The sequence below is a fragment of the Schistocerca serialis genome, chromosome 4, assembly GCF_023864345.2.
Source record: "Schistocerca serialis cubense isolate TAMUIC-IGC-003099 chromosome 4, iqSchSeri2.2, whole genome shotgun sequence".
NCBI lineage: Eukaryota > Metazoa > Arthropoda > Insecta > Orthoptera > Acrididae > Schistocerca > Schistocerca serialis.
In genome coordinates this window covers 359,996,368-360,140,546 of record NC_064641.1, presented here as the reverse complement: position 1 = coordinate 360,140,546, position 144,179 = coordinate 359,996,368, and the positions used below count along the sequence as shown (strand labels likewise).

The window sequence follows — 144,179 nt, the reverse complement described above, 5'->3', positions numbered from 1 at the left end:
CATGAAATCCATGAATGGCTGAAAATGGTCTCTGGGTAGCTGAACATAACTACGAGGGTTGGAACTTAAATAGTGGCAACTATTTATTCGAAAAAATGGCTCTGAGCACTATGCGACTTAACTTCTGAGGTCATCAGTCGCCTAGAACTTAGAACTACTTAAACCTAACTAACCTAAGGACATCACACACATCCATGCCCGAGGCAGGATTCGAAAGTGCGGCCGGAGCGGTCGCTCGGCTCCAGACTGCAGCGCCCAGAACCGCACGGCCACTCCGGCCGGCCTATTTATTCACAACCGATACAAAAGAGTTACATATTTGCACCTGTTACTGTCCTTCAAAGTAGCCACTAGCATTGTGTAGAACCTGTTGCCAGCGATGTGGAAGGCGTAGTATATCATTAGTGGAGCCTGCTCTGTTGATGGTGCAAATGGAGTGGTCTACTACCTGGCAAATCTCTGGAACAGTTCTGAAGAGAATGCTATGAAGTGGTTCCTTCATCTTTGGAATCAAATCAAAAGCCACAAGGACTTAAGTCCAGGGAGTATGGTGGATGGTACAGTACTTCCCAGTCCCATCGCCTGAACAGAGCAGCCACAGCTTGTGCTGTATGCACCCGTGCATTGTCATGCAAAATGATGGGTGAGTTGTGCAGAAAGTGTCGCCACTTCTTTCGCAAAGCTGGTTGCAGGTGATGCTCCAAAAACAAACAGTAATACTGTGCATTGATGGTCTGCCTTGGAGGAACGTAATGCCTGATGCATGTCTGCCACATTTGCCGACCGTCACTGAAGCCTTTTACTCAACGTGCCACTGTTCTGTACGGCAATACCAATTCTCTGCATGCCTCTTGGAGACCTTGATGACACTCTCATGCTGTATGACCTCTGGCACATTCAATCTTGATCCAACACCATCGTTCCTGTTTTGAAAACATAGTGACATCGTTATGTAAGATCACTCACTCACAAGTGACTGTGTCTCCCTCGACTGTGCACATGCCGGTGACATGGGACGGGTGAGTCCATTTGCTCAGAGGTAACGTAGGTATGTCAACAACCCGTGCTATCAGCAACAAAAGTAGATTCCATTGCATAGTGTCTCCACAGCAGTGTTGCCACTATGTAAGTTACAACCTATGTATTTCCACCCAATGATCAGTTCAGTTGGACCAGAAGACACAGTCCACCCCATGAAAACAGAGCCCATACCTTTATGGAGTCACCATCAGCTTGCACAGTGCCTTGTTGACAACTTGGTTCCATGGCTTTGAGGGGTCTGCACCACACTTGAACCCTACTATCAGCTGTTACCAGCTGTAATTGGGACTCATCTGGTCAGGCCATGGTTTTAAAGTTGTTTAGAGTCCAAGCGATGTAATCAGAAGTCCATGAGAGGTGCTGCAGGCAATTTTGTGCTGTTAGCAAGGCACTTGTGTCGTCGTCTGCTACCATAGCCCATTAACGACAAATTTCACTGCACAGGTCTAATGGATACATTTATCGTACATCTCACATTGATATCTGTGGGTATCTGACACAGAGTTACTTGTCTGTTAGCATTGACAACACTAAGAAATGCCGCTGCTCTCAGGCGTTATATGAAGGTTGTCGGCCACTGTGTTGAGCATGGTGAGAGGAATATTCTTGACACGGTGGATCTCAAAATATTGAATTTCCTAATGCCTTTCAAAATGGAATGCCATGCATCTAGCTCCAACTACCATTCCATGTTCAAAGTTTGTCAATTCCCTTCGTGTGGCCATAATCATGTCAGAAGCCTTTTCACATGAATCATCTGTGTACAAATTACAGCTCTGCCAATGCACTGCCCATTTATATTTTGCGTATGTGATACTACTGATACTTCATATATTCGTATCAGTATCCGATGACTTTTGTCACCTCAGTGTATGTTCTGTATTGAGGACAAACAGGTGTCTTGAAAATTCGTAGGTATGAGTTCATGAAATGACAACACTTTGACCTGTGAAGGAGACCAATGACATTTGCAATGGGATAATGATAATGATACAAGTCAGTATCCTGCTCACAAATTAATTTATTAAAATTCATGACAGCTTTCAGTTTTACTGTCATAATCAAATCCAACGAGCACAGCAGTGACACACAGACACATATACGATACATAAATTTATCAGATGTTGAAAATACTGCCACAGTTGTAAGGCTCTTTCATTTAGAACATGACCAGTTTCAGGCTCCTATATGCTGATCTTCAGGTGTCTGTGCTCTACACTCAGTGGTAGCACACTGCATCTTGTACTCATCCATCGTGGCAATTGGGGTCACAGCACCAAGTTACAACACCTGAAGATGGGCATATAAGAACTTGAAACCAGTCGTGTTCTAAATAAAAGAACCTTACTACTGTAGCGGTATTTTCAACCTCTGGTGTAATGCTCAGTTGTGGATGTTCCTCTGACACGATTGTTTGGCACAAATTTTTATTTTGAGTAGTTGCCTGTGTACTGCCGCTGTACTCATTTGATCTGATGACTGCAAAGCCAAAATCTGTCATAAATTTTAAAATACTAATATGTGACAAAGACATTGGATACCTATAGTTAAATTAGTGGGCATGTATGTGCATCTACTTTTTCCCTTGGTCATGGTTTTTGATTGCAATATACAAATTTTTGGAAGGTTTCATTATCTATCAAAAGAGTTAAAAATATTGCATTAAATGCACTTTGAACAAACAAGCAAGGAAGTTCAACATGTTGTACGATAGACTTATACTGTTCAGTCTTCACCCCTACATGCGAAATTTCAATTTCTCAAAAACTGCCATGTCATGAGTCTGATATGTGTAAATAATATTTCATTGTTCATGTCTGTTCTAATGAATCTATCTGATGCAAAGTAGATCCTGCATTATGACTTATGATGCCTATTTTTGCAAACATGGAAGTGTACTAACGTGAACTCTTTGAAAGAAATTATCTTCAAATGCCTCTCCTCCACTCTCCTGAGACTAAAATTCTGAAGCTCACTGAAGTTGTTTACTCATTGCCTCTCCTTGTGCTTAGCATTTGAGGTTGAGAAACAACAGGAAGCAACAAAAAAAAAAAAAAAAAATAATCTGTTAATAGCCTATTCATCAACAGCTTAGCTCTGTTCTTCAAATACCTTATATTATTTGAAAATTAGTTCACTGTCCTGAAATTAAAAATAAGGGTTGCTTCTACTACATCTGTTGCTCCATACTGTGAATGAACAGCTTCTGTGCTACTAGTGATGCACGAGGCTAAAAATCATGCTAAATCTTGTCACTGAGATATTGTGCCACCCATTCATCATTTTCGATATATTCTGTCATTGAGTAGAACCTTCAGGGAGTGGTAACAACTCAAGGCATACATCAAAACAAGGTAGAGCAGTTATCAGAAACTAATTATACACAACATTTCATAAGTTTTTATACATGGTATAAATGAAAGTAATATTATCATGAAAGTCACTGGTTGAAATTTCCTGGCAGATTAAAATTGTGCAACAGACTAGGACTTGAACTTGGGATCTTACCTAGGTGACACTCTTACTGACTGAGATAATCAGGCATGACCCATGACCTTTCCTTGCAGCTTCACTCGTCTCAGTACCTTTTCTCCTTCCTTTCAGATTTCACAGATTGTCTCCTGCATACATTGTGGATCTAGTAGTCCTGGAATAAATGACATTCTCTAAATGTGCAGTGTTATGAAACTGGTTGACAGATTAAAGAGGAAGGTTGGAGAAAGGTGCTGGTTGAAGTGGAGTAGTGAGAGTAGGTCACAAATTGTACCTGGTTAGCTCTGTCAGCACTTCCTGGAAAATGGAATGTTTGAAGCTCAAGTCTTGATCCAGTGCACGGTTTTAATCTGCCAATAAATTCCATAACAGTGCACACTCAACTGCAGAGTGAAAGATAATCCCAGTAGTTAAAAAGAAATAAATAAATAAATAAACACCTGCTGCTTCCTCAGTCATAGCAACCATTGTTTATCTACTACCATTTACTTAATATTTGTCTGTCAATAATCTAGCAACATGCCGTAATAAGATTGTGTTTTTATAACAAGTATTGTTACTTATACTTGCCTTGTGGCTAATATGAATTTTCAGTCTTTCAGTCTACCTAATCAGATAATTTCTGAGAGGACCTACTAATAAAATGTGTTTGTAGCTTATTCAGAAATACTAGTGATTTACAATCATTGCTTCATTTACATTCACAGTTTACTGACAACTTTTTCACCAGGACACAGGACTCATGCTGAATTATGGATGAGGAAGGATGAACCATATAGCATTATTTTTGTGCATTGGTTTGTGGTTGTATTCATCACAGTTGATTTTAAAATTATTATTATTGTTATTATCAGCCAAAAATAAAAACAGAAAGTACAGTAAGTCCCATGCTTAGGAAGTGAGGTTGGAGAAAGATGAAGGAATCCTTCATTGGTGTTCTTAGCAAGGTTCTCGTGGAGATGGTTTGCTGTTGCCTTCCTCCTCCTTCTTATGAAGAATCCAGTTTACACTTGCATAGGGTGGAGGACTGTGATGAGTGGTACTGCATTGTTGTGGTTTTGTGAATAAAAGAAAGGGAGAAGATTAAGTTTGACGCCGGTAAATGGTTTAGCCTTTCTTAAGAGCAGCAAAGGGATTGGTTGGTGAGGGATAGATAGATATCAACCACGTCACTTGTCATTTGTTCTTGTTCTGTGAGATATGATGGAAGGATTGTGAACATAACCTAAGGTACTGGCACATTGCCTGGTGATCTGGAAATTAATGCCACCAGGAAATTAACACCACCTTCTATTCTTCCTTACCTGCCAGTGAAATTCAGATGATGAGAATTAATTTTACCACCAGAATCTTAACTGTCTGCTTGCAATACAAGTGCCATTGCGCAAGTACGCAGTATTGATTTCAATTAGAAATTTGCTTGGTCAAAAGTGTCATTAAGATGTAAATACACTTGAAAGATAATCGGGTTGTTTAAATAAGAACCTGTAGGAGGTGTATCTATCTATTTCACAATTTTCTTATTACTTACTTTGATCAATAAATTTCTCTATCAATTTTTACTCTAAATATCATTCCATAGGACAATAAGGAGTAAAATCATTCAACACCAGTTGGCACTTTTTTCAAATCACACAGCAGGCAACACACAAGTGGAAAAGCTGATGAACTTACCCAATTGAAGTGAACACTGGCATCAAACACCAATAATTCCTGGAACATTAACAGCTGGACAATCATGTGTATGTGTTTTGTTTACATGTTTAGGAAAGAAGAGTCACTTTTTTTCTTTTCCCTGTAGTAACAGCAAAGAGTTGCACTCCTAGTTGTCCATGACACATTTTCCTAGACTGATTCTCTAATGATTTTAATACACTATATGTCATTCCTCTTGCAGTCACATAAGACTGGTCTGATCATGAAAGAACTTGTTTATATACTAATGCACAAATGTCTTGTAGCGGGTACTTTTTTTTTTTTTTTTTTGGTCATGTTCTGTTTTTAAATGAGATTATCAAATGTAACATCTGCTTTTCTTCATTTTGTTGTAGAAATTAAAGGCTACTAAGCTTGAGAAGGCAGATATTTTGGAGATGACAGTGAAACACCTTCAGAAACTTCATGGAAAACATTCACAGTTGAACAGGTCAAGTGCTCCAGAAGAATCTACAGAAATATATGAGAAAAATCCAGTGCTCAGATCTGAAAGGACTGTGACCCCTGTTTTGCATGTTCTGCATATCACAGGCACAAATCATACACATTTTTCTCAGTCCACACATAATACACAGAAAGTACGACAAAATTCATTGACTGGATGTGAAGATTTTGGTAGAAGGGACATTACTTCAGAAACATGTGTGGAAACAAAAGACAGATTCTATATTGGTTTCTGGGAATGTGTAAAAGAAGTGAACAAAGCAATTAACAATGTACAACCTAGTTTAAAAAACAGATTATCAGAGCACCTGCAAAGGCACCTCCAAAATCTGCAGAAGAAAAGTAATTCACAGAAACTACAGAAAGAAATGTGGAGGCCTTGGTAACAAGAATGGACTGTAAACCTACAAAATAATAGAGTATGTCGAAGGTGGCATGGTAAATTATGATATCGTTTTTCTGTCCATACTGCTCAGAGTGATTTTATTTATGTCTTTCCAAACTGACACAATAAAATCACAAAACAGGAATTTTTTACTTATTTTGTACATATATTGGTAATTATTTTATTTTAGAATTATTTCTGTGTCTGTACTACTCTTCTGAATTTCTGTTATTTTCATCGTTTCTCCCTTGTTTTTTGATTTCTCTCTTTATTTTCTTTGGTAATTGCTCATCTTGTTACATCTGCTTTTTATCTTGATCTATAGTAATGATTAATGAGGACCACTACATCTGTATTTATACAACAATTGTTATGTCATGACCAGTTACATTCTTTTAGAACATCAACAAATGTTGTATAATCATTAATATTAGTATCAATCACATGTGGAACTCAACAAGATCAAGATTATGTTAATCAGTTACCGTAATTACTGTATCCTACCATATTTCGTTCTTTATGATTCTGTTGTAAGTTCTTCCAACTCAGTTATCATAATTAACTTTTTGTCAGTTCCTTGGATTCTTCTACATCTGGTTGTTGCTCCTCATCCCTCCTCCATTCCACCCCCTCCCAACTTTCCATCTCTTTTTTTATTTGAAACAGTGGTTTAATTATTCTGGAATCTCCCAGAAATCCTGATCCTATATTTCAACATATTGTACTCTAATCCCATTTCTATCACACCCTCTCCATATGGAAATTTGCTCAAAATTTGTCATACTGTCATGTAGGTGGAACAGTTCTTATATCAGCTACTTTGCAACAAATATCTTCATTTGCAGAAATATCAAATAGCAAAAGAATTTAAATGAGACAACTGAATAGTTCTCAACTTATTTTTACAGATATAATTTAAACCTTATTGTCTGTGGACAAATAAAGAATTATTTTTGCATTGTGGGTATACAGGGTGGTCAGAAACAGTGTGAAAAGCTTGTAAGGATGTTGCAGGGGAGATGGTGCTGAGAAATGATTGTTAAAAAAAAATTGACACATTGTGCCATTTCCGAGTTGCTTAGCATTTAAGTTAGCCAATCAGGTCATCACATGCACAAATTCAAGCGGACTGCCAGATACAGTGTCATCAAACTTGTTCTTCATTTGTGTTCCTCAAACAAAGCAAATGTAGCTTTTTCTCACCTAGCTTAACTTTATCACTTGCCAAAAAGGCTCATTTTAATGGGTAATGAGCATTTGAACAAGTGTAACTCACAGACTCATAGATGTCTGTGTATTACCATATTTTAACATGTGCAAGTGTTTGAATTTGTGCACACAATGACCTGACTGGCTAACTTCAATGCTAAATAACTTGGAAATAGTGCAATGTATCAATTTTTTCTTCACAATTATTTCTCAGCAGAACCTCGCCAGCAACATCAATACAAGATTTTCAGACTGTTTCTGACTTCTCAGTATAGTACAATTATGGCACAATACAAGGGGGAAGTGAAAATAATACATCTCAGTTATTTATAAACAATGTGGTACAAATGAGAAGATAATCTTCTCCTCTCAATGGAATTATTTAATTCTATATATAGACATACTAAGCCAATAACTCCTTCAGTGTCTCTTCAAAATTCAAAAATCTGTTCTACAAATTGAATCCCAAATAGTAGGGGTATATATCTGTAATTTTTATGTTATGCATTGTAAAGTGAAAGTCACAATATTTTCTAGTGTTGTAAATATGTACATCATTGCCTAAACTATTGTATTATGCATATTAAGATTAACTGCATATTTTTATAAATATATAGTGATGGACATGTAAGTGACTTTTCCTCCAATATGTACTGCCAGGAAAAAACATGGAAATCACACGATGTTCCGATGATGTATGATGCTATCATAAACGGTTTACCTGATACAATTAAGACACAATGTACTGTTGCAGCATTTGTATCATCCTTTTCACCATATGAGTCTTCCATATGTGATTCAGCTGCATTAAACATTAAATTACAAATAATTTTAATGAACATTTTGGTATTGTTTGAGTAATTTGTTTTCCAGAGAATGTAATATGATGTATACAAATAAAATTAAAATTATGTGGTAAAACCAATGGTCTATTATTTATATTTTTGAACTTTAATCCACTAACTATCTTATGATTGTTGCACATTTGATATTATCCTAATGGATGTACCCAGTCTAATATGTGTGGTCAAAAATACCCAAATTTTACTTAGCTATGTCACTTGAAAGAACCATCAGTACCACTTTTAAACATAAGTTTAATGTAGAAATGCAGTATTTGTAGTTCTGCACAAATATCGGGATACACTGTTACCTGGGGCATCTCTAGATACATCTTCACTGGTCATCGGGACTCTACTAAAAGTGGGAATCATCACTGAAGACGGTTCTACTCTAGTCAGTGAGATTCCAGGCTGAAGACATATGTGGAGATGCCCCAGATAGTGGTGGGATACCAACCTGACCATTGCCTGCCATATGGCCCGACAACCAGGAGTAATGGTGGGGGTGCCATTTATTTTCATAGTAGGTCTCCTCTGGTTGTCATCCGTGGCTCCCTTGCATCATTGCGGTATGTCAATGATATTTCATGTCCCGATTTGTTGCCCTTTATAGCAAGCCATCCTGGGTTTATTTTTCAGTGAGATAATGCCCACCCGCACAGGGCAAGAGTTTCTACTGCTTGTCTTCGTGTGTGCCAAACCTTACCTTGACCAGTAGGTGTCACCACATCTCTCCCCAGTTAAGAACATTTGGAGCATTATTGGCAGTGCTCTCCAACCAGCTAACAACTCTATTGATCAGTGCCAAGCTGAATATCAGCTTGCATATGGGCCAGAGGCGGACAAACAAATTATTGACTTGCTCAATTTGTGAAGCTCTTTCTCTTGAATAAGTCATCCAATTTTATGAAATTGTAATCATTTGTTTGTTTGTACACGTACATCTCATCTATTGATTCCCATCCCATTTGGACAATTCTTTCAAGGTGCATCATTTTTCTTCTTCTTCTTTCTTTCTTAGAGTGTATTTGGAAGCCACAGACTAGGTAACCACCACTCTTGAACTTTGACAGATACAAATTTACATTTAATACAGGGTGTACTCTTGCTTCTCAATTCATATTACTACTGACTGCCGAACAACACACAACAATACATGTACACCCTGTAGCTCCATAGAAACATTCATGAAAGTCGAAAACCTACAGCTTGCAAAGTACAAAGGACTAAAACTAAGAATACATTTGGACTTTTCCAATATTAACATGAGGATCCTGTTCAGTAACATCATTTGGAAATCCCAGGAATGGCACAGATGCACCTAGAGAGACACAAGTTAGCATCATATTACTGTAGTGTAACATGCCACTTTCAATTCAAGGCCAAATCATCATTGACTACAGATGCTTATCAATTTGCAGAATTTTAAAAGTGAACATGTTCAAATTCAATAATTTTTGTATCTGGTAGTTAACTCGTTTTATGTGTTGGCTTTGGTGTATGACTGTTGTCTCTGGATTCACCTGTCTGAAGGAAATGAAATTTCACTTGTTCACTGACTATGAAATAATAATTGAACACACTTTTAACTTCTGTATTCTTGAACATTTAAAGTAAATGGTTGCCAAAATAATTTCCATTTGCTCTCTTGAGTTACAAACACCAACTCAGTATGAAACATGTCTACTCTTCACAAATGACATCCCATGATTCTCTGTCAGCTACTCCTCCCACCAACCAAAAAAGGATACTTGTGTTTGTAGGTAATGACAGTATTTAAATTCACTTATAACTATATTGCTTATGTAAAGATAACAAAATTCTTTGGAAATGTTATAAATAACTTTTTTAAATTTGCAGTTATGTTTCTCTTCTCATTGACTGTAAACAGTCACACATAAAATATGTTTATGTACAAATAGTACTGGATACAGTTACTGCCTTTCAAATTAATCAATGCCCATGGATATCATATAATTCATAATGTGCATTAATCTTGATTACATCATAATACTCTCCTAGAATTCCACACAAACATTTATGATTGGGATACTATTAGCATAGTGATGCAATCAAGCAGGGATTAGTGAAGTTTAAGAAAACATAATTTTTTCCATAGTGCAGAGTTACACATATTTACAGTGAGTATATTCTTCTCATCTGGTCTTGACTTACAGTTTGTTTTTCTTATAACTCCCTTACTAACAGCTGTGATCAGTAATCCATATCTTGCTGTACTTCCTTTTATCACAACTACACTGTACTGTCTTGTCAGCTTAAGTACAGTAGAGGAAGTATTTCACCTTATTGTGTTCCTCAAATTCCCCATCAAAATACATTCCTGGGATTATTACACAGAAACAGTTCCTTTACCACATGACACGAGAAATACATTAGGAAATGGGCAACTGAACAGGAAGTGTTAAAACTGGCAGAGAAACAAATTAAAGGATTTGAGGTGAGATTGCAAACTGAAGGGTTTGAAGTGAGATTTCTTAACAGTAAACAACTTAATCTACAGCCAGACAAGTATCATTAGCAACATGTATTAACTAAAACAAGTTAATGTATAAATTTAGGTACTAACATCATTAATTTTGAGTATTGTTTAGTTGTTAAACTGTTTATAATGTAACCGATAATTTTGCTCTGTCCAACATAGCATTTAAGACTAACCATAATTTTAGTGGAAAATTCAAAATTTTGCTCTACAGCATACCATTAGATTTACAGTAGTTATGTACCACAGTTCCAATAAGGGTATAGTGTTGTAATGCAATCAAGCCAAAAATATAATAGGAAACATACGATGCCAGTGGGTACTGATCTTTTCAGTTGGATAAGAATAATTTCTAAACATACAGATTCTTAAAAATGATTTATTCCATACTTAAATATTTATATCCTGCATATTTAAAATAATGTTGAAGCATTTCACTTAAATTCATTTAAATCTATTTAAATAATTGTCTCAAAGTTATACCAATGATTATTATCAATAGCATTTTAAACACTTTTCTACGTAACCTCACTGTTATTGTTCCTACAGAGACTTGGAGGAATGTGTTGTGGAATGGACACTCTTGGTAGAAGAGTTCTTGCAAAGAGAATTGATACTGTTTTGTAGTATCGCTAAAGGTGAAAGTATTATACACTAAGTCTGGGAAACTAAAAAATTTATCTTTTTCACATGGCAGGAACTGTGTTTATTCAAATAACCATTGGAAGTTACCTAAATGACAATGCTTTGACCAGTTAATATTTCTTGGTATAAAAGGTGATGACTGGGGATCAGCAACATGGGAGACAACGAGACTGACAGAGAACAAACAAGATAAGTACTAATTTAGAACAATAGATGTGATGTGGGACTCAGTACAAACTACATACAAAATAAAGATCAGTTGTTTGAAGATAGATCATTGAACGGGCAGTAGTGAAAATCCCAACACACTTCATGGTGTCTTCCAGGTAATTACATTGTACAAAGAATGTTAATCAGAGAAAGGAAACTAAAATTTACTATAAATGCAAAAGCCAATGAAATGGAAACAAAATGGAAAAATAGTCAAAACCTGTGAACAATATAATTGGAGAACAAAGAGGACTTATGGTACATATTGTGCATTGTTGTACTTCACAGCAATGTTAAATAGTGTGTTCACGTGTTTTCACTTTTTCAGCAATGTTTTTATTTTCAGAATGTGATGTTCATTGATTTACTTCTTGTGATGTTGCACTCACAATATAGACTAGGCCTATGTATTTGTGGTTCCCCTTCTAACCGTGTACTGAGTGAGGTGGCTACTCCAGTCTTAATATATTCCAGTCACATTTGGGAGGACCAGGTTTATTTCCCCTCTGGCCATTGAGACTTGGGTTTTTGATGATTTCCTGAAGTTGCTAAGGTAAATGTTGGGATGGTTCCTTTGATTAGGCCATATCTTCACCTAATCCTATTCTACTTTGTTAATATGTTATAAATAAGAGAGTAAGTCAATTATTATCCACTATTTAGTTATATTTTTGTTTATTTTAGTAGCACTGTTGTTTTACATTGATGACGCATGCTTTGTTTATTTGTTGTTATATCTTTGCAATTTTCAAGCTGCTAGGTTAGTTTCGTTATCGCTGCCTTGCTGTTAATCATGGCTACTCCGCTGCCTATTTGCGCCAAAGAAGAGCAACTTTCAGTGATCCATTTTTTGTGGTCGGAAGGCGTATCGGGCCGCAATTCATTGAAGACTTTCAGTACAGTATGGGAACAGTGTTTTGCCACAACAAAGTGTCTATGAATGGATTGAAAAATTCTGAAATGGTCGCACAAGTGTTATGCATGATGAAGGAGCCGGACGACCATTTACTGCCACAAATGAAAAAAACCATTGAGCGTTCAAGTGAAATGATTCTCTAAGACAGATGATTAACTATTGACGAAGTGACATATCATCTGCAAATTAGTCACAGTTCTGCCTTTGTAATCATTCACAACAGACTTGGGTTTCGTAAAGTTTGTGCAAGATGGGTCCCAAAACAACTCACACAGTTGCATAAACAAATACACTTAAATCTCTGCAAAAAAGTTTGGATCGCTATGGGAACGAAGGGGACAACTTCTTAGACAGGATCATTACTGGTGACGAAACATGGATCCATCATTACGAGCCAGAGAGTAAACAGCAGAGTATGGAATGGAAACATCCAAATTCACCATGCAAGAAAAAGTTCAAGACTTAACCGTCTGCAGGAAAACTGATGCTTACAGTTTTTTGGGATGCACAAGGTCCAGTACCAGAACATTATGGGGAAAGGGGCACAACAATAAACAGTGTACATTACAGTGAGATCCTTTCTGTCAGGCTGAAGCTTGCAATACAAAGCAAACGTCAAGGATTGCTGTCAAAAGATGTTGTGTTGTTGCACGACAATGCCCGTGTCAACATACTGCTGCCCACAATGCTGAAGCGCTCCAGAAACTCAAATTTGATGTACTGGATCATCCTCCGTATAGTCCCGATCTTACCCCTTCTGATTATCACTTGTTTGGTCAACTCAAACAGGCATTAGTCTTGGATGAAGCAGTGAAAGAAGCGATTCGTTCTTGGCTCGCAGCTCGACTGAGAATCATTTTTTATGAAGGCATGAGGAAGCTCGTACAACAATGGACCAAGTGCATTGAAACACAAGGAGACTATGTCGAAAAATGATGTTCTTGTAAGTTTCCTATTTGATTACAATAAAATTTTATAACTACTTTGTGGATGGTAATTGACTTACCCTCTATTATATTTGTAATGTATCTGACATATCCAATACTATTGAACTAAAGCTCTATGCAAGAATAAATAAATCAATAATTAAAATAAACAGATTTTGTGCCAAGAGTTGGCACCAGTCTTCAATAGTCTCACTGAAGCAGAGAAGTCAAACAGTCACGTGACAGGATGAGGATTAGGAGTAAGTTACTACTGGGCAGTCAAATGGCATGGTTATTTCTCTCTCTCCACTGCAGTGGCTCGTAGTGGTGTATGAGCTTGCCAGTGTTCAGACGTTTTGGAGAGAGAACAGAGAAATAATTCTTTGTGCTGGTAACGAGTTATGTCTGGGCACTTGTGTGGTACAGAGGGTGTGCTCGACTGGTGGTGGCCACACTGTTGTTTATATGAAATATTTATGTTTCAGAAGTGACTGCAATAAGGAGAGTAACTTCTTCTGAGTGAAGGTGCAATGGGATCTACACATAATGGCATGAATGCTAAGTATGTTTGTCACTGAGTGGAGCCTTCTTTGAAGTGGATGTGTTCAGTGTTGTGTGATGGGTGTCTTGCTCCAGACAGGTGTGTGTTGCTAGTGAACTCAATGCAAATCAGTATGTCCAAGGTTCATTCTGTGTCTTGAGTACTGGTGCCATTGAAGGTGTGTCTGTAGGACAGTTGGAGTGTGGGCATTTTTCCTACATGGATGCCACCTTGTTATGTTGGAATTATGATCTTTTGATGTGACTGTTTTCATAAGTGTTCTCACAGTGGCAAGGAGTTTGTGGGTTATGATTTTTGCTGAAGGCATTTAGTGTGAAAGATGTCTAGTGACTGTGTATAAACCAATTATTCTGAACTGTTCCTGAAATACTTGTCTTTCAGGGTAACTCTACACTTAAGTATGTAAATAGTCTTGTTGGTGTGAATAAGGGACATGTCTATGGACCAGATTTCCTGTTGGTGGATGACCAAGAGTAATAATTGCCAACCTGTTCAACTGCCAAGACAAAGTTCAAGTAATTCTCAGTAAGAAGCAGATAAGAAGGACTGACAAGGTTTAAAGCTTTACAGACTGTTCTGTTTTTAAATTTCCTGTGAACGACAGCATAAACTGTATATGATTGACTCAACTTGTTTTGTTAAAAAGGAAATCTGACAACTCCTTATGAAGGTATCCTTGCTTAGTGGAGAACATTAGAGTTTAGCCAAGTTTCTCTTTCTTTTAAATCTTTATTTTAGAGTAAAAAGTATTGCCAATATTTTATGGTAAATGAAAAATAGTAATTTCTCCTAGTGGTGTTGTATTCCAGGGAAAAAGCAGAAACTTTGACAGTTTCAAAAAATAAATAAATACATTTTTGGAACCTTAGTTGTTTTTCTATACTTTCCGCTAATCCGCCACTCCTAGTAAGGTTTGGTCCCAGTATTGTCACAATATTGGCAGCAGAGAGCATGGTTGATTAGGTGGGGAGGCTTACAGCCAAGATAAAATAATTATTAAAAAATTATTTATTACAATCTGATAGTGTACTGTTGACTGGTCTACAATGCCTACTGGAGGTGTTAGGGACCAAGCCTATTTGAAGAGAGGTGAGGTGACTAACATGCAACACCCAATAGTATTGAAAATCACAGGAAAGGAGGAGGTAAGCTTGGCTGTTGCTGCTATTTGTACTGATCTGGAAGAAATGTTGGAAAATATTGAAGGATTAGGCAGCGTTCTATTTAAAGATAAAAGAGATTAGGCGACTACAAGGTAGATATGCACATTATGTTGATCACTCAGAGAACTTGGACCAAGAGGTAGAAGAGTGAATGAAAGGCTATGTAGAAAGGATTGGTGATTGGCTTTCTAATGTAGGTTCGGAAGTAGATCGAGAAATGCAAGATCGCCAAAGAACAGGAACACTTTTAAAGCCTGGATCCAGAACTTATGTAAGTGAACCAACTCAGTGCATTTTCAAGGAAGATAATCAGAGTGACCAGTTAAAAATACCACTAAGGCTCATGCACCTAAACATACAGTACCTTAGAAATAAGCTTAATATATTACAGGTTTTTGTAAATGATCAGTCACCTCATATAGTAGTGCTAACTGAGCATGGATTAAAATCTGATGAAATTATTACTGTAAACTAGAGGGCTACTCCTTAGCAAATAGTTATTGTAGACAGCAACATAAGGGTGGTGGTGTGGCAGTTTACATTAGTGAGAATCTTGAGTACAAGAAATTAAACTATCTAGACCAGTACAACAAAGAAGGCTTGATTGAAGTGACAAGCATCGAAGTCCACACCAAAGAGTGTAGAGAGGTTATGAGAAAACATAAAGTTATTGGGATTTATCATCCACCAAAGGCTGATGTAGTTAGCTTCATAGACATATTTAGTAGAGTAGTGGGACGTTGTGGTCCCAGGGACCTAACTATACTTGGTGATCTGAATATTGAGGCAAAATCTTCCAGTTTGTGTAATATGATGTTAATAGATACTCTTAACCCATATAATCTCATAAATGTAGTAAATAGTGATACCAGGGTAACAAAGTCCACATCTAGCAGAATTGATTATGTTATACTATGTAAACATATTAAAGACAGTGTTAGGTGCTGGAATATGGATTTTCACTACTGTGACCACAAATGCCAGCTTGTAGAGTATGTAAACACAAGCATCCCAAAAATGACAAAAGTTACCAAAAATAAAAGAATCCTAAAAGAGGGTAACATCCTTGCCCTAAGAAATAAATTAGCTATAGAGGACTGGGATCTGGTTTACCAGACTGAAGGATCTGAAAACAAATGGGCCAAATTCTATGATACTATGCTAAGACACTTGGACAGATGCTGCCCTGTTAAAAAAATACAAAGAGTGTTCATCCATAACCAAAGTGCAAAAACCAACAGACTGATAATTCCTGCAAATATGATAAAACTCAGGCAAAACATCCAGGACCTGGATGTGTTACACAAGTCAACAAACCTGCAGGTTTTTAAGGCCAAGTACAACAAAGCCAAGAAAATCTTTAAGAAAGAGCTTTCAAATCTAAGAAAACAGATATACAGCACTGAAATAGCTCAATCAGACAATATAGCCAAGACCTCATGGAGAATTGTAAATCAATTTCGCAAAGCCACACCGAAGCCAGAAACTGAAATTGTAAATATAAGACATGAAGTAAACACAATTAAAGATCCTAATAAAGTCTGCAATGTTTTCAATAAATACTTTATATCTGCAGCTGTTAGTCCAGTTAATAACACAATTGTGAGTAGTGAGGTAAAGCTCTGCCCCTTTGAAGAGCCACCTTTTGAATTCAAACAAATAAGTGAAAAAGAAATAGGCAGGATAATAATTAACCTAAAGAATAAGTACTCATCCGGATGGGATGGTTTGAGTAGTATCGTGATTAAAAAATGTAATAAGGAATTAGTTAAAATAATCACCCACCTGGTAAACTGCAGTATTAGAGATCATACATTTCCAAATGTATTGAAATGGAGCACAGTTAAACCAGTGCATAAAAAAGGATCCAAGGAAGAGGTTTCAAATTTCAGGCCCATATCATTAATACCTGTCTTCAGCAAAGTATTTGAAGTTGTGCTGCTGACAAAACTTAGTGACTATTTCTTGAAAAATAAGTTCCTAACAGACACACAACATGGATTCCGAAAAGATCATAGTACTATCACAGCAATTACGGAATTTCTTCACAAAACGTATGGTGCCCTTGATCAAGGAATGCAAACAGCTGGCATATTTCTAGACCTCACTAAAGCCTTTGACTCGGTAAACCATGAGTTACTTTTAAGTAAACTTGAGTCATACAATGTAAATGCTGCACCCATGCAATTGCTGGCTACATATTTATTTAACCGCAAGCAGTGTACAAAGCTGACTTACAAAATCAATAATCAGATCATTAATTTCCAGTCCAAATATGAGACAGTCACACAAGGTGTACCCCAGGGCTCAATTTTGGGCCCTTTCCTTTTCCTAGTGTACATAAATGATATAGAGCAACCTTTCAACTCCCAATTGGTAACCTATGCAGACGATACCTCATTGTTGTTTCTTGGTAAACAAAATGATGAGTTAACGTTGGTAGCAACTGAGGGCCTACGTCAAATAACTACTTATTTCCAAGATCAAGGTTTGAAAGTTAATATCAGTAAATCTCAGTTATTGCCATTTAAACTTACAAACTCACACCAAACCTCTATCAGTAACATAGGTGGAATTGAAGTAGTGGACACAGAAGGCTGCAGATTTCTAGGTATTCACCTAGATGAAAATCTAAGATGGGTAAACCATATCAAATTTTTATGCAATAAAATCAGCAGTTCATAACATCTAATCAGCCAGTTATCAAAAGTAGTCCCACATCAGACATTAAAAACAATTTATTATGGAACCATTTTTGCACAGATTAATTACGGGATAGAGATATGGGGTTGTGCTGCCGACATACATATGAACAGAATATTAACCCTACAGAAAAGGGCAATCAGAATTATCCATGGATTAGGGTATAGAGATTCATGCAGGGAAATCTTTGTTCATCATAAATACCTCACAGTCTACTCACTGTATCTTTACAAATTAATTATATTTTTTGTGACACATCAAAAAAAATGCTATGACATTTGCAAAAGACACCAGTTGGTGTCTCCATGCAAAAAAATAAAATAAATAAATAAAAAAATAAAATAAAAAGGATAGGCAGGGTGTGAGACAGGAAGTGCAGTGGGGCAAGATGAACAGTGTCACCAGGAGCATGCGATATAAGACAAACCATTTGCTAAGTTACCAAATCCATTGCAAGGATGTTTGGAAAAGTGTGGGGATTTATCATTAGACTTGGTTAAGGAACTAATTAGGTTTCTATATTTCATTGTGGAGTTCCAACAGAAAGCTACAGCAGTTGGTGTGACAGATGTTGAGACCTTAAAGTTATTAATGATATAGGTTGAGAGTAAATTGATGAAACTTATGTGGGGAGCTATACAGGAAAGTCACTTGATAAATCAGTTTTAGAGACAAGATGCGTAAATTGCAGGAACTGATTTATAAGAAATATGGAAGGGAATAGGGTAAATGGGAATGAGTTATTAAATATTTGGAAAGAGTGAAAAGAAGTGTGTTAGAATTGTATTTGCCATATGCTGAAAGAGAAATAGTCCCACATATTATCCACAGATTACGACCTATGGACAGAGAAAGAGCGATCTTTTGTGAAATACTTCCAATCTTTGTATGATTGTGGGAGTTAATGCACAATATTCAGGCTGCTGAATATGTGGATTTGGGGAGGGTAAAAAGAACAATGCAATGAAGAATAGAAGATGGTAGAGAAAGAAAAGAAGGGGTTGGGAAAAAAGTGAATTTTCAATTTGGTAGTACGGATGAGGAGGAGGAGGAGGAGGAGGAGGATGACAAGGAGAACGGGGTGACATATAAGTAGGAATTGTGAGAAAAGGAAAAGGGTGCAATTGGAGAAGGAAGGAGCATTAGTAAAATGAGGACACATGTGCAACAAAACTTACCATTTGTGGGTTGCACCATTAACGAGGAATTTTTTTGCACTTCGCTGGATTCAGGGAGTGCCATATCAGCGATAGCTTCTGATTGTTTTTGTGTAAATAAGAGAAGATAGTACTGTTAAGGTAAAAGGGGTTGTCTTCATGAAGCTTTGGATAAAAGATTTCACTTGAAAGGAGAGAATGTGGGTTGTTGGCATGTTGGCTATTACTTGTATTTTAAGGGCTGACTTTATTGGCATTATTGGTAGTACTGATCTGGTAACTGACCGGAAGGCCAGAAGGTTTTCATTCATTTTGTAATTGTAAGGACCAGACTGCCACTGAGATAGCGACTAGTAGATGGGCTGAGGGAGGGGAAGGGAAGGCAGAAGAGAGTTTAGAAATATACATTACTGGCCGTTAAAATTACTACACCAAGAAGAAATGCAGATGATAAACAGATATTCATTGGACAAATATATTATTCTAGAACTGACTTATGATTACATTTTCATGCAATTTGGGTGCATAGATCCTGAGAAATCAGTACCCAGAACAACCACCTCTGGCCGTAAAAATGGCCTTGATACGCCTGGGCATTGAGTCAAACAGAGCTTGAATGGCATGTACAGGTACAGCTGCCCATGCAGCTTCAACACAATATCACAGTTCATCAAGAGTAGTGACTGGCGTATTGTGACGAGCCAGTTGCTTGGCCACCATTGACCAGACATTTTCAACTGGTGAGAGATCTGGAGAATGTGCTGGCCAGGGCAGCAGTCAAACATTTTCTGTATCCAGAAAGGCCCGTACAGGACCTGCAACATGTGGTCACGCTTTATCCTGCTGAAATGTAGGGTTTTGCAGGGATCGAATTAAGGGTATGGCCACGGATCGTAACACATCTGAAAAGTAATGTCCACTGTTCAAAGTGCTGTCAATGCGCACAAGAGGTGACTGAGACATGTAACCAATGGCACCCCATACCATCACACCGGGTAATATGCCAGTATGGTGATGACAAATACACACTTCCAATGTGCGTTCACCACGATGACGCCAAACACAGATGCAACCATCATGATACTGTAAACAGAACCTGGATTCATCTGAAAAAATGACGTTTTGCCATTCATGCACCCAGGTTCATCGTTGAGTACACCATTGCAGGTGCTCCTGTTTGTGATGCAGCGTCAAGGGTAACCACAGGCATGGTCTCCGAGCTGATAGTCCCTGCTGCTGCAAACGACATAGAACTGTTCATGCAGATGGTTGTTGTCTTGCAAATGACCCCATCTGATGACTCAGGGATCGAGACGTGGCTGCACGATCTGTTACAGCCATGCGAGTAATATGCCTGTCATCTCGACTTCTAGTGATATGAGGCCATTGGGATCCAGCACAGTGTTCTGTATTACTGTTCTGAACCCACCAATTCCTTACTCTGCTAAAAGTCATTGGTTCTCGACCAATGCAAGCAGCAATGTCGCGATATGATAAACCTTAATCATGATAGGTTACAATCCAACTTTCATCAAAGTCGGAAACGTGATGGTACGCATTTTTCCTCCTTACACGAGACATCACAACAACGTTTCACCAGGCAACGCCGGTCAACTGCTGTTTGTGTATGAGAAACCAGTTGGAAACTTTCCTCATGTCAGCACGTTGTAGGTGTCGCCACCGGCGCCAACCTTGTGTGAATGATCTGAAAAGCTAATCATTTGTTTTTTACAGACGTGTTGACACCAAAATTAGGTGTTACTTCATTGGTGGAATACAATATTGAATTGTCAGATAATTTTCACCCCCCCCCCCCCCCCCAACACCAAGGATGAAGATTTTCAAAGGTTTAACTAACAGATGCTGGAATAGGGATTTATCATTCAGCCTTCCAAGTCTCCATTTGTGGCGTCCATATTTTTTAATACCAACTCAAAAGGAAAATACAGACTAGTGACTGATTATCAGATACTAAATAAAAAGATGATGTTATGTTTGGTACCACTGACAGATCTACATTCTTGCTCCCGATGATTTTGAGGCACTACATTACGACCAAACCTACATTAGGACCAAGCCTATTATCAAATTACTCTGGCAGGAATTTCTGAAACCATTACAGCATTTACAACTGACTGGAACAGCTGTGAAATTGAAAGGGTTTCTTTTGGTCTATCTACGGGTGCCACATTACTTTCCCAATTACTGGATGGGATTTTCTCAGTTCAAAGTTTACATTTGTGTACCACTATTTGGATGACTTAGTCATTTATAGTAGTTTGGTGGGTGAGCATGTTCAGCATTTAAGAGAGGTTTTTGAGAGGTTGAGGAGAACAAGGTTAACTGATAATACAGACAAGCTGAAATTTGCCTGCATGTCGATGCAGTTTTTACGGCATATAGTTGCTCCAGAAGAGTAACATTGATCCTGATAGAGTGCAGGCCTTACTCAGCTACCAGCTTCCAAAAATTAAGAAGAAGCAGCTGAGTTCACCAGTATGGTGATTTTGTTTTTGTTTCTTTTGTTTTGCAAGTTTATCTCAGAATTTGCAGAGAAGGTTGGTCTATTGAAAGAATTGTATAGGAAGAGCCATAAAATTGAATGGGGTCCTTCACAGGATGTGGCTTGGGTTTTGTTAAAGCAAGCATTAGTAACAGCTCCGGTTCTGGCTCTCCCAGATTTTAATAAAAGATTTATTTTACTCTACTGTAAGGCTGGGGACAGTCCTGTTACAAGAGAGTGGAAAAGGGATGACACCCATTGCTTTTGTGTCAAGAACACTGAACCCACCACAAAAGGCATTATCAATATATGAATTAGAGGCTCTAGTGGCACTATTTGGGATAAAAAATTTTGATGCTATCTGGAACATGTCTAGTTTACCCTGGAAACCAATAATCAGGCATTAAGTTGAGTTCTGGGCAGACTGCAGAAGACAGGCAGGATTGTCTGGTGGGCATCAAGGGTTTTGGCCTTCCAGTTTCAGGAACAAACATAAAACAATACAAGAACAAGATTGCAGGTGGTTTGATCCACATGTTTGGAACAAATGAAGGAAGAGCTGGTGGATGGTATCTGGCAGCCACTAAGGAAGTACTCCTCATCAGTTCCATATTGACAGATGCACCACAGTTGTTTAGAGATATAGGGAATATCATGAGAAGGATGAGCAGTTGGCTGCGATTAAGAATAAGATCTACATCTACACAGATACTCCGCAAGCCACTGTATGGTGCATGGCAGAGGGTACCCTGTACCACTAGGTGTCATTTCCCCTCCTGTCCCACTAGCAAATAGAGCGAGGGAAAAACGATTGTCCGTATGCCTCCATATGAACTCTAATTTCTTCTGTCTTATCTTTGAGGTCCTTACGTGATGTGTATGTTGGTGGCAGTGAAATCATTCATCAGTCAGCTTGAAAAGCCAGTTCTCTAATTTTTCTCAATAGTGTTTCTCGAAAAGAATGTCGTCTTCCCTCCAGAGATTCCCATTTCAGTTCCCGAAGTATCCCATAACACTTATGTGTTGTGCATACCTACTGATAACAAATCTAGCCACCTGCCTCTGAATTGCTTCGATGTCTTCTTTCAATCTGACCTGGTACGGATCCAAAACACTTGAGCAGTACTCAAGAACAGGTTACACCAGTGTCCTGTATGCAATCTCCTTTACTCTTTCCTAATATTCCCTCAATAAACCAAAGTCAACCATTTGCCTTCCCTGCCACAGTTTTCATATGCTCATTCTACCTAATATCACTTTGCAACGTTACACCCAGACTTTTTAAACAACTTGACTGTGTCAAGCAGGACACTAGTAATGCTGTATCCGAACATTACAGGTTTGATCTTCCTACTCATCCACATTAACTTATATTTTTCCATATTTAGGGCTAGCTGCATGCATCACAGGAACTGGAAGTTTTGTCTAAGTTGTCTTGTATCTTCTACAGTCACTCATCTTAGACACCTTTCCATACACCATGGCATCATCAGTAAACAACTGCAGATTGCTGCCCATCCTGTCTGCCAAATCATTTATGTATCTAGAGGACAACAGCAGAAGACAACAGCAGTCCTATCACATTCCCCTGGGCCACTCCTGATGACACCGTTGTCTCTGATGAGCACTCATCGTCGAGGACAACACACTGGGTTCTATTATTTAAGAAGTCTTTGTGCACTCATATATCTATGAACTTATTCTGTATACTTGTACCTTCATTAACAGCCTGCAATGGGGCACTGTGTCACATGCTTTCCAGAAATCTAGAAATATGGAACCTGCCTGTTGCCCTTCATCCATAGCTCTCAGTATATCATGTGAGAAAAGGGCATGCTGAGTTTCACACAAGAAATGCTTTGTAAAACCATACTGATTCATGGACATAAGCTTCTCAGTCTCAAGAAAGTTTATTATAATCAAACTGTGTGTGTGTGTTGGGGCTTACAGGCACTCAATGTCGAGGTCATCAGCACCCTGACACACATTAAAAGAAATGAATGTGGACAAACTTAGTAAAATGGAAGCATACACACAAAGAAAGCAGGAAAAGAAGAAAAATGCTGTATAACAAAATAAAACGTAAGGAAAGTGAGAAAGGAGTGTCAAGGATGCCACAGGAAATTGTCACTAGCTGGCCATTTATATAAAATATGGGTGAGCCAGTCACCCTGTAAACAAATTAAGACCCTCTACCTAAAATATTGGTAAAAACATTGGACAAGTCACAGAACTTTAAAACTTTAACCACATTTGTTTGAGTATTTCCTAAAAGAGATGGCAGATCAGCAGGCAAGTCAGCCGCAGCCCGCTGGTCAGAAAATAAAATGCAATCCAATAAAACACAGCACACACAGTGACCTGGATGCCACAAGCACCACACATTGGAGGGTCCTCTTGCTGGAGCAGGAAACCATGGGTAATAGGACTGTGACCTATCCGAAGCCGAGAGAGGAGAACCTCGTCCTGTCTACGGGGCTGGAAAGAAGTACACCATACACGTGTTGTGGGCTTGACTAAATGGAACTTACTGTCAGTAATTTCCAGCCACCCATCCTCCCACCGATGCATGACTCATGAGTTCAACAGCGAGATGAGTGCATGCAGGGGGGTGGCATAATGGAAGACTTGTGGATCAAGAGACGCCTCCTCGGCTGCGTAAGATCTGCCCTTTGTTCCCAGCAATGATAATGTACCCTGGAACCCAGCAGAAAGCCACCTCCTTCCCCAGTCGTTTTAGTTGGAGGAGGGCATCCTGGATGGTCTGGCCTAATTTATGTGCAAGATACAAACATCGCAATGAGTGAAGGGCACTTAGTGAGTTGGAACAGACAAGAAATTTAGGATGGGAAGAACGTCTCATCTGCTCCAATGCCTGCAAAATCACAGACAATTCTGGATCAAAGACTGTAAACGCTTGAGGCGGTCGGACCTTGAGGACATGATCCGGAAAAACAACAGAGCAACCAACGGAATCCCCTGTTTTGATCTGTCCGTAAAAACAGCTACATAGTCGTGGTGCTCAGATAAAATGGCAGAAAATGTTGCACTAAAAACGGTGACAGGAGTGCAATCTCTCTTGTACTGCACCAAACCTAAAATCACTCTGGGCCTCTCCAGTAACCAGGGTGGCAGGTGGTTAAAACCCTGGATTTGGGGCTGTACAGGTTCCACACTGAGGGACTACAGCACACTTTGCTCAAAGATTCCAAACGGCATTGTTGCTGAGGGATGCTGGGAAAAAAGACGGTCCAAAGGCAAATGAGCAACAATATAGTGAGCGGATGAGATTGGAGCTGCAAGAAACTTCCATGCCTGGTGCCGCCGGATGGTAAGTGGTAGTTTCCTAGCCTCAGCACAGAGGCTGGGTATGGGACTGGTCCGATAAGCACCTGTGGCCGGTCGAATCCCCGCATGGTGGATGGCATCAAGGAGCCACAAATAAGAGGGCCTCGCTGATCCATACACCATGCACCCATAGTCCAGCTGCGAACGCACAAAAGCCCAATAAAACTGGAGGAGACGCACCCTGTCCGCTCCCCAAGACCTGTAGCTGAGGCACTTGAGAATGTTCAGTGCCTTCAGGGTTCTGGCTTTCAAATCTCACAGGTGTGGCAACCATGACAATCTGGAGTCAAAAATGAGGCCCAGAAAGTGCACTGTATCTCTCTCTCTCTCTCTCTCTCTCTCTCTCTCTCTCTTATTGGCACAAAACTGCTGTAAGTTGCAACTGATGGCTCACCATTGCAATATTGGAGGAGGAACAGAAAATAGCAAAGTCGTCCACAAATAAGAAGCACTTTACTGGACTCCTTACTGTAGATGTTATACTGTTGATGCCTATGGCAAAGATTGTAACACTTAAACACTGCCCTGGGGGACACCATTCTCCTGTTCAGATCGATCAGATAAGTGTGTCGCCAACTTGGGTTTGAAAAAACTGCTGAGACAGGAAAGACTGAATGAAAATGGGGAGGTGCGAGACTACAGTGTCTCCAAATAGTATCATATGCCTTACTGATGTTAAAGAATATGCTGATACAGTGATGCTGACAGAGGAAAGCCTGCTGAATAGCCGCTTCTAGGAGGGTCAGGTTGTCGACCGTGGACTGAAATTTTTGGAATCCACACTGAGAGCAGCTAAGGAGTTGCCTGGTCTCCAACAGCCAGACCAGACGATGGTTAACCATCTGTTCCAGAGTCTTTTTGACACAGCTTGTCAAGGCGATGCTCCAATAACTACTGAGACATGGGCGGTCCTTTCCTGGTTTGAGGAGAGAGAAGTTGTAGGTCTCAGAACTGTCTGACCTAAAGTCCAACTTTTCACTCTTGACAGTCGCACGGTAGCAACAAAATGGTGGATCCTGCTTGCAGTGGCAGTAGTTTGTGCAAAATGCTCAGCCAGTGTCTGAGCAATGTTTCTAGGTGTTGTTTGGAGGCACCCTTGGTTCAGCACTGCAGCTATCGGTAAACGGCTGTGTTTAGCGGAAATCCTCTGGATGGCTTCCCATACTTTTGAGCAACATGAGGAATGCTTAATGGAGTTCAGGAACTCATGCCACGACCACTTTTTGCTCTCTTTAATGACATGGCAAGCCTTGGCTCTCGCGATTCAGAAGTTTGTGAGATTGTCCACTGCCGGGCGGCATTTAAACTGTTGAAGAGCCGCATGCCTGTCCCGGATAGCTAAATGGCACTCTTCTGTCCGTCAAGGGACAAGTCGCCTCTGAAGAGGGCTGAAAGACTTTGGTATGGATAGATCAGCAGCGTGATGGGTCACATACGTGATGTCATCTACTCATTCCTGGACACTGTCACGGTGTTCAAACACAGCCAACTGGCCGAACTGAGTTCAGTTAGCCTTGCCAATCATCAATGTTGGTGACTTCTGTTCCAGCAACACACCATCAAGTAGCTGAAGGCGGATCGGGAATGAAGGTCCTCAATGACCTCCCAATGAACAGAGTCGGCGAGGGCTGGAGAGCAGAAAGATAAGTTGATGGCTGAGAATGACGCAGTAGCAGCGCAGAAATGAGTCGGAGCACCAGAGTTTAAGAAGCACAGCTCTTGAGATGTCAAGAGGCTCTCCAAAACTCGATCCCAAGGGCAAGTAGACAAATGAACCCCACGGGACGTGGTGGGCATTGAAGTCGCCCAGGAGGAGAAATGGTCATGGGAGTTGTGCGATATGATCTGTGAGAGCCTCAGAGTCTAATGAATCCAGTGGAGGTAGATAAAGAGAACAAACTGCAAGCTTCTGACGTGCAGAAATTTCAATGGCAACTGCTTGTGGGTTGGTATCCAGGAGAAGAGCAGAGGAGTGGTGCCCATTATTGACAAACACAGCAACCCCTCCTTTGGCTCTTTCCCCTGTCAGGCCATCCTTGCAATATAGGGTATAGCCTCGTAGTGCAGGGGCATCAGATGCTTTGAAATGTGTTTCCTGCAAACACAAGCAGAGTGGGCATTGTTGCACTAGGAGTTTTAGTTCCACCATGTGCGTCCTGAATTCATTCATGTTCCACTGTGTAATGGGAGTCATCTATCAGTGGGGTAGTATGTTCATTCTGACTTTCTGATGGGGAGGGGAGCCCACAATGGATGGAGGCCCAGTTTTGGAGCGAGATGGTTGCCCCAATCCGACATCAAGCTCCATAGCCTCTAAAGAAGAATCGACAGAGACATCAGAGAGGTCGATGTCAACACCATCAGGCTGTTTTCTGCCCGATTCCACTGGTGGTTGGCATTTTGCCTTGGGTTTTTTTCCCTGGGTAGACTTTGCAGCCACAATTGTGGTTGCGAGTGTGGCAGCATTGGACAGTGTACCAGACGGAACCTTTGGAGGGCAGGGAGGTCTATAACGTCAGCAACCACAGCTTTCTCTGAAGTTCGCGGGGGACTGACGGGTGTAGAAACAACTGCAGCAGCACAAGTGCATGGACACATGCAGGTATTAGTGCCGACACTGTCAGCCTCCGTTTGTGTAGCTGTGTCAGCTTTCCAAGTGGAGGTAGCAAAACAAGGGGGCAGCATGGCTTTATAGAGCTTTATTTCCTCAGTATACGGGATGCATTTAATAGTTTTAAGTTCCTGTATCTTCCGTTTTTATAGATACACGCTGCAGTCCCAACTCCAGATGGGGTGAGGTCCAGAGCAATTCACACACTTCAATGGACACCTTCATGGGTGGCCTGATCACACTTGCCACACGTAGCTTCTCTATGACACCTCAGAATAGTATGCCCAAAATTCTGGCATTAGGTTGGGTACATAAGGCTGCACACTTAAGTGAAGGAAACCTATCTTAATATGCTATTAAATGTCAGAATAAAGGAGTCGGACTTAACAAGAACACCATCCACCCTCTTCATGATATTTTGTACGTCAACTGTTCCTGCTGGAGCCCATTCATATTTCAGTTCCTCTTTGGGAATGTCCACCAGATCCCTGCACGTCACAACACCTTTGTTGTAATTCAAGTTGGTGTGTAGCTCAGTTTTGATGGCATATTCCTCAAGGGAGTGTGCGTTCTGGAGATTCTTAGCTTGTTGGGAACTAGCAGTTTCCACCAAAAGCGTCTCATTACGTAATCACTTAACAGATTTCAAACTGCTAGCAATGTCCTTGAGCCCTTTTTGATTGAAGAAAGGGGAAACCTTCTCAAAGTTGTCCTCTCTCCTTTTAACGATTACAAACACATTCTGACTGCCAGTATGTGTTCTGTTACTAGTCATGATATTCTCAGATTTCGATCCTGAGTCAGGAGGACTGGCTACACGTGCCCTCTAGTTGGACTGTGTGTTGGAACCTACCAGTGGCCCACCCTTTCCGCTGGGAGGAGGCAAAGAAGATTTCGGAGGCTCCATCTTGGTCCTACAAGCAGCTAGGGAACTAGAAGTCCACCTAGACAGAGCCCCATGTGCCTAGGTACGCCTTATACAACTGAGGTGTGGCACGTTCCCCAGAGGTTGCCCGCTAGCGACTGTTCTACCTCAACAACCATGCATCTCATCAGTGCACAGCACACCTTGAGACTGAGGTTTTTTTTTTATAGAGGTTTATACCATCCTCGTGATCCGTGCAGTCAAGCCAAGATCCCCATTCCCTGAGACACACAACGTTCCACCGCCACACTGCACAGTGGTCGCTGAAACATGCCCAGACCTTACGTATAATCAAACTGAGAATATGTTTAAGGATTCTGCAGCAAACAGAATTTACGGATATTGGTCTGTAATTTTGCAGTCTGTTCTTTTACCTTTCTTATATACTAAAGTCACCTGCATGTTTTTCCAGTCACTTGGGACTTTCTGGTGGGCCAGAGATTCACAATAAATGCAAACTAGGTAATGTACCAAAGCCATGGAGTACTCTTTGTAAAATCGAAGTGGGATTCCATCCGGACTTGATGAATTTATTTGTTTTCAAATCTTTCAGTTGTTTCTCTTCGTCAGGAATGCTTATTTCTGTGTCATCCATATGGGAATCTGTCATTGGTCAAATGACAGTGTTTGTACAGTTCTCTTGAGTGAATGATATTTTGAATGTGAAATTTAAAACTTCGGCTTTCGTTTTGCTGTCTTCAATTGCCACACCAGACTGGTGAAGAAAGCATGGAATGGAAGCCTTAGATCCACTTAGCGATTTTACATACGACCAGAATTTCCTCGGTTTCTCTGTCAGATCTTTGGCCAAGGTGTGACTGTAGCAGTTGTTGTAAGCTTCGCGCACAGATCTTTTCACAAATGCACGAATCTCTACTAACCTTCACTTTTCGTCATTTCTGTGTCCCCTTTTGAACCTAGAGTACAGCAGCCTCTGCTTCCTCAGCATCCACCGAATTTTGTTATTAAACTACGGTGGGTCTTTTCCATCCTTTGTCCATTTACTAGGCCCATAACTCTCCAGACCACAGACCACAATTTACAATCTGCTTATGCTTTGCCCCTAATTCCTCTAAATCCATCTTACTGGAACTAAGCGATGCCAATTCACTAAGTCAGATGTTAATAAATGATTATCTGCTCTATCTAGCAGAAACACTCTCCTAGCCTTCTTGACTGATTTATTAATTTTCATAATCATAGTCGTTATAATGACATCACGATTGCTAATCCCCTTTTTTATGCTGACATTGTCGATAAGTTGCAGCCTATTTGTAGCTACGAGGTCTAAAATATTTCAGTTGCATGTGGGCTGCCACGCTAGCTGCTCAAGACAATTTTCAGATGTACACCTCACATTGAATCCATAGGCATCCCAGTCTATAATCAGCACATTAAGGTCACCTCCAATTGGGATTTACACATTATTGATCATAGACTTTCTTTGAATAACTCTAGAGCTGTCACAGCAGAATTGGGTAGCTGGTAAAAATATCCAACAATTAACTTAGTTTCATCTACACCTGTTGTACACGATAAGATGACTTCACTGTCACAGGGTGTATACGTGGACGAGTAAAAAAATTCCCAGATTTTTCCCGGTTAAAAATACACTTTCTCCTGGATGAAAATACACTTTTTCCGTGTTAAGTAACAGTACACTTTTCCTCAGAACTGTAAAACCTATCAATCCTTTCAATGGTTGTGGTTTTATACAGCAGCGTAGAATTTCCCGGCACTTTAGAAAACGAAACTCAGGGGAAAAACACGTTTTGGAAAGATATCTGAAGTGCAGCAACATGTATACTGCATATTCTCGTATTACAATGTACACGATAAGATGACTTCACTGTCACAGGGTGTATACGTGGACGAGTAAAAAAATTCCCAGATTTTTCCCGGTTAAAAATACACTTTCTCCTGGATGAAAATACACTTTTTCCGTGTTAAGTAACAGTACACTTTTCCTCAGAACTGTAAAACTTATCAATCCTTTCAATGGTTGTGGTTTTATACAGCAGCGTAGAATTTCCCGGCACTTTAGAAAACGAAACACGTTTTGGAAAGATATCTGAAGTGCAGCAACATGTATACTGCATATTCTCGTATTACAAAAGTATAAATTCGAATTTCACCAAACATTGCATGTTACTTTCCAAAGGATTGAAATCAAGATTGCGACGCGCTTCTGTAAGCCAGTCGTAGCTCATGCCAAGCGATCTCGCCAACCAATGGCAGTGGGTATTCAGAGCATAGGACATGTGATGTAGTCAGCCAATAACATCACTGTTAAGTAGCGCGAACACACAAACAGGAAAAGGTAATGGTTTAAATTAATATACATAGTGTTGCTACAAGAAAAGAAACGCTTTTACGTATAATATTGGTCTCTCAGATTAATAAACTGCAAGAGAAGCTAAGCTTTCACACATGATGTTGATCTTTTTTGCACGTTTTACATTTTAAGATACATCTCACAAATGTGCCAGTAAAATTTTTAATATTGACATAAATGTCTGATCTTCTAGGCTCGAAAATATTATAAATGGTCGTCCTCAAAGATTTGATTTTTGAATGAGAGTCAAACGCTCTGTCTTTTAAGAAATTCATCGGACATTCGCGCACAGAGTTCATCTAGGGCAAAAGGAAATTTACTTTGAAAGTAACGCTTTCCAGAAATTTACTTTGAAAGTAACGCTTTCCAAACAACCATTCGGAATATTTTCCCGCGACCTGTTAGAAATAAATCCGTTTCAGCAGTTGCCAGAGAGCGCCAGATAACAGGCGTCGCCTGCTACATCACGCAGCTACGATGACGCAGGAAACCTGTACGTTCGTATGTGTAACACAATACAAGATCTTACATAATGTAATAAAAGAAACAAGACATTAGAGGATACGCCATGGGCATGGGAATTTTGTGAACTATATTAAAATGCATCATTCGGCTTAAAGTGCACATTCATGTGTCCAGATTCATATGTAAATTTTCTTAGAGTACCAGTACTGTATTATCTCATGTTTGGTTCTTTATCAAGGCATAATGCCATACTTGCTAGAAGATGTAAAGGTGAAATTGAAATGCAGTGCACAGTTGAAACGAGCCAATAGTGTGGAACTAAACACTTCGTTTCAAATAAATTGACTGCCTCAGCAGAAAAGATTAATAAAAGTCAAATTTCTTTAACAAACCGACAAAAATAACTTCATTGTTCTGCAAGGCAATTAACGCTTGACTGTCAGAAAGGTGGAAATAAACTAAAATCTGAAACTAATTACATATTTTGGCCTTCCGTAATTATGTGAATGTATTTTAATTCACTTGATAGCTCCCGGCCACAGAAATCCGTTTTGTTTTCATTTGACGAGAGAGTAATAAACGAAGAGGAAACAGCAAAATCACTTAACGTAAACACGGGTCATGTGGAGACTACCACCTCCCCACTACAACTCAGACTGCTCTGTGCATCAGGTCCGGATCTACGATATTCCCGAACTGGGGTAATATTAGATAGTGGCGCTCCCCCTCCCTCGAGCGTTTGTCGTAGGGCGGTAAAAATTCAAAAAACCGACTTTTCAAGAATATCTTCATTTTATAGCGCACATCTTTCTGAAGAGTCTGATATATAAAACATATATGTTCGAGGAAACGTAACACATGTGTTACATGTTATTTGGTCTTAAGTGTGCCAAAGTGCAGTGCCACGCCTCTTCACACAACATTCTTCCATCGCACGTCTCTGATTTCGCTCTATGGAATTCAGACACGTAATATTTTGTAATGGGTGCCATCAAACTATATTCACGCCAGTGGAAATTGCAGTGTCCTGTGGTGCCTCTCCTGCTCCCAGTCGGCCAGTTTGACATCCTGCCCCTCTTTTAAAAAATCTCGCAATTAATACTGGATGGGGTTATTTATAACTGGCAGAAAAGAACTCTTCAGAAAATTTGCAGTCTTTACTGCCTATTAGCTCATAAATTGCTATTTTGTGTGATATAAAATTAAATAGAAGATACATAAAACGAGTAAAGACAAGAGACAAGCAGGACAGTACACGTTCCTTCAATCCTTAAGCCCTACCTTTTCTTCTCTCTAATATTGCCACAGCTTTATATAGCATACTTTCCTTTCTGGGAAAGAATCTATTACCTCATCAAAGTTCGTCAACGTTTTGCTACACGAAGAAACGAAATGTCGTTGTATAATATTAGAAAAGCTGTTAATACAAATTGTACCCAAGACTGGTGTGGTTTCTCGATCTGATTACGTGTATTTTGTCACTGCTAGATAAAACGAAATAGGTCTCTCTAATATCGCCGCAATTGTTACACACACCAAATAAACGAGACTGTTTTAGCACAAATGGTCATTTTTACGACAATATAATTCACTAAGTACCAATATCAAATGCCTATTAGGCCTACTACAAGAAAAAGTTTTATTTTAGGAAATAGTTTCACACTTCATTCATACTCTTTCGCTTCTGAAGCATGAGATCGAAAAGTAGTCGTACGAAATTTTTATATGAATTTGGAATCTTCATATTCTTCTGTAATTTGTGTGAGTCCCTGTTTCTTCTCCTTCCTCGTTCTAACAGACAATCTTGTCATCACTAATTCTGTAACTATTCCAGCCAGTGTCAAAACTTATTCTTTGGTTAACTTCAATAACCCTGCCACAATCACTGGTTTAGCTATCCCGTATTTATTCTCCGGTTAGGCGTTATTACGTGTTCGTACAACGCGGTTTCCGGGCTACTCCCAGAATAGAACTATAGCGGCTGTTAGAACTTCAATAACCCTGCCACAATCACTGGTTTAGCTATCCCGCTATAGCGGCTGTTAGCCGAGGACTGTATAACTGGCCCTTAGTGGTGTAGCGGCCTGGTCAAAAATTATCCGTCAAACTTTCATTTTCTGGGATACACGGAGGAGACAATATGCAATCTTTGTTGCCTGTTTTTACAGTTAGTCATTTATTTCCACTCTGGTAGTCTGAATATATGGAATTCGCTAATAGTTATAACAACGCTGACCATTTGCAAACCCGGTCAACCACATAAACAGCGATTGGCATTCACCCGTTCAGCTTTATTATGCTCAGCTCGTATAGACCCATCCCATTTTGTCTGTAGGAAAGTTTATTTCTAGAGGAAAGTTTATTTCTAGATGTGACGGGGATTCCGCTGGCAGAGACATCACATACACTATGCACGCATTCAAAAATCAACTTAAAATTCTTTCAGAAATCAACTTAGAATTTGTTCTAAAATTTTCAAAAACCAGCAGGGATGCGATCAAAATCAAATGAGTAATCGATAGACCAATGTGCGCTGGACGCTAGGCGCTTTGTAAAACAAGGTCTTTTTCCTCAATAATATGAATTTGGCGCCCTCCCTCCCCGAAACTGCCGCTCGGAGCAGTACCCGGGTTTGCTCCCGCCCTCTAGTTCCGGGCCTGTTGCGCATACATGAATCTGGCAGCTTAGGCGCACCAGTAAAATTTTTCCGGATAGAATCTGGCTGCTATTGCTTATATAGCTAACTGCCACACTTCTGTAGACAGAAGTGGGAGAATGTACTACTCATACATGACTCAACTGCACATGCGCATACGCTCGCTCGCAACCACTCAAAGGAATCTAATGTAAAAAGTTGTGTCGTCACACACATCGGAGGCAATTTGTTGTTGTGAAACACTGAATAGTCTTCCTAAAGCCTTCGGCACATTTTGCTGTTGGCAGACGCTAATATGAGCACTGGTTTTGTTGTTGTATATGCTGCATTTCCTTTGCAACTTAAGTTTTATTTTCGGTTTTTTTTTCTCGTTCGTTTTTTATTGCTGCAGTATTATTCTGCAGTAGCGAGATACAGTAATAGTCTTTTTTAGAGTATTGGTTCTTACCAGTCAAAGTTACAAAAATTTAACTGAAAACTAAACCAATGAAAAATTCCCGGAATTCTAAAAAATTCCTGGGTTTTTCCCGGACGAAAAATTCCTGGGTTTTTCCCGGATCTCCCGGGTCGTATACACCCTGTGTCACATTCGACTTCAATCTCAACAGAGAGAATATTTTTGTCAACTGCAATGGCCTCTAATCTGTCTTTCCAATATATGTTCCATGACTCGCTAAATACCTCAGAGCTTTCCAGTTCAGGTTTCAGCCAGTTCTCGGTCCCAAGAATAATTTGAGCCGCTAGAGGAGATTGAGAAGATCCAGCAAAGAGCGGCGAATTTTGTCACAAAATCGTTTAGCGGTGAGAGAACGTTATGGAGATGCTAAACAAACTCCACTGGCAGTTGTTATAAGAGATGCGTTGTGCATCACGGAGAGACTTACTATTGAAATTTTGAGACAGTACTTTTCAGGAGGAGTCGTACAACATACTCCCCCTCCCCCCCCCTCCCCCCCCCCCCCCCCCCGCCCCCCCACACACATACATCTCGGATATTGACCGCGACGAGAAAATTCAAGAAATTAGAGCCAATACAGAGGCTTCTCAACAATCATTCTTCCCAAGCACTATTTGCGAGTGGAACAGGGTTGGAGGCATCAGATAGTGGTACGAAAAGTACACTCCGCCACACACCATTAGGTGACTTGTGGAGTATGAAGCAGATGTAGATGACAACTTCCCTGGAGGGCAGTACATTCGGGAACTTTATTACGAATACTTCAACAGTTTACTGACAAAATTTTGACAGTTGAAGTGTCTTTATTCCAAACGCCGTTTGACTTCCCTTGCTGTAAATTGACTGGAGAGTGTTCATCAGAGCACCTCAAACTACCGCATAGCCCAAAAAGCCCTCATGTCACTCCACAAGTACTCTGCTACCTGAGTAGCTGCTTCCATTGTGCAGCGCACCCCTGACCTATCAAGAGGAGTCCTACAAATGCCCACATAATAATGCAGGTCTAGAAATCTGCAGCCAAGACCATCACAGTCAATGAAGCCTTTGGTTGACACCCTCCACTCAACTCCAAACCAAAGGATCCCAATCAACTCCTGGAACAATTTTGCAAATTGCAAGCTCTGCTTGCACCCCGCACAGAAGGCCAGCACTCTTCACAACCCCCGCCAGCTGCCTGTACGAACTGAGGATCACCTCAGAACCCATGCAACAGGCGTCATTGGTGCCGACGTGAGCCATAACTTGCAGACAACTGCACCCTGCAAGCTCGATAGCCACAGGCAAGGCCACCTCCCAACATCAGATGAGGCCCCCCGGCAGACATATCGAGTGCACATTGGCTTTCTTTCCACCCCTGAATGCTATGTGCTTAAGGGGCTCCATAACACGCCTAACATTGGAGCTCCCTATGAACAGTAAGTCCCTCCCCCCGGGTGCCTGCTTCTACCTTGTTGAAGTAGTGGCCAACTGTCCACTCACAGGGTGAATGGGCAGGGCCAGGCAGCCAGTCTCCACATTGGCCCTCTGCATCGAGTGACGTGTTATCACCTGCCACTCACCCTGCTGTGAGGGAGGGTCCACTGTGTCGGGTACACTAGGAGGGGCCTCGCAAACAGAGCCAATAGGCAAAACAAGTGACCCTTGAGGTGTCCCATGCAAGGCACCAGATTCTCTGCCACTGCTATACTCTGAGGCAGCAGCCTGAAAGTGACTGACTATAGCCAACAGCACATTCAGCTGTTCACGAACTGCGACCAGCTTCTCATGAGTCCATACACTGCATGCACACAGCCTATCCATCCTAGCAAGACTAACTGAAAAAGTGAACTATAAAAGCAGACAATCCTAGATATCTGACTTACTACCCTCGTGATGTGTCACCAATGGACACTGATACTTTAAACAGCTACATAGCTGCCTGTTCAGTGAGCAACTGTTGTGCTAAAGACTGAATGAATTTTTACTTACAAAAACGTGAGATTAATCCTCTTAAGCAGAGAAACATGCACGGAATTTAATAAATATACTATGTGGAAAACACAGAAAAGGATAATCACTTAACTTGCCACTCTGTAGATGCACTTGTATCACAGCCAAGAGCTGGAGCCTGAGTTATGGGGACAAAATCTCAAACATATGTCATTAAAGATCATGTTCTGTGTTGCCAGGCACAATGTGATAAGAGATTTAAGATAACCCTTACTCAGGAACTGGTTCTCTCACTATTTAAATATTTGTATGAGTATCTGGTGGGTGGACTTTGTGTGTCTTTAACACAAGAGCAAAAATCTGACATTTGATTTGGAAAGGAGTTTTGGGCAATATTAAAACCAGAATAGGTACCTGTACAGTTTGTGCTATGTCCAAACCTGCACAAAACACCAAGGAGTGTCATCAATACAGCGATTTTACACATCATTTCAGATTTTGATGAAACCTGACACACACATTTCAAAGTAAATTTGAATGTGTATATAGATATGTTTAAGTTATGGATATTTCTGCTTTAATCTGTAAATTTTACAAAAATGTCATTTTAATGAAATATTTATTTTTGAAATTTTATAAAGGCGTGAACTCATGACAGTCTCACTTTAGTACTTGGGAAATTAGTTAAAATAATGTGAAGTGTTTTATATAACTTTTTGAAAAATTTTTAAGGCACAGTTTCTAACAAATTAAAAATTTAAATCTTCATTTAAATTTGAAAAACAATTTTCATCCCAAACCCATATTGTGCTGTATAACGTAGGAATATCCACGAAAAATGTGGCAAAATTACACCGCTCTCATCATTTTAGCTTAATTAGGAGGGTTGTTACTGCAGTTTGAGATTATGGCAGTGGAGCACTTTTTGACAACTCCAAATTGCCATATTTTTGAAATGGGTTAACAAATTTTAATAAGATTATGTATTTTTCTTAATCTATATGTTTGCTACCTCAGTGCCAAGTTTCATTAAAATTTGGGATAGTGAGTCAAAATTCGTATTAAAATTGTGTTGAACTAATATGGAATGTCCCAAAGAGACCAGTTGATTGTCCTTTCTAAATATTATTCATTGATTTTGTGGGGCCTTTGCCAAGATCTAAGAAGGGCCATTTCACCTGGCTGTACCCCACCTAAGCAGTGACAATACAAGCTGTGGTCCAGAATTTGGAAAATATTTCTAGCAGTTTTGGACCATCTCAGTACACAGTAAGTGATACTGCGACATTTTGTACATCAGATGGATTTAAAAAGTTTAGGATGAGAATAGGCATAAGGCATGGAATTACCACACCTTACCATCTCAATGTTCTGAACGCAGAAAGGGTGAGATGGAATTTGAGTGAAGCACTAATAGCCTACCACAGTAAGGATCAGGAAAACTGGAATTGTGCACTCCCCTGGTTGATGACTGCATATAACATGGCAAAACACGAGGGTCTTAAGTCAATTCCTGTTGAATTGTTGCTGAGCTTTAGGACTGGCATCCCACTGAGCAATCTCTGGTCTTTTAATGACCTGTTGCCAGAAAAAATTAATTTACAGGAAACTGGCTGTTCAGTGGAAAAGGCAAAGACGAGTATTTTGAGAGCTCAAGAATTTCAGATCCAATATTACAATAGGGGGTGGTGGCTAAAACTATACTGGGTAGGTGATCAGGCTTTGTTACAAATTGTCAAGCTCTTATAAAAAGGTTGATAAGGTTAGAGAAAAAATTCCACCCAGATTCAGCAGGTCCTTTCAGATTTGAAAGTTTATAACACCAGGAACAATACTCGTACTGGGCACGGAAAAGAGGAATAGCACACATGCTCACCTCTCAGGTTAAGCCAATTTCCCACCTCGAGGCTTCAGTTTTGATCAAGGATCATTGATTGGTAATTGAATCACTGAAGCTGAGGGGTCAGCCACGTGCTGGAAGCAGGTATGGCTCTGCTGAGGAGGGAGTTACTTCTGGGCAGTTGAGTGATGTGGTTCTCTCTCTTCCCTCAAGCTGTTGAGTAATGGTGTATGAACTGTTTATGTTCAGAAATGTTGGAGAGAGAACAATTTACAGCTAAGCAATTGGACGGTACAGAGAGCACACTTGACTGTGGTGGCCAGGAAGTTGTTTACAGGAAACGGCACAATTTGAGAAATTATATGGCAGCTGTAGCATTCTTCTGGAAAGGCAACTTCCCTCCCAGCATTGCTATAATTTGAGTAATTGTTTTAGACCAGGTAAGAGTTTTATGACAGATTTTATTTAATATCAAAGCACTAGCATGAATTTAGAAACAACTAGCAGAGAAGTTTGTGAATATTACAATACAACCTTAAAATCTTTAGATGACAGAAATTACTATAGGTATTTTTTTTTTTTTTAGATTTGTCAATGCACTTGATGCTATTAATCACATCAAACTCCTTAGAAAGTCAGCTGATAAAGGAGTGAGAGGAACTGCAAAGCAGAGGTTAGAATCAGATCTGTCAGAGTACAAGTTGAAATGAAATTTAAAAGAGACAACACAAATTTACACCAGCGCACTATGAACTTCTCTGAGATAAAGTCTATTAGATATGATGTACAAGGTACAATTCTTGGTCTCATATTGTTCTGCTATATATTGTGACAAACATGAAACTTACTTTATGGCATACCGCACTAATTGCTGATGACCCAAGTATTCTAGTAACAGGTACTTACAAAGCTGACCATGACCAAAAGACGAAGCCACTTATGATGTTACTGAGTGAATGTGTAATGAAGCAAGCTGGGATAATTTTAATTCCCTTCTTGTTTTGCCATCTGCCTCCATAAATTCGTTTTTTCACTTTTAACAATATACCATTAACATACATGAATACAATCTGCATTTTCATAAAAGAGAAAATCTTGTGCTTAGTTTATGTATGTAATTGATTCTATAATTTAATTTGACTATTGCTAGTTATTATTTTTCTTTACACAGTGAAATCAGTAGTTGTTTCGTAACTTAAATTCTATTGTTGACCTAGAAACAAATATAAATTCTGTAATAATTATAAATGTTTGGAAGATGAAATATTAGTAATCTTAAAGTATCTATTTGGCTCTATTCGAAAACATGTTATCAAAGCCAGCCCTTAGTTAATTCCAAAGTAATTGGCAGCTTTGTCAAAAGTATTGTTTGTGTAACGATATTTGTTGATTTCATGATTTAAACAAATAATTCAACCTAACTCTTATAGTAGAAGAAATTGTTAAAAAGACAGAATTTTTTAATGTATTCAGTTAATTTAATGAGTTAAGTTTTAATTGCAATTTTGTAAATTAAACATTGAACAATGTGAAATTTCAGTACCTATTATTGTGAGGATATATGAGGACCCAATTTCTGGTCAAGAGATGAGTTTCTGACGATAAACCTGTGCTGGTTAGAACAACAACAATGCTTCAAATTAACTGTGGAATAAGTGTTAAACAATGACAGTGTCTGCTCCATACATACCTTTCTATTCTTCAAGAGCTGTGAACTTTGTGGTTAGGTTTTACTGCTTGTAGATGAGGAGGTTCACCTGCTAACTATTAATGAGGCTTATCGGAGGTTGAACAACAGTTCACTGGCCATATCACTTTGTATTATTGAGGATTGTGAACAGCAAAAGCAAAAGACTGTGAAACATAACTGTGCATCTGTCGGCTACATTATTTACTGTAGTCAGTGTCCAAATGACAAACCCATTTTTCAGCCAGTGTAGCAACACAGTACGTCGACACTGAGGACAACAAACGAACAAACACACCAGTTTCAGTATCATACATCAAAAACGAGAAATCCCAATCCCCATCCTCCTACTGAGCACTAAGATCTGTCTAATGTAAGTTCTGTTAAGATCCTTGGCATATGTCATGAAAGAAATCTTAAATGAAATACTCGTATTATAGACCAGCCAGCGACAAAACATTTTGGGGAAAAAAATTTATAGTCGCAAATTTTTGTAAACTGACAGGAGGGAGTGTCATGAACAACATACTAAACATCCTGACCTATGACGTGAGCATTGGGATGGCTGGCTTTTCTAAGGCCACATTTTTATGTTTTTCTTGAATAACTCGAAAACTGAGGATACTGGTGAAAATGTTGTCCAGTACAAAATTAAACTACTTTAAAATTCCTACAAAAAATATCCAATTCACTTTTCTTCAGGACTAATAATTTCAGTGTTGCAAGAGATTGAAAAATCACATAGTATTGAAAATGGTGTTTTAATGGAATAAAATTAATGTCTATTGTTAAATGAAGTGAATAAAGAATGAATATTAATGTGTGTACAACATCTAAGTGCACTAGAGTTGTATTAAGAGATAAATTCTGGTCTGGGGGTGTAACAGGGTGGAGGGACAGGGATGGAAGGTAGAAGCACAAGGGAAGGTAGGTTGCCAGATTGTAGTCGTGTGCTTCCCTCCTTCACAAGGCTGCAAACTGAAGAGCGGAAGGGTGATTTCTCAGTATCTACCCCCACAATGTCACAAGAAGTAACTACCGTATTTATTCGAATCTAAGCCGCACTTTTTTTCCGGTTTTGTAATGCAAAAAACCGCCTGTGGCTTAGAATCGAGTGCAAAGCAAGCGGAAGTTCTGAAAAATGTTGGTAGGTGCCGCTACAACTAACTTCTGCTGTCGAATATACAGGGCGTTTCAAAAAGAAAGAGCAGATTTCAAACATTTATTTCTCAAAAACTACAAATGATAGAAACACAATTCCAACGGTCCTTCACTCAATATGAGTACCAAATGTTACACAACAAATATCAAAACTGTACCTCAATATGAGCACCATTTGTTACACGACAAATATCAAACCGGTATCTCATTTCTTGCCACACACGACGCAACTGGTCTTTAGTTACCGAATTCACGGCCGCAACAATTCGATGTCGTACCTCTTGAAGAGTAGCGGGCATAGGTGGGACATAAACACAGTCCTTTATGTACCCCCACAAATAAAAATCGCAGGGAGTAAGGTCTGGTGACCTGGGAGGCCACAGACGATGACATTGATCTTGTGCTCCTGCTCTTCCAATCCACCGTCCTGGAATGGTGTTATTTAGGTACCGTCGTACAGGTTCAGAGAAGTGTGGTGGGGCGCCATCTTGCATGAAGATGAAGTGATTTGAATCTTCCTGAAGTTGAGGAAATAGCCAGTTTTCTAACATGTCCAGGTAAATGGTTCCTGTGATAGTTTTCTCCATGAAAAAGAAAGGTCCATAAACTTTGTTTACCGAAATTGCACAAAAGACGTTAACCTTTGGTGAGTCTCTTTCATGTTGAATAACGTCCCTCGGAGTTTCACTCGCCCAAATTCGTACGTTATGCCGATTAACTTTACCAGAAATGTGAAACGTTGATTCATCTGAAAAAATTAATCGTTCGGCAAAATTGTCCTCTTCCATGTCCTGTAGAATTGCAGTTGAAAATTCGAACCTTTTGTTGTGGTCGTCAGGACGCAATGCTTGCAATAACTGCAGTTTGTACGGCTTCATGTGCAGACGGTTACACAGAACGCGCCATACCGTTGTTTTAGACATGTTTAGTTCGTGACTTGCCTGTGCCGTGGATTTTCTAGGGCTCCTTTCGTAAGCTGCACGGACACGCTCGACATTTTCATCCGATGTGCGTGGACGACCCGTGCTTTTTCGCTTGCAGATGCAACCATCTTCTACGAATCTGTGATGCCACTCATAAATTTGCTTATGACGAGGCGGCTGTTTGTTGAATTGACGGCGGAATGCACGTTGCACACCAACAATGGACTCTAACTTTGCAAATTGCAGCACACAAAATGATCGTTCCTGTGGTGTCGTCGCCATTTTCCTACAAACAAACGCCAGCGCCACTGCGGATTTGCATGGAACTTCTGCGCGGACCATTGAAAAACTTTGAACCTTTCTCTGACAAGAAACGTTTGAATTGTGTTTCTATCATTTGTAGTTTTTGAGAAATAAATGTTTGAAATCTGCTCTTTCTTTTTGAAACGCCCTGTATGTAGCGCTACACAGGCATGCTTTGTAGGCACAAAGATAAATACTGGCGCCAAAACCTCTGCGTCAGTAAATAAATTAAAAAAAAAGAAAGGTGGAAGACGAGCTTTTTTTCTCCGCCCCGAGTTTCGACCACTGCATTTTCATGCATTATCCAACAAAGTAAATACAAATTCCGTATTGTTCATCTTTGAATGTAGCAGAATTTCAATGTACTACAAAAATCCGACTGGCAAGACTGTTTAGGATGTTTGTCAATATGGCCAACTCCACATTCTGAATTTTTTCCTATCTGTGAGAAGAGATGGTTTGCTAATAGGAACCTGATGAAATGTGAATCACATGCAGTATTCTCTTCACCATAAGAATAATTCGAATATAAACATTTTGCCATGTATTCTTTCACGTTTGCTGCTATCTCATTTAAATCCTGTCTGCCTAATAAACTACGAAACTAGAGTGAGACAACAGCAAACGCGGAAGAATATACATATCGTGTCATGTTTATATTCGTATTATTCTTATGCCTAATAGTGATATAGTCAGAAATGAAGCAGGGCAATTGACTTGATTTTTAAATCTAAGATGACTCTAATTTCTGTGCAGAATTTGATGTACTAAAGAAGCGGCCGCAAAGATTTTCAAACGGAGAAAAATTTTCGCCAACTCTCGTTCAGAAGATGTTCTATCATACGCAGTCCATTATTTGGTTCTTGTTGATGATTATCAAAGAAAGCAGCAGTGTAAGTAACAACAAATAGCAGTCTCTTGCCATTGTTTCGCTAATGAGACGATTCCTCTCTCTTTTTTTTAAGCAGCGGTAGCGCGCACAAAAGCAAGCCGTGCCGCGAGCGGCGACAGGCCGTAAACACGCACTATCAGAATGCGACAAACAATGCATGACACAGTACAGTAATGCATTTTCAGCTTAGAGTGACGTGAACACCTACAACAAAGAAAACGGCACTTACCATATCAAAGCAAAATAAGCAATCGATTCAAACCAGACGGAGCACGTGAAAAAGGAAGGGTACTCGAATAAATACGGACGGAGCGCCTGACGCACAGTAATGGCTACCTGGTAAAGCTTAACTGCTAAGCTTACGACTCGAACCAAACTACTGTCGCTGTATCGTCATTCATTGGACGCAAATTGTGTCTCATATTCCAATGGACCAACTTTGTTTCGATTTGGAGGTGCGGCCTAAAACTTTTCTCTCCCCTTGAATTTCGAGTCGCAAATTTCAGGTGCGGCGTAGATTCGGGAAATAATTTTTTTCTTTATTTCGAGTCTCATTTTTCAGGTGCGGCTTAGATTCGAATAAATACGGTACAAGGTGTTTGACAAAGTGATACTGATCCTTCACAGTGTGCATTACGAGTCACTGGCGACACCTTGTGCAGACATACCTGGGGTTGTTTATTTTCCACAAATGCATTAACACTACATAGAATACAGACCTGAGTTCTAATAGGAGTAACCCAACAAACATGTATTTACAGAATCATTGTAGGCCACTGCGCACTATTCTATACTGCTAGATGGGAAATTGATTCTTACAAGTAGATGTTCCCAGAGGTGAGACTGACTTTTTGCAACCACCTATACTATGATGTGGGTTAAGATCCCAGGTATCACAACCTACAGCTATTCACCCTGGTGGGTGCTTGTTTGAAAGTAATTTGGAAAAAAAAGTTGGCATTTTGCATGTTGTTCAATAGCATTAAAAAAGTAATAACACATAGGCTGGTTGTGTGGTGTTAATGGGTAGGGTAAGGCCGTCATGTGCAGGTTATGGGTCCAAATCTTAACAGGTGCTTTAATTTCTTTTTTATTTTTAAATTTTTATCAAAATGATCTCCATTTTTATTCAATTAATTGGTTTAAATGCAATTTTTATTTCTGTTCTTTTGTCACATCATTTTAATCAATGGATGAATTTTTTCACTTGTTCTCACTTTTTTTATTTATATCATTCATCTTCCTCCCGGAATTTTTGTGAATGTGAATTTAATTAATTTTCTGTATTAATTTCAGTAGCATTCCTTTTGTTTCATCATTCTGTGTTTTCGACCAAGCTATTGCATTCATTACTTATATTCCTTAATCTCCTTGAATTTCATTTCACATACAGTTGCTTCTTTAGTTTAAATCTTCATCTGCATTATTTTGAACATAGTGTAATAGGAATGTAGTCTATGTTTTAAATGTTTCTGTGATGGTTACAGGAAAAAAAAACATTATGTAATGAAAAATACATTTTTGACACCATCACAAAGACAATATACACAGATTATTTCTTCTTTTGTTTTTTACATGACAGATTGGTATTTTCAAATATTTAAATATTATAACAAATAGAAATAATTAAATTCGCAGTCACAAAAATTCCATGGGGAAAATGAATGACATAAATAAAAAATGAGAACAAATTAAAAAGTTCATACAATGATTAAAATTATGTGACAAAGGTACAGAAATAAAGAATTACACTTAAACCAATAAAAATAATGATCAGTCATTTGATAAAAATTTTGAAAAATGAAAGTACATGACATGATTTGAACCCACAACCACCTTGCTTATGAAGGCCATAGCCTATCCACTACACTACACATCCAGTCTTTGTGATACTACTTTTTTAATGCTGCCGAGCAACACACAAAATTTCAAAATTTTTTTTTGGCGATTACTCCCAAACGAGGGCTCACCAGGGTGAACAGCTGCAGGTTGGCTCTGGGATCTTAACCTACATCACCATATGGATGGTTCTGAAACGTCTATCCCATTGCTGGGGATCTCTCCTTGTTAGCCATCCTGTACGGCAACAGTAGTGCTGTTCAGTGGAAGGAAGCTGCCCCCGCCATGAGCACTGTTTGCTTTTCATTTTGCAAACACACTATCCCCGCAGCATTTCCTGTCCAGTTCACTTTCGTAAGCAGACAAAATAACTTCACTGAACTCATATTTTACAGTGCAGTTATTTTTGGTTTTTTAAATGAGTACTTATTTGCCGCTGTTAAGTGAGCTTTCATGTAAAACACACTCCTAAAAACAATGGCTGATAAGTATTTAATTTGTAAGCAAGATGTTGTCAGTGACCAACACAGCGTCGGTGGAAAAGGGACTGGATTGGTAAATATGGCGTGTTGCAGATGTCTATCACTGACAGCATATTATGAAGCCAAGTAAACTGTGTTGTAGTCAATTGGTGGTGAATTAATGATTGGCCAGAAATATACTGCACTTATCTCACCATTAATTGTATTACTGGCAGAATGCATATCTCTCTTCCATTCAAGAAATTGTTGGCACGGGCGGAGTGGACTGCACTGAATGGAGCCACTTACCACACATCCACAATACAGCTTCCAAGGTGGGTGTTAATATGTCTGTTCCCTACTGCCTTTGCAAGATCACACACACAAGGAATTGTAGGGGACAGAGCACTTTCAACTTCTAATGGCACAATAACTTTGCAGCCAACTTACCATCAACGTTAACAGTTGGCATAACTGTATGCGAATATGTTAAGGCTTTGATGTTAGTTGATTTTGATACAACTCTCTTGGTACTTCTAATTTCCAGGCTTCCTTTCATATACATTTCTACTTCAAACCTTGATTGGTTGGAGCAGAAAACAAATTCCTTACTGAATGATGGAATAAGTATTTTTACACTTTGTCTGTAATTTTGTTATTTTATGACTTCCAATTGAAGACATGCGCGGAAAAATGGGCTAACCCTACAATGCAAAAGCTTGGAGATAAGTGTTGCCACCTGTTGCTGGGTACAGGAACTATCAAAACTGATATTGATCTCTCTCCTAAAAATCGCATTAGGATATTTATGGGTGAGCCAATGAGACAAATGTCAATTCTGATAGTTCCCGTACCCAGCAACAGATGGCAACACTTATCTCTAAGCTTTTACATTTGAGAGTTAGCCCATTTTTACACATGTCTTCAATTGTATAGCATTATTTAAAGTTATGCAACCATCCACAGTTTCCCTTGAAATCACTGTAGTCTATTCAACGTGCAATTTGATGTGCATAACCTAGAATGTCACTATCATGTACATCTTGTAAATGGTATGAGCAGTCTTGAAACACACAAACACCAGTTTTTGTAACAGGTGTGCCTTGTCCTCCCTTGAATATCCATAGATTTTCTTTACATGGTATGATCCCTGTTTCAGCATCACCTTCACTAGTTGAGCATGTATTGTCATCGCTGAACTCCTTGCATACAGTGTCCACGCAGTTGAGTGTACACACCACGCAATGGTTGCTTTGTTTATCACTGCTATTGTTCTGCTTTGTATCAACACCACTGGCACTGTTGTGCATTACTCATCAACTCAGTAGTTCAACTATGTTAAATAGCTTCATTCTGTGCTCACCACTGGATACCACTCATGCTGCCTGTGTTTCCATTAGTAGCCAATACTGGGGTTGCATGGTAGACAATATGTGAGGCGTCGAATACTGTAAACGTCATTTGTGATTTCGCACTGAACAGATTCCTTGTGAGACACACCGAATCATGCAGGCAAGATTTCAAGAGACTTGGCATTATGACATACAAAACCAGAAAACTGAAACATCTTTGAAGTTTTAATGAAAATAAGAAATTGAGAGGGAATTTATGGAGAGAAAAAAAATATAGCTAGAAAAGAGTTAGGTAACGTTCTGTTAAACTCAGAATTACCATATATAAATTAGTGAAGAAATCTTGTCGAATAATGATAAGGGATACAAAAGCACCAATTACAAATACACAATTATAACTTTCTCAGATGTCTCCAAAACTGGGCTCACACAAACACAAGCAGGAAAGTATAAGTTCAGGCTAACATTACACCTGAGAAGGAAGTAACACAACAAATTAATCCACATGAAGTATGTGGAATTTCGAGTCCACACTATATATCTGAAGTGAGTTGATGGGTTGGTCAAAAACCAAAACATCCACATAGAAAGTAGCAAAAATTTTAAAAAAAGCAACATTTTATATTCCTGTCACCTACAAATGCATCATAAGTCACTAATATAATTAGATCCTCAAAGACAAAAATTCAGAGGGATTGGATTGTTTGACTTCCAAAATAATTACACACATTTCTAAATACCTAGCCTAACAAAGTCACTCACGTTCTTGATAAATCAAATGCTGTATGAAGGAAACTGCATAAACTAATTCCTATATATAAAGATGGAGACAGAGGGAATCCTGGAAACTGCAGAACTATTAGCCTACTATCACCTCTATACTGTGTAAAATGGTAGAAATAGCCATACAGGAAGAGACAGTAAATTTCACAGGGAATTATTCTGCGTGATAAGGTGGCAAGAAGCTGCATATCACTTGGAAAGGAAGTAATTTAAATTACTGTTTACCCTAAATGCCTGTATTTAAAATCTGGTTGTGCTTCAACTTACAAACAACACTGAAGATACAAGACAGAAGGTATGCATCACAAACAATCTTGTCCACAAACTGACAATCACTACCTGGGGAGCAACCTACACGCATCCTCTCTTGCTCTGTGTATCTCTACTGTAGAGTACACAAGCTCCAGTCTGGAGGGACTCTGCATATGGTAATTAAGTTTATGTGGCTTTCATGACTCAGCCACATAATCGGACAGTGAATAAAACAAACTCCAATCAATAAGATCTTTCCACTCATGGGAGTAGCACTTCCACATGTGGAAAGACAGGTAGCACATGAAACTGAAAATAACAAGCAAGAAACACATCAAAGGCATCCATTGTCTGGAACTCATGCTTATCCATCACCACTAAAATCCAGAAAAAGCTTCCTTCTTACAACAGCACCAATTCCAAAATGAGCAGAAGCCCTCTGAACTTAGCTGTGGAGAATGAAGTCCCCTGGGGGATTGTGGATAGCAAAAGAGAAGCTACAATGAGGATGCCACCTCCAATACAAGACCTGAAATACACCCAACAGATTGAGAACAGGAGTGAAAAAGTGAAAAATTAATTTGGAGAAGGGTTTTACTGGTGGTGATGAACTTCATGAGTGTGGGAAAAGGTAGGACTCTGAACACCTGTTAGCTGATAATGATCCGAACTTTCCGTGAGAGATGGAAGACTTGTAAGCAGCTAATGACTGTGCCGTTCTAATTTCTGAGCACTGGACTCATAAAACATGAAATTCTCTCAATCATTAGTATTACATCTTAGTTTTAGGATTATATTGCTTTTGGTGATTTTTTTGGACTTGGAGAAATAAATAAATAGAGAAAACATAATAAATAGAGGGCAGCATGATTTCAGAAAAGGTCAATCTACAAAGACAACATTTGTAGACTTCACAATGCATGTAGTAAGGGATAAACAGGAACACATAATTATTCTATTCTTTTACATATCAAGGTATTTTGATCGTGTGCATGAAATGTATTGAAAATTGTAAAAATTGACAACCATCGGCTGTGTAATGGAATGACAACAATGAAAATTTATGACGGACCTGGACTCAAACCCAGATTTATTGCTTATCATGAGTGGTCATGCTACCATTAGGCTATTCTAGCACGGCCAGACTCAAACTTCCATAAGTCGTCAACCATGTGTCTACAACCTGTAATCATACAGCCACAGGGTTGCCACAATTTTCCCAAAGTGAAATTCCCTGATATATCCTTGACTTTCAGACAAGTTTTGACATATTTCCCTGACAAATTTTAAGATCCCAAGGGTAAGTAAAGTAAGGTAAAGTAGTTGATAAAAAATTGTAAGGACTTCCATATTTCTCCTACGTTTTGTTTTGCTTGTTTTAGGGCATGAAAACAACTAGGGTCATATTCACCCATGTAAAAACTGTGAAACACGAAGACAAAGAGAGGAGTTAAAAACGACCACATGTCAATCTCCAACAACGGAAGAGAGGACTGATAAAAGCAGGGATGTGGAGAAAGGTCTGTAACGCAACAGAGAAATGGAGGTCCAGAACTAAAAATTAAATAGCTTTCACCATATTGCTACAACAGATAAAACGTAAAATGCAGTCAATGCTGGCTCGTCATTTGCTAAAACAGCCGATAACTCAGACAGCAAACCCAAATGGGAATGTAGACGGTCAACAAAAACAAGAAAAAGGGGGGGGGGGGGGGGGAATTCCATCAGGAAATGATGGACAGCAATAAGTTGGGTGCAATGTGCTCAAAGTGGTGGGGGAGCACCACTTACCAAACGGCAATGGCTAAAAAGGTAATGCCCAATATGCAAACTCGTTAAAATGACCACCTTGTAGCAGGAGGGCTGAGAGGAGCTCGTCCAAGCCACTGGGAGAAGCTTAATAACCCAGACCTTATTCCCATGAAGGAAGGACCAGCAGCAATGCCCAAATGACACCACCTCCTGATGGGTGGCAACACAGAGCTTATCAAAGGGAATGTAAGAACTGGTGGGCTGAGGTACGAGGCCTGTAGGCTTGACAGCAACATCAGCAGCCTCGTTTCCTGTCAGACCGTCAGGACTCGGAACCCACATAAACATCACAGTGGCTCCATCAAGAGTGAGCACTGGAAAGCATTCTTGGACTTGATGCACTAAGGGCTGGACAGAGTAAAGTGCACAGAGGCTTTGAAGGGCGCTGTGAGAGTCTGAGCAGATGATACAATTGAAAACACTGTGTCGCCAGATGTAATCCGTGCCCTGATACAGGGAGAATGGCTCTGCTGTAAATGCTAAGCAGTACACGGGAAGACGATACCAAAAAACGTCAGCCCTAATGTCGAAGGCACACCATCATCATCATGGTCAGTCTGAGAGCCATCAGTGTGCACAAAGGTACTACAGCAAAATTCCATGTGAAGACCATGAAACTGAAGGCAATAGACCAAGGCTGATGTAGTGTCCTTAGGAAGTCAATCAAGGCCGAGATGAACATGGGCCGCCGCATGAAGCCAAGGTTGTGAAGGATTCACACCCATCGGGAAATCTGCAGGGAGCGTGAAATTAATCTGCTGGAGCAATAGCTGAAAGCGAACTCCAGGAGGTAACAGAGAAGAGGGACATGCCCCCTACTGGTGATCACAAGAATCATCGAAGAAGGAGGCATAGGGTAGGTGGCCACGCATGGCAGACAATTGGCGTACTTATCTGCTGAGGAGAAAGTCATGACAGTAGGACAACGGTAGTTCGGCAGCTTCTGCATACAGACTCAACCGGGCTAATGTAAAAGGCACCAGTCGAAAAACAGATGACATGATGGTGGACAGTATTGAGACGGTGTATGAGGGACGGATGTGCAGATGCTCAAACAAAGCACCCATAGTCTAGTTTCGAACAGACAAGGGACCGGTACAAACGAAGGGGAGTGGTTCGATCTGCACCCCAGGAAGTACCATTGAGGAAACGTAGAACATTGAGGGACCACGTACAGTGGGCTGCCAGGTAAAATATGTGGGAGGACCAAGAGTGTTTCCTGTCAAGCAAGTGACCCAGAAATTTCGCAGATTCAATGAGCGGAAGAGCAACAAGCCCAAGATGTAAAAATGGTGGGAGAAACCAATTGCGCCATCAGAAATTCATACAAACGGTTTTGTCAGTGGACAAATGAAAGTCATTGTTGATGTTCCATGAGTAAAGATGGCCCAAGACAGCACTGAAGATGCCGCTCAGTGAGACAGGTTTATTAAGAATGGCAACAGAGGGCAAAATCATTAACAAAGAGGGAGCCTGAAATGACGGGTGGGAGACAGGCCATTACAGGGTTACTGGCAATAGCAAAGAGGATGACGCTCAGGACAGACCCCTGAGGCACACCGTTTTCCTGGATAAAGATGCCCGACAAGGCAGAACCCACACGTACCTTGAAAACTCGGTCTTTTAAAAATTCCCCAAGGAAACGGGGCAAGTGTTCACAGAAGTCGCACATGTAGAGAGTACAGAGGGTACCAGTCTCCAGCAGGTGTCGTAAGCTTTCAAATTGAAAAACAAGGCCACGATGCAGAAAACCATTCATGACATGGGTCAACACAGTAACGAGATGGTCAACTGCAGAACAGCATGTTTGAAATCCACACTGTGCAGAGGTTAGTAAACTGCAGGGCTCAAGCCACCATACCAGTCGGGCATGAAACATACATTCCACCACCATGCAAACACAGCTGGTGAGAGGGATGGTGCGGTAGCTAGAAGGAAAGTGTTTGTCCTTGCTGGGCTTAGGTATGGCTATGACAGTGGCTTCATACCAGTGTCTAGGAAATTTGCCCTCTGCCCACATGTGGTTGAACGTATGAAGGAGAATGTGCTAACCCACAAGAGAAAGATGCTGCAACATCTGAATGTGAACAACATCTTGCCCTGAGGCAGAGGATTGCGATGAAGTGAGAGCGTGATCTAGCTCCTTCTTAGTAAAGCCGGCATTGCAACACACACGATTCTGAGAAGGGAATGGTATCTCCTGAGCCACCTTCGCTCGTTTCCTGTGGAGGAAGGCAGGGTGATAGTGGGACGAGTTCGAAATTTCCACAAAATGGCAGGCCAAGGTGTTCGAGATAACAATAGGGTCCACGATAACATCTGCTAATGTCAGGCCAGAAATTGTGGAATGGATCTTGGTACAACAGAGCCATTGGAGGTTCGCCCACATGATGGAAGAGGGGGTGGAACTGTTAAAAGAACTAGTGAATGAAATCCAGCTAGCTTTCTTGTTATCCCGAAGAATGTGACAACACTGTGCATGCATCCATTTATAATGAATGCCATTGTAGGGTGATGGTTAAAAACGTAGAGAGCATGTCTCCACGCACAAATTGCGTCGCAGCATGCCTCAGTCCACCAAGGGATCAGGACACCGCATGGTAAGGAAGAAGTGTGAGGAATGGAGCATTCTGCTGCAGTAAGGATAATGTTTGTAAGATATTCCACCTGGTCATTACAACTAGGGAAATTGTGTTCGTTGAAGGTCGTCAGGGTCCTCAGCTCGTGGTCGTGTGGTAGCGTTCTCGCTTCCCACGCCCGGGTTCGATTCCCGGCAGGGTCAGGGATTTTCTCTGCCTCGTGATGACTGGGTGTTGTGTGATGTCCTTAGGTTAGTTAGGTTTAAGTAGTTCTAAGTTCTAGGGGACTGATGACCATAGCTGTTAAGTCCCATAGTGCTCAGAGCCATTTTTGAAGGTCGTCAGGGAGGAGTAAAGCCTCCAGTCGGCCTTAGTAAGCTGCCATTCAGGTGTGCACAGAGGTGGGGTTGCAGTCAGCAAAATGGATAGTAGATGGGAAATGGTTGTTCTAGTAGGTGTCAGAAAGAACGGACCACTCGAGATGATGGGCAAGCTGGGCAGTGCAGAAGGAAAGATGTATGGAGACTGAAAGGAATGTGGGTGCTCCTGTGTTGAGGCAGAAAAAGTTAAGTTGATTAAGGTCAGCCAAGGTGCCACCTCTCGGACAGGTTCTGGGAGTGCCCCAAATGGGACGGTGCGCATTAAAGTCACTGAGCAGCAGAAATTGGTGAGGTAGCTGCCAAATAAGCTGGAGGAAATCAGCCCTGGTGACATCGAATGATGAAGGGAAGTAAATGGTGCAAAGGGAAAAGTTCAACTGAGGAAGGAAAAGACGAACCGCAACAGCTTGAAAATAGGTAGGCAGGGAGACTGGTTGACATGAACGTCATCCCATATGAGCAACATGACTCCCCCATGAGATGGACTGCTGACCTCGGGCGGAAGGTCAAAACGGACCAAGAAGAAATGTAAAAGCTCAAAGAGGTCATGAGGACATAATTTTGTTTCCTGGATGCAGAGTACAAGTGCACACTGTGATTCTAAAACCAGCCATAAATCCTCTCTGTTGGATCAAAGGCCATGAACTTTCCATTGTAGGTGAGTCATGATGAGGAAAAAATGAAGGGGTGCCATCTTAGTGGCTACCAAATGCCAGCCTGTGAGGAGTCGCTGCTACAAGGCACAGAGGCACCAGGATCCTGCTCCATGAGGTCCACAGAAGCATCGGCTTTCTTCTGTTATCAGCCTGCAGAGTCCAACACAGAAAAACGGTTGGTGGTACTCACTGGTGACACAGAAGCCAGCTGGACGGTGGTGTCACGTGGCAACATCGTCAAAAGAGGATCTTCGAGTCAGCAAACTGGAAGACCATTTGCCTTTGATGGACTTCTTTGAGTCTTTCTGGTCAGCAGAGGAAGACTTAAGTGTTGGTTGGCTGGAGGGACGTAGGAAGTCTTCACAGGAGTACTCCTTCTGTCCTTTCCGGCCTGCTGGTTGTGTAGCTGGTGACTTTGCCCCGAGAGGTGAGAGTTTGGTGGCTTGTTGCACAACTGGACTGCAATGCTACCATGACACTGGGTGATTTCACAACCTCAGAGCTGAATTTGAGGTCATATGTCTGTATGACCATGTCCTTCATGGGGCAAGGTGTAGCAAGAATAGTACTGTAAGTGCCAGACAGAAGAACGCAGGGTTTGCAACTAGCCAATAACTTGCGAGTGACCAGTTAAGGAACTTTTTCCTTAACCCGGATCTCCTGGACAGTCTGCTCATTAGGATACATGAGACAATCTCAAGAGGAGGTGGAATTGTCACCACTGCAGTTGGTACGGCAGGGAGGAGGAGGTGGACGATCACCCTCATGCGCAGTCCTACCATAGGTTACACATTTCGAAAGCACCACTCTATCAAAGGTGAGAAAATGAGTGTGTGAGGGAACTAAGGCGGCATCTACCTTTTTCGTCATCGAATGGACGGTTATGACACCCTCATCAGAGAGGTATGTTTGGATTTCGGCCTCAGTCACACTGTTGAGCAGCCTATTGTAAATAACACCACTGGAAGAGTTCGGAATTCTCGACATGAACAGGATAGCTGTGGAGAAGCGAAGCGGCAGCAGTTGTGCTTGAGAATCAAAAGTGGTCTTCAAAAGCAAAGTGCCATTCCGTAAACGAGAGCACGATTTCATAGAGCCGGCAATTACATCAACACCTTTCTGAATAATAAATGGATTTATCACTGTGAAGGACCAACCGTTTCAGTACGTGAAACCATGAGGAACCATGATGCAGCTGTGAGGGTCTTGGAAACGTTAGGCTCATTCCGTTTACGTTTTGTAGACATTGATTGTGAAGATGATTGGCTCATTGCGAGAAAATTTGTGCATTAGAAGTTCATTTGATGTGAATATTGTTTCAAAATTAGTTATTTTGATGTCAATATATATGTAGTCCCACCTGTAACACTAAAAATTCATTAAGTTTTCTTTACCAAAAGTACTTTACGTAATTGTATAAGAGATGAAAGTTAGTTAGTTTACATGTAGGACTCAGCTGTTACACTCTTTGTAAAATTGAAGTATGTTAAGAATGAGATTTATGTGATATGGGTGGGACATTACATACTGCGTTCTCTTCAATGTCTGAAGCTTTATCAGTAAATGGGTTAAGAGGAATATTGTTTTACAGTGAAAGTACATGTTTTGGGCACTTATTCCGCCAAGTAGCATCATAAAAGATATTTTTTAAGTAAATTTCAGGTTACCGTTCATAGCAACAATGGCATCACAGGCTAGAGTCCAAAAGTTTAGAGAATTGTTGAACAATGGGAAAGCATATCAGCTGTATCAAGAAAATGCAATGACTGACAATCCAGCACTTCATAAAGTAAAGAAACAAAGTGAAAGAGAACGAAAACAACACTATCGAATGAAGAAGAAAGATCAGGCCTGTAACTCACTAGTTCAAAGATATAAGTCAGCAAGTTCACTAGGAAAGGCAGTCAATAGAACAAAGGAAGCACTGCCTAAGAGCCCCAATAAAAGAAGAGCTGTGGTTAAGAAATTGTTATCAGAATATCCAAAAATTGAAGCTTCTTCAGGTTCTTCCAGAACGGATATACCACTGCGTGGGAATAAAGTTTATAAACAACTTATTTCGCAAGTCCAAAATTTTTTCTCAAGAGATGACATCTCAAGATCTCTTCCAGGAAAGAGAGATTATTTGGTTATTAGAGATATAATTGTCAAAGAAAAGTGTAATTTGCAGAAGAGAATAATGTTGACAAGAGTTGTGGAAGCACACGAACTTCTTGAATCTGACTTTCCACATCTTAGAGCTGCGGTGAAAAAAAGTAAATTTTTTGACCTTAGACCCACTCACATTTCACAACATCTAAAATGCCACTTAATGTCTGTATCTGTAAGTAACGCGCAAATATGGAGTTTCTTGTAAAATCTTTTTGAATTTTCAAATTTCCCAAATACTACCAAAACACTAATTTCTAAATTAGTTTGTAGTACAGACAATGAAAACTGTATGGCACAAAATTGTGTTAATTGTAAGTTACAAGGCTGTGATCCCAGATTAAACTTATAGGTGACAGTGACATGTATGAGGAAGTTTATTGGAAGCAATGGAAAGAAGGAGATGTACAGGGTTTGGTTGTTACTGAAACTGATAGTTACAAGATGTACTCTAGGAAATTGCACTCCAGCTAACAGTGTTCATCATTTACTGCTTTGTGAAGCAAACTCAGTTACACCACTTCCAGACATCAAAATCAACTATCACACCAAATGCTGTACTTCTACGAATTGATTTTTCAGAAAATTACGCACTTGCCATGCAGGGCAAAATTCAGAGTGCACATTGGTCACATGATAAAGTTACCATATTTGTAGCAGTGGTGTGTTTGGAGACTGGCTCTGCATCTATGGCGGTTGTGAGTGATGAGCTAAATCAAGGAAAACAAACAGTTTGGACATTCTTATTAGAAGTCACAAAAATGTTGAAAATGAAGCATCCACAAATTAATGAGCTACATATATTTTCCGACAGATGTGCTGGGCAGTTTAAAAATAAATTCACACTTACAAATATGACATTTTTAAGAAATATGTTGGAGATAAGGTCTGTAGACTTTTCTTTTTTTTTTTTTTTTTTTATGGCATGGGTGGGTCTGTAAAAGGTGAAATCCAAGAGTTTCAGAGTACACACTGCTGATTGTGCAAAACACTGCATGAAGTCAACTCTAGTTGATTTACGTTACCAAGGAAATAATTGCAGAAACTGTTGAAATGCTGGAGCAGAGTGTGTCTCAAATCAGTCCTATCCCCAAGCTGCAGACGTTACATTATTTTTCTTGTGTCAAAGATGGTCTAATTAAAGTTGGGGCAACAGCAAAATCAGACTTGCAGTTTGTTCTTACTTTTCTAGCATTAAAACAACAAGAAAGTGAAACTTTCTGGCAGATTAAAACTGTGTGACAGACCAAGACTCAAACTCAGAACCTTTGCCTCTCATGGGCAAGTGTTCTACAAACTGAGCTACCCACGCACAACTCACAACCCGTCATCACAGCTTTAATTCTGCCAGTACCTTGTCTCCCACCTTCCAAACTTCACAGAAGTTCTCCTGCAAAACTTGCAGAACTAGCACTTCTGGAAGAAAGGATATTGCAGGGACATGACTTTACCACAGTCTGGAGGATGTTTCCAGAATGAAATTTTCACTCTGCAGTGGAGTGTGTACTGATATGAAACTTCCTGGCAGTTTTGCTGGACCAAGACTTGACCTTGGGACCTTTATCTTATGCGGGCAAGTGCTCTACACCCAGGCTGTGGCAAAGCCTTGTGTCTGCAGTATCCTTTCTTCCAGTAGTGCTAGTTCTACAAGTTTCGCAGGAGAGCTTCTGTTAAGTTTGGAAGGTAGGAAACGAGGTACTAGAAGAATTGAAGCTGTGACGATGGGTCACAAGTCATTCTTTGGTAACTCAGTTGGTAAAGCACTTGCCCACGAAAGGCAAAGGTCCCAAGTTCAAGCCTCAGTCTAGCACACAGTTTTAATGTGTCGGGAAGTTTTGTATCAGCTCACACTACACTGTAACACTGGACTCGTATTCGAGAGGACGACGGTTCAATCCCACGTCCAGCCATTCTGATTTCCCTAAATCACTCCAGGCAAATGCCGGGATGGTTCCTTTGAAAGGGCACAGCTGTCTTCCTTCCCCATCCTTCCATAATCCGATGAGATCGATGACCTCGCTGTCTAGTCTCCTCCCCCAAACAACCCCCCCCCCCCCCCCTCAACACTCCGCTACAGAGTGAAAATTTCATTCTAGAAACAAGAAAGTAATCTGTTGACCATCAGTGTTGGAGATTTTGTTGAAGGTGTTCTTCAGTGATGAGGACAAAATCTCTTGTGACTCGATCATACATGGCAGTGAAGGATGAGCCTGTTGAAGATAGGTCTGCAGTGCAGAGAAACTTATGCATTCCAACACTGATGATCAATAGTGGGTAGTTCTCATTTGGATAGAATGTTTTTAAAAGTATCTTTGAGTTTATTGTGAGTATTTGTGCTTTCTTCTTGTTGTAGTTTAGCTTAAATAGTATTATTTAGTTGCACTATGTACTGCAATTTAATATTCTATGTAAATCATACATTAGAAAATTTGTCCCACCCAGAATTATACGACAGATCATATATAATGTCATGAATTCATGCAACTTATTAATTCTTTTTTTGTAGCTACTTGTTTCTTTAATAGAAGAATGTAACTTTCATTTGAATGTCATTTGGCGGAACTGTGGCTACAACAGAGCAGAATTATTGTTTTGATGTCAGAATTTTTCAATTCCATGTTAATTTCTTGTCTTGCCATAGTATTGGTTTATTTATTATATTACAGACAATAAAAGATATGTCTGAACACCGTATTTGTTAGAACTAAAAAACTATTTTGTTGCTTATAGCAGTAACCTGACTTCAAATAACTTATGATTCCTAAATGTAAAACACAAAAGAACTAGAACAAACATACCATCCGAAATGCTGGAATTGCTCATGTACATTCCTGTACAGGCGTGACATTTTACTTAAAAATTACTTGCCCGGTGTCAGCAGATAAATATGATATTGCAGCACCTCTGTTATTCCGAATTATGATGCACTGTTTCTCTGGACACAGGCAGTGGCTGTTCCTTTGGCCAAGCATGCATCATAATAACACAGGCACTGCAATAGTGTATTTGATTGTGCGTCACTGATTTTTGGGAAGGTGGGATTAAACCAGTATTGGAAATAGATGCAGAGCAGGAAGTATTCTCAAGTCATTCACTGAAAATAGGCAAGAACGCAGTGTGTTAAAATATAAAAATGGCAACAGGTTGGAAAACGTGCTTTTAACATTCAAAGGGATAAAATACGGTGTACCACAAGGTTCGGTATTGTTATTTATTCTATATGTACATGACATGTGAGGAGCTGTAAATGAAACAGTGATCATTTATACTGATGACATATCTCTAAGCCGTCACCAGTAAATCAGCAAAGGACTTAGAAACGAAGACATGTTAGGAGACTGATAGGGCGTATAAATATGTTGAAGGGCTTAGGCCTAATACATTGACGTCATGGGAGACTCATATAAGCCCCTAGATAAAATATGTTCAGAAACTACCACAAATATATTCCTCCTAAGAAAAATATCACGAACTATTGACCGTGATACTGTACTAAAAATGTATTATGCTTTAACTTAGCCACACATCTCATATCGTATACACATCGAGGGCACTGCAGCAAATACACACATGTAAATTACTTAAACCAAATAGGTTATAAACATAACAGAGGACACTCTTCTTTAAAATGTGCAACAGCACTCCCGACCATCTCCTTGAAGGTCGAGTTGGAAACTAAAACTGGCAGCAAACAGCTGATTTACACTAAGAGACTAGGGAGACTTATTGGATACATTGTCTTACTTTATTGAAGTACGAAATGGTTGGGAGAGGGAGTACATGAGCAATGTACGGCTGAAATAACACAAACAGTAAAGCAATCCAAAATCTTTTTTCAGGTTCCTGAAAAATAAAGATATAGAAGTATGATGGATTGAGCAGCTACCATTATGCCAACTCAATCATTCGCTTTTACTAAACAGTGTCTTTCATGCTTTGACTTACCTTATATTTTTATAATTTGTTTATAGACGCAATAAGTGGGTTATTCACAGCCAAAGAGCTGACTTGGATGAAATTTTGAAAACGAATGGTCAACATTTGAATAAAAGCTTTGTTGTGTGCTCCTACCACTGTGGAGACAGGCTTCACAAAAAGGAATTTAATAAAACCAAACATGTAATGGCATGTTTTACTTTAATTACTTTATTTAAAGAGTAGATGAGGCTTTAAAACACTAGCACAATAATTCAGTCATCTTGTCACATTTTATAAAACATGATAAGGCTAAATAGAAATTTAAAATAATGTCTTACATTTTTCTTGTCTTTTTCAGTATTTGGCCTGGTGCAGTGCCTTCAGTTCTGCTATCTATGACAAAGGAAACTCTACACACAAGCAATCCAAAGAAAAGAGAGGAGGAGGAGGAGGAGGAGGAGGAGGAGAAGACATAGCTGGTAGTTATGAGGATCTTCAGGAGAGATGAAAAACAGTGTTAAGATTGCTATCATGTGAAGAGGAGGTTACAAGCATTATAGAAAGCACTGAGCAGATACAAATTAAGTAACATAAAATTAAGAACTGAAGTTCGACAGTTGAAGCAGAAGGATTACAATGTGAGATACACCTAATGATGTTGCACAAAATATTGTTAACCTTCAGGCATCCCTAAGAAACAGGAAGGCTCAGGGATGCTGCTGTTCTGAACAGGACAATTTCTCTTTAGTTCTACATTTTTGCGCACCAAAAGCATGGAGGATTCTGAGTGCAAGTTTTTGTTTACCAACCGCTAGATACCCACGGACCTGGGGGTAAAATCTAGTGTAAACAACAATGTTTTTGAGGTACTGAAAATGAAATATGTAAAGATGGAGCCAAGGAAATGGGTTGTATCTGTAGCATTTAATGAAATTTTTCTTATATCACACAGGATGATTTGTTTGAAGAGGTTGAAGAGTTATATTCAGATGTTCAGTTAAAACACTCCAATTCAGCACAGCAACAATTGTTCAGCCAGGCTGTGGTAGTAATGGCTAAGGATACATCTTTGAAATTTAAGCAAATTATACGGTACTATTTAACAAAGGCTTCTGGGACAGGGGAATGGATAAAACAAATGTTACTTCAGCTTATAATACAAGTTCAACAGGTTGGGTTAATTCCCAAAGCAGCTATCTGTGATCAAGGTGCTAACAATGTAAAGATGGGGAAGATTTTAGGCAGGACTTCTGAATGCCCCTTTATTGAGGTAAATGGAGAAATAATTTATTTCCTTTGATTCAGTCATTGAGAAATAATCTTAAGAAACAAAATTTGTAGTTGTCCCATATTGAGAAATTTAATGAAAAGGAGCTGTAATGGTATCTCAATTTGCCCTCTCTTGACAAAGAAATGCATCGCACTCCCTCCATTTATTCCCATGACGGTTTGTTTGCTTTGTTTTAGGGCGCAAAAACAACTAGGATCATACGTGTCCATTGCAAAACTGTAGAACACCAAGACAAGAGAGGAATTACAAATGACTACACGTTAATCCCAATCGACAGAAGAGAAGACAGCTAAAAACAGTGACATCGAGAAAGGTCCATAAAATACGTCATAGAGAAACTGAGGTCCTGAACCAAAAATTAAATGTCCTTCGCCATATTGCTTCAACGGATAAAAAGTAAAACACAGTCGACAGGCCGTGTGTCGTTAGCTAAAACATTCGATAACTCAGACAGCAAACACAAACAAGAATCTAAGTAGTTAAAAAATGGACATTCCATCAGGAAATGGTGGACAGTCAAGGGCTGAGCGAGATGAGCACAAAGTGGTGGGGGAGCACCACTTAACAAATGGTAACGGCTAAAAGGAAAGTGCCTGATACGCAACCTAGCTAAAATGATCTCCTCATGGTGAGAGGATCGAGGGGAGGTTGTCCAAGCTGTTCGGGGAGGCTTAATAACCCGGAGCTTGTTCCCATGAAGGGAGTACCAGTGGAGGTGCCAACATGACACCACCCACTGACAGACAGCAGCATAGAGATCATTGGATGAAATGTAAGAACTAGCAGGCTGGGGTACAAGGACTGCAGCCTAGGCAGCAGCGTCGTTTCCTGTCAGACCGATGTGACCAGGAACCCACATAAACATCACAGTGGCTTCATCAAGAGTGAGCAAGTGACAGATTTCCTGGACCTGTTGCACTAGGGATGGATGGTGTACAGCACACAGAGGCTTTGAAGGGCACAGAGAGTGAGAGCAGATGACGCAACTGAAAAGCCTGTATCAAGTTACCTTCCATTATTAACATGGGTGCACTCAATGGCTGTGATATGACTTTCAAATTATAGAGCACAGCAATCAGACATCCTTTTCTTACAAGTTTTATTTGGCAAATATAGGTTTCGGCTACTGCATAGCCATTATCAATGGGCCATTTCATAGTATCAATAAGCACTGATACTATGAAATGGTCCATTGATAATGGCTATGCAGGACCACTTCATAGTATCAATAAGCACTGATACTATGAAATGGTCCATTGATAATGGCTACGCAATTCTAGTACATAATCCCCCTGTTGTTCGGGTTTCTATCACAGTTTGTTCAAGACTACTGTATACGGTATACAGTAGACAGTACAGTATACAGTAGCCTTGAACAAACTGTGACAAAGCCCAAACAACAGTGGGCTGACATACTAGAACATGCATTGACACTATGAAATGGTGCACTGATAATGGCTAGGCACTAGCCAAAATCTAGATTTGCTGAATAAAACCTGCTAGAAAAATACGACTGATTGCTGTGCTCTATCATTTGAAAATAAAAAGCCTGTGTCGCCGAATGTACTCCATACCCCTGATACAGGGTAAAGAGTTCTGATATAAATACTGAGCAGTGTTCCGTAAGCCTACAAAGAAAAGTACCAATGATGAAGGCAACACCACGGTCAGTCTGAGAGCCATCAGTGCACACAAAGGTACTATTGCAAAGTTCCATGCGAAGGTCATAAAACTGAAGGCACAGAACAAGGCTGGAGAAGTGTCCTTACGAAGCAAATGAAGGCCAAGATGAACATGGATCACTGCACGAATCCAAGGTGGTGTAGGGTTCACACCCATCGGGAAAGTTGCAGGTAATGTGAAGTTAAGCTGCTGGAGCAAGAGCTGAAAACGAATTGCATGAGGTAAAAAAGAAGAGGGATGCACCCCATACTGACGATCACAGAAGTCATCGAAGAAGAAGGCATAGGATGGGTGGCCATGCATGACAAATGGCAAGCACATTTGCTGAAGAGAAAGTCATGGCAGTAGGACAGCAGTAGTTCAGCAGCTTTTGCATACAACCTCTCAACCGGGCTAGTGTAAAAGGCGCCAGTGGCCAAATGGATGCCATGATAAAGGATAGTATTGAGATAGTGTAAGAGCGAGGACGTGCAGACGCATAAACAAAACACCCATAGTCTAGTTTCGAATGGACAAGGAACTGGTACAAATGGAGGAGTGTGGTTCGATCTGCTCCCCAGGAAGCACCACTGAGGACATGTAGGACAATGAGGTACCGCATACAGCTAACTGCTAGGTAAGACATGTGGGAGGACCAAGAAAGTTTCCTATCGAGCATGAGCCCCAGGAATTTCATAGTTTCAATAAATACAAGAGCAACAGGCCCAAGATGCAGAGATGGTGGGAGAAACAAATTGCGCCGCCAGAAATTCATAAGAACTGCTTTGTCAGTAAAAAAGCAAAAGCCACTGTCGATGCTCCATGAGTAAAGATGATCAAGACATCGCTGAAGATGCAGTTGAAGCAGACAAGTCCGTGGAGAGCTGCAATAGATGGCAAAATCATCAACAAAAAGGGAGCCGGAGATGCCTGGTGGGAGACAGGCCACAACAGGCCTGCATAGCATAGAGGATGATGCTCACAACGGAACCTTGAGGCACATCGATTTCCTGGATAAAGGTGTCTGACAAAACAGAACCTACATGTACCTTGAAAACTCAGTCTTTTAATAATTCCTGAATGAAGCAGGGCATGCGGCCACTCCCATGAGGGTATGTATAGCAGTACGAGTACTCAGTCACACTGTTCCTACACTTAGGTTCCAATTCTTTACCATCATCTGCTGCTTTCATAGCTGAATTTATTGAAATATGTGAGTTTTGCTTGACATTTTCAATTCATCAAAATTTAGTAGCCCAAAGCAATTTACGAAGCCTCTTCATCCCATTTCTAAATATTTAGAGAAGCTTAAGGAAATTCAACACATTATGAAGCAAGTAACTGTGTGCCCGACCGAGACTTGAACTCGGGACCTTTGCCTTTCGCGGGAAAGTGCTCTACCACAGTGAAAATCTCATTCTGGAAATATCCCCCAGGCTGTGGCTAAGCCATGTCTCCACAGTATCCTTTCTTTCAGGAGTGCTAGTTCTGCAAGTTTCGCAGGAGAGCTCCTGTAAAGTTTGGAAGGTAGGAGATGAGATACTGGCAGAAGTAAAGCTCGGTAGCTCAGATGGTAGAGCACTTGCCCGTGAAAGGCATAGGTCCCGAGTTCGGGTCTTGGTCGAGCACACAGTTTTAATCTGCCAGGAAGTTTCATATCAGCGCACACTCCGCTGCAGAGTTAAAATCTCATTAATGAACCAAGTAGTTACTCAGAATATGAGGGCAAGCAGTAAAAGTAACCCACGATGCATCAAAGGATCGATAAAATAATGTCACAAATCTTCTGTTGCTGTGGACAGAACTAAGTGACAGATTTGGCTTCAGTTCTCTGTTCGCCAGAAAGTCGACTCACATTGAAAATGCATTTTCTATTGTAAATGAGAAAGGAGGTAACAAACTAGCACCTGATGTTTGCAAATTTCACAGAGCAATAACGTCAGTTATGGTCAATAGTTTGCTTTCTCCCTCCCAAAACAATAACTGTGAAGTACATACAGCAGCATTCCTAGTAACATTAAATGAACCGAAAAAACTGCCTTTCATTGGAAATGTGAGTGTAATGTCCGGTAAAGACATTGTTTGTTTATCTCTGTATGCTGATATCAGTATCAATGAATGTATATCTAATGAAACAAAAGCCACGAATTATAATGTGGACTGGGTATGCAGTAGGCTGGAACATGAAAAAACACTCTGGCATCATATAATGACAACTTGCCAACTTTCATTAACAGATGAGGAGATATGACTCAAACAAAATGCTTTTCCCCAATGTTTGTGCTCAGAGTGTGTCATATAAAATGTCAGAAATTTGTAGACATAATTTTGATTAAGTGTGTTGTTGAATGCACTTATTGGATGAGAAGTAAGATGGTTTTCTTACTCACGAATGAATGTGTCAAATGAAGAGTGCCTAATCGTTGATATTTTTTGTTAGCAAAGAAATACTTTACAGTTCTAATCAAAGCATAATAAATAAGAAAAATGATCCTGAGTGTCACAAATTTAAAAAGGTACCTTTAAGTTACAGAACGTGATTCACAAATAGGCCTAAATGTTCATAGAAAGTGCATACATGTATAGGCCTAGAAGTTACGACATGTATAGTTTAGTTATTTTTAGTTTGCATTCTACCCAAATAAACTGTACAGAACTGATTGGTTTAGATTTCTTCAACCTCGCATTTTAAATGAATTATTATCTAACATAACATCTTAAATGGCATAAGAAATGTAAACCTTGCAAAGTAATTTTGGTGTACAGGCAAGTAAAATATGGAATTGAAGACATCATGGCAAGCGTAGTATCCAGCTTGAACAAACAAATGGCACTGCTAGCGATGTCTCCTGACAAACGCTTGTAAATGCCACAGTTTCTGCTATTATCTTTATAAGTTCTTTGCTTAAACTGCAAAATACGGCTATTAGGTGCATTGGAAATATAATACCAAATTAGTCCAACAGAAATACATTTAAAGAATTCCAAGTACTGACACTGCAGTGTGTAGGCCTATATGAAACAATTATGTTCTTAAAAAATAAATTGCACAGCTTTGCTGAACAAAAATATATTTAATTACAGCATTAGATGTAAAGATTACCACATCTATACAAATAGACTTCAGTGACAAAGATCCTAAAATATCTGGAGCATGTTTCACAACCTCCATGCGGCATCAATAACTTAGAAACATTGTCTACATTCAAACAAAAACTAAGATGTCAACTTGTTTCAGCATGTTGTTACAGTGTAAGGGAGTTATCAGAATGATATATTACAGTGTATTGGTCGATATTATATTATATTGTATTGTAGGATCTATTTTTTAAACTCTGTCTGAAACTATATTTCATGTGTGTTTAAATACAGAAAACTGATTTTCACTAACTTTATTTCACATGGAGCACACTATAAAATCTTTGGAGTTTTGACACAAATACCTGAAAAGATGAGTATTTTACGTAAATATCAAACACACTGTAACACATGCATGTATATGCTGCTGTATGTAGCAAATATCACTGCACAAAATCGAGCAAATGATGAAAAATAAATAAATGACTACCATCTGTTTACATTTACAATATTGTATCATTTGTTAAAAGTTACCTCCTCTACAAAGACATCTCAGTGACATTAAATGGACACTTTCACAGTTATGAAACGAGGAAGCAGTATGACTTACGTATGATTCTGTTAACAACTTGCTGCAAGAAAAGTGTGCTACATGTTGGGGTGCAGATGTACAACAGATGAAGTTAAAGGAACAGAAATGTCCAAGGCCTTCACATATAAATATAAAAATTTTTTGATGGAGCTCAAGTTTTAACACAGTAATTTTTTTTTTAAAAAAAAACAATGGTTATAAATGTTAACTAATTCCTTAAAAAATGTTCACTTACACCTGATAATTGAGTGTAGTGCATGTTCTTAGTGTAGGTCCCATTTCTGTGTGTATTTATTCCTGTTCTGCTCCCATCATGTTCCACTGTATTGCAGATATTTCATGTTACTGTCAAAACAAGTTGCAACCCATTTAACTAATAAAAGTTTATCGTGATAGCTGTTACATTCTTGTAATATTGCACAGGCTTTCATGTATAAATTAAATTGCAAAAATTTTCTTGTACAAATTTAAACTTTGGCTTGTCCATTATTATATGTATGAATTGTACAATATTGTGATTACTTGGATCAGTAAAATACAATTCAATACAAAAGCAATGTCAAATAAAAATTTACAGTTGTCTAACAGTTAAAGGGCATTTGATAGGGCCAGCCACAAAAATAATATATTTCACTAATGTACAATTACAAGTCTTGAAACAACATCCTAGAAGGCAAACCACGAATCACTAAGGATGATTTTGTGACAAACTCACGTGCCCCATTTCTTCCTCTAACTACAGCTCGCAGTAATTCAGGTTCACGATCTGGTGAAGGCATAAGCCATGCCTTTAACAGTTCCTTTGTCAAAGCATCTGTGTCTCTATCTGGCACCTCCCACAACATACCGAGCACACAGGGACTTGATGAAATGCAATATGCTCGGGCTGTGCTTAGCCTGTCATTATAAGGCTCATATGCCCAAGTATTGCTCTTACATCCAAAGAGTAACACTGTTGCATTTACATTAAGTTTTGCAATTTTGTACGGATGGAGGTATTTTCCACCAGACCCATGACCAAAGTAGATAAATATGTCTTTCTTAGTTAAAACATCAACCAACTGATCTTCTGATGGGCACTTGCCCACCATATTTGGCCATCCAACAAGGCAACTATCAAGGAAAGGTACCATCCGATCCTGCATAGCATTAAGATTTCTCTCTGGATTCAAGAGATAAAAGCCATTTTCTGGCTTGAAGACGTATTCCACACATCCATTTTTTATCTTGCTTTTGTGTTCATGATATAGTGCATGGAGCAGTGGTATTGAAGATATTCGAGAAACAGGATGCTCTGCCAAACCATTTAGCATCTCCCATGGAAAATGCTCCAATTCTTCATCAACAACAAGAATAACAGGATGTCTCTTTAAATTACTCATGTATCTGGGTCCACTGCACAAACTCTTCAGTTTGGATATTAATGCATTAGCACTAGCTGGAGAGCATTCCTCATCTAAGACTGAGTGAATTCCATTTTCAAACTCCTCTTCTGTTATGTGACTGTAACACTCTACAAAATAGTAAAGCAGTTCTTGACCCCTATCTAAGAAGCAGTCTGTCACATGACAATCTTGTACAATCTCATCTACCGACTTGCGCAGTTTCTTTAAGTAACAGTCATCAACCAACCGGCCAACAAGGATTGACATCCACACTCCCAGCCAACTGTATCTCATGTCCCTCAGAATTTGCAACATCCTGTCATTTGCTTCCATTTTTCTTCTATTATGCATTATTGGATTCTGTTCATCATACCTTTGTCTGTTTACCTTCAGAGTGTCAATGAATTCTTCCCAAAATATATTCGAATTCGACGGCTGTGGAATTGTCACCATTAAAGGATCCGCTGCACCATTACCACACTCGAAACAGGTAATACAAATGGAAGATGTAGCTATCATGGACAATTGATTTTCCAGTCTTCTCTTTGCGTTGTACGGAACAGAAATTTGTACAACTCTCCACTGTGGTGGAAGATCGTAGAGCCTTTTCATCATAGAATTGAAGCCATCTGTATCGTACTCCCCCTGAAATTGTAAATACTTCCTGTGTAGTCGAACTTCCATTTCTGGGTTGCGCAGTTTCTTCTCTTGCATTATCGTGTCTCTACAAATTGCACGCCACCTTAACTGGAAGCCAAGGCAGTTCACAAGGTAATAAACTGCTTCACGCTTTTTACCGAGATACAAACACAGGATAGAAAGTTGTCTGCATAGGTAAGAGTATTTCACTGATGGAACGTGAACTACCGTCTTAATAACGTCCTCAATTTCATTGTATAGCTTCTGATATTCATCCAGAATGAGTTTATCAACTACCATATTGAACGAACAACAATAAACCAACGTAAAGAAACTATCGAAGTATGACACGACCAACAGCACAAAATTGAAAACACCCGCCGATAAGTTTCAAATACTACCAAAGATAATAACGTTATGGAACCACTCCAATGAATTCAATACTGCTCCACTCGCAACGCGAGGAGATACACTTCTGTCTCTTGAGGAAATTAAACTCACTTATTCGCCACTGAATCAGTAAAAAGAACTACAAAATCCTGTTTAATTCTGAATTATATTCCCAAAACCTCATATAGCTTTTTAAATTGTCATATCCTAAACACAAACACTTTGATTGGTAAGTAAGTACGTCTGTGATTATACTCCATTTTCGTAAATATGCCGCATTGAGGGCAAATTTGGCAATGGTACATGGTACAATAGTTGAAGCATTTGAAACGAGGTCTTTGAAAGAGCATGAAACGCTGAGGTTGACATGAAATGAACATTTTAGTGCCAAGTATGAAGTATCGAAGTGTAATTACATGTCAGGCCGCATGACTGAGCGTAACTTACAGACGTTACATTAAAGTAATGTTTGTTCGAAGTAGTGATGGGCTAAACTGCGATTTTCCGATATCAGTGATTTCTGTGAATGCTACTTTTCAGTATCTGTTATTCTTAACTGTGATTTGTCGCAGTTAAGAGTCGCAGTTAAGGAACCTAAGTCGCGTATCCCTCCGCCACTGCTACTTCCGCGATTTCTGCGACTTCTGCTACTTCTGCGACTTCTGCGATTTCTGCTACTTCTGCGATTTCTGTGACTTCTGCGATTTCTGTGACTTCTGCTACTTCTGCGATTTCTGTGACTCCTGCGATTGCTGCGACGTACCACCGTATGATAAAGTTACATCTGTCCACACAGAAAATTGCATCTCAACAAACCTGTCATTGGTAAGTATGTTTTACGTTTATTCTTCCGTTGGCTTTAATTTTGTATTAAAGAAACAACTGTGAAAATATGAATAGTGTAATTAATATGTAAGTAGCCGCACAGTACCGTAATAGTTCCTGTTTAGAAAATGAATTCTAACATATTGTTATGTTCATAGGTACCTGAACTACATTTCAGTCACTCAGTAAAGTGATAATTCAAAATATCATTGTCAACAGATCTGGAGAAATTGCCAGTCTTTAGACCGTTTTCGTCAGACGACAGGTTAGTTTCTAAGCGTTTTGATGGACTTAATTACTTCAGTGAGATCGTTCTTGCGAATGTGATATAGCAAATATTAGCAAATGTGATATAGCAAATATTAGCAATCTACTCTGTCAATTATATTGCTAGTAATTAGTGATAGCAAAAATTGTTTAATAATCCTTGTGTTTTTGCAGACGCAGTTCTGACTGATTACTGGTTGCTGTACATATATATCCACATCAAGGCTGTTGAGAGAGACTCGTGAAGATTCAAGACAGCTCTTAGAGGATTTGCAGTTTAAAAGTGAAATAATTATGAAATAAGTGTATGACTGATTAAAGTGTTTTATTGAAGTTGTTGTGCGATTTTAAAGGAATAATAAATGTTAAATACATTGAGTGAATAATAAAAATCTCATTTTCCACATGTTAAGCCGTCCTATACCCGTAATTTTCCGCCACTTATTTATTGGTAAACACTTGTTGGAGAGTGACATGCCGCCCCCCCCCCCTTTCTCCACAATCTTGGTGTGACACTGACCTGTAACATATCCCGAAGTCTACAATATGCATTTTGAGGCTGTTGATATGAAAGTGGGAAGTACAGATCTTCCAGTTAAATCAGGAATAGCTTAAGTGCATTACTTGAAAGTGACACAGGAAAAGCTTACTTATGTAGGTGGTAGTAGTGTCGGCAAAAAGTTCTTGTGTGTGAAGTTGCCATGTAGAACACCAGGTGTAAAACTTTTCTCCCGAGTCTTGAACTGTGAGGCATTCATATGACTGTTTTCATTTCTCTACACTTATACAGATGTCTGAGTTCTGCTGTGTTAACATTGCAAAGTCCTGTAGGCATGTGGAGTATTAACCAAAACTGTCATATTGGAAGCAGAATCAAACACATTTGTTACGTTACTCGATATTTTCAGGAGAAAAAGGCAATGTCGCTTCTTATTAATATAATACATTCAGAGTCACAGCAGTATTTGACCAACCATAACTGATGCTGAATGTGCATGTCGTCATATAATATGAAGGGCTTATTTCAATAGTGGTACAAGTCCATTACCTACACTTTTCTGTCTATAATGCTTCTGAAATTAGTGATCCAAACAAACATAAATAAAGGCTCATCTCTAGCAAGAAGCCATATGGTGAATATTTCTGGTATCTCAACTGCAGATTTTTCAGCACTCATTTAACTTTACGACTTTATATCTCAAAATTAACAAAAATGGACCTGTACCACTATTGAAATAAGCCCTTCACATGCACACACAGCACATCGATCTCGTGAGGCACAAGGCTCTCATAACGTACATACGTCGGTCAACAGATGACACTAGGAGAAGTATGTTAACTGCGCTTTTTAGTTGCTACTTGCGACTCTTAGTTGCGATTTGTCACAGAAATCGCAGTTTGACTCGGTAGCGAATAGCGTAGTATGAACTTTGCTCAACAGATGGCAGTGCTAACTGCGCTTTTTAGTTGCTACTTGTGACTCTTAGTTGCGACTTGTCACGGAAATCGCAGTTAGACTCCATAGCGTATCGCAGAGATGGACGTAGTACGAACTTTGACCCACAGATGGCACTGTTAACCGCGCTTTTTAGTTGCTACTTGCGACTCTTAGTTGCGACTTGTCACGGAAATCGCAGTTAGACTCCATAGCGTACCGCAGAGATGGACGTAGTACGAACTTTGACCCACAGATGGCACTGTTAACCGCGCTTTCTAGTTGCTACTTGCGACTCTTAGTTGCGACTTGTCACGGAAATCGCAGTTAGACTCCATAGCGTACCGCAGAGATGGACGTAGTACGAACTTCGGCCAACAGATGCCACTGTTAACCGCGCTTTTTAGTTGCTACTTGCGACTCTTAGTTGCGACTTGTCACTGAAATCGCAGAAAGCAGTGCTAAATTCGACCAATAGATGGCTCACGTCTTTCAATGTGAAATACTACTTGCGACTGCTAACTGTGACTGAAATCGCAGTTAGATTCTGTAAAGTTGCTACTGTGATATCTGTGACTTCTCAGTCACTGTGATTTCTAACAGATACGCGATTTCCTGCCCACCACTAGTTCGAAGTCTCTTTTAAAACCCTCGCAGATTACTTAACGTTTATTATTTTCTCGTATGTTAGACGTACCTTTACCGCCTCAGCCCAAATGCCACATAGTTTGTGGTAAAAGTAGTACACCAGACACTAAGACGTCACGTCTAACCCGATGTAACAATTTTGTAGCTATGTTTGGTCTTAATAGCGCGTATAGGCGTAGTTCCTTATTTTACTTAAAAAACGAACGGTTATTCGCATTGTGTTGCAGAGTGTGATTTTTTTTTCCTTTGATACCTAAAAATGTTCTGCCCAACTAGGTTGTAACAAACTTACATAATAAGGATTTGTGACTAATCCTTAAAGTACCTGATGAATAACTCACTATCAAAAACCCACAGGAGCAGCTGATGAACTACTATTGTTCTCGTTTATGAACTTGGATGCGGAGGACAAAGCCGGTATCACCACCCCTCATACCTAGCGCTGGTATGTTGCTCGTTCTAAAGTGGATTATGTGTGCAGCTTGTTAACTTTAGTACGTTATTGAGCCTTGGTTTTTTACGATTGACCCCAGGAAACTGAAATTGTGGTGTATATTTTTCATAAGGTTAATTTTAGTTATACCGGTCAATTTTTTTTTGTACAGGAAAAGTTGCGCAGAATTTCTTCGTTCTGCTCGAATATAGTTACAGCTCGCTTCCATGCGTTACACATAACAATTCCTTCGGTAACGTCATGTACATTTTCCGGAGGTATTAAGTGTAGTCAACGAACTTTTGATATGAATTCTATATGCGTGCGTAGCACATTAAGTATTGTCTCGTACTGTATTTAGTCGAAAATGTACACTTATATGCGTGAAATAAGGTCACAGGTCTATCACTTAATATTCTTAATAAGCTGAAATTGTAATTATGGTTAGCGTAATTTTAAATTGAGACTTAAAAGTTACGTGCTTTTCCTGGCTGTTGATTACATGACAGCACACCAGAAGTCTGAAACCTATCGTCTAATTCTTATGTATAAGTACCAAAATAGTTTCTTTTCAGTGAATACTCTTCAAGTGAGTGTGATACTTTGCTGGTATGGCGGTAAAATGCTCGTCTCTATCACGATGAGTGGAAGTTGTACAGCAGTATACAAAGCCTGACTAGAATATTCACAATCATGTATTTGACTTGTCTAGATTCTACAGTACTTGCTCTTTGTAACAGCTGTGCATTGGGCCGTCCTAAATCTACATCTACGTCTTTTTTAATACACATAAGCCACCAGATTGTGTGTGGTGAAGGGTACTTATCTTACTGCTAACTGAACCCCCCCTCCCTCCCCTTCTCCTCTCCTTCTGCGTTCCAATCGCCCTTTCACCTATGGCAAGTGGGAATAAGTATTGTTGGTAAACCTCTGTATTAGCTCTAATTTCTCATTGTGGCCATTTCACGAGATTTATATGGGAGGAAGTAATATGTTGTCAGATCCTTCCAAATGAGCACTAATGCCAGTAAAATGTAGAAATGAGAAATAAACCGACCTATTTTCTACAACTGTCATAGGAGGAGGATTAATATTTTTTTCTGTCAAATATGGAAAGGTATATTGCATTACATAAGGAAGACGCCTATCACCTTTTAAAATTTCCTGCAAGTGCTAATGGCTGTGAGATATCCCTCACCATTGCTCATGGCAGTTCAAGGATTACTGTCAGAAAGTGACACAATGTCACTGGATTTACTCACAATGTATTGTTATGGACATGAGAGACATTATTTTAAAAACTGAAGTTTTGGCCGGAAGTGTTGTCTGACGTATGTACTAAATAAATCTGTGTTCTGTATGTCTTATGATTCATTCATCACATTCTGTAAATCTTATGATGGAGAGCCTTCAGAAATATTAAGTGACAGAAGCAGCCACTTGAGGCAACATCTGTGAAGTATAACAACAAGCAGTTATGATAGTACTAATCTACTACTCTGATAACTATGGAAATGACTACTATTGCTGTCAGCAGGTTAGCAGAGTGAGACTGACTTGTAATTATAAGGCAGACAGAACTAAGCTTTCATGGTTTACTTGTCAAGGATAACTACACTGTCCAGCAACAATAAAGTGACTACCTCTCAAAAACCTGAATAACTGCCTTTTGCCATCCGGACCACAGCAAGATGTACAGGAAGAGAGTCAGTGTAGTTCTCGAAGATACCAACTAGGATATGGTCCATGCCAACTCCATTGCTGTGGCCAGCTGCCGTAGGTTTCTCAATTGAGGATTCATGTGGGAACAGCTTGACTGAGGTGGCCCCACAGACTCTCAGTTGGGTTTAAATCCAGGGAGTCTGGTAGTCAGGGGAGTACAGTAAACTCATCCTGATGCTCTTTGAACCATTTACATACATTGCTTGCCACAACACATTGCATTGCCCTGTTGATAGATGCCATTGTACTAAGGAAAAACAAACTGCATGTAGAGGTGGACATGGTCCGCAAGGGTAGACACATATTTGTGTTGATTCACTGTGCCTGCCAGAATAACAAGATCACCCAGGGAATGCCATGAAAACATTCCTCCGACTACAATGCTCGCTTCTCTGGCCTGGTCCATTCTGATGATTATTGCAGGCTTTTTGCTTACGGACATTTCACGCCATACACGTCAATGGCCATCTGTCGGAGCATAGCATAAAACATGTTTCATCTGAAAAGGCCTCCTAGTGTGTGTCCAGTTGCAGTGTTGGTAAGGAAATTCCAGCCTCTGTTCTCGATGAACAGCATTCAGCATGAGTGCATGAGCCAGGCACCTGCTGTGGAGGCCCTGATAATTGATCATTCAGGAGACACTGTTGGTAGCCCTGTGGTTTACCTCAGCAGTCATTTGCTCAATAGTTGCACATTTATTCACCTGTCACACATCTCTGCAGCCATCTATCACCCCTTCATATGTAGGCCACGTTGCACACAGTTGCCTTGGCACTGGTTTTGGATAGCACCATTTACGCATGTGTGGTATACTTGTAACCATGGCAGCATGGGAACAGTTTACAGACTTAGTCATTTTGGATATACTTCCACCTATGGCCCAAAAGCCAATGATCATGGCCTATTGGACCTCAGATAAATCGTTCCATTTTCACATTATGACAATGCCTGCACTGTTTTCCACATCCGCCTGACAAGCTTTATACAGAGCTATTACAAATGATTGAAGCGATTTCATAAATTCACTGTAGCTCCATTCATTGACATATGGTCACGACACACTACAGATACATAGAAAAACTCATAAAGTTTTGTTCGGCTGCAGCCGCACTTCAGGTTTCTGCCGGCAGAGCGCTCGAGAGCGCAGTGAGACAAAATGGCGACAGGAGCCAAGAAAGCGTGTGTTGAGCTTGAAATGCAGTCACATCAGTCAGTCATAACAGTGCAACGACACTTCAGGACAAAGTTCAACAAAGATCCACCAACTGCTAACTCCATTCGGCGATGGTATGCGCAGTTTAGAGCTTGTGGATGCCTCTGTAAGGGGAAATCAACGGGTCGGCAAGTTTCACGCGTAGCCCGCGGAAGTCGATGAATAAAGCAAGCAGGGAGCTAAACGTACCACAGCCGACGGTTTGGAAAATCTTACGGAAAAGGCTAAAGCAGAAGCCTTACCGTTTACAATTGCTACAAGCCCTGACACCCGATGACAAAGTCAAACGCTTTGAATTTTCGGCACGGTTGCAACAGCTCGTGGAAGAGGATGCGTTCAGTGCGAAACTTGTTTTCTGTGATGAAGCAACATTTTTTCTTAATGGTGAAGTGAACAGACACAATGTGCAAATCTGGGCGGTAGAGAATCCTCACACATTCGTGCAGCAAATTCGCAATTTACCAAAAGTTAACGTGTTTTGTGCAATCTTACAGTTTAAAGTTTATGGCCCCTTTTTCTTCTGTGAAAAAAACGTTACAGGACACGTGTATCTGGACATGCTGGAAAATTGGCTCATGCCACAACTGGAGACCGACAGCGCCGACTTCATCTTTCAACAGGATGGTGCTCCACCGCACTTCCATCATGATGTTCGGCATTTCTTAAACAGGAGATTGGAAAACCGATGGATCGGTCGTGGTGGAGATCATGATCAGCAATTCATGTCATGGCCTCCACGCTCTCCCGACTTAACCCCATGCGATTTCTTTCTGTGGGGTTACGTGAAAGATTCAGTGTTTAAACCTCCTCTACCAAGAAACGTGCCAGAACTGCGAGCTCGCATCAACGATGCTTTCGAACTCATTGATGGGGACATGCTGCGCCGAGTGTGGGAGGAACTTGATTATCGGCTTGATGTCTGCCGAATCACTAAAGGGGCACATATCGAACATTTGTGAATGCCTAAAAAAACTTTTTGAGTTTTTGAATGTGTGTGCAAAGCATTGTGAAAATATCTCAAATAATAAAGGTATTGTAGAGCTGTGAAATAGCTTCAATCATTTGTAATAACCCTGTATACCATCTACTAGTTGTCTATGAGTGGTTATTGCACACTGATGTTGAAAATAGTTGATGGTCACATTAATGTGACTGAATCATGAATTAACAAAGTGAAACAACTATCACATGCTCTGCTAATAATTAACTGTAATTACAATGCTAAAGTATACTAGTGATTGCTGAATTCAAGTTTACAGTTAATTTGAAAATAAATCTGATATTTAAAAATAAGGAGGAGGTTTTGCTTCTTTAGTTTACCCAAAAGATCAGTTAAATATGGAGTACGAGGATGTCAACAAAACCTTGGATCACAGCAGATGTTGGTGTGTCAGAAGAATTAAAATGAGCATCAACAAGGTACGCAGAACAAGTAGCAGGGAATAATACTTGTAAAAGGAGACTAAGGTTTGACTTAAGGAAGCAGGTTCAGGTGGATACATATTACAATATTTATATGAATGTGAAGAGGTTTGCACCAGATAAATTAGAGTAAAGAGCTGCATCAACCAGTCTTTGGACTGAAAAAAAGTAACTGAGGAAGTTGAATCAAGGTATTAAGAAGAGAAAGCAAAACAGTACATGTAAAAAGAGATATAGAGGAGATTTAATGAAATGACACTTCTATAAACAGAAAAAGGAAGATCATTGTATAATATGTACAGTTTTTACTCATGATATTTCCCAGAGAGATTAAAATATTACTTTCTCTATAAATCTGATAACTCCAAGAATGGTAATACCTACTATCCACTTCCACTCTTTACATCATTTTCCAAATTTTCTGAGATGATAATGTACTCGAGGATTGTATTGAATGGTACTCTTTTCAATCACAGTTTGGCTTTCAATAGTGTTACTCTACTGAGGCTGTTTTTTTTTATATATATATACGTACCTTTCTATTCTTCAAGAACTGTGAACTTTTACTGCTCGTAGATGTTCAACAGTAATCTATTGTTTCTATTCTTCAAGAACTGCGAACTTTGTGGTTAGGCTTTTACTGCTCATAAATGTTCAACAGTAATCTATTGTAGCAGTATGTGGATGGTTCACCTGCTAACTATTAATGAGGCTTATCAGAAGTTAGAACAATAGTGCACTGGCCATATACAACTGTATATTATTGGGGCGATGTGAATATAAAGTAAAAGACAAACCCCATTTTTCAGCCAGTGTAGCAACACAGTATGTCGACACCGAGGACAGCAAACGAAGAAAATAAAAGCAGGTGGAACCGCTACAAACCTCATGAATCCATGGACCCTGGAACCCAGCAGGGTACTGTTCAAGCTGGTGGAAGCTCTCTAATGCTGTGGGGCATGCACAGTTGGAGTGATACATCTAGATACAGTTGTGACAGGTGACACATACATAAGCTTCCTGTCTGATCGTCTAAATCCATTCATGTCCATTGCCCATTCCGATGGATTTGGAAAATTCCAGCAGGACAGTGCAATACCTTACACATCCAGAATTGCTACAGAGTGGCTCCAGGAACACTCTTTCAGTTAAAACACCTCCACCAAACACCTGAGACATGAACATTATTGAGCATATCTGGGATGCCTTGCAGTGTGTTGTTCGGAAAAGATCTGTATCCCCCCTCGTACTCTTAAGGATTCATGGACAGCCCTGCAGGATTCATGGCGTCAGTTGCCTCCAGCACTACTGCAGACATTAGTTGAGTTCATGCCACATTGCGTTGCGGCACTTCTGCACACTTGCAAGGGTCCTAAACAATTTTAGGCATGTGTGCGAGTTTCTTTGGTGCATCAGTGTATAGTAAACATGGTATTAAGTTATTGGGTGTACGTTTTGGTGACAGATGTACCAGTATGTAACCATAAAAATAACTATTTTATATCTAAGGTTCTCGGGTGTCCAGCTGGATCCGATCGTCGAAGTTCCACGATATTTTGGTGAATAACCGTCCGCCATCATCAGGTGGTGCTGATAATGCATCAACAGGTGGTGCTGATAATGCATCAACACCACCTGATGATGGTGGAACGATTATTCACTGAAATATTGTGGAACTTCGACGATCGGATCAGGCTGGACATCCGAGAACCTTGGATACAGCACATCCGCCGGGAAAACCTCAGATCACAACTACTTTATAATTTTTTATTCAATGTTTTGTTTAATTCTTAATCCTGCATTTGGCATTACGACAATTCCTGAAGTTTTTTTTTACAATTTCATAGAAATTCTCCACAGTAAATTCAGTATACTGATCTGATATGTACATGTTTCCTCTGTCGATATAGTAAGGATATTTTTGAATGACTTTGGGGTGACTTTGTGGTAGAATTTTGCACAAACATTTAAGTACACAAGGGAATAAGAAACTACAATGTTACCCCACATATCTTTTAATTTACTTAGCAAAGAATAACAGAAAGCCAAAAATTTTTAAAAAAGTAATAATTCACGATTCACATAGTAAATAACAATACACGTAAAAGCACCTGACAGTTTTCCTGCAGTTCGCTTCCTTAATGCCATTTCAAGTATGTCTGTAGTGGTGGTGTTACGAGACTTACATCAGCTGGAAATTATTCTATTTCATATAGGTCTTGAACCGTTTTCAGCAATTTTACCATTTGTCATTGCACAGAGAGAGCATCCATTTGTCATTTCTTTTTCCTACAATCAAATGATGACAAAATCCTCATTCATAACAGATTACAGTATTCATAACTTGATTAAAATGATACTGTTTAGTTGGGCTGCACAGCCCAAACTGTTGTCATCTCTCTGAACTAAACTCATTCCTCCATAATCATCAGTCTCATACACATAAAACTCACCTTAACAATGGAGAATCGAGGATGGAATATAACAGTATTATGAAAAGGAAAGTTGCTACTCACCATATAGCAGAGATGCTGAGTCGCAGATAGGCTCAACGAAAAGCTCTCACAGTTAAAGCTTTCGGTCATTGGTCTTCGTCAGCAATAGCCACACATATGCACGCAAACGCAACTCACACACATTACTGCAGTTGTGTGTGTGTGTGTGTGTGTGTGTGTGTGTGTGTGTGTGTGTGTGAGAGAGAGAGAGAGAGAGAGAGAGAGAGAGAGAGAGAGAGAGAGAGAGAGAAGAGTAGCAACTTTCCCTCTCATAATATTGTTAAAACTCACCTTAACTTTTCCTTTTTTTGTGCCCTCATACCTACTGGCAACTAATATTCTTTTACTTATATTCTTAGCAAGTTCCAAACCTCTATCTGGCACTCCATTATTTTGCCCCTGTGATAACATTTATTTTATTGTGTCTTGCCTCAGTTTTCCTTTGAATGGTGTGGTGTTGCATTTCATGGATCTTTTCAGGCTGTTCAAGAATTCCTCTGGGGTATGGAATGATTATTTAAGGAGACATGAAATGTATTCACAGTTGCGAATATGGACAACCATCATCTTTATAATGGAATGATGGCAATGAAAATTTGTGCCAGACCAGGACTCAAACCCAGATTTCCCACTTATCACAAGGAGTACCTTAGCATTAGGCTATCCAAATACATGAATCCATGTCCAATGGAACATTGTGTTGTACTTCTGAACAACACAGGCACTGCAATATCATCTTTAAGGAGAAACAACTAATCTATGTTTGAAAATCCTTCTGTTGTCTTTCATACATTTTATTTACATGGACACATTGTCAAAGAGTCTTATAGTTGTATGCTTCACTCTTTTTTTGATATGTACAGGTTTGCAACTGATTACTCATTTATGTTCAGTTTATTAGGCTACAGTTCAAGAGTAATAGAGAGATTCTCAAATATGACAGTAGGTGAAAAAATATCTTCACTTTTCTCTAGTGAATCTATCTTTGCCTAAATGAGCACTTTGCAATATCCTGTAGTACATCAGTGAATGAAAACTTGCAAAAAAGTTAACTTCCACAATTTCAGTGTCCCCAAAGTTGTCAGTTATTCCTTGGGAAAAAACAGCTGCATCTAAATGTTCTGGGAAGTCTATTACATAGTTTTCACATACGCAAAAAGAATTAATCATATCAAGGAAAGTAATTAAAATTCTGTAGGGGATATCTGCAGGTATCAGCCTTACACCATATTATTTATTCACTGATGAAATTTGTAGTCAACAGAGGCTGAACTCTTTCCCAAAGGAGATGTAGACTAAAATTGTCTTCAGTGGATACCTCCAAATCTTGCAGAAACCTTTTTTAAGTTCTTTCCATCAATTTCTTAAGGAGTATCTTTCCAGTCTTCAAAACTTTTTGACAGCATTTCATTACAGTTACAATACCCAAAATTCAATAAAATAAAAATCCTTACACATGTTACTCTTGTACAGCACCAGCACATGACATATTGAATTACCCAGTCAGTTACAAGGTGACCTGCAGTTTGGCAAGGATTCCAGATCACATTGCAACACAGCATTTTTTGTGATTACAAACACCGACAGATGTGCATTGTTTGTGGTAAGGACAAACTTCTTGTCAAGTACTACTGAAAACGTGTGACAATTGTCATAACCAATTAGTCAACAATGTATGTAGAGTGTCTCCAGCGAGAGAGTGAATAATGACCATGATGCTGTTATAGGAATAATGACCACTAAAGGGCGTTCAAGAAAGCTAGGAGAGTATTTGTGTTTGGTCAAGCTGATTGAGGGTCATTATCAAACAAACTGAGAACATAGGATCTGGCAAAAATAGAAGAGTTGTGGTTAAAGCTTAAAGACATTACAAACCATATTCTGGATAGGTACATTCCAAGTAAATTAATAAAGGACAACAAAGACCCACTCTGACTTAATAGCACCATTTCTAACATGTTATGAAAGCAGAAGCAGCTGCAATTATGTTAAGACACATTATAGGGATATTGATAGATAAAAGTTAATAATCGGTCTTGCACTTGTGCCAAGGGCGATTCTCGAAGCTAAAAACAATTTTCACCGTCTGGTCCTGGTGAAAGACTTGTCACAGAAGCGTAGTATTTTCTGGTCATATGTGAAGTCAATGAATGGATTCAAACCTCCATGTAGTCTCTCATAGATCCATGACTGACTTCAGAATTGAAGCTAGCTGACATAGAGGATAAATAGGAAAATACAAGACCTATCTGCACAGTAAAAGATGTTTCGAAATAAAAAATTGACAATATAGAAAAACCAAATTCCATTATATATATTTTTTAAAGGTAGACTCTTAAGCTATTTTTCTACATAATCGCCTTTCAAATTGAGATGCTTATCATACCGTGGCACAAGTTTCTAAAATCTTCCCTGTAGAAATCTGCCACCTGCAATTGCAATGACTAGTTTATACTGGCATGCAGTTCGGCGTCAGTGTCAAAGCATTGTGCAGCGAGCCATGTCTTTGTTTCTAAAAATGGGTAGTAGTTGCTCAGCACCAAATCTGGCAGTGTGGTGGATTATCAAACACCTCCCATCCAAAACCTCATACGAGCTATTGGGGTATGATTGGCTATGTGTGGACATGTATTGTCTTGAAAAAACAAAACTTTTGTGCTAAGTTTTCCCTAATGCTTGTTTTGTATCACCCAGTTTAACTTTGTCAGTGTATGACAATACCTGACTGAGTTAATTATTGTGCCACATTTCCCTTGGAGTCTCAAACACACTAACCATGGTCTTTTTTGCTGACAGCATTTGCAAACACTTCCTTGGTTTGTTGGAAAAATTTTTGTGTCCCCTTTCCACTGACTGCCTTTTTGTTTCTCAGTTGACATGCTACACCCAAGTCTCATCCCCAGTTGTGATACAATTGATAACTTTGTTACTATTTTTTTCATTATCTTCGAGGAAGGTCAGTGCTGCAGCCAGTCTCTGTTTTTTGTGGTCTTTGATTAGGATTTTGAAAACCCACCTAGCACAAAATTTGTGGTAGCCAAGCTTCTCTACCACAATTTAATGCACCAAACTCTCAATTTAATGCACCAAACTGTGTGAAATTTGGGGAAAATGTGAAAGTTCCATAATCATGATTTTCATAAACAGTTTGCCAGTCACCAGGCTAGGCCTACCACTGCAGTCCTCACCTTGAACATTGTTATGGCACTTTTTAAAATCAATGTACCATTACGTCACTTGGCTTTCACTCATCACTCCTGTTGAAATACACGTTACATAGGTTATGATATTTTTCAGTCGGTTTGCAGTTTTTTGGCAACAAAAACCTGATCACAGAACACACCTTACAAGTGACAGGATTTTCTATTGCAGCACATTTTTTAACCCTTCAAAGAAAGTAAACTGGCAGAAACACAGACCATAAGCTATCACTGCTGGATGCGTACCAAGCGCAGGAAAGTTATGGCACCAAGATGGTGTTTGTATCTCTGCCCACCACCACAATAGACCAAAACGTCTGTTACTTTCTAGATAGCCTTCATAGATTCTATGCTCAGAAGCAAACCAACCGAGAAAAATATAGGACTCCCTCAACTGTGTTAGAATGGGCGACACCATGACCAAAGCAACACCACATAAATGGGAAACGACAGATGATGATCACCATTACTGTAGAACTTTTGAACAAATACTGGACCACATTTTGGTCAAATGTCCAAAAAGATAAGTCGTGGATACCTGGAAAGTCATTGCAGATGCAATACTTGTAGCAATCAATTAGCTGGAGGCTTTGAATATCTAATTATGATATTGATCCAGCTGATACAAAAATGTAACAGCATTATCTCATCTTTTACCAGTTTAATGTATATACTTGTGAACTACAATTCTGTAAGTCACATGTTAAATAAATAAAGTTATCAGGTAGGAGCAGCATCACCAGAAGATTGTTCACTGGTGATGCAGCTGTGAACAGGAAAGTATTGTCACTGGATGATTGTAAGGAATTGCATAAATCAGCGGACAAAACTTCCACTTGATGTAATAAATGGCAGTGTTCTTGAAATGTGGATAACTAACAGAAAGGACCATGTAAGATCTGATTACAAGATTAGTGTGGAACATACTGAGCAGGTCACATCATGTAAGTATTTAAGAAGCGATGCAAAGTGATATCATCACATAAAATCAGGTTAGGGGAGACAAATTGAATACTTGGATTTGTTGGAATGATTCTTCTAAAGTGAGGTTCATCTATAAAATAAATGACATACAAGATGCTAGTATGACTAATTCTAGAATATTGTTGTAGTTTTTGGATTTCTTACCAAGTAGGCATGACAGCAGACACCGTACAAATTCAGAGACACACTGCTATGTTTGTAACAGATTGGCATAGCTGATACTAATGTATAATAGAAAAGCTGGGGTAAATATAAATGGAAGTGTTTGGAGGAAAGACGACATAGTTATCATAAAACCTTGTGTAAATTTAGAGAACCTGTATGAAAAAATGACTATACAATCATTGTACTGCCACCAACACATATCTTGTGTAGGTATTATGGGAAAAAGATACAAGAGATTAGGGCTTAATATGTGAATGGTATAGGGGAAAAAAATGATATCTGTACAATGTTCTTTCTGCCATGCACTGTGCAGGATGGAGACATAGGTTTATTTATTTATTCATACATTCATCCATCCATCCATCCAGCCAGCCAAGGAACATCTTACAATAATATAAGATTTATCATCATAATACTGCAAAAATAAATAGCTGAAAAGACACACATACACACAGAATATACACTGTTTGACAATTGCTAAGGAACAGAGACACTGTTGGACAAGAACAATCACAGGCTATGATGGACAACATGAAACACAGTACATGTATAATAGACATAGAGTGGTATATTTATTATGAAACATGGTACATATTTCACCACACGGTTATAGCAGGATAACAGACATAAATAACCTCCATATTTGAAACAGGTCAGTCTCCCAACATAAAGGTCAATATCAAACTCTCAGCAAGCAATAGACTCTCCGCAGCACTAACACACATTTTATATCTATTGTTCATGCTGGCTACAAAACTGTTGAGGAAGCCTCTGGGCATATTGTCCTATTCCTATGCCAAGGCAGTTTTTGGTTCCTGCATGGTTTGGGGAGGGGGGTGTTCAGTGAGTAATACGTTTGATAAAAGCATCCCAGGTGTAATCATAGGTTTAGGTCTGGGCAGTATGCAGGCCATTCCATACTTTCAATATCTTCACTTTACAGTGTGTCCGAAACCCCAGTGGTCCTGGATCGGTGGACATTGTCATCCATAAACAAAAAGTCAAGATCTACCATACCCATAAACAGATGTACATGATCCAGAATAATCCCCCTGCAATACCACTGTGCTCTGTAATGGTACTTCACACGAAGATATGCGGTGGTGTTTGCCCATTGTGCATAATGCCTGCCCACACATGGAAATTCTGTGGTGTGCAACAGTGAAATGGGATTTGTTGGAGAACATCACAGTGGACCACTATTGCTGACACCAACCATAATGCTACCTACACCGACAAACTCTTTCTTGGCAATGGCATGGTTGAAGTGGGACGCATTTAACAGGTTTCTGAGCAAGCAAACCAGCCTGATTTAACCACTTTTAAATAGTTCTGGCACAGATATGGTAGTGGTTGTGAAGTCTTTAGCAATCAGCCTAGGAGTGAGATGTCTATTCCTTTTCGCCACTAGGGCTATGCAGTGATCCTCTTGCGGTGTGGTGATCCATCTTTGACAACCAGCATGCTTTCTCATTGCTTTTACACCTTTAGCAGCCTTTTTTTAAATTGCAAGATGACACTTTTGGTCATGCCCATTACTGTGACCACAGTAGTGACACTTTGACCAACTTGGAGGCATCCAACTGCTCGTCCACAATCATAAGCACACAAATGATTTCCTGCAGACATGTGGCTGTACCATACAGTTTGTCGTACTAATTGGTTCCACAACAACCTTTGTCAAACACCACACTGCATGAATTGTCGAATGCATACAGAATGATCGTGCACAGGTTTCGCTACAGTTAACATATACTGCTCAATATATTTGCTTTTGCTATCATTGGTCAGGTGTTCCACAGCAATTATTGATCTTTCTGTAGCAACTAGCAGTTGTTTCTTAGCAAGTGACAGTTATTTCATAGCAGCTGTTGACCATTGTATAAGAATTCTTTAAGAGGATGAGACAGGTGGTTGGACATGGCCTTACTGAAGGAACCATCCTGGCATTTGCCTGAACTGACAGAGGGAAACAATAAAAAATCTGTATCAGAATGGTCCACCCTCCTGAATATGAGAAAAGCATCTTAGCAAATGCATTGCCTCATTTGACTGGTCCTTGTCAACTGTTCAATGTACTTTGATATAAACATAGTTTCACTCTTCATCACTACACACATCAAGTACTCCTCCCACTGATGAAGATGTACAGCAAGAGGTTCTTGGAAGTACTCTGCACATAAATCTAATGACTTGTACATTTTTGATCCTGCTGAATTGCTTCAGAAGATGATTCCATAATGTGTAACCCAAACTGGCAGACTCTGAGATACTGATATCTCCTGTACTAGAAATTATCCTGATTTCTGATACTGCTGAGCTCATCCTTTCCAAGATTTTTAAGTTGTGATATTCCACACTAAACCTGCTATCTATTTGAATGCCTAAGAACTTTGAATGATATACACTCTATATCTCCTGACATTTATGTGTCATAAGCCCTAGTAGGGTTTTGTGATTGGAATGGAACAGGATATCCTCGATTTTGCTGAGGCCTACTGCTAGTGAATATTGTGTGAATCACTTTAGAATATCTGAAGCAACTGGATAACATTAGTTTTTATGGAGATGGATATTTTGTAGTCAATCGCAGTGCTCTCATATCTTTGGCAAACATTGGTAAGTTGTTTGCTTTGCTGAAGGACAAAGGCAGATAGATCATTTATGTATGAGGTGGTATCTAAATGTTCCAAAATTGTTTTCATGAAATATTTTGTCTTACCTAGCTCTAATTTTGCACCATCGTTTTCAAACCAGTACTCTTGGGAGTGAATGCACTGGTCACAATATTTATGACACTTTTAAAATGCACCCTAGAAGTTTTTTTCTAGCATGTTTAATACCCTCTGTGTCTAAACTTGAATCTCTTCCACATTATCATATCATCATCCCTTAAACTGTGTTTTCATTGTGGGAAAGAGGAGGAACTCACACGGAGCTAAGTCTGGTGAGTACAGTGGATGGGGAACAACTGTCATTTTGTATTTAGTCGAAAATTCCTGCATAATGAAGGCTGCATACAGTTGTGTATTACCATGGTAAGGTACCCAATCATTAGTTCATCACTTCTTTATGTGTTTTTCCTCATGTACTCCCTTAAAAATCTTATAGCATCATAACAGGACTCAGGCTACCTAACCAAGGGGGGGGGGGGGGGCCTTATTCAATGCTTCTGACAGAATATGTTCACATTACTTACTCACATGGCACTGATGAGGTCTTGGATGGTTTGTCTATGATCTTGCAGAATCAGACCCTCTGTTTCTGAGCATTTTCTGGTGTGATGGGAGTCTGGCTGGATGTAGCAGTTGTCATCAGTCTGCGTTCTAGTTTTTGAAACACTTCGTACAGACATGCTGCCTTTTCATGTCATCCAACACAAAACCCACTTACTCATAGTAATATGACAATGAAGATATTCTCAGCAACTAACCAAACCACTTATTACATAGCTACTTGTCATACTGGTTCAAGAAGGATGCACTGGGATACGCCCAGTGGTAGTTCTGTGTACTCATAACCATTTGCACACAAAATTCAAATTTTGGGAACTTTTAGATATCACCTTGTGTATGAGGTCTGTTCAAAAAATTCCATAACTTTGTGCTCAAATTTTTCTGTGCTTACCTTTTACTTATTATGCATGGTCACCTTCGAAATACTCTCCTCCACAATTGATACACCACTCCCAACACTGTTTCCACTTCTGGAAGCAGTCTTGGTATGCCCTTTGCTGGATCATGTGAAGTGCTGTCTACAAATTTTTTTTCATCTCACCTATCATTGCAAATCTTCATCCTGTCAATGGGGTTTTCAGCTTTGGAAATAAAAAAAAAAGTCCTCAGGAAGCAGGTCTGCAGAGTACAGAGGATGAGGCAGCACAGTGATTTCGCTTTTTGTGCAGCAGTCACACACCAACAGGGATGAATGTGCAGGTGCATTATTGTGATGCAAGAGCTATGAATTGTCTCAGCACATTTCGGGCCATTTCCTCCTCACATTTTCTCACAGGTCAGTTAACAGTCTGTCCCCATGGCACAAATTCATGATGAAATAATCTTGACTCATGAGCCGTGGGACGAACTTGGCAGCAATACAATGCATCCTAACATGCTGTGTATGGATTTCATGACACCAACCAACTGAAATGCAATCTCTCAGACAGCCAGTCTTCAATTGGCACACACAGTTGCATAGACATTTCTGAAATGAATATCATTGATAGATGGCAAAGGTCACCCTGAATGAAGGTCATCTTTAACTTCCAACTGGCCATTCATAACACCAAATACGGCTTAAGCACTCATCACTGTAATCTTTCTGCATCATTTGGTGTGTGTCTGTAAAGGTTTTCTTGAGTTTCACGCAAAATTTAATGCAGATGCATTGCTCCTTTAACTCTGCCCTCTCAAAATTCACAAACTATGTGTCACAACTTTCTACTCAATACAACATTGAACAATAACTAAGAGAGATACAACAATGAAACTTCTGGCAGTTACACATTAAATACAGGCATGTGTGTGGATGCAAACCACATTTTCCTCCAAGACATTGTTGGTGGGAAATTACAAATGTTCCAGAATTTTTTGAGCAGCCCTAGTTTGAAAAATAGTAGGGAACCAAGGGCACATCCTTATCAGATTCCATAACATATTGTTTTTCTGTCAGAATCTACCTCTCTCTCGATTTTTTGTTTATATTTAACTACTTTTTGCTGTCTACACAGTAGGTAATACAACCAATTACCACTTGTCCTCTGATTTCATAGTGAGTTGCCTGCTTCCTGAAGACATATTATGTGCTTGCACAATCAAAAGCTTTTGACATGCCACAGAATATACCAGCCAACAATGTCTTCTTGTATAGGCATTTCTGAACATCATTTGTGAATGAACATATGGCTTTGGTTGTAGAAACACCTTTTTGAAATCCAAATTGGTCTTTACTAAGAATGTTGAATCTGTCAAGCTGCTTCACAATCCCAGCGTGTGGTAATTTTTCAAGGACTTTAGATAATTCCGTCAAAAGGAAGACAGGATGATAATTTGTTACATCTGTAGCATCACTGTTTTTGTGAACCAGTATGGTATCACATTTGCAAATTTCAGTATGCAGGGGAAACAACTTGAGTCACAGAGGTGTGCCATATATAGAACAGAATTTTGCTTAATTGATTACAATACAGTTTTAGAGTGCAGTGAAAATATTATTGTCTACACATATTGATCTTTTACTGTTATGGTGGCTGTATGCACTGCGTGTATCTGTTAAAATGGACCAAGAAAATGTTCTTCCAGTAATGTGTTGGCCTTTTTATTTAAAGAGCCATTTGCACCTTACTTACTTAACATTTAAAAATGCTCATTGAAGACTTCTGCCGCTATCTTTTTTTCTCATACAATGTTATTTTCAACATTTAAAGAATGTCTTGGGTAATATTTGAATGGGTGTCACCAGTCTCATTCCTTATTATCTCCCAGGTAGTTTTCTACTTTTTATTTTGAGCTTCAATACAAACTTTTTTGTTGTCCTGTCATCAGTTGACTTGAAGAAATGACATCATTTAGGCTTCAATTTTACTACACCAAAGTTAAAGTAAGGTGCACTTTTTACAGCTGAGAAACTAACATTGAAACTATATTGTGCCACTGACACAGCTTCAAGTAACTGAACTCTGTGAATAACCTCACTTAAACAAGGATCAGACTTTCTAAGTGTGCTTGGCAGAACTTCCTGGTTAGGAGCTAAATGGACAATGACTTCCTGAATTAAAGATTCTGCATAAGGTGTACTATACTATGAACACAGAAAACTGCCGTTGGTTGGCCAATCAGGATTTCTACAGCTGGTTCACTTTCTTCCGACATTGGTTGAAACCTAGTCTAACAATCACTACATGCATTTTCATCATGAAATCAATAGACAGCAGATTACACAAGATGTTAAACAACAAGTTACTAGCTTCTATGAGCAAGCCAGCTTGTAAATGTGACAGACAGTCTTGCGAAGTTCTGTTGAACACATTTTCGGAAAAATGTCTTGAGCAGCTATGTCAACAGCCCACATGCAATGGAAATCTTTTAGACCTTGTAGCTACAAAAGGGCTTGACCTAATCAACAGCATCAGTTTAGAGACAGATAAATGACCATGATTTCATCATAGTGATTTTGATTACTGAAGTTAATAAGTCAGTCAAGAAGGCCAGAAGAGCATTTGTGCTAGAAAGAGCAGGTAGATAGTTGTTGGCATCCCACTGGGACAATGAATTGACATCATTTAGTTCCAGTATGATGAACATAGAGGAATTAAAGGTAAAGTTTAAATGGATTCTAAATCTTACTCTGGAGAAGCATGTTCCAAAACATGGATTAAGGACGGAAAAGAGCCATTGTGGATTAATAATGAAATTAGAGAAATACTGAGGAAGCAGAGACTAGTGCACTCTCTGTTCAAAAGAGAACACACAAATGATAACAGGTGAAAATTAATAGAAATGTATGTGTCTGTAACAAAATTGATGCACAAAGCCTGCAACAACTACCACCATCATACTTTAGCAAAAGATCTTGCCTGAAACTTGAGAAAATTCTGGTCCTACGTAAAATCATAAAGTAGATCTAAGGCTTTTATTCAGTCACTTGTTGGCCAGTTTGGCATGGCAGTAAAAGATAGCAAAAGTAAAGCCAGAGTTTTAATTTCCGCATTTAAGAATGTGTTCATGCAGAAGAATCATACAAACATACCATTGTTTGACCGTCACATGCATTCCCATATGGAGGACATAGTAATAAGCATCACTGGAGTAGAGAAACAACTGAAAGAGATAAAAACATATGTCACCTGGTCCTGATGGATTCCCAGTTCGGTTTTATGAAGAGTATAGTACAGCACTGAACCCTTACTTAGCTCACATTTATTGCCCAGCGCAAAGTCCCATGTGAATGGAAAAAGTGCGGATGACTCCTGTATATAAGAAGGATAAAAGGATGGACCTGCATAATTGCTGACCAATATCTTTAACATCAGTATTGCTGCAGAATCATTGAACTTATTCTCAGTCTGAATGTTATAAATTTCCTTGAGAGGGAAGAGCTTCTGTCCCCAAATCAGCACATTTTCAGAGCATCACTCCTGCAAAACTCAACTTGCCCTTTTCTTACATGATATCCTGTGAACAGCAACAGGTGATTCCATATTCCTGGATTTCTGTAAAGAATTTGACAAGGTGCCACACTGCCTACTGCCAACAAAGGTACAAGCATCAGGATTAGTTTCCTAGGTATTTAAGTGGCTCAAAGACTTATAAGTAACAGAACCCAGTACGTGATCCTCGACGGCGAGTGTTCCTCAGAGATAAGGGTATTGTCAGAAGTGGCCCAGGAAGTGTGATAGGACCACTGTTATTTTCTACATACATAAATGATCTGGAGGACAGCATAAGCAGCAGTCTGTTGATGCTGTGGTGTATGAGAAGGTGGTGTCATTGAGTGACTGTAGGATGATATAAGATGACTTAGACAAAATTTGTGGTTGGTGTGATGAATGGCAGCTAGCTCTAAAGGTAAAAAATGTGAGTTAATGCAGATGAGTAGGGAAAACAAACCCATGATGTTTGAGTACATTATTAGTAGTGTGCTGCTTGACACTGTCACTTTGATTAAATATCCATGCATAATGTTGCAAAGCAATATAAAATGAAATGAGAATGTAAGGATTGTAGCAAGGAAGGCGAATGTTTGACTTTGGTTTATTGGGAGAATTTTAAGAAAGTGTGGTTCATCTGTGAAGGAGACTGCATACAGGCCACTAGTGTGACCCATTGTTGAGTGCTACTCACGTGTTTGGAATCTGCATCATGTCAGATTAAAGGAAGACATCAATGTGGTTTGGAGGCGAGCTGCTGGATTTATTACCAGTAGATTTGAACGACATGCAAGTATGGTTTGAGAACTCAAATGGGAATCCCTGGAGGAAAGACAACACACTTTTTAAGGAGTAATATTGAGAAAATTTAGGGATACTGCATTTGAGGTTGACTGCAAAAAGATTTACTGCTGCAAACATAATTTTCACCTAAGGACCATGAAGATAACATTAGAAAGATTAGCGCTTTTATGGAGGTGTGTAGAGACTTGCTTTTCCCTCATTCTATTTGAGAGTGGAACAGTAAAGGAAATGACTAGTGGTGATGCAGGGAGCCTCCACCATGCACTGTACAGTGGCTTGTGGAGTGTGTATGTAGATGGAGATGTAGAGTAGAAGGTGACCGTTAGCAAGGTAAACTGAACATGAGTGAGATATTTCTAGCTTTGTTAAACATTTGAAATCATTGGAGATATGTATTCCAAGTTACAAATGCCAGAAATGTAAGTACTGACAATGCCGATGTAGTGATGTTGATCTGTTGGCTGAACATTCATTCATTTTTCTGTGTACTTGAGTGGGATGTTCTTTCTGTAGTAACGTGCGGCATCATTTAGTGCTGCTGCAGTTCAATAAACTTAGCGTTCACGATGCACTAATAACTTGCAGGGTTCGAGTTCCTTGTTTTCGATTTTAAACTGTAGCCTGACTGATATTAGGAAGATCACTGCAGTGAACCATGTAGCATGTGAAAACAAAGATCAACATTAAGTCAATGGCTGGAAACACTGTAGAGAGTAAATATTGTAATCACAAGCAACATGAGCCTATATCATTATCAATGAGAAAAATCAGAATGACACTCAGAAGGAGTTCCAAAATCAAAGTCCAGGCCCAGAGAGGAAGGTAACAGCAGTATTTGCAAATCTGCATACTCGTGCTTTAGCAACAGGATATGAACTGCTGATCCAGTCGTTGGGCTGGGTATTTATTTGCTGTAGCAGTCCAATGGGGTCGTATGTGACTTGTTTGCCATGAGAACTGGTGTCATGCCCACTGCCGGCAGAACTATATGCTAGACAGATGCTCATTGCCACTACTCTTAAAGTCAATTTCTATATCATTAGAATGTTGGAAATATACAAAAATTATTGATGTGTGCAAACAAATCTTAATTTACATTGTAGACATTGTTGACATAGGTGATATAAAATTTTAGAATGTTTAGAGGATTTTTCTATGTGACAGAAGTATCACCAGTGCACCATTTCTCCTCTAGAGTTCCACAAGGGTTTTGATGCTATTGATGTTCAGTGATTGTGCTCATAGTGGCATGTGATGAATATTGCTTTAGAGATGGTGCTGAAAATGTTACCCACTTACATTATGTACAACTGGCATCTGCTTGCCAATGATTTTTTAAAATGCTAAAACAACCAAGTGTTACATGAATAATGGTTGCAGCTCAGTCAAACGAGCAACCAGTTATTCTTAAGTGTCCATTGGCATCTTGTACACCAAATACTTCATCTGCCCATACAAAAATAAATCCATAGGAGTGAGTTTAGCTGATGCCTTCCAATACAACATAACAGAGAAAATATTGACTGAATGGTACCAGTGCTATGGCCATTACATTCTCATGACCTCACTTCTATAGTATTCTTTTTGTGGAGGAAGGTGAACTGTTTAATGTACAAGACACCAATACACACTCCAGAATAGCTGGTTACCTGTCTGATGGGAGCTACAGTCATTATTTGTGAAACGTCTGGTTGTTTTGAGCAGTCAGTTGTGCATATGTGTAAATAGACAATATTCTCAGCAACAACTCTAAATATTCATCAAATGACAGTTTGAACACTATCTATGAACATCAGTAGTATTGAAACCTTCATGGACTCCTAGCAGGGGAAACAGTGTGCCAGAGAAAATTTTGTTGCATGAAAAGTATTTTTTGCATCTCCTCCAGACATTCTAAAATTTTGTATACATCTCTTTTTTTCCATGGCAAACTGGCTTACTTCCATCACTTTGATTCCATAAATTTTATATTGGTTCATATCGTGGAGTAACTCATCAAGTTAAGCTACAAGTCTAAAAATGTTTTATGAATTATTTTTATTTATAATGTGAATCAAAGAACACATGGCAGAGGCTTGTTCAAAGAATGGGGATTATAAATTGCTTCTTGCCAGTAGAGATTTAAATATTTTTTTCTGTCTCTTACAGATGCTACCCTGCAATGGTTGGCTTTGATCCGTCATCAAAATCAAAATTGGATAGTGTTGAATACAGTATTGCAGGCGCTGGCAGTGGAGCAATAACTAGATTTTTATGCCAGCCATTGGATGTCTTGAAAATAAGATTTCAGGTACCTTTCATTTAAAAACTTTAAAATAAATATCTCAACATGAAATCTAACCTATTAGTATTTAAATAATTGTTACCAAATTAAATTACAGCAGTATACATTTAAATGCACTCATAAGATGTTTAGAAACTGCAGTTCTGCTTCAGAATTAAATGTTCCTGTAACAGTTCTGTGTCCATTGTGAAATATTTGCCAGAATTCAAGTATGTGTGATCCCTATCAAGCTGAGATCACAAGAGGTATCAAATGTAGTATATTTAGCTTAGTTAATTATGTTCTGTGTCTCATTTGTATGATATACTGTACTGAATTGAATGAGTGAGTTTTCGCATGTACAAAACTGAGGGGAAAGGGGGGGGGGGGGGGAGGGATAACAGTGAATAATAGCAACACCATAATGAGGCAGTCTGCAGTGAAAGATACCACACAATCCAGCTGCAGACTGAATGTGTTGAAAGACCCAGCACAGTAATATGTATGTAAAAAGTAATGATACAATTAGCAAAAATAAGACTTTTCCTACAGTCTTGCATCAGAACTTCGTAACTCAGAACCCACTATTTTCATCATTATGAAATGTCAGTCAGCCACATGAAACAATGTGGCTATTGTTAGTAGAATCTTCAGTTTTAGCATCTGTCACTTTATGGAGTTTCTTTAGTATTCCCAGTTATCAGATATGCTTATAGCAGTTTTTTTCTGGGGATTTCTGAGAGACTGTGAATACCGGTACTATATCTTTGAATATTCATCTCAGACAAGCCATTGCTGATAAAGGTATTGGTGTTTAACTGGACTTGACAAATTACCTGCATATAAGTGTTCAGGAACCTTTGCAGCAATGCATTTCTTTAAAGGGAGTCCATCTTCTGAATGTGATTGTCTAATCTTTAAGCTTGTAATTTTATGCATTTCTTTAAAGGGAGCCCATCTCCTGAATGTGATTGTCTAATCTTTAAGTTTGTAATTTTATGACAATAAATGAAATACACAAATTCATTTGCATATGATGTTGCTCATTTTTCTCATTACTTTCTTAATGTTTCTTGGTGTATGAAACATGTCATTTAGCTTAGCACTATCTTCTATTTTGTAATACTTTGGTAAAAGGCAGTCTAGGTTCTGATGTTCAGTATTGCTCTCCTGTGAATGTATTTTTAATTTTTAATTTCATGTCTTTTCATTGAAACAAAACTCACATGAAACAACTAAAGATTGCAAACCGAATGCTTAAAACTTGGTGTTATAGTCATAAACCCCACTGCAAAAATTTTTGTTTTTTTATAATTATGAACATGCAGTGTTACTATTGTAGTTTCAAATAATGCTACAGATACAATAAATGATTTACTCTGATAGCTACTGAATTTATACTTAGACTAAAAATCACTTTGGTTTCAAATTGAGTGTACAACATATAATATTTGCAGCTCCAAGTAGAACCAATATCCAAGAAGTATGCAGGCTCAAAATACAAGAGTGTACTACAAGCTGTTAAGTGTATTGCCCAAGAAGAAGGCATTTCAGCTCTGTGGAAAGGACATATACCAGCACAGTGCCTTTCTGTTGTGTATGGTGTTGCTCAGGTATATTATATTACACAATTTCACAAGAAGAAATAAAAGTGATATATTTTCCAGAAAGCTCTTCATTTGAAATAATATGAAGGGGTAAATATTTTCTTTGCTGAAATAGACTGTTAAATGAAATTGTTTGTTACAGTTTATATCATTTGAAACATTGACAAGTCAGTGTTGGAAATATTTTCCAACAGTATACAGTGAGCACAGAGCCATACTGCATTTTTCCTGTGGTGCAGCATCGGGATGCTTTGCTACATTAGTATCATTTCCTTTTGATGTTGTTCGGACGCGTCTTGTTGCTCAAGGAGAGCCTAAGGTAACCAAATGTTCCAAATTTTTGTTTTCCTGTACAGGAACTTTAATTTCTAATGTTTTACTGTGCAAACATGTTTTGTTTTCAAAAATTCAGATTCACTGTCTGAATATAGAAAGAAAATGCAGTATTTGGGCTTTATTTAAACAGTGTTGTAAAAACCAATACTGTCTACCATGAAGTTTTTTTATAGAGGGTTCCATATTCTCACAAGAGATAGTAATGGTCAAAACAAGTAAAAATAGTCTAACAAATATGTGTACAGAAACAAACATTTTCTGACATTTGGGACCTTTTACTTAGGTTGAGAACAGTCAGTACTACAAGCTGTTAAGTGTATTGCCCAAGAAGAAGTGTAAGCTGCTCAGCTGTTGCTCAATTTCTTATTACTTTTGTTTGCCTCTGTACTTAATCCTCTGACTGTGATGCTGCTCCCTCATACAGTATTTACAAGTGTCTCCTGCATCAGCCATTTTGCGTATGTCATTTTAAAGTTGTACTGGCATCAGAACAAGATTAGTGACATTGTGAAGTGTGAACACCATAATGACTGAAATGAAATTCTATTATTGAATATGTGAAATGGCAGAGGTTATATCCCATTATGGTTTAGCCAAAGTACTTTATTGACAGATATAGGAAAGATATCCTCCTTGTCAAATTTAGTCTGTGGGGTGGGAGGAATATATGTTTACCAGGATTTTCCAGTGGATTATGCAGGACAATTCACAACAAGGGTAATGGATTGCAGTTGAGCTCACACAGTCCACAAGCCAGATTTGTAGAGGTGAGTGTTAATAAGAGTAGGCAATGATAATGAAATAAATACGTGAAGAAGGCATAAATAACTGTCTTACATGGTCATTCCTGCACAAGTAGCTACTTTATCCCTAGCTCTTACAGTGTGTGCAAGTTCTTAGACCACAGACCACCATGCCCAATTACAGTTCTGCCAACAGATTCTAAGAGGGAGCTCTGAAGACCACAGTTTGCACCTAGCACTATTTAAGCATTCACATTTAGTGGAATAATAAATTACCACAATAATCGTGTGTGGACAGATACAATTCCTTGAGGATGATCGAACAGAATCATCAAGTCACTTTAGCATCAATGTGTGTTGGCAGGAATTTTTGGTGACAGATGTGGAGCAGCATATATTTTATAATTAACAGATACTTTTCCTCACCAGTTCTGCTCAAAAATTTATCAGACAATTGGAGAACATTATTCTTCCTGAAAAAAAATTTAACTGCTTTATGCATGATGGTGCAACAACTCATTTTCTATGCCTTTTACTGCAATATTTTACACAAATATTTAATGAGCGACAGATCAGTTGAGTAGGTACAGAAACTTGGTCTCTCCATCCACCTGACTTTAACCCATTAGATCTCTGGTTATGGGGACATTTAAAGCCACTGGTGTATTCCACACTCATTGACAACATGCATACATCATGGGACATTTGTTCTACAGGTGTAAACAGATCCAAGGACAGTCAAGTGTCTACATGAGTTCATCGTTCTTTGTGAAGGAGAATGTGTAAGGATAATTGGTAATCAGATTCAACACCTCATGTAGAATTGATATACAGGTGGCTATCGAAGGACAGAATATCCTATACAAGTATTTGTTTCTGGACTTCACTTAATACTACTTTTTCTATTTTTATCAGACTATCTTCTGTAAGAATATAGGATACTTTCCTTTAAACATCCTGTATATGACACTTTAAAATGAAAGAAATGATGCACCATGAAGGTATTATCCAAATTGGATGGAAATTGGTAGGTGTGATGTATATGCAGAGACAAAGGTCTATAATTTCAGAAAAAATGGATGATTTTATGAAGAGAAAGATTCACAAATTGAACGAGTCAATAATGTGTTGTTCCTTCTCTGGCCCTTATGCATACAGTTATTCGACTTGGCACTAGTCAATAGAGTTATTGAATGCTCTCCTGAGGGATTTGATGCCAAATTCTGTCCAACTGACATGTTAAATCATCAAAATCTCCAGCTGGTTGTAGGGCTCTGCCCGGCTCAACAGCCAGAAATAATGGTCTGGGATGCCATTTCTTTCAATAACAGGACTCCTTTGGTTGTCAAGGCAAGCCATTCTAGGCTTAAATTTTAGCAAGATAATGCCCTCCTGCACACAGTAAGAGTTTCTACTATTTGTCTTTGTGGTTGCCAAACGCTAACTTTGCCAGCAAGGTCGCCAGATCTCTCCCAAATTGAGAAAGTTTGGATCATTATTGGTAGGGCCCTGTCATTATGTCAGGATTATGATGATGTAATGTGCCAATTGGACAAAATCTGGCCTGATGTATCTCAGACAACATCCAAAAATACTATGAGTCAATTACAAGTCAAGTAACTGCTTACGTTAGGCCCAGAGGTGGACCAACACATTATTGACTTGCTCAATTTGTGAAACTCTTTCTCTTGAATAAATCATTCAACATTTCTGAAACTGTAATCATTTGTTTGTCTGTACACCGACATCATGTCTATTGATTTCCATCCCATTTGGATAATTCATTAATGGTGCACAGATTTTTTGCCCTTAGGGTGTATTTGAATTTTTCGTTGTGTTTTATTTTAATATCTTTGCTAGTTGTGTGTTTTTCATTTTCTCTGAGAGCAGCAGCTACAATTATAGTTTGTAATAAGAAGGCTTACTTTTGCCTCACAGATGTGGAATGATATGACCAACAATACACTACAAAATGTCATACAATTTTCAAGTTTACACATATTATGCCTCTTAATCCTCCTTGTAATTACAATAAAATACAAATAGGAAAAAATCATGTATTTAAAGCAGCAGCAGACCAGTGTGAATATTAAATCGACATGTTGTAATTTTCAGACCCAAAAGTTTATCATTCAGGTAATGAATGAATGATATATGGATGGGCTATGGAGATGAGAACTCTTCTTCCAGCACCTCTCTGTTAGGTCCCATAAAATTCTTAGCCTTAATCTCTGGCAGCCCGCTTATTTAACTTGTTTCTACTCTCATTTCAGTACCATTGTCTAATCTAGCTCATCTCACCTGATTCATACTTCTCTTTCAATTTAATCATATTTTTAATCTCTGTATATACATCTCACTATCCTTTTGTGGCCCTTTCTTGTACTCGAGATCTTGTTCCATCCTTCATAATGTATTTTTAGCTCTCCCTCTTTATCCATCTCATCCCCTCCCATCTGCTTTCTTTTGTACAACATGTGGCTGTGGATGTTGCCCCTTATGTCACTGTCTTATCCACTCTTCTGCTGGTCATGTCCTTACATTGAGCTTCATATCTCTCTACCTCATGACTGATTGAGCTGTCCCAGGCAATGTGACACTGAACTTTGGAGTTAGTCTAGCAGTACTATCGGATTATAAGCTGAAGTTTCATAGTCATTATTCAAATTTTGAAGCCAGCTAAAAATTATTATTTGTAGGTTATCTGAATGGAGCAAGCCAATGTACATCACTGAGAGTTAAAAGCATCATATGGTAACGCAGAATTCAAATTGATCTGTAGTAAAGGTTACTAAACTTTGGGTGTTGGATCAGTTGTTCCCAGGTACAATATTTGTCAGTAACTGACGTCCAGTTTGTTTTTAATGTTCTGTTTATTACTTGGAAAGAGTACCAAACTTTGAAGACACTGTTCAGTTACACTTGCCATAATTATCGCAAATTATACATTACATGATCTAAATACTCGTGTACCCTCGATGACCTTATGACACAGTGGTTTACACCTCACCTGGGCCTCAACACTGACATTGGACCACTGACGACTGAAAACATGTTGCCTGGTCGGACGAGTCTCATTTCAAATTGTACAGAGTGGATGAACGTGTGTATGTATTGAGACAATCTCGTGACTCAATGGGTCCTGCATGTCAGCAAGGGACTGTTCAAGCTGGTGGTGGCTCTGTAATGCTGTGGGGCATGTGCCATTGGAGTGATGCATCTAGATACACTTCTGACAAGTGACACATACATAAGCATCCTGTCTGATCACCTGCATCCATTCATGTTCATTGTGCATTCTGACAGACTTGGGCAATTCCAGCAGGACAATGCAATGTCCCACACATTCAGAATTGCTACAGAGTGGCTCCAGGAGCACTCTTCTGAGTTTAAACACTTCTGGTGGCCACCAAACTCCTGAGACATGAACATTATTGAGCATATCTGGGATGCTTGCAATGTGCTACTCAGAAGAGAGCTCCACGCCCTCATACAGAATTCATGATGTCAATTCCCTCCAGCTCTACTTCATGCATTAGTCAAGTCCATACCACACCATGTTGTGGCACTTCTGGATGCCCCCAAGGTCTCTACACAATATTAGGCAGCTCTACCAGTTTCTTTGGCCCTTAAGTGTAGTACCATTTATACAGGATCAATTTATGCTGTAGAATATTATCCATGTAACATTTTTGAGATAAAAAATAATAAAACTCATTTTCAGGAGCTGATGATAAGGCAATCTTTTTAAAAGTGTTCTGTGGGAATAAATTTGCATCGAAAATAATGAATCAAGAGCCAAAATTATGCCTACATGATTGCAAAGTAATTGTAAATTTCATACCCAAGTGAAAACAGAAGTGAACATATTAGCTGTTCTCTACAGCGTACATGTCTAACGGATCAGTTAATCATCAATTCTGGTACTGTTAATTGCATAATTCAGTCTCTTGGTGTGCCACATATCAGACTGGATTTCAAATCCCTATCTAACACTCTGGCTTTAGCTTTTATATGGTTTACATGGTTACATTTAAAGGGAATTCTTGAATGTTTCCTTAATGAAGACCACAATTAGTTTCCTTTCTCATACTTCTCTAGTATGACCTCATGCTCTATCTATAGTGCCAATAATATATAATAAATGGTACACTAAACTAACATTTGTTCCTTTCTTTTCCTTCCCATACCTCTTCTGTGTTTACACCACATTTCAGGCAGTTACTCACTCCTTCATCGTAAAATGGGTCAAGTGAGGGGATAAGTATACTGTTGCAGAACACAAGTTTAATATATGAGCCAGTCTTACATGTGGTGTTACATGGTTATTGACTAAACTGCTATTTTACGCAACACCATATTGTAACAAGCATTTTCTGTCATGGTATTAAATGCTTGTAGTCTGTGAACAGAAAAGATGACACTTTCCAAAAACTGCTCCTTCATTCTAATGATGTTGGTCAGTTGGTATTTATGGACTGGAGTAACTTACTACATAGACTTAAAACCACCTGTGTTACACAACATGAGAAAGAAAATTATATGTCATTGGAGAGTCTTCATCTTGTCTTCTGTCTTCTTCTTCTTCTTCTTCTTCTTCTTCTTCTTCTCTTTTCCACGCCAATCCAGTATAGTAACTTATTATGCATTTCCACAATTGTGTTATAACAACAGAGGATGCCATTAACTTATTTGTCTATGTTAGTTTCAATGTAACCATTGTGCAATAGCTGGTAGCTTCTTAAAACATTTTCTGCCTGTAAGCTCCAGTTTTTCTTGAACATTGCAGTCACTTTATGATTTGATTTCTGAAATGATTGGCATGTTCTGGAAAACCTCCACCTTTCTGACAGAAAATTTTTAAGAAGCTACCAGCTATTCAAAAGCTCTGAAACTCTAATTGAATGGGAATTTAAAGGCCCAAACTTTGTCAGAATGTTAATAAATTTTGGAAATATTATTAAAAAAACCAGCAATCTGTACAAAATTTTTGTATTTATCTTTTTAAAAAAGGCCTTCATTACATTAAATATTTATTAAAATCATAACCAGTTTCAACTGATTACGGTCATCTGTAGACCAGTCTCTGAAATACAGATAATATTACAACTTAGAAGGACACACAAACAACAAAAGTTAAAAACTTAGATAATTAAAACAAGATTAATGAGAGGATGTGTACTCTAAGGTAGTGAGCACAGGTGTCAGGCAGAGCACAAATGGTATGTGCAAAAACTCAAATGTCGACTGTTAAATAGCGTGAATACTTCTGGGTTGGATAGGAAAAGCTCCAACCAATGCAACTATTTTAGCTACATACTATCATTTTTTGACATAGTCACTGTATTCACTACAAATTCCTGTCAACAATGAACAAGAGCCCATATGTCGCACTCATAAAAACCTGAACCTACTGAGGCTAGCCACTATCTTACAGCTTTGATGACACTAAATTATGTCTGTATAGTGGATATGGTAGGACAGTACAGCCAAACTTGGCAACAAGTTCCATGGTTGCAACACTATTATGGGGCCTGGCATAATATGTTGCAAATGGAAGTTTGTCTTCTCATGGCTGACTATGTATATTTGGACTTTGAGGCTACTAAGTGTCTTCTTGTAGTGTTCTGAATTGACAGTTCCTTTTGGCTCCACCACAATTGCCTGTCCCAGAACACTGTGCACATCATGTTACTTCAGATGGCTGTATTTTGAACTACTTATTTTTTGGAGGATTTGCATGTCACTGCTCCAGAAAGATTATCTGAATTTTGGCTCCTCTCCAGTATTGGTATACAAAAAATTGTCACTTCAGACTGGTCCATCTGATCCCAATAATTTACCTTTCAATAATATTTTGGTCTTGTGCAAGCATCTGTAGCACCAATCTTGCACACGCTTTTTCACAACCAAGGTTGCATAACACGTTATTCAACCTTGATTGTGGTGTGACCTCTGACATTCAGCTTTACACAGTTCCTTGATAATAATCTGCTGATCATCATGAATGAGTTGATCATGATGTTGATCAATGTGAAGAATATCAGGTGACAAGATTGACCAGGCGTGGCTTGTTGTACTCATTCTTTTTAAATGCAGTATCCACTGCCTCACATTACTCCTGTCTTCTATATTGTCCAAATAAACATTTATCAAGGATCAATGGATTTCATTTGGCACAATTTGTTTAGCAGTGAGGAATACAATGACACATCATCATTTTATATGCATCTCGGTGCCAAACACCAGTTTTGTCACAGGACTACAAAACCGACAGGTCTTTAGTACTGCAACACCAATATCATCTGGCTAAGACAACCAAAGAAAAAAATTAAATGGCAGTAGTTTCTGAATGCCCCTCATTTTGAGTTGGTTGTTAAGCACTTTTCTGGATAAAATGTGGACCTGCCAGTACTGCCAATGTTGTTGTTGTGGTCTTCAGTCCAGAGACTGGTTTGATGCAGCTCTCCATGCTACTCTATCCTGCACAAGCTGCTTCATCTCTGAGTGACTACTGCAACCTACTTCCTTCTGAATCTGCTTAGTGTATTCATCTTTTGGTCTCTCTCTATGATTTTTACCCTTCACGCTTCCCTCCAGTACTAAATTGGTGATCCCTTGATGCCTCCAAACACATCCTACCAACCAATCTCTTCTTCTGGTCAAGCTGTGCCGCAAATTCCTCTTCTCCCCAATTCTATTCAGTATCTTGTATGTTATGTGATCTACCCACCTACTCTTCAGCATTCTCCTGTACCACCACATTTCAAAAGCTCCCATTCTCTTCTTGTCTAAACCATTTATTGTCCATGTTTCACTTCCATACATATCTAAACTCCATACAAATACTTTCAGAAAAGACTTCCTGACACTTAAATCTATACTTGATGTTAACAAATTTCTCTTCTTCAGAAATGATTTCCTTGCCATAGCCAGTCTAAATACTGATACTGCCTTAGTCAGTTTTATGATTTGCCACTTTTTAATTTTCATCAGTTTCTTTATGGTTAATAGGATGAACCACTTTTTTGTTGTAGTGATGCTGTGGAGTGTTTAAATAACACTTTGAGAGCTACTAGCACCATTTTAAACATGGGAGAAAACGTAACTATCATTTTTCATTTTTCTGTCTCCAGACATGTTGGTAATTTACATAGCATGTCATTAACTTGCACTATTAATAAGGTATTTCATGTGTTTCATGTTAGTTGGAAATAATATTAATTTTTTCTATGTTACAGGTGTACAGAGGCATCACGCATGCTTTCTCAGTTATTTATTCAAAACATGGAACATTAACGTTTTTCAGGGGTCTAAGTCCAACTTTAATCCAGATAGCACCTCAGACTGGTGCACAATTTGGATTTTATCAGGCTTTCACAAATTTGTGGGTGAACATTGGTAAATACTGAAAATTATTTGTACACTTGATACCTATTCTCTTCTTTCACTACTGTGTGCTCAGTTTACACTAGCAATCAATAAGCACAGGCTTCCAAGTTCCATTCTGGAATACCATACATTATTATTTTGTTGCAACATTTTCTGTTTAGGAGGAACATTTATTGTACATCAACTTTCCTGTATGGACTCCTGAAGGCAGTTGCATCAGTACATTACAAATGTCCATCAAGCACGTCTGCATGACAGTGTTTGCTTATGTGTTCCATAAAGGGGCAGACACCTTCTGTACTGCCACGCATTATAAAGGGTTGCTGCATATAACAATGAATAAGTTGTACTGCCCTGAATTATAGTTACTGCAGTCTGGAGAAGAGGAATTCTCAAGGTCTGCTGCTTCTCACAGCAAAGCATCCGGGAAGAAAACTAAGCCTCATTTACTTCTGATGATAGTGTGGGTGTTTGGGTCCTTATCATTATAAATAACAACCCGTTGATCCACTTGTTAAAACAATGAGCACATTTATTGTCACACTTCAGATATACGTCATTACACATCGAAAGTATCACATAGACAGAACATAATGGCCGCGTTGGCCCAAAGAGTTTTTGTGCACCTGAGATGTTATGGCACGTCAGTGTTGCCACAGAGCCGCCCCTGCCCCCCCCCCCCCCCCCCCCCCCCCCCCACCCCACTGCCGTGTGGAGCTCGAGGCTCTGGCTGTTGTTGGGGGAGGTGCAGGTGTTGCGCCGTCTTCGTCCGGAAGGGAATGGGCGGGGCGGGGCCAGGGTTCGAGCCCTTCTGGATGGAAAAATGTAATTACGGTGCCACACTGGTGGGAATATGCAGTGACCGGTTCGTGAGGTGACAGAGGGGGTGGGGCGAATAGATGGAGACACGGGGTACAACACATACAGTGTCCCCGTGGCATCAATGAAAGATTGAATGACGGAAGGATCTAAGGAATTGGGGATCATTGAGGAGTGGAGAACAGAAAGTTGGAAGGTGTCATCGTCGGCAGAGTGCGGGAGGGGGGGAGGGAGCATGGATTACTAAGGGAGAAAGAAACATTTGTGGTAGTTATACAGATGTCAGACGGTGAAAAGTGTGAGTCGTTGATGGAGACGGTAGTGGGTTGTTGAATGTCGGGTGAGAAGTGTATGACGGGCGTAGCAGGAGAGGGTGTGGTGAAGGGGGCGTGGACCCCGGACTCTGCCCAGTGAGGGTTCCCGGCATTGGGAAAGCGGGCGTGGCCAACGTGTCATCCCTTGAGAAGGCAGCGGTGTGGAGGTCATCGTCCGTCGTGGTCGGTGGCGTCGGGTCACTGGAGGTGTTGTCGTCTGCAGTGACCCACGCCGGCTTGAGTTGAGACACTGACACTGTCGAGGGTTTGCCTTTGATACAGATGTCGAATGTATTCGACGAGTGCCTAAGTACCCTGTAAGGGCCTGTGTATAGAGGTTGCAGGGCAGCACGCACTGTATCGTCCCTAAGCATCAGAGATTCACACTTGGCTAACCGCTGGTGCATGAATGTTTTAGGTGGAGTGTGTGCTTTCGGAGCAGGTGCTCTCTGCGCTCGTATTGTCTGTCATATGTTCTCAATTAGCATGGGGTATTCGATGGTATCTTGGAGTGGTGAAGGCTCGACAAACTCAGCTGGTAGGGTCAACGGCTCGCCATAGAGCAGTTCGGCCCCCTAGCACTGCAGGTCATCTTTATATACAGAACGGAGGCCTAGCAGTACCCACAGGGAGGCGTGTAACCACTGTTCCTCGTGGCACATTAGTGCTATCTTTAATGTGCGGTGCCATCGTTCCACTAAGCCGTTTGATTGGGGGTGGTAGACTGTTGTGCGAATGCAGCCATCTAGTTGTTCAGTCGATAAAAGTAAGCAAGTATCGGTAACCATCCACCTGGGGAAGGGGGCCGACAATGTCGATGTGGATGTGGTGGAGTCCGCCAGAAGGAGAGCGAAAGACGCCTGAGGAGGGGTGTGCAGTGATGTCCAACTTTGGACCGCTGGCACAAAATACAAGTGTCACACCAGTCGCGACAGTCTTTACGAAGTGAAGGCCATACGAAACACTCGGCGATGATGGGCGTAGTTGCACGAATGCTCGGGTGGGTGAGACTGTGCAGTGCGTCAAACACCTAGTGACGCAAAGAGGAGGGGGCGTGGCACGCCAGTGGAAGTGTCACCCCATAGTTCCGAGCGTGTGCCAGGGATCGTCTTGCACGCCAGGCACAGAGAGTGATTATTGTGAGATAAAAGGCTCACCAAGGGGTCATCATTTGTTTGTGCTCAAGCAAGAGCGTCGAAGTCAACTGAGGAAGATATGCCCGATATCCAGGAGAAATAATCATCGGATATGTTGTCAGATCCTCGAACATATTGTACATTAGTAGTGCTTTGTGAAATGAGGTCGAAATAACGGAACCTCCTAGGAGGTGGGTCGGCTGGAAGGTTTGTGAGTGCTTCGGCGAGAGGTTTGTGGTCTGTAAAGATCGTAAGGGGGCATCCCTCGACGTCTTTGCGGAAATATCTAATGGCTTCGTAGACAGCTAAGAGCTCTCTGTCAAAAGCGGACCATTTGCAGTGAGAGGGAGAAAGTTTTTTTGAAAAGAACTTAAGAGGTTGCACCACCTCTCCTCTGTGTTTTTGAAGTACTGCGCGGATAGATATTTCGCTAGCATCCATGGTGAGCGAAAGTGTTGCATCCGGGTGTGGATGGGCATGCGTGATGGCTTCCGCGAGTGCGGTTTTGAGTTCTTTGAAAGACGGATGCGTGACCTCTGTCCGCGGCATGTGCCTGTCGCCTGACATTTGCGGCCTGCGCAGTTTGTCTGTGAGGGGGACCTGTAGTTCGGCGGCTCTTGGAATGTGGCGGCAGAAAAAATTGATCATTCCTAAGAACCGGCGGAGTTCATGATATGTTTCTGGTATCGGCAGCTGTTTGACAATGTCTATTTTCTCTTGTGTGGGCCGGATACCATCGGCTGAAACTGTGTGTCCCAGAAAAACAACAGAATTCTGTCTCAGTTTGCATTTGTCTTTGTTGACGATCACACCGTGGGATTGTAAAGTGTCAAACAGTACCCGGATGTGAAGCTCGTGTTCCTCCTGAGACGAAGAAAAGGTAAAAATGTTGTCCAGGTACATGTAGCAGAAAGGCAGGGGTCGTAACACTGTATCTAAGAAACTCTGCCAGGTTTGGATGGCGTTTTTCAATCCGTAAGGCATGTAAACGTATTCGAAGAGGCTGAAGGATGTGGTAATGGCCGTTTTAGGGATATCTTGTTCGTACATTGGTATTTGGTGATACGCTTTCTCACAGTCTACCACACTGAAAATTTTAGTGCCTGCCAACTGAGAAGCGAAGTCCTGTATGTTCGGTACTGGATAATTGTTCATGATTGTGCAGTCATTGAAATGCCTATAGTCGCCACAGAGTCTGTAGGAACCATCCTTCTTCGGTGTGAGATGAATCGGTGATGACCAGTCACTGGAGGATGGGTGTACAATGCCTGCTTTTAATAGGTCCAAGATGATTGCTTTCGCCACTTTGAGTTTGTGTGGATTCAGGCGTCGCGGTTGGTGTCTGACTAGAGGGCCCTCAGTAGTATTGAGTTTGTGACATGCGCAGCTCGTGATTGATAACATGCTACACATGCGGGGTGTGTCTTTAGCATTCAAACACTCGTGCAATGGGTCAATGATTTGAGCACATGCCGGTTTGTGTGAAGAGCGAATACCTCGAAGTGAGGTGAGTTCGGATTTCATGCTCTGTAATGTCTGTTCGGTATGCTCGATAAGGGAGGTGAGCTTGGCCTGCGTTTGCTTGAGTTCACTGATTTTTTGTCATTGTAGTAGCAAGTCGCAACTTTTACTAGTTAACTTGGCCGTAAGAAGAGCACATTCGGTCTGCAATAGTGAAATGTCAATGTTTGTTGACCGAATGAGTGATACAGACGCAGTGGCCGTAAGGGCGATAGTCTTTTGTGAAGGTTGGTGGACTAATGTACTTCGAGGAATGTCTAGTGAAAATTTGTGGTGTTGCAGAAAACCAATGCCTAAGACCGGACAAGTCACTTGTGCCACATGAAAAGTCCACGAAAACTTCAAGTCTTTTGACAGTTTGAGTGTTAAAGGTGCCGTACCTAACACTTTGATATGAGAGTCATTAGCCGCGCATAACAGTCTGGGCGAGGAAGTTAACATGGTAGGTGTGAGAACTGGTGGTATTACACTTGTATCAGCACCACTGTCAATGAGGAATTTAGTTCCTGAGACGAGGTCAAGAGTGAATAGACAACCGTCGGCACTTACCGTGTTAGATGCTGTTACTGCTGTAAGGCGTCTTTTTTCCTGTGCATGAGACACTGCACCTATGGCGCCTCGCGAACTGTGTTTCCCACCGCGCAAGGGCTGCGACATTTCCTGGCTGTGTCACCGAAGTTGTTGTGGAACCAACACAGCGGCCAGGCTGCGTTAGGCGAGGGTGATGTAGAGCTCCTGGTGTCAGCTGTGTCCGTTGTGGAGCGCTGCAGTGCGGTGTCGGTTGTCATGGTGGATGTCGTGGAGGCTGTATCTGGTTCCCCACGATGGTGGACAGATGTCACCATTGTCGTAGAGTGAGCGCTGAGGAAGCTAGCTCGCCCGCATCCTAGAGGGGGAAGGGGCGGTGGCGCGCTGTTGAGGTCGCTACCCCCACTCTTCATGCTGTGCGCTCGCCTGTTAATAATCCTGAAAGCTCGATCCACGACCAAAAGATTCTCGTCCAAGGAGCTGTTGGTGAGAGGCAGGAGCTGTAGTTGTAATGCTTCCGGCATTTTGACAAGCCACATCGACCATAACACCGTATCGGGTAGCAAATCAACAGGTGCAAGAGCACGGAGTCATTGCCATAGTCCCAAAGGAGTGAGGTCGTGCAGGTGTTTTTGTGACTGATATGATGAATAATCTTGTCCGGAGCTCGAGAAAGTCTTTCACAAATGAGTCTTTTCGCATTCGTATATTTTGGTGAAGGCGGTGGGCTGTTCACAATGTCGCTAATCAAATCCAAATGGTTGTGCGAATGTCCCCCCAAACACACGAAGCATGATTCTTCTTAGTCAATGCCTGCGGCGGCGAAAATAGAGTCGACTAATGTGAACCATATGTTGGGCTGCGTTTTTACAAAAGTCGGCAATTTATGTAACTTAGTTGGTTTGGAATCCATGATCACTGGGTGTGTAAGAGTCACAGGTGTGGGAGTAGTCAATATGGCTTCTGCCAGGAGGGTGGGGGGGGGGGGGGGGGCAGGGGAGGAGGCCCGGAGGCCCGTAAACTGTTACACCCCTCGGATCGGTCGTTATTGCTGTCTGATGTCTAGCAAAAGTGGGCAAGGTACTAGGAGAGATCACATTCACTATACACTGTTCAATTCGATCAGAAAATTGAGGCAGTGTGTAGCCAGGCGTGGAATCGATTCGCTGCGCGGCACTGCTCTGAAAGTTGGTGCAAAGTTCTGAGGGGGGGGGGGGGGGGGGGGGGGGGGGGGTTGCACACCCCTGAGTGTGCGACCGTTAGCGGTGGAATGTCCTGATCTCTTTTCGCACTTTATCCTGTATGTTCAAAAGAACGATCTTGAGGCAAGATGGCGGGCGGTACATACGCGTTGTCTGTGAGTGTTGTGGCACTGCAATCCACTCGCAGGTCGGAGGGCCTCAAAATGTTCGGTGTATAGAGTCCATGTGTAGTGCAGGTGGGTGGCATGGGCGGATTCTGACCATAGAAATCGTACGGCGGTACACCTCATTGCATAGGCCACATGACGATACAGGCGGTTCACTCGTACACACACGATTGTTATTGTTATTGAACTCAGGTAGAACATGGGAAGAGCATCACAAACTGTCGTCGGGGTCACCAATGTGGGTGTTTGGGTCCTTATTGTTATAAATAACAACCCGTTGATCCACTTGTTAAAACAATGAGCACATTTATTGTCATACTTCAGATATACATCATTACACATCAAAAGTATTACACAGACAGAACATAATGGCCGCCTTGGCCCAAAGAGTTTTTGCACGCCACAAATGTTATGGCATGTCAGTGTTGCCACAATAGTATTGGTGAATGCACTGAATGATTCAAAACTGTATGGCATTCCAACATGATGTGTTCTGTAAATTCAATGAGTATCAAATTATATCACCTGCAAATCGTATTTATCAAACTAAAGTACAGCTCTCAGTAAATATGAACCTGTATAGTTTCTTTTCTTTCCCTTATTTAATCAAAGTGAAATTTCATCAGTTAAAATAGTTGTCTTGGTTTTGTCTGTGGTTCCTTCACAATGGCCACTTATTGGTCATGTATTAAAATGTAAAATATTTACATCCAGCTCCCTTTTCATCAGCTTTACCCAAATGAAGAAATATTTCATTTGAATGTATAGTATGATGCTGAAAGTCAGGGTTATGTGTCATTCCAACTTGCAAGGGAAAATTCCAAGTGTAAATAAATGATCTTGACAAAATTTGGTAGGTATATAGAGGGTTCAGAATAATGCAATAAATACTTTTTGATTTTTTCCCAATTTCACTTTTAAGGAACAAAACACAACCCAGAAGGTAATTTGGTTTATTAGGTTTAGAAGGAAAATCTTCAAAACCATGATATATTAAAAATGTGTTTTTGATAACTATACGATAAACTTCGTAATAATTTGAATTTTTGCAAAGTACCTCATCACCATTAATAATTTTGAAAAATTAAAACTTTTATTACAATAGAAATTACAGAAATTTTCAGGTCACATACATCCAAGTGTCAAAAAACTGATTTCTGAAATACCTTTTCTGAAAAATAAGCTGTACACAGTGTGCTGTCAAGTATTTCCAACATATCTAATTAAAATTTCTAAATTTTAATTATTTTAATTATTTAATTTAGTTAGTTTTGTTTTATGAGTGGCCAACACTGAAACGAAAATTTTTGATCATTTTGAAACATACTAAACATCCAGTGGAATCATTTCATTGGCCACTTTTTGATGATGGCATTCAGATTGACCGGAAAAACTATAAAATAATTGAACCAAAAATTCTGGAAGGAAATGAAATGGTATTAAGGGAAACTGCCCAGCTTTTGCAGACTGCTTTGCAATAGTTTCAGGACATCTGGGAGAACCAGTTGCTCAAATAAAGCTTTTGGAAAAGTAGTGACTAGAACAGGACTTAGCTAGCTAGCTAGATAGATAGATAATCAGAAGTGATGTATTGCAGCAGATAAAACTAGAATGAGCATCAGTAGCGAGAGGCAGGTCATTTGAATAGAAAAGGAACAATTAGAGACCCAATATCAAACCGTGCAGGACTCCTTGCCCAATTGTTTTCCAGCTTGAGGAGTAATTTCTTGAATTTAAGGTTATAATTACTCTTTGTTTCCTATCTATTAAGTAAGAGGTGAACCACTGTAAATCATTGTCTCTAATTCCGTATATATGTAATCTGCATAGAAGTAAGGAGTGGTTCACTGAACTGAAAGCTACTGTCAGATCAGAGAATCTTCCTGTGACCTTGCAACCATTACCTAATGAGGAGTAAACTTATTGATTATATTTACAGTGCTTTTTCCTTGTTGGAATCTGAACTAATTTTTAAAAATTTTGTCATTTACAGTAAGAAATTTGTTAATTTGTTTTGCTGCAATGTTTCCAAAAACTTTAGAAAGTATCAGTAAAGAGAGATAGAGCAGTAATTCCCCATATCTTCTGTTGATCCCATTGTGAATAGTGATTTTATCTCTGGACATTTTAATACATTTTTGAAGTATCCCTACTCAAAAGATTGGTTTATGATAACTGACAGTAGCTTTGAAATGATATTATACACTCCCTTTATTACAGATGTGGATATTTCATCCCCCCCCCCCCCCCCCCCCAAAGACAAGATTTTGCTTTTTAAAGACAAAATTTCATTTTCCGCATCTTTTTGGATGATCTTTTTTTTTGTTTCAAACTGTTTAAAAGATGTGTTTGGGTTGTTTTCCAAGATTGTGAAATATACCTTGTCTTGGTAGGCTGCTGTATCTACATCCAGTCTCAATGCATTTAAGAAGAATTCATTAAAACTATTTGACATCTGAATAGGGTTTATTACAGTATCAATTTTTAATCTAATTTTCAAAATCTCAGACTTAACTTTGACTCCCAATTATGACTGAACTATGACCACACTGCTTTAAAATTTCAACTGAAAGAAAAAAAAATGATAAATATAAAAATGCACCAAAATACATAGAAACACAAATAGGTAAAATCGAATAAATTAGTAAATGTATGTATCTTGGAGAACCCATATACCAGACTGTTCTAGAAAAATTTGCAATAGTTATAAGAATCAATAAAATGGAAAGAGCATATGACAATATTATGAAAAGGATGTAACCATGTAGTGGAGATGCCAAGTCACAGATAGGCACACCAAAAAGAATGCTAAACATGTAAGCTTTTGGCCAAAAGACCATCTTCTGAATTAGAAAACACACACACACACACACACACACACACACACACACACACACATACACACATATATATTTACGTAAATGCAGCTCGCACACACTGGCCTCAACCTTTGTTAGTCATTGTCCTTCACCCACCTATCTTCCTTGTTGTTCCCACTCCAGCACTACACAGCCTCCTATTCCACCAATGCACTCAGAGTCTTTTTACTTTTCTCCTCTTTCACCCCCTCTCCCCACTGCTCTCCATCTATCATACCAACTGCACCCTTTTTGTTGTGCCTGTCTGTGACTCAGCATCTCCGATATATGGTGAGTAACAATCTATCCTTTCCATCCTGGATTTTCCATTGGAAAGAGCATATAGTTTGACAAAAATTATCTACAACAAGAAACGTATATCTAGCAAAAAAAACTGTAACACTATATCACAATACTAAGACCAGAATGTTTTTATGCATGTAAAAGTGTAGTGATGAGCTATAAGCTAGACAAAATAGAGATCCTCAAAAGTGTGACTATTAGAAAAATAATGAGAGAAGATTAATTTTCTTTGGACCACCTATACTGAATGAATGAGAACAGATTAATGTAACAAATTTTCTCGTATTTCTGAGAAAAAGAAATCAGAACTAGCATGGATTACAGAAATGAAGAAAGAGTTAGAAAGAAAACATAAAAGTTTACTGGTATTGCAACTGTCATACATACAACAGCATCATTTACAGACAGCCTCATGGAGCTTCCACTGTCCTCTAATGGATTAGGCCCTCTCATATACACTTGGGACACTCACAAAATTACTTTTACATCTAATAATTTTACCCATTCAGAACTATATGTTCATTTCTGTGTGCAAGGAAATTCACAACCACTTACAGTCAGTCCAATATTTTGTAACCTTGTATTCCATTCTTTTAGTAATAGTGTGGAACTGTATCTAATGCTGCTGGAAGTAAAGAAATATAGCATCCCTGCAGAATCTACATTCATTCATATAGAGGAGATATCCAGTGTCCAAAATAACTTAAAACCTGTTTTAATATTAGAGAAGGAAAGTTGCTACTCACCATATAGCGGAGATGCTGAGTCACAGATAGGCACAACAGAAAGATTCTCACAATTATAGCTTTCAGTCATTAAGATCTTTGTCAACAATACACACACACACACACACACACACACATACACACACACACACACACACACACACACACACACACACACACACACACACGGAATCACGCATACGCATCTTGCACACATGACTGCAGTCTCAGGCAACTGACAATGCTTACAATGTGTTTTATAATCCTAAAACAGATTAACATATGGCGATCTGTTTTGAATACAGGAATGACCTACATCTTTTACAGTTGCTAGCAATCCTTTGTTGCTTCAGTGATCTGTGATAAATTACTATTATTAGGTGAAGAAGTTCTTGCTCATAATATATAAACATTGTTCAGGATTTCATTAAGTCCTGTTACCTTCCCTGTGTTGAGCAGTTTTAATTAATTTTCTATTCTAATGTTGTTTGTGGGTTATTCTTCAGTTTGGTGTTCAGGTGATGATTGAAAGAAGGAACCACAGTGAAACAATTTCAAAAGAGCAGATACTGTAAATTGGCCTCCTCCCTGTCATTATCCCATTCAGTACCAGTATGATACTTTGAGTGACAGAATAGATCATTTTGATCTGTTTACTGACTTCATGTGAGACAAAATCTTATTTGGATTTTTCATTACACATCATTAAAATTTTGTGCCTGAATTAATTGACACATTTTTCACTAAACATGGAAAATGCAGGATGGCTGGATCAGTACCTCTGTCCATATCAAACCTACCAACTGCCAGCAATACCTCCACTTTGACAGCTGACACCCACTCCATATTAAGAAATCCCTTCCATACAGCCTAGGTATCTGTGACCCTTGCATCTGTAGTGAAAACTGATCCCTCTCCAGATATACTGAAGGTCCCACTGAGGCCTTCACATAGCGTAATTACTCTCACAATCTTGTACAAAAGCAGATCTCCCGTGATTTTCTTTCCAGTCACCCACTGCCTACCAAAGTCCCACTGTCTGGCCATAGAGGAGCATTCCCCTCATGACTCAGTTCACGCAGGACTGAAGCAACTGAATTACATTCTCCACCAGACATTTGCTTACCTCTCATTGTGCCCTGAAATGAGCAATGTCCTACCCACTGTCCTTCCCACCTCTCCCACAGTGGTATTCCACCTCCCACTGAAACTACACAATATCCTCATACATTTTACACAACCCTGCCCCAACCCCTTATCTCATGGCTCACATCCTGTTATAGAGCTAAATGCAGGACCTGTCCCATATAGCCTCCCATACCCCCTCCTCCAATCCAGTCACAAACTTCACCTATACCTTCAAAGGCAGGGCTACCTGTGAAACAAGTCATATGCTCTACAAGCTAAGCTGCAATCACTGTGCTGTCTTCTATATGGGTGTGACAATCAACAAACTGTCTCTCCGCGTGAATGGCGACTGACAAACTGTGGCCAAGCAAAAGCTGGACCACCCTGTTGCTGAGCATGCCACCCAATATGACATTCTTCATTTCAGTGTCTGCTTCACAGCCTGTGTCATTTGGATCCTTCTCACAAACAGCAGTTTTTCTGAACTGCGCAGGTGGGAACTCTCCCTACAGTATATCCTACATTCATGTAAGCCTCCTGGCCTCAACCTCATTAGTCATCGTCCTTACCCATCTAGTCCCTTCCATGTTCCCATTCCACACTACACAGCCCTCTATTCTACCAATGCACCCTCAGTCTTTTTACTTCTCCCCCCCCCCCCCCCCCCCTCCCCCGGTCACCCTCAGGTGAACCTCCCGACTGCAACTAGCTGCCCTACCCTCTCTCTGCCTCACCCCTGAATGCTTCAACAAGCAGCACTTTACTGTACCCCACCCCTAACCTGCTATGCCTTCTGCTCCCCCAGGCCCCACCCTCCTTACCTTTAGCCACATCACCCCCGCTGACTGTCACATCATGCGCTGCTGCTCGTAGTCTGGCTTCAGCTGCCAGAGACCGTGGTCATGTGTGCATGAGTTGTGTTTGCTTGAGTGTGTTTGTGTATGTTGTCTATTTTCAACGAAGACTTTGTTGGTTGAAAGCTCACTTTCTGACAGTCTTTTTGGTGTGGCTATCTGCAACTCAAGCATCTCTCATCTCTGCTATGTGGTCAGCAGCAACTGTCCTTTTCATAATATAGGTACACTTTTTTCATTGTTTGTTTTATATTTATTTTGGCTTCATTCAGCACTTGTTTGCTTAAATATTTGATGAAGCACTCTTTGTTTGCACAACAGCTTTTTTAATATGGTGTTGATCCACAGCAAATCTTTTCCACATCTCATAATGTTGATTGGCATATATGTACCAAAAGTATGATGTACAATACTTTTCCAAAGGTATGTTACATCTTTAGCCTCCAGAAATGTAATTCATCATGAAGTCTGTGGAGGGTTTCCCCTGCCTCAAATGCTACCCAAGTAATCTTTTCCTGCTGTGTAGTTCATACCTGACCAAATGAAGGGGGACATTCAGTGTTCTGCCTGATAGCAGAGGTAAGGAAATCTTCATTTGAATTCATCACAAAATTGTTTGAGCCTTTGATTTATGCCCCCTACTTAGCTCCTAACTAGGGACTAAACCCATATCCGGGCATGGTGTTGCAAATGAGTCATGCTTTCACTCTCTCTGTGAGGTAAGCTATTTTGATCGCTTCAGCTATCCATATAAAGGGATCAAATACGGCTCACAAACTTAGGCAGTAGACATGATCCATGTTGACACGAGATATGATTTGCAGTTGATTATACTCAGTGCATTGAGAAATCATCAGCAGTGTCAGTTCAATATCTTGGAAAGATCTCCTACCACACGTACTGAGCACACATTAATCTTCCTATCAAACTTGCCATCCATTTCCCAGAGGGACCTCTGTTACTGGCAACATGGTGGAGAACCTATTCTATATGTTTGTTCAGACTGCAGGAAAATCAGCCATAGGCCCAAATGATGAAGTAAAATAAAAGAGAATATGTTACGTAGAGAGATGTACATATAGTCATTTTTCCCTCATTCTGTGTAAGTATGGAGAAAGACAGTGATATAATACAAGGACCAGAAGTTTTGTGATCATAGATGGAAATAAAAGAAATTGATATATAATGAATGCTTTGTCAGGCACTGTATAGTGGCTTGGTGAGTATAACTGTGGGTTTAGAATACATCTTTGGCATAAAATTTAAACAACAGTGATGATAATTTAAAACTCTACCTTCATAACATGAGCTTATTCTTCTTGATTTTCCATATTTATTTCTACAGTTGGTTTTTATTGATTTTCCATATTTATTTCTACAGTTGGTTTTTATTGATGTTATACATTGTTCATCTGTGTGTGCACAGTACCCCTTCTCTTCATAATTTTTAACTGGCAATTAATATAATTTCACAGGTGCAGGACGAGACACTAACAGGAGTACACAGATTTGCTTGTATGAGTCTTTGATCTGTGGTTCCCTGGCTGGAATTTGTGCAAAGACATTAGTCTACCCCTTGGATCTTGCAAAAAAAAGGTTACAGATTCAGGGATTTGAAACAGCAAGAAGCAGTTTTGGAAAGGTAACTGAAAATATATACTGTATCCCATTAAACTTGAAATTACAAAATTTGTATGGTTGGATGTTATTTATTTGGTTCCATTTATGAATGGCACATGAAAGTTTACTTATGAGTTTTCACATATGTTGTAACTATCATACAATCACTGATTCCTCACTAAATCTGAATTTTGAACCATATTAATTACCTTTTGTGAGGTTACTATTGTCTCTCTTCCTTCTTGTGTAGTAATTTGGAACAATGTCTTTTTATAAATTAATCACATTGGTTACTAGGGGAAAAGTGCAGGTGATGTACAACAACCAACATATATTGAATTTATTTTATTAGTTTCCTATTGGAGTTTTTCCTGGCATAATAAATTAAATGTCAAGTTGAAGAAGACTAGTAAAAAGTCATTGTTCCCTCTGTGTTCATGTTATGTTAAGACCTAATGCCTTATAGCAGTTATGTGACAGAAGAGGAACTTACCATCCAATTAAGTTTAATTGTAATAATTAATTTGTAGACATGATGTCTCACAGAGCACTCCTTTTGTAATAGGGAAGATTTTTCAGTTTTACAAGGCATCAACTTTGTCACTTGTATTTAAATTAATACTGCTCTTTCTGGTTATAGCTAGGACATTTTGCTCCATTCTGACATAGAAATAACTATTATTTCTCAACCGTTAAAGTAAATGAGGAATTCTTACAGCTTGTAATCATGCAGTTACAATAAAACATACTGATACTTTATAACTGTTAGAGAATTTTGGTGCCTATTACCTCAGACTCTTAGTAGGTCAATATAACAAAATTTAACAAAATATAACAAAATTTACATACCCTACCTACATGTTCACAAGATTTCAGCACTGAAAATAAAAAAAAAATTTGTAGTAAAATTGTGAAAAATGAAGTTCTAAAAGAATTCTAATGTAATTATATGCTGTGCTGAACAATAATCCTCCTAGTCTCAATCTCTGTTAGTCCCCAGCCCCAAACCTGCCTTTGCCTGTGCCCTGAAACCATAACAACATAACAATGGACAAGTGTGGAAAACACCTCGGGGTAGTGAGAAATAGTTAACACATTGAAGACTGCCTACACATTTTTCATTTTCAGGTTGGATGCTGTGAAGCAACCAGTTTGAATGGTTTTTTTTTTTTTTTTTTTTTTTTTTTTTTTTTTTTTTTTTTTTTTTTTTTTTTTTTTTTGAAAGAAGGAGCATTAACCTTAAACCTGAAAGCTTATCTGGTACTAGCACAGTCAAAATTAGAACAGCTGAGAGCAGTAGTTGGCATCAGTAAGGTTAAGAATAGGGTAGCTGACTGGATTGTGAAGATCTTGTAGTGTGAATTAGGTGGCAGGGGACAGTTTAGACTGTAGCCTCAACTATGCAATTGAGCATACCATCACATGCAGTAATGTGATGTGCGTGTCACTCTTTGAGTGAAATGACAAACTATGGCTGAAACATTCTGAAACAGGGATTCAGGAATTACTCAACAGTCTGGGGCAATCACACATGGGAGTGACTGATGCATACACCTTCACATGGTTGCAACTCACATCATGTGGTCTACATATGAATGCTGATAATAAGAGATTATCTGCACAAATAATTTCCAGAATCAAACAGAATGCTGCTAGAAAAACACTGGGAGAAGGCAAGGACTTAACACATATGTTTTCAGATTTTAGATTGTGAGAAAGTGTTTAATAGTGTCCCAAGAAAGACCATTTGGAAGAGCATAAGAAAGAAAAATTTGCCCATAAGACTAAGTCTGGTAGTTACAATGTCTTATGAAGGTTGCTACAGTTGCATACAGATAAGAAATAGTAATTACGATTGGTTCCAAATATCTGAAGGAGTTCAACAAGGCTATGCCCTTTTCAAATTACATTTTATCACTCCTTGGAAGAAGTTATGAACGAAATGAAGCAAGATAGCAATAAAGACATTAAATCATTTGCATTTGCAGATGATGTAGTAATACAAAGTAACAGAGAAATATAGAGAAAGAAGTCTGGGAGAGGATGCCCCTTGAATGACCATACAACAACACAGGGATTAACAATAAATAAATAAAGAATGGTTGCAGTGTCAGTCAACAGGCAGAACTATAAAGGAAAAGTAAGGCTGGAATGAACGCACCGGGAAACAGAAGACCTGTAAAATTATCTTGGGTGCATCATTTCAAGCAGTAACAGGATAAAGCATGACATCCATAAGCAAACTCCAAAAACCGAGCGAGGTGGCGCAGTGGTTAGACACTGGACTCGCATTCGGGAGGACGACGGTTCAATCCCGCGTCCGGCCATCCTGATTTAGGTTTTCCGTGATTTCCCTAAATCGCTCCAGGCAAATGCCGGGATGGTTCCTTTCAAAGGGCACGGCCGACTTCCTTCCCCGTCCTTCCCTAATCCGATGAGACCGATGACCTCGCTGTCTGGTCTCCTTCCCCAAACCAACCAACCAACCAAACTCCAAAATCAACTCAGTTCTGCCACCACATTTGGAATCTACACTGGAACGAAAAAGTCCTCTTAACAACAACATCTACCTCTCCTTCAGTCATACTTTATCTCCACAATAACATATGCCCTAGAAACATGTACAACAGTCAGTCAACAACACACTGTTCATCACAGAAATGAAGTTTCTTACAGGCTATGATCCAGAAAACTAGGAATTAAAAGGTAAGAAATGAAAAAAAAAGGAAAAAAGTGCGGGTGTACATATCCTTGAAAGTAAACGTGACAAGAGCCCATTTGAGATTGTTCAGTCATGCCAAATGAATGGACAAGGGAAGGAGAGCAATACAATGGATGGCTACACAAAGATGCGGTTGGAAGAAGTCTGCAGGAGGAGGATACAGTCCTGAGGGAAGAATGGTAAATGTTCAGACACAAGTAGAGAGGGCTCATAAACCACATGTGGGCACCTGTTGTGGAAAACCAATGTTGTTGTTGTTGTTGTTGTTGTTGTTGATGATGATGATGATGATGAGGAGGAGGATGATAATTCAGTGTAGCAGATTACGAAGGTACTGGGCACTTCGCACTGTAGTTGAATAATTTGGCTCAAGCCCCCATCTATATATTTGTTATACTCAACACTCAGCTTAATTGAACGGCCCAGAGATGTGGCTAGTCTGAATGTTTGGCTATGTTTTTCGTCATAGGGTGCCAGCTTACACCTGTCGTAAACTCAATTTTCAGGCTGAAATATATAAAAACAATGCAGGCAGGTATTGCAGTGAAATTTAAAAATATTTAGTCACTCACATTGATTTATAATTTTAACAAGTGGTTTATTTCTGTTTTTCCACTAAAGTCTTCAATATAATCACTAAACATTTGAAATGCAGTCTGAGGGGCTTTTACGTAATGGCAGCTGTTAATAACTGATGCTACAACAGTTTGCTATAAAATTCATATGTCACGATCATGACACTTGACAATCTGTTCACAGTTCACAAAATACACTGTTGTCTGCTGTCCTAATCCACTATTGTGCTCAACGTGATAATTTTCGAACGTCGCTACATGTATACGTGTCCCCGAACGTGGCTACCAAACCAATACTACCCCCAGATGGGTGGCATATCCAGCTCTTAGCATTGCTCAAACTCAACTGTCTCAATAATGGCCACCCTATCCATCCCCGAAACAACTGCATAACTCAAAACAATTTTGACAAAAAGATTTATGAATATTCTAAAACTAAACACCAAAACACTAATGATACATTGAAAAATACAGAAATTTTCCAGGTAATAACAATCTAAAGTACAATTTTTTGTATCAGCTGCTGTTTTTACACAAATAATGTTCTTGTGGCATGATATTGCTTTTCCCGGATTTTTGATACTTAATATAAATAAAAAAATAAAAAGACATATTTAACTAATCATCTATCTCTTTAAATTGTAGAATGCTGCCGCTAGTTTTGTCTCTTTAAATTTATTTATTAACAAAAACACAGTTTATCTCAGTCAAATCACATATTCCAATCTATCATTCAAAAATTGTACAGATTATGCTAAATCAGCTATTGCTTGATGCAGCTCTACTATCCACATCCGTAGAAACTTTGTTTATGTTTATTGGCCAAAGCATTGCTGAGATATTAGCCTTTGAACTTTCATAAATTTACAATTTTTAAGACAACAATAACCTTTAAAATATTATATATTTTTGTGGTGCATCCTGATGATTTAGCTTTACATATTTTTCTGTCCATGAGTGCCAACTCCCACCTCTGTGTCGCACTTAGTTTTGTTTTTAATCAATTTTTCTCTGGCATATAAATTTCTCCAAGTGTGCAAACGCAGCCATATGTGCCCCTGCCAAACGTCCGCTCAGGTTTTTCCAAGGCTAGCTGCTTGTCACAGCCCCGTAGCAACCACCAGCCACATGCTCTGCAGTGGGAAACTGCCGCTCTGAGAGCCACAGCTTGTACGTTCATGAGATCACTGTATGGTCAGCCCTTGTTTTTTTCAATGTTTTCACCAGGCCTTTTTAAAAGTAAGTTTTTCAAAAAGATGGAGCCACTGAATTATTATAGACACATTAGTGGGAAAGGAGAGGAACAAAGAAGGGGGTGCATCGGTAGAGAGAGGTGCACAATAACTGTGAGGGGATGGAAACTGGATGGAGGTGATAGGACAGAGGGGGCAGACACTGCTGGGTGTAGGGTGTGGGAACAGAAGATTACCATAGGTTCTGGCCATGAGAGCTCCCATCTGCACAGTTCAGAAAAGCTGGTGGTGGAAGGGAGGTTCCAGATGACCTGATTTGTGAAGCAGCCATTGAAATCAAGCATGTTTTGTTCAACTGCATGATGTGCCATAGGAAGGTCCACTTTGCTCTTGACCACAAGTTGGTGGTGGCTATTAATTCTGGTGGATGGCTGATTGAGTCATACCAATATAAAAAGCTGTGCAATGATTTCCGCAGAGATGGTGTACGACATGTCTGCATTCACATGTTGCCTAGCATCTAATTGGGTCGACTAAGCTTGTGACAGGACTGGAATTGGAAGTGCTGGGTGGGTGGGTTGGGCAGATCTTACACCTGGGTCTTCCACAAGGATATCCCTGTGGCAAGGAGTTGAGACTTTGAGTGGCTTAGTCGTAGACTAGGATCTTGGAGCGGTTGGGTGGGTGATGGAGAACCACTGTAGGGGGATGGAAATGGTCTTAGGTGGGAAGTGCCTCATTTCAGGATATCATGATAGATGATAATGTACATCTATGTCTACATCTACATATATACTCCACAAACCACTTGAAGTTCATGACAGAGGGTGCATCCCACTGTATCAGTTATTAGGATTTCTTCTCCAAGAGCCTACCAGTTTAGTTTCTTCAGCATTTCTGTGACACTCTCCCTTGGGTCAACCAAATCTGTGACCATATGTACTGGTCTTTTCTGTATACATTCAATATCCCTGTTAATCCAAGTTGGTACGGGTTCCACACACTTGAGCAATATTTTGGAATGGGCCACTTGAGCGATTTGTAAGCAGTCACCTTTGTAGACTGATTGCACTTCCCAAGTATTTTACCAATAAACCTGCCATCTGCTTTATCCCTGTCTGAGACTAAGTGATCATTTCATTTCATATCCCTACAAACCATTACACCCAGGTATTTGTTTGAGTTGGCCTATTCCAATTGTGACCCATTGATATTACAGCCGTAGGACACTACATTTCTTTCGTTTGTGAGGTGAACAGTTTTACATTTCTGAACATTTAAAGTAAGTTGTCAATCTTTGCACAACTTAGAAATCTTATATAGATATGTGCTGAATATTTATGCAGCTTCTTTCAGACAGTACTTTGTTGTAGATAACTGAATTATCTGCATAAAGTCTGACCACAAGATTATTAGTGTGCATCATGAAGAGTAAGGGTCCCAACACGTTTCCCTGGGCCACACCCAGATTACTTCTACATCTGATGATGAGTCTCCATCCAAGATAAAATGCTGCATCTTCTCTATCAAAAAATCCTCAGTCTAGGCACAAATTCGGCTCGGTGCTCCATATCGTCATACTTTTCATAATAACTGCAGATATGGCAGTGATTCAAATGCTTTTTGGGAATCAAGATGTACTGCATCTACCTGAACATCTTGATCTAAAGTTTTCAGTGTGCCATATGAAAAAAGCGTGAGTTGGGTTCCACATGATCGATGTTATTGGAATACATGCTAGGAGGAGGTCATTCTGTACAAGATACCTCATTATGTTTGAGGTCAGAATATATCTTAAGATTCTGCAACAAATCAACATCAGGGATATTCTAAGATAGTTTTGTAGATAACTTCTACTGCCCATCTTGTAAATGGGTGTGACCTGTGCTTTCTTTCTACTACTGGGAATGGGTATTTGTTTGAGGGATCTACGAGAGGTTATAGTTAACAGAGGGCCTAATCAGCCACGATTCAGCTGTTTTGCAACACCATGGACACTAACACTTATTTCACTCTCCTTTTCAGTGGTTAAGGATTGAATTGAGGCAATTATCCTGTGTTTTCCTTTGTAAGGGAACATTTGAAAACAGAGTTAAGTATTTCAGATTTGCTTTGTTACCCTCAATTTCATTCCTGTCTGATTTCCTAGTGACTGGACACTAACTTTGTTGCCACAACAGCCTTTACATATGACTAGAACTTCTTTACATTTTGTGAAAGATCACCAGTTTCAACATTGACTTCCTCAGAGAGGTCAGGTCTGTTTGTTACCATTAGATCTAATATAATTGAATCATGAGTGGGGTTCAGAACTACCTGTTCTATTTACTTTTCAGAGATGGCATTTAGTAATGTTGTCGTGTCCGCCAATAACAAAACTGTAATTTTCCCAATTGATTGTTGGATAATTGAAGTTTCCATCAAAGATTATGATATGATTGGGGAGCTTATGTACAATTGAACTGCGATTTTCTCGAAAGTCTTTGCTTACATTAGGAGATGAGTCTGGTGGGCAATAGTAGGATCCAATTACTATTTTATGCTTACCACGATACTGAGTCTTGCCCAAATAATCTCACATGCTGCTTCAGTTTTTTTTTGTTTCTTGTATACTGCAACAAATACATCACCTCCATTTCCCATTAGCCTATCCTTTCATTATACACTTAATATTTTCCCAAAAATCTCTCTGATTTCAATCTCAGGCTTAAAACAACTTTCTGTACCTAGTATTATGTGAGATGCTGTGCTTTTCAGGAGCAGCTAAAATTCTGGCACTTTTGGCTAATTCTTCGGCAGTTATGTACGAGAATTTTAATACTTGCCATTCTCTTGAGTCTAACGCCTACATTCTTGGGTCTCCTAAAGCTGTCATTATCTGGATTGGATGGAAAGTCACTTAATCCACCCACTGTTAGCTAACTGGGTTACTGCCTGTCGTGTGTTGTGCACACCTTACCAATTTAGGGGGTCTCTATAGGTCTCCAGCCCATGATGCAAGTCCAGGAAGTCACAGCCTAGCTTGTCACACAACTTTGGAAGTCTCTACTTCAGTCCTTCCAGTCGACTCAGAACCAGGGGGCCACAATTGGATCCGGGGAAAATGCTGCAACTCATTAATTTTGTTGAAACTTCATGCACAAGGCTGGTCTTCTCAACCTTCTCTGCCAGTCTCTGGAGTGATCCAGATATGACCTCTGAACCCAGATGACAGACAATACACACCACAATCTGCAGTTGTATGTATCCTGTTTCCTCAGTGACTGCCAGAATAGCCTCTTCAACATTTTGAATGAGGCACCCATGTGTACCACTGGTGCACCTAGTGTTCTTTTGCACCCTTTGATGCCATTTCCATATGGGGTACCATTATTCACTGTAATTTGAACTGTCAATGATTAATAGCCCTACCCTTTTGTGTTTGCTTCCTTTGGACACGGGAGAAAGCAGGTTTCTCCAAAACAGGAGTAGTGAGTCCCATTGGTTCAGTTTCAGTTTCAGTGAAAGATAGCACCTCAAACTTGTTTGTCAGAGGTATCTGTATAACAACCTGAGTCTCCCTGGTCCCCATCTACTTTGTACAGGATGCCTAGGTCTACCATTGACATGCCACTTGCAGTCAAGTGGATGTTAATGTCAGATCCCATACTTCCCGTGGAGGAAATAGTATCCACAGGAGAGGACTGTACTTGAGGTAACTACCTTTAGTACCAGTACCATGGAAACATGACTCTCAGGAGCTCTTTGAACACACCAATTTGCAGCAGTTGCTAACTATTTGACAGTAGTCAGAGCGATTCCAAGCCGCTTACAAACATCAACCAGTCCATCCCCTGCCTGAGATCAGCATTCACAGTGGGGCTGCATTGTCGCTGGTGCAACATATGGCAAGCAGTGAATAAAGAACTTTAAACTTAGCCTCCTATCTTTTTGTGTGTTTGAGCTAAAAAATTACTAGTTCCCTATAAGAACCAAAGCAAATACACAAAAAGAAATTTCTATTAAGGCAACAGAAAAACTTTTGGTAAAAATTACTAGTTTCCTAAAACTTTTTGAGGATAATTATAGTCATTAACAAACTCAAAAATAGAGCTAATTTATCATATATGTAGACACTATATACCGCTTTTGAAGGAATTCTTGATGTAACACAATTTGTTAATTACAGTATCTGCGACAGTTACTATATCGTGAATACCGATTTATTAAAAATTAGATTATATACAGGACAATGGTAACTTCTGAAAATTCTAAAAAAATATTTGTTTATTAGCATTGATATATAATGAAATACAAGATCTATTGTTTGGAAGTAACTGTGAATCAAAAATGCTGACTTGCTATGAACTAAGTTACCCACAATGCTTACAAGGGCAACTGAGGAAATTTTCAAAAATATAGCTTTTTATGTGTACAAAAATTCTCAAAAAGAACCTATTTCTCACTTAATTATACAATGAAATTAGAGAAGTAAGTGTAATATTCTCAAAAATTTTAAAAGAACACAAATAAGTTTAAGCCTACAATTGATGATAACAATACGAATTTATCACAGCTGTCACAATTGTTCAAATTTTCACAGTATATCACAATGAGTATTGATACAATCGATGATGGATTATGTAGAAGTGATGCTAACAATAAAATATGTAGATCTAGAATTTCAAATCAGCACATGGATTTTGCACAAGTGGTCTCACACAATTAAACATTCTGAAGTCATTTTTATATCTAAAATCAAAGATGATGTAACTTACCAAACAAAAGCGTTGGTATGTTGATAGATACACTAACAAACACAAACACACACACAAAATTCAAGCTTACGCAACCCACGGTTGCTTCATCAGGAAAGAGGGAAGGAGAGGGAAAGACGAAAGGATGTGGGTTTTAAGGGAGAGGGTAAGGAGTCATTCCAATCCCGGGAGCGGAAAGACTTACCTAAGGGGGAAAAAGGGACAGGTATACACTACACACACACACTGGCCATGAGTCCAGACCACGAACATATCATCAATGAAACCTGATCCAGACAGGGGTTTGGGGTTTTGGGGGGCTAGGAAGGTTTCGTCTAGATGGGCCATAAAGAGGTTGGCACAGGACAGTGCCAAGTGGGTGTCCATGGCTGTGCTGTAGATTAGGCTGTATACCTTCCCTACAAAGGGGAAATAGTTGTGTATTAGGATATAGTTAGTAAGGTGTATGAGGAATGAGGTAGTGGGCTTGGAGTCTGGAGGACACTGGAAGAGGTAGTGTTCAATAGCAATAAGACCAGGAGCAAGAGCTTTGTTGGTGTATAGGGAAGTTATATCAACAGTGACAAGTAGGAATACAGGAGGTAAAGGGGTCAGGATGGCAAAGAGTTGGTGAAGGAAGTGGTTGGTATCTTTGATGTGGAAGGCTAGATATCAGGCAACTGGTTAGAGGTGTTGATTAATGAGGGCTGAAATTCTTTCAGTGGTGGCAAAATGAAGAGCTACAATTGGGCACCCAGGACAGATGGGTTAGTGGATTTTGAGAAGTGTGTTGAATGTGGTTGTGCAGGGTGTCATAGGCGCAAGGAAGGAAGTGGATTCAGAGGAGAGGTCCTCGGAAAGACATAAGGCTATAAACTTTGCCAGAGTGATCCCATCCCAAAAGTCCAACATAAGCACCAGTCCCTGTCTAAAGCCTTAGACCCTTCCCAGAATGTCTCCCCTGAATCTGTAGAAATGTTTAGGTCTGAGACATGTGATCTTTATAGCAATTTCATCAAAATGTTTCATGTGAAGATTGGGTATTCCTGGTGTCAGAGGAGACCCTACCATACCATCCACCTTCTTATAAAAATGCTCAACACACTGACAGTAAGTGGTGATGAGAGTGTGTTAAAAAAAAATTCAACCGTCTGTTGTTCCAGCTTCTTGAAAATTCAGTCACAGTTTAAATCCTTAATGAAATTACTGAGAGAAAAGAAACTGCTATGGCATTCACCATCTTGCTGTTAGTACCAGTTTAGTTGCTCATTACCATCAACAAAGCAACAATGTCACTTGCATATGCTTGCCAGTTCATTCACTTGTCAAGTACAACTATCCCACACCACAACCAAAAACCAACATTATCTACTCTTCTGGTTTTGTACTCTCTCCAGTGTGATTGTAGTTCTCCGTGCCTAGCTATTGTTTAAATACATATGACCTTTGTTGTTTATCATTGTGTAACATAAATGAAGGCTCCCTTTGGCTAAATGTTATGTTTTGATTGATTCTAATTTCAGAATATATCAGTATTTTGGATACTCCTTATTTCTTTCTTAGTAGAATTGTGATATGCTCCCACCTTTCCCAGTGTCCGTCAAATCAGGTAGCCATTGTAAGTAGAAACATCGTTAATGGCTTACATGGTCAAATACTGGATAGGAAACCAGTTTAAAGTCCCATTGGCCTGTTAACAATTACAATGCCTATAAACTGGGGCAAGCGTCTTTCATTTGCACCACCTGGAACTGCAAGATCTGTGAAAGGTAGTGAGGTGAGGTAGCCACAGTACTGTTGGAGATGTTGGTCTTTTTACTATATATGGTCAACAGGTAATGGTGTTGAGGAGCTATAATTTGTCAGTAGTGTGTATTTCATTTACAACAAGCATTCCCTGTGCACATTTTGAAACCAATTTCACTTTCAGGAAATTATCCTCAAGTTACTGACTTTCATTAAATTTTGTAAGCACCTGTTTAGATTAATTACCTTTTGTTTTAGTCCTCAGTTGAATATGATGTTGAAAGTAAAAATTCATAGGGTTATGTCATTTTGAAACTTTGTAGAGTTCATATTCCAGCTGAAATGATGTTTTCATAAGTTCTTTCAGAGCCTGCTATAGCAGAGATCTAAATGGGAATGGCATAATGATTTAGTTGATCAGATGGAGCTTGACATGAAAGCAGCCACTAACAAGCTGAGGTGCATATTCGATTTCCCATATGCTGTACCAAATGAAAGCTACACCCTGCACTGGCCAGAGAAGATTAAGGCTGGTACAAGGATGACATGACTGTGTTACTTTGAGCTCTGTCTAGGAAACCAAGTGGTGTGTGTGGACTGATAAATTTCTTCTTCCTGCTACAGGGTACTTTTAGGAAGAATCCACTTGAAATTAGACTGTAATTTTTGTCAAGTAGCTGAAGTTCTTTAAGCAATGTAAACTATTTTTCTCATAATATTGCCCAATACATCTGCATAGCAAATAGATTCTTTCATGTACTTACGAACCTTATTTGAATTACCTCATTTTAAAATCCACTTTGGAGCAATCTGTTCAATGAATTTTTCAGATACAACGGTACTTGTAACTACTCAACCAGTTAATAGTGAAAGGGTGAGTGTAGGCTCTGAAAGTCAATGGTGGAGGTGGGGGGGGGGGGAGTTCTGATGTATTACTGTAGGATTTGATTGTGGTGTATGTTTTTGGAGCATTTTTTCAGAATATATTTAGTGATCTACAGGTGTGTTTGCTTCTATATAGTCAGTTGCCATCTGACTAAAACTATTTCAGTGCTGCAATGGAGGAACCTACAAGTAGTGAGACAATTGGATTTATTACTTTTTGAAGTAGTTTTCAAGTAACAGTATCATCCATCTGATCTCCCCCTTCAGACTGTGATGGAAAGTTTTTACGATGATGGAACCACATGTATCTCCATAGTTCATGAGATGGTGGTGTCTGCTATTGGACAAAGTGCCATTATTTTCTAATGTACTTTCACAAGTGTTGCAATTTTAATGACCGGCAGTATATTTAGCATCCATATACAGAGCATTTGGAATATAATTGTGTGTCACTGTCATTCCTCCCATTATCACTGACACCATCATTTATCTATGAGGAATTATTAGAAGAATTTTGTAGTTTATATTTAATTTAATACTGGTGTTATACAGATAAAACAGCCACAAGTTTCACACAATTTGATTACAGTCATCATCAGATAATGCTTGTGTCTGATAATTGAACCTGATGATTTATAGAACAAATTATGTGTGACATGTGGCTGTTTCATGCATATATCATTTACAGTTATCGCTGTGTCCCAGCTGACCACACCTGCATTTGCTGTGGTTAATACTGATGTTTCATAATTCATTAATGCCATAGAAGCTGTTGACTGTCACACAAGTTCTTAGTTCTTTTATGAACTTGTATAGTTGTAAAATCTGCTTGAGCTTCTAAGACAAAGCACTGAATAAAAGTCATGTTTGAAATATCACACTTTTTTATACATAAAGCTGTTCTGTGTATTTCCCTATAAAATTTGTGTTTGTTTCTTGTTTCATATTTGTGGAAAAAAAAGAAACAGTATAACACACTGAGGCCTCACATGTCTTCAATATGCTCTTGTATTTGTATACATTAATGACTAAGTATTGTTAGATTCCTTTTACAAGCCCTTTTAATAATTCTTACACCTCTATTCTAAGGGTTAAAGATTTGTTGTGCCATGTTTTTGTTACTACACACAGAACCCCATACCTCAGTAAACTCTTGAAGTTACTATTTATCTACTGCAATTAATGCACATGAAAAAAAGCTTACAAAATAGTAAATTGCCTCAGTAATTATTAATGTTCTTAACATAGCTGAGAAACTCAAATATTTCACATTTAAATTTTATTAAGAAAAATGAAAACTATGAGTAAACAATCAAAGATGTAATTCGCTTCATTGGAACCTCCCTACTTTCAGCGCTGCCACATCGATTCAACATCATACACCACACAGCATCCACATCTAAAGTGCAGAGCACCTGGAAGGTGTGAATATGTAAAAAACACTTGGCATCCTGCTCAGGTCTATATTTGTGGTATTTGCTATTATGTAATTGTTTGTTGAGATGGTTGCAAGCTTGATGTTGGTTCTTCTGAAGTAGTTGGTTCTTGTGTTATCACTTGATTGAGAGTTTGGGGCTCATCAGATGGCATATATGCTGGCTGGCTTCATTTATTTCTCTCCCTCTCCCTCCCCCCCCCCCCCCCCCCCCCCCCCCTCTCTCTCTGGGTTGCCAATTGTAGCATTTCCATTGTTTGTCTCTACATAACACCTTGTAAGATCCCAAATATGGTAGCTGCAGTGGTGGCATGATAACATCTGATCGGAGCATAATGTGAGTGCACTATTTTAAATCCTTGTGGACAAATGGTGGCTGAGTTCAATGTTTGGTTCCAGGAAGTGTGCCCAATTGAGACATCTGTTGTCATAACTGAGTGATAAACATTGACAATGTGTCAGTCAGTACTTTGATGAACTCACCTGGAACGTGCCAATGTCTGGCTTACAGGTAGTGTGTAAGCACAATAAAACCAATGGTAGGGCTCATATCAATTTTTCCTCATGACACATTATAGCGGCTTTCAAGGTCCTCTACCATCTTCCCACCATTTTGTTGCTTTGTGGCTGATAGCTGGTACTTTTATCATGGTTCACCCCATACAATTTGCCTAAATTCTGGAATAGAATTGACTCAAACTGTTTCCTCTGTTAGTTGCTGCACATATCAGGCAACCAAAACATATGCTACCAAGTACCAAGTCACAAAAATGCCTTTGCTATTGTCTAGAATGAAATATCAGTGATAGGAACATCTCTGCCCAATGTGTAAACTGATCAATAACTGTAAACAAGCAATTCAATGCCTCTGATGGCAATAATGGTGCCACCAAGTCAATATGTACATGTCAAATCTTTCACAACATTTGTACAATGTCCCCAAAGAGGAGTGGATGTGATGTCCCGCTTTACCCCTTTGGCAGGCCAAACATTCCTGTGCCCACATTTTACAATCTACTAGGCCATACAAAATGCTCCACCATTTTATGCACTATGTATTTAATTCCCAAATTTGCCAGATCATGAACACTACAAAATGCTTGCCTGAGGTAGGTCAAATGTACAAAATGGCAGTATCTTCCTATGGACATGTCACATCAGATTTTCCAACTTGAACTATGCAACCACACTTGCCCCAGTTGGAAGCCAATCTTCCTATCTGACATAAAAATTTGCAACTGTGTGACATTGCTTTACGCAATTGCTAACTCACTAAAATTAATGCTTTGTGATTCATTGTTCATAGGTGAAAGGTAAGCTGTAGCAAAGTTCTCTACTTTGACTTATATTAGTCATGAATTTCACTATAAATTCTACTTGTCTGTACTGTCTCAGAGAATTGCACTGCTTAAAAACAAAGATTAAGGACTTAAGGTGAGTGAATATAGTGAAATACTTAGCATCAAGTGTTGTCCGGAAGTACCTGATGGCTTCAAAAACTGCACGGAACTCTTTGTCATATGTAGTCTATTTATTTATTTAATATTAACTTCTGAATTATCAGTGCTCTGTATGTTTGCTTGCCGTTTTGGAAAGATCACTATATCTGTATGTAATCAAAACAGAGATATAGCCGTGGCCGTGCGGTTAAAGGCGCTGCAGTCTAGAACCGCAAGACCGCTACGGTCGCAGGTTCGAATCCTGCCTCGGGCATGGTTGTTTGTGATGTCCTTAGGTTAGTTAGGTCTAACTAGTTCTAAGTTCTAGGGGACTAATGACCTCAGCAGTTGAGTCCCATAGTGCTCAGAGCCATTTGAACCATTTTTAGAGATATAGCCCATGCAAACTTCCTCAATAAATAGTTTCCACATTTGGGCTGTGTTTTTAAGTCCAGAAGGCATGTAAACATTTTCAAAAAGACCGAAAGAGGTCATTATGACTCTGTTGCTACTTAAACCTACATATGAGGTCTTGCACAATCCTCTGTGCTAAAAAAATGTGATCCTGCTAACGAGCTGCTAAATTCTTGCATATCTGGCACTGGGTACATATCTGGTGTTGCCCTTATAGTTAATACTTGAAAGTCACTGTACGGTCTCCATGTTTTATGTTTCTTTGCAGCCAAATGCAATGGGGACACCCAGGGACTATCAGAATTTTGAATTATGCTGTCTTGCAATAGCTTGTCAAACTCTAGTTTGGCTAATGCCATGTGACTTGGCAGTAGTTTCTGTGGGTGTGCAGATGCTGGTGAGCCTGTAGTAGCATTGATAAAATGTTTCATGTTGTGTTTCAGTGCTATCTTCTCACTGTGTGGTGTAGTGATTGATGGAAATTTGTGACGCAGCTGATTAAAAATGTTATTAGCTGATGACTCCTGTACCACTCTTGTTAGTTCAGATACCTGTGTACCTGTAGATGCTGCATGAAGTGTTGCTGATCAAGCAAGTGTTGTTGGTATTACGTAGCAAATTGAAATGAGCCAGGAAATGTGCTCCTAGTATTGGTTCTGATACATCTGCTGCAATAAATTTCCATCGATAATTCTTGCTGAAGCTGAAGTCTTGTACAGTTTTCTCATTAAATGTCTTAACTACTGAGTTGTTCATAGCAGGGAACTGTAGTGGTGTTCATTTTCTCTGAGCTCACAGCATCTTGAGTGGATACAAGGAAACATCTGACTCCTCATCAGGAATTTGCCACTTGAAAATTTGTCTGATAAAAAAAGTCTATAAGAGAAAATATTGTACTGCCTTGTTTATCTGTCACCTCATTCAAGATCTGTTTCTCTGGTTTTCCCAAATGTGGATCTCAATGGGTGTTCACTAAGTTACTGGCAACTAAACCAGCTATTACCAAACAGTTTGTTGAGTTGGCACTGTTTATAACTTCCGTGAATTGTCTTCAGCTGCTCATGTATTTTGGGTACTCACACAGTGGTGAACATTGTGTTACTTGTTGACCAAAATGCTTGTGATACCAGCAAAACTGATGCCATTCTGGGTGACAGCTGATGTTCCATGTAGTGGAGCAGAAGTATGCACTGTGTCTTCTTGTGACCTTTCATCATCTACACTCCTGGAAATTGAAATAAGAACACCATGAAGTCATTGTCCCAGGAAGGGGAAACTTTATTGACACATTCCTGGGGTCAGATACATCACATGATCACACTGACAGAACCACAGGCACATAGACACAGGCAACAGAGCATGCACAATGTCGGCACTAGTACAGTGTATATCCACCTTTCGCAGCAATGCAGGCTGCTATTCTCCCATGGAGACGATCGTAGAGATGCTGGATGTAGTCCTGTGGAACGGCTTGCCATGCCATTTCCACCTGGCGCCTCAGTTGGACCAGCGTTCGTGCTGGACGTGCAGACCGCGTGAGACGACGCTTCATCCAGTCCCAAACATGCTCAATGGGGGACAGATCCGGAGATCTTGCTGGCCAGGGTAGTTGACGTACACCTTCTAGAGCACGTTGGGTGGCACGGGATACATGCGGACGTGCATTGTCCTGTTGGAACAGCAAGTTCCCTTGCCGATCTAGGAATGGTAGAACGATGGGTTCGATGACGGTTTGGATGTACCGTGCACTATTCAATGTCCCCTCGACGATCACCAGTGGTGTACGGCCAGTGTAAGAGATCGCTCCCCACACCATGATGCCGGGTGTTGGCCCTGTGTGCCTCGGTCGTATGCAGTCCTGATTGTGGCGCTCACCTGCACGGCGCCAAACATGCATACGACCATCATTGGCACCAAGGCAGAAGCGACTCTCATCGCTGAAGACGACACGTCTCCATTCGTCCCTCCATTCACGCCTGTCGCGACACCACTGGAGGCGGGCTGCACGATGTTGGGGCGTGAGCGGAAGACGGCCTAACGGTGTGCGGGACCGTAGCCCAGCTTCATGGAGACGGTTGCGAATGGTCCTCGCCGATACCCCAGGAGCAACAGTGTCCCTAATTTGCTGGGAAGTGGCGGTGCGGTCCCCTACGGCACTGCGTAGGATCCTATGGTCTTGGCGTGCATCCGTGCGTCGCTGCGGTCCGGTCCCAGGTCGACGGGCAGGTGCACCTTCCGCCGACCACTGGCGACAACATCGATGTACTGTGGAGACCTCACGCCCCACGTGTTGAGCAATTCGGCGGTACGTCCACCCGGCCTCCCGCATGCCCACTATACGCCCTCGCTCAAAGTCCGTCAACTGCACATACGGTTCACGTCTACGCTGTCGCGGCATGCTACCAGTGTTAAAGACTGCGATGGAGCTCCGTATGCCACGGCAAACTGGCTGACACTGACGGCGGCGGTGCACAAATGCTGCGCAGCTAGCGCCATTTGACGGCCAACACCGCGGTTCCTGGTGTGTCCGCTGTGCCGTGCGTGTGATCATTGCTTGTACAGCCCTCTCGCAGTGTCCAGAGCAAGTATGGTGGGTCTGACACACCGGTGTCAATGTGTTCTTTTTTCCATTTCCAGGAGTGTATTATTGTGAAGGGATTTTGTCCCCCATTTCTTCACAACATAATATAACTGGAGAATTTGTTGTTCCATTGATATGGAATGCATGGTATGAAACCTGATTTCGAGCATTCATAACACTTAGAAACTGATTGAGTGACAATGATCTCTTCCATCATAGATCTGGCTTCTTGGTCAGATTGGCTGACGACATAGGCAAGCTTTGTCTTATTGTTTGTTATTCCATTATAAAAAATATGAATCTACTTGCATGAACCAAGTTTTTGGGTTCTTTGGCCAAAACTGTGTTAAACAGAGGACCATCTGTGAGATCAAAACTGTGTCTAATGTGCCACTAATATGGACTAGCAGACAAAAAATTTCAACTGGTCAGCTTGTATCTCCCTGTTTCCTCCTTTCTGCTGTCTTGTAACTGCCTGTAAATACTCATCCTCCACTGTCAACATGAGTTATACATGTACACTTTATGTCCATACAACAGGTACTGTGTTCATATAATCAGGGTCACCACTGAAGTTGATGTTCATCTGCTGAAGTTAATACACTTGGGGAAAAAAAACTTGCAGAATGCTTATTTGTTTTATTAATTATTAATGTACTTAATTTAGCTCAGAAACACAAATATTGCATTTTTAAATTTCAAAATAAAAATGTAAACTGTTTGTATACAATCAGAGATGTCAGAAACACAACTGTACTTCACTGCATTGGAATCTCTCTGCTTTCAGTGTTGCCACATTAATGGACTGTCATCCACCACACACAATAGTGTTTCTATATTGCAGTACTTCCTAAATACTTTTAACATATCAACATTTACATAGTTTTCTGCTTAGTATTTCTACATTGCTTTCCCATCTTAAGTGGCTGTCTATCCATACACTTAAGGCGTCCTGAACCCTACAGTTCCCAATGTTTGAAAATGCTTTGCTTCTTGAGTGGTTGAAAGCCCAATCGCACTGTCTTTTGTCATTCACTACCAAACAGTTTTCCTGCCTCTTTTGTCACTGCTTTCAAATTTTCAGCAGATTTTATTTATGTAGCCCTTTAATAAAAATACTGATATCATCTGCAAAAAGCACTGCATCTCCTGCAGATATTGGTAGAAGTAAATTGTTTGTAAATACCAAGAACGACAAAGGACCTAATACAGTGCCTTGGTGTACCCATAATTAAGATTTCTGAATTTCGAGACAGAAGTTCCACCATTGTGACGTACTTCTATCATATGATACCTTTCTAATGGATAGGAGGCCACTTCACAAACACCACACCAGTATAATTGACTGAGTAGTCACTATGATGGGTGACATCAAAGGAGTTTGAAAGATCTCGAAAAAGTCTACAGTATGGTTCATCATAATCTGTATCTCTGAAACCAGTTTCAGAAGGCCATATAATGCAGTTTCAGTGGACTTGCTTTTTCTAAAGGCATTCTATGCAAGGACAGTAATTTTATTTTTATTCAGGAAATCTGATTTCTTTCATCCATTACTCTATCAATAAATTTTGAGAATCTGGATAAGAATGACACGGGTCTGTTACTTGTTATATCATTCCTGTCATCTTTTTCAAAAAGAGGATTCACTGTCAATTTTTGAGGAATATTTCTGTGGAAAATGAGGTATTGATAATACCTGCAATGCAAAAATGATGTTTTGTACTATGTTAATTACTTTATTTGGCATGTTATCAATGCCATGTAAATTTTAGTTTTTCAGCTTGCAAATAGAATCTTTTAACTTCTGACAGTGTTATCACACACAGAAACACAGCTTTTATGTGCATAGTTACTTTTGTGTTAGAGTTTTAATGAAGTTTTTGGCTACTCTTGTATGGAATTAATTAAATATTGCAGCAGTCTGCACAAGATTCTCAACAATTTTCCACATATTCTGTATGGTAAGGTTATCTCCAAGTATGCATATCACTCTCCAGCATTTTTTCTGTTGTTATAACTTTCCTGTATACATTTTTGTGTTATTTAGTGATTTGTTTTTATTGGACATTTCATTTTCCAAGCTGATTAAGAATTCTGAGTCTCTTGAATGATTTTGTTATACACTACGTACTCCATGTATTCAACCTGCAGTGTATTTTTGAAGGTCTGGCCCAGAAACATTTGTAACAGACATAGTCAAGAGAATAATGGAACAGGCTTACAATTAGTTCATCTAACAGCTTAATCCTTATTAATCTTGCCAGAATTGATATTATGCAATTCCAGACAAATTTAAAGGCTTACAGATACCTGAAATAGAGACCAGTTGGCACACACTGTATAAAGAAAGTTTGTTATGCACAGTTAGTGGCCATCCAGATGGATAATAAACTGAAGTGGCCCTAAGACACAGATAAGTTAACCAAAAGGCCCTGTTTCACCTGTGAAATAATTCTCTTAAATTCATCTTTTGTCTACAAGCACACAATCAACAAATGATTAATTACTTGTGATTGAGAGGCTCTTTGATTCTTGCATCAAACCATTATTTTGACTGAAGACAACATGTTATTGGTGCTTTGATCTCTGTGTCAATCCAATTCTGTCATCATATTATAAACATGATTTTCATGTCTACAGAACTGGCACTCTATGTGGGACTCTTCTTTCTATAATGATCTGTTGAGCCACATAGAAAATGTGCCTTCAACTTAATTAATTTAATGTACCATATAAATTGAATCTCTAACATGTCTTAATTATGATGTAGAGTTTGATTGATGCTGTAACAGTGTCACAAGCCACCATGTCAAAAGAGGTTGTGTCAGTGGAAGAGGGGTAGTGTGTGGCAGCCAGTATTGAGGAGAGGCTGATAAACAATTTATTATGGTGGCAACTCTGATACCAGGCATCTAGGAATTTTTTGAGCCAATATGTGTGTCACTTGTATGTTGTTTTGAGTAAACTAAAAATAAATGAGTATTATGTGAAGTTTATTTCATAATACTTTAGGAATGCAATATCAAAGTAACATTAGATATCGAGGAGTGTGTACATGCACCTTTGGACTAAGTGACAATGTCAAAAATATAGGTATATCCAAAGAAGTTGTATATTTGAGAATGTAGAAATGTATTTTCATGGGCACTCATTTACTAGATATAGATAAACACTACGAATGTCTCTGATTTTCTTGACCTGCAAATGAGATTATTAGTGTACTTTCACTCATTACTGACCTTGACCGTAATCTTATGGGGCAATCTGGTAAGGTGAAGCATGCACTGAGAATATTGTGTAAAGCTGATAACTGGACACCTTGCAGAACACTATTCACAGACCTTGAGATTCTTACACATATATGCCCAAAAAATACATGACATTAAATTTAGGATGAACTGTGCAGTTCATAACCACAATAAAAATGATTTCCATTCAGGTTGTGCAGCCTTGTCTAGGGTTAAGAATGAAGTTTAATATTCCAATGCAAAAATCTATAACAAATCACCAGTTAGCATCAGGCAGAAACTTAGTAAGTCCCAGATATTCAAAACCAAAGTAGAAAAATACATTATCAACTACTTCTAAAATTATATCACAATACCTGGACCCAGAAATGTAATTTTAATTTACCTAATATTTGTATTAGATAGATCCTGACTTTTCCAATATATGGAGATCTAACAGGTTTCCATATAAAGTGACACAAATGCATTGTTTCAAGTAATAGATTAAAAAAAGAAGATGAGTGGTAGGAGAGGAGGAGCAACACATTTTTTCAAAGTAGCCTCCTCCTAATACACATATATAATGTAATCCATGTATAATGAAAGCTGTTAGGGTTTTATGGTTGAATTGGAACCCAAAAGATGAAGAGGGCCTTTGCCAGAGTAGAAAAAGAAGGTACTGAGTGATGAAGCAAAGAGATGCTGGCTGGATGTCAGAGCCGGCCAACAAACAAGGTCGAGATACGAAAAATGAAAGTGGTTCTCAACACACATTTCATAGAGGTGCAAACTAGAAATAAAAATAATTTTATGTGTCTAACAGCAGTGCTATACATTTGCTTCCTGAATATAAGTGATGGACAGCAGTTCTGTCTCATAATTAATTTAGTTATCTCTAGCGAATTTTCCATTGATACAATGCATAACTACACTCATTTCATATCCCTGAAGGCTCTGCTTAGTGATGGAAGTTATAGAACACAATTAATAATATAAAATTGCAATACAAGGTCATTTAGAAGGATTTTAATATAACAGAAGGAATAAGACTAAAGAATTATTCTTCAGTGGGAAAATTTGGAAATGACAGAGGTCATGTATTAGTCAGATTTGCCAAGAACGTTGACATAATTTTCATTAACATATTCTTCCAGAAGAAACTGAACGAAAAATTGGACTTAAAAAGGTCCAGACTGAAGTAAAAATTAAATTATAATATGAGTAAAGTACACAACATAACCAGGCACTGAACTTTTCAGTTTTTATTTATGACTCATTTAGGCTTTGTTCCATCATCAGGTACCAGGTCCAGTGTTTACGTCAGGTGCATTGCTCCTAGGAAAACCAACCATCTCGAATTATCTAGAATGCATTAAGTTTATCACTTTGCTTGCAGAACACTTTTGGTGGGTTGTTACTTAGTTAGTGGTTACATAGTGAATGGTTACTTAGTTAGTAACAGAGGGACAGGAAGTGTAGTTCAGGTAGTTTAGGAGAAGGTGGGATAGCTTTTTGAGTGAAGTCTGGTATGTTGTTGCAGTTTGAAATTGGCTTGGCAGATGATACCATTTAAGGAAACATGAGGGGCAGATAACTGCAGGATTTTGTAGAAGGAGAAAAATCTGGCACAGTGGAAATTTGTTGATGAGGCATATAGGTCACAGATTAGCTGGGTAAGAGCAAGAGATTGCTGTGTTTGAAACTGAAAAAGAGCCTGATGTAGGGTAGGATTGCATCTGGAAATGGGGGACTTTCAATGGTTCTTGCCACCCACCTGGTCTTAATTTATGTAAATTTCTTCTGTCTCAGCTTTTCTTCACATTAACTACTCTTTGCTTCACTCTGTTTTAATTTTCTACACCTTTCATTGTATTTCCCATCTATTTTTCACCATCCCCCTCCCGACTCTGTTACATACAACGCACTTAGCTTTTCACTCTTACTAACTCGTGCACGATTTTTTAGTAGTAATCTCTGTCTTGCATATTACTTTAAACTCTCAGAGTTTCAAATCTCATCCAGTGCAGTTCCCATCAATCAGTCTTTCCTTCTCATCCCACATGGTAAGTATCCCCTGATCCACAGTTCTGGGTGACTTTCCCAAAATCTACCCTTTTTCCTAGATCTCTCCAGTCCTTTTCCTTCACCCTTCTTCCTTCCCCTTCAACCCTTCTGCCTGAAGAAGGAGCCACTGGCTCTGAAAGCTTGCCAATCATAACAGTCTTTTATGTGTGTGTTCTGCTGCCACTTGGTAAGTAGATTTTTTATCTATCCAAATAAATATTTTTTCAATAATTGATTGTTTTCATTGTTATAAGTGTATAAAGGGTTTTAACAATCAGTATTATTTGATTTATTTTATTTTATTTTATTTTTGGGATTTGTTGTTTCTCATACCAGAGATGTGCAGAGCAACTGACTTGTCTTTTTCACAAACAATAATACTTTTTGCTCCTGAAGAATTGCCCCATAGCAGACCAATAAGGTGGCTATGAAAGTACACACGATATGATTTAACTAATTCCTTGTGTTTACACAATCCCTAAATTTTTTGTGGTAAATAGGTGATTTTGGCTAATTTAGAACATATGTAGCTTCCATCACTTTCTGATGTTAGTTTTGATTTGAGGTGAATGCCAAGAAGTTTAGCTGAGCTATCATCATAAATTTGCATTTTTAGAGTGATGAATTTGCACTTATTTGGCCTCAAACCGCGTTTTTTGCTAAAATGCTTCTGAGTCTCTTCCAGTTGTAACAAAGGTAGTGTCATCTGCACCGTGTATGGACTTACAACACATAATTTTGTGAATATCATTTATAAATGTGATGAGGGGCAAAGGCTTATGCATGAAATCTTGTGGAATCTCTTGTGTGACACTTACAACATTTGAATTGTCCTTATAAATATAAACTATTTGTTTTGTCACTTCTGTAAGATTTAATAAGTAACACTTCTGTTCCTTTTTAACCATAACAAGAGAGATTCTTTTAGTAGAATTCTATGACTGGAAAGCGCAAAGTTTCACATATGCCCACAAGTGTTGCACTTACACTTAGTTTGGATACAAATAAAGATTATGTGAAGGAAACAATGTTTTTAAGTGCTATCACAATTTAAAAAATCCAGGTCTCAGTCTGGGTGACTTTCCCAAAATTTACCCCTTTTCCTAGATCTCTCCAATCCTTTTCTTTCACCCTTCTTCCTTCTCCTTCAACCCTTCTGCCTGAAGAAGGAGCCACTGGCTCTGAAAGCTTTGCCAATCATAACAGTCTTTTATGTGTGTGTTCTGCTGCCACTTGGCGAGTAGATGTTTTGTCTATCCAAATAGTAAAAATGTCTAATCAAAATCTGAAAAATATAGTATCCAGTTTTCTTAAATGTTGTTAATTTATTTTTTAGGTATTTCACTGCAGTGGGTTACTCCACTGTACAGCAACAATAGTAGAAACAGAAGGTTCTTCAAGTCTGATAGATAATTATTTATTTGGAGGTGCATGCAGTGCCCTTCTATTTCTGATAGGATCAATATTACAAAAATCCTTTCTGTATGTAGACTGTAATGTTATGTTACCAGGAGGTTGTAAATACCAAATAGTAAAAAAATGTCTAATCAAAATCAGAAAAATATAGTATCGAGTTTTCTTAAATGCTGTTAATTTATTTTTTAGGTATTTCAGTGCAACGGGTTACTCCACTGTATAGCAACAATAGTAAAAACAGAAGGTTCTGCAAGTCTCTTAAAAGGATTGTGGCCAAGTCTGTTAAAAGCTGCTGCCACAACTGCTATTCATTTTGCTGCTTATGAGCAGATATGTGCCTTCTTGCTCTCATTTCATCACTAGTGTGGGATGAGGTTGATATATCTCTTCTGTGATACATCTTCCCATATTTATATATTGGATCGTCAAAACTGTTTATTATAAACATTAATATTTTACACAAATAATTCTACTGTATTTGGTATAAAATACTATTTATTCTATTGCTTTTACAATGAGACTTAAAAACTGCAACTGATTTTTGTATATTTTCTGTGACATATTTACTTCAGTTGTACCCTAAAGAATTAAAACTATTAAGCACAGTCAGAAATATTGTACAAATGATGCCACTATTTTAGCATACGCTACATTATCTTTGCTGTGATATCAAAACTGTATTCATTGTATAATAATTGACGTACTTTGGAAAAAAAAAAGTGTTTCATTCTGAGTAAGCTGTTACAGATGTTTATGTGCCTCTGGTACTCACTTTTTAAGCTCATTTATTAATAACAAGTGTGAAAGCATTGAGTTACTGTTTCAGGCACAGGCACATTGGTTATGATTTCAAATTGCCTTCCTGTAACTGCTAAAATTTGTGCCTGTCCCAGGAACAGAATGCACATTTATGTGATGTGAAGAATTAATACAACTGAACTTTCTGGAGCACATAGTGTGTAGTGCCTTAGAAAAGTAGCAGGCAGTACAGTTTTTCAAGAAAAACATTCCATGAAGAACCTAAGCACCAAATGTATGTTACATGTTTCTTTCATTCTCTGTGTTGATGCTGTTGAAGTACACAAGGTTTCCAAATTAACAAGTCTCATAAAGAGATTTAAAAACTGACTCTCAGTAGCAAGGAACTGAAAAGCAATTATCTGAGGCAAAGGATTAGGGTAATGCAGAAATGAAGAAATGATTTGAATGTGAGGATGAGGGGAGGTTGCCAGTGATACGACATTTTTATTTTAAAAATATGTGTGGTGCAAAATATATGCTTATGTCTCTTATATGTAAGTGAAGGTTTCATAAAGAGTTTTCTTTACTTTTTATAGTCATTTCTAAGCAAATTACATTTGAGTCAGAATATAAATATTTAAGTTATATTTTCTTATCAAAATATTTTTGTAAGTACCCATAATGACCACTTTATTAACAAGTTTTGAGACTTTTTTTTTTAGAAAAGTAGTGATTATGTAGGTCTCGTTAGCTGTAATATGTGAAACTAAAAATAGTCTGTGAAAAAGCAATCCCTCAAAAATAAAAAATAAAAAATTCCTTAGGACAGATAACATCAGACTACTGACCAGAAAAATGTATATGAAATGTATTTACAGAATTACTATGAAGCTGCAAAATTTCCTGTTTTTCTATGTTTCATGACTACTGTATGCTCTGTGTCTTTCATCTGTTTAAAAGTGAAGTTATATTTGGCTGTTTTGCAAAGTAGTAGTAAGGGAGTCTTATATCACGTAATATTATTATTCTTCTTTTTTCTATAAAAAATGTCTTAAAATCGCAGTATTTTCTTGTGTTAATTTTATTGCATTTAATTTAACATTTGTAGAAACACAAAAATACACATTTTTAACAATGAATAACTATTAACAGTAGGAAAAAGTACCTACATCTACATGTGAAACTTATTTGTACAGATAGCAGCACTGGTAATATTGTTTGAACATAAACTCAAAACATTTGTAATAGCTTAAGCCAGTTATAACACCACTTTTAACTATTTCAAATCTAGGATGTGTGCTGCTTTCTCCTGGACTACTGAACTAATTCTGTGAGAGCAATGTTAATGTGAAGTCCAATGCTTATAACTTTACAGTTAAGATCAATTAAAATTTCTTTAATAGCAGCTGCCTTTTTCCATTTGCAAGCATTTCCACATTAGGCACTTGAGATACATCAGTGTTTTCTCATAAACGTATTGCCATAGAATAACAGTCAGTAACATCATTAATTTTCACTCCTACAGTTCAAATTGCCCCTATAGAGATTATCATGCCCAGTATAATCCCAAAATTCAATAAATACCAGCTAATGCTTCAGGCTAACAAATAATTTCACACATTGGCTTTTAATGTCACAGTCTGAAATGCGTTAACAGAAATTCTCATCAAAGCTACACTTTTTCTGAATAAGACATAATCTCCTCATATATCTTGCAAGTCTTCATTTATAACATGCAACAGATGTGCTGTAACTGCTTTGCTGGGGATAAATGTTTTCAACAGAAAATAATTCAAAAGTGAACATAATTACAAAATATTAATTTTGAAGTTTTTTTAGCGGAAATAATGTTCTTGAAATTTGGTGGGTTTGTTGAAAATAACAAATGTTGACCAGAACTCATCTTCATTTCATTACTTCCTGTTTCCTATGATAAAACAGGCCAGAGAACATCGTAGCACTAAAATGATGTGAAACGTCAGTTATACTTTCAGGTGTATAATTTATTATGTCTCAAAATATTACATCATACTGGGGTTCCCACACAATTTCTTGCATATCTTACATGTTCTTGTTAACAATTGATTTATTGTTGTATTTAGTAAATATGCTAATTGCAAGTACAAAAGTTGTTGATAATTACAAAAAAAAAAATGTTATCAGCTGGTGGTTACAACTGAAATGCATGAAACGTGATACAAAGACAGTTACATATCTTTTGTGTTCACTGAAAAATGAGTGAAATGATATGAGTACACAATTCCCAATGTGCCTCCTGTTACAAGTTTGAGTATGTTATTTTTTAGTATGAACAGAATTTCAATATATAATATAGCAGCCCAAATAAACACTTTGTTTACATTGTTAATCTGGCTTTGGTTTATGAATTTCAGTAATCATGTGGTGATCAGATGTTATGTCAGCCAATAGCATAGGAAGCTGGCAGTATGATATGGTTTTTACTGATTCCAGACATTTTAATTATAGTATATTCGATATCTCTTTTGTTATTCAATTGTTTGTAAATGAAAAGCCTTAATTGCAACTAAAAAATTATAATACACA

The 144,179-nt window shown here is 39.3% G+C and overlaps 2 protein-coding genes and 1 long non-coding RNA gene across 5 annotated transcripts; 2 read left to right on the top strand and 1 right to left on the bottom strand.

Annotated features, from left to right (window-relative positions):
• Nucleotides 1-65,168: 65,168 nt before the first annotated feature.
• On the bottom strand, nucleotides 65,169-68,160 carry LOC126473684 (separin). The gene has a single exon (XM_050100920.1). It carries the CDS (start codon nucleotides 68,072-68,074, stop codon nucleotides 66,395-66,397), a length of 1,680 nt encoding a protein of 559 aa, XP_049956877.1. The 5' UTR covers nucleotides 68,075-68,160; the 3' UTR covers nucleotides 65,169-66,394.
• A 757-nt stretch (nucleotides 68,161-68,917) lies between these two features.
• LOC126474158 (uncharacterized) lies at nucleotides 68,918-69,562 on the top strand. Its single transcript, XR_007586579.1, has 3 exons — nucleotides 68,918-68,989; nucleotides 69,148-69,254; nucleotides 69,431-69,562. It is a non-coding gene; the product is annotated as an uncharacterized LOC126474158 (long non-coding RNA).
• A 1,761-nt stretch (nucleotides 69,563-71,323) lies between these two features.
• On the top strand, nucleotides 71,324-143,906 carry LOC126474156 (mitochondrial thiamine pyrophosphate carrier-like). 3 transcript variants are annotated; one of them, XM_050101612.1, is made up of 7 exons: nucleotides 71,324-71,784; nucleotides 93,073-93,214; nucleotides 94,645-94,800; nucleotides 94,937-95,113; nucleotides 103,115-103,274; nucleotides 116,296-116,462; nucleotides 141,063-143,906. In XM_050101612.1, the coding sequence occupies exons 2-7, from the start codon at nucleotides 93,086-93,088 to the stop codon at nucleotides 141,234-141,236; spliced, it is 963 nt and encodes a 320-aa protein (XP_049957569.1). In that variant the 5' UTR covers nucleotides 71,324-71,784; nucleotides 93,073-93,085; the 3' UTR covers nucleotides 141,237-143,906. The 3 variants fall into 3 exon arrangements, with proteins under 3 accessions (XP_049957569.1, XP_049957571.1, XP_049957570.1); XM_050101614.1 differs by lacking the exon at nucleotides 71,324-71,784 and adding an exon at nucleotides 71,869-71,887; XM_050101613.1 differs by lacking the exon at nucleotides 71,324-71,784 and adding an exon at nucleotides 82,730-82,768.
• Nucleotides 143,907-144,179: the final 273 nt, after the last annotated feature.

Coding starts and splice junctions, on each gene's coding strand:
- LOC126474156 (XM_050101612.1), top strand. CDS start 93,086: ATGGTTGGCTTTGATCCGTCATCAAAATCAAAATTGGATAGTGTTGAA. Junction 95,114..103,114: donor TTGCTCAAGGAGAGCCTAAG/GTAACCAAATGT, acceptor TCTATGTTACAG/GTGTACAGAGGCATCACGCA. Junction 116,463..141,062: donor CAAGAAGCAGTTTTGGAAAG/GTAACTGAAAAT, acceptor TTTATTTTTTAG/GTATTTCAGTGCAACGGGTT.
- LOC126473684 (XM_050100920.1), bottom strand. CDS start 68,074: ATGGTAGTTGATAAACTCATTCTGGATGAATATCAGAAGCTATACAAT.